Genomic DNA, 118,554 nt, shown 5'->3' with positions numbered 1-118,554 from the left:
AAACTACATTGAGAAACCATTTTTCAATAACTAGATTGGCAAAGTTCGGAAAGTTTGATAACTTACCGTGTGTGTAGTGTGAAGAAACAGGCACTCACATGTTTTAAGTGGGAGGGCAAGTTGGCATAAAGCCTACTTAGCGGGGGACTTCCCTGGTGGTGCAGTGGTTGAGACTCCACGCTCCCAATGCAGGGGGCCCGGCTTCGACCCCTGGTCAGGGATCTAGATCCCACATGCATGCTGCAACTAAGAGTTCACATGCCGCAACTAAGGAGCTGGCAAGCTGCAACTAAGATCTGGGGCAACTAAATTTTTTTTTAAAAACCTATTTAGCAATATCTACCAATGTTTTAAATGCACACACCCTTTGATGCAACAATTTCAATTCCAGGAATTTCTCCTGCATTCATAGGCACAAAATGGAAACGATGGCTATGCAAGGAAAATCGTTGCAGCTTTGCTTCTAAGAACAAGAGGTTAGAAATAAACCAAATGTTGGGACTTCCCCAGTGGTTCAATGGTTAAGACTCTGAGCTCCCAATGCAGGGGACACAGTTTCCATCCCTGGTCGGGGAACTAAGATCCCTGCATCCTGCATGCTGCGTGTCACGGCCGAAAGAAAGAAAGAAAGAAAGAAAGAAAGAAAGGGAGAAACCAGACGTTCGGTGATAAAAAGGACTGGTTAAATAAATCGGGACTCAGGCAGACAATAGAATACCATGCAGCCATAAGTAAGAATGAAGTAGCTCTCTGCATACTGATATGGAATTGTTTCCAAGATAGAGTGAGTGGAAAAAAGAAAAACAAGGTGCAGAATAATGAACTATGGATGGTGCTTTTTGTTTAAAGAGGGCAGTAAATGTCTTTGTCTCTATGCATGGAACACACAGTTCTGGAAGCATATACAAAACAGGTTATAGTTGTTGCCTCTGAGCTAGAGGAATGTACCGCTGTAAAATATGGAGGAAAGGAAACTCTCTTTTCATGATGTTATCTCAAATGTTGTGTCATGAACATGAATTACAGAAAAGCAATTTTAAAAACCACTATTGTGAGATTTATCATACTCTACAACACTGTCATCTGTTTCCATGTCTGTCTGACCTCCCCATCTCCACCTCCAACACACACACACACAAAGAGATCTTGATCTTGTGAGGGGAAGGGGGAGAACTGGTTGTGACTCATCCTTACATTCCCTCCAGGAGCCCAACACAGCATCCAGCACAAAGCAAGTGCTCAGAAAATCTGAATCCATGTTCATAATGGCTTTCTTCTCCAAGAAGTCCTCAAGTAGTCTCACCTCCTGGCATTCTTGCTCTTGTGTGGACCACTCCCACACTGACTAGAGATGCCCTGTGTACCCAGTGTGATGTGTCACCTTGCTCTCCCAGATCACTCGCTCTGGGGGAAGCCAGCCACATAAGCACTCTCAGCCAGGCTTATGGAGAGGTTCATGTAATGAGGACCTGGGCCTCCTGCCAACAGTCATATGAGTGAGTCATCCTGGAAATGGATCCTCAGCTCCAGTCTATCCTTCAGAAGACTGCAGATCAGGCTGACCTTGCCTGCTTCATGAGAGACCCCAAGCCAGAACCACTAAGCTAAGCTGCTCCCAGATTCCTGACCCACAGAAACTGGGTGAGATAATAACTGCTTATAATGCTTTAAACTGCTAAATTTAGGGATAATTTGTTACACAGCAACGAATAACTAATACAATCAGTTAGTCTTTATTAAGCATTTACTGTGTATCAGTTCTGTGGGAAATGCAAAAGAAAAAGACATCGTCCTGCCCTCAGGGGAGCAGGCCATGTGCACATTCGTCCTTCAACAAACATTTATTGAGCACTTACTATATACCTCGCCCTGTGTGGAATGCTGACTCATAGAATGTTGGCAATTAAAATATACTGTAGGACAAAGGGAAACTTTCAGGATTGATGGCAATCTATTTTAACAGGGTTGAAGTTACATGGATGTATATCCATTTGCAAAAATTCAGCAAATGAACACTTAATCTTATTCACTTTGTTGTATGTAAATTTTACATTAAATTTTGTAAGCAAACATTGAACTAATATGTATGCCAAAGTAATTTACCTTTTTTTTTAAAATTTATTTTTATTTTTTTATTTTTGGTTGTGTTGGATCTTCGTTGCTGCGTGCAGGCTTTCTCTAGTTATGTCGAGCGGGGGCTACTCTTTGTCCCAGTGCATGGGCTTCTCATTGTGGTGGCTTCTCTTGTTGCGGAGCTCAGGCTCTAGGCCCCCGGGCTTCAGTAGTTGTGGCACGTGGGCTCAGTCGTTGTGGCTCGCGGGCTCTAGAGCGCAAGCTCAGTAATTACAGTGCATGGGCTTAGTTGCTCCACGGCATGTGGGATCTTCCTGGACCAGGGCTCGAACCCGTGTTCCCTGCGTTGGCAGGCGGATTCTTAACCACTGTGCCACCAGGGAAGCCCCCAAAGTAATTTACTTTGAAATACATTTCAAAGATGAATTGATGTACAGCTAGATGGCCAGACATGTGATGAAGCAAGTAGAATGTTAATGGTAGAATGAAGGTGGTGAGTATAGGGGTTTTGTTGTAAAAGTCTTTCAATTTTGCTGTATGTTTGGGAAATTTCATAACAAAACGTTTGGGGAAAAAGACCCTCCATAACCATATATTCCAATCTTTTCATTTATTATTATCATTTTAATTACACAAATAAAAACAAATACTCTCTAGTTTAAAAAAATAGAAGAAAGTTCATCTCTTTCTCCCTGATCCCAATGTTCCTTTCTTCTTTCAGTGACAATCTCTGTTCTTATCGGCCGTGTAGTTTTCAGACCTTTCTCTACACATTTACATACGTATATAGGTAAATACAAAACCATGATTGGTTTGTTGGGGTTTTTGTTTGTTTGTTTGTTTTTTAATGAATGTACTCTATACTATTCTGAAAGCGTATCTTGGGGCTCTCTCCATATTAATTCATACACATCGCCTCAGTTTTAAATTGCTGGATAGGACGTGCCCTCTCATTCAAGATGTGAGTCTCAGAGAGGCGGTTCTGTAGAGGAAGAGACAGTGTGTTAGGACTGCTGGGATGCGAACTCGCTCTCCCAGCTCCAGGCCTGGGCCCACCCTGCAGGACCTCGGCCACCGAGGACAGGGGGCGGGGCTAGGCCAGGCCTTTTTATTCTGCTGAAAGCGTGTGGGCGGGGAGGCCCTTCTGTGCCCCGCCCCTCCCCCCGCCCTTCCGAAGGACCCGCCTGGGCTCTCAAGCACCCGGACCCAGGAGGAAGTCCGCGTAGCGCTTCCTCTTTTCTTGGCCTCCGGAGACCCTGGGGGAAGGGAGGGGGGTTGTGAAACCGAACAGTCCCGTACCCCCCGCCCCAGGGGGACCCATCAGCTGGAGGTGGCCACGCAGCTGGGGGCAGAAAAACAACTTCATTGACACCCCCCACCATCCCCATCCCGGTTCAGCCCTGGCACACCCCTGAGCAAGAGGTCGGCTGCCTCTAGGATGGTACCTGGGGTAGGTAAGCTTCCAAGACACGCATAGCCCAGTTTCCCTGGTCACCCTCATGAGAAAGTCCCAGCTCCTAATCCGCTGCTGTTGCTGCCATCTCCAGCCTCATGGTCTGCCTTCTCTTGCATCGGGCTTCAGGCACCAACAAAACAGAAGGTTTGTGGTTCCTCAAACAGGCCAGGCTTTCCTCCCTCAAGTCTTTGTCAGGCTGTACCTTCTGTCCGGAAAATCCTTTGCCATGACCTTCCACTATCATCCTTTAAGCCTCAATGGATCACCTCCTTCAAGAAGTCCTCCTTGATGCACCCCAGGCTGGGCCAATGTCCCTCCTACTTGGTTCTACAATATCATGTGCCTCTCTACCACAGAATTTTCCACCTCTGTATCTAAGTTATTGGTCTAAGTTTTTGTCTCCCTAATTGAATTGGACGTTGCTTGAGGGCCAAGACTATCTTGTCCATTTTTGTCCTCCCAGCTCCTGGCAGCATTCTGAGAGATTAAAGTCCCTGGGCCCCAGCCTCGCTCACATTCAGTGGTGAATTAACACGGAGAGAGCCCCAAGACATGCTTGTACAACAGTACAGAGAGTACATTCATTTTTTAAAAATAACATGGTTTTGTATTTACCTGTATATGTATGTAAATGTGTAGAGAAAAGTCTGGGAACTACACATAGTAAACCCTTAATAAATACTTATAGAATTAATCAAATGAAGGGTTTGGATCCCCGCACTGTTATTCACTAGACCTTCATTCATTCGGTTCCTTCCTTCATTCAGTTCCTTTCATTCATTCAGTGTCCTTCATTCATTCAGTTTCTCCATCTGTAAAAACATGCACATGAATAGTATCTGCGTGGAACTTGCAAAAAAAAAAAAAGTAGAAGAGATAGACAACAAACAGGTTAACATATAAGTATGTATTAAAGTGCCTGGTGGTGACAAGTTCTCCGGAGAAAAATAAGCCAGGGCAGGGGTGGAGGTGGGCATGGGGGGCTAGAGATGATGGAAGATGGAGGAGTTTTTTAAGAGTGGTCAAGAACCTGCTGGGGGCTGTTATGAGGTTCTCAAGGGCTAGTCTTCTCAGGTTTTTGTTTGCCTCTCTTGGAAAATGAGAGCAGCAATGACCTCCTGCCTGAGAGGGTGTACACTGGCTACTTTGCAAATAAAAGGGGAAATATCTGGGCCTTGAAATAATCATTTGTGGCTCTCTTCCCCATCCCCCATCCTGTTTTGAATGTAGAGCAATCAGCAGTTCCCAAAGAATTTGAAATAAAATGCAAATGCTCCTGGAAATAGGAAAATATACTTTTGAAGGAGCTAACCTCTGACCCCCTGTAAAGTGAAGCCTGCATTGTTCCCTAGCTCCTGCCCTCCCTCCGGGACTGAGCCCTGCGTCATGTCCTCCCATCAGCATCTCTCTCTCTCTACTCCTTAATCTCCCGGGCACACTTACTAGGTTTGTGTAGTCCTTACAAGCACAGCCTTTGGAGGCACACTGGAGACTCACAGACCTGGATTCGAATTTGTTGCTGGCTGTGTGACCTTGGGCAAGTGTCTTTACCTCTCTGAGCCATCCACTTATAATCATCCCCATTTCAAAGAGATTAAATGAGATGATATAAGTGAGGGCACAGTAATGAGCTTGATATGCAATGATTCAATGACCTGGTGAGGTAAGCACTCTTACCATTCTACTTTGCAGATGAGGAAGCAGGGGCAGAGAGGAGTTGAGTAACTTGCCCAAAGTCACAGATAGTGAGAGGCAGTCAGTCCAGTCTCAATGCCTTTGCTTCCATCATTCCTACACCCCTGGCCCCAATGTCAAGTGCACACCCAGAACCTTTTTGGACTCTTCATCCTCTAAAAATCCTACCCAGCCCCAATTCTATCTTGCCCATGAAGTCTCTGATTTTTTTAAATGACTTTATTTTTAAATAGTTAATATATTCAGGTCGTTCAAAATTCAAGAGTACAAAGGGTATACTAGGACCAATAAGTCTCCCTCCCTCCTCTGTCACCCAGCTACACAATTCCCTTCTCTGGAAGAAACCTCTGAGGCTGTTTCCTATGTGTGCCCTTCCTGACTCTGCCCAGGCATGTGCTGGTAAATTCCTGTATCCTTGTTCTCCTGTTCTACACAAATAGTAAAATACAATAGAAACTGTTGTGCACCTTGCTCCCCCCTCCCCTTACCCACATGTTCCCTATTAGTACATAATGACTTTCTTCATTTAAAAAATTTTTTTATTGAATTATAATTCACTTATTCATCCATTTAAATGTACACTCTAGTAACTTTTAGTATGTTCACAGAGTTGTGCAGCCATTACTACAATCAATTTTAGGGCATTTTCATTACCCCCCCCCCCACAAAAAACCCGTACCCACTAGCAGTCACCCCTTATTTCTCCCCAACCCCCAGCCCTAGACAACCACTAATCTACTTTCTGTTTCTGTAGATTTGCCTATTCTGGACATTTCATGTAAATGGAATTATACAATATGTGATCTTTTGTGACCGGCTTCTTTCATTTAACAAGTTTTCAAAGTTCACCCATGTTGTAGCATGTATCAGTACTTCATACTGTTTTATTGCCAAATAATATTCCATTGAATGGATATAGCACATTTTATTTATCCATTAATGGACATCAGAGTTGTTCCACTTGTTGGCTATTATGAATAATGTTGCTATGAAAATTTCACATACAAATGTTTGTGTAGACATATTTTCAATTCTCTTGGGCAGACACCTAGGAGTGGGATTGCTGGGTCATATGGTAACTCCATGTTTAACGTTTTGAGGAACTGCCACACCGTCTTCCAAAGGGGCTGCACCATTTTACATTCCCACCACAATATATGAAGGTTCTAATTTCTTCAGAGTCTCATCAACACTTGCTATTATCTGTCTTTTTTGTTATTAGCCATTCTAATGGATGTGAAGTGGCATCTCATTGGGCTTAATTTGTATTTCCCTAATGACTAATGATAGTAAGCATCTTTTTATGTGCTTATTAGCTATTTGTATAGCTTCTTCGGAGAAATATCTATTCAGATCTTTTGCCCACTTTTCAATTATATTGTCTTTTTTTTTTTTTTTTTTTTTTTTTTTTGTTTGTTTGTTTGTTTTTTAAACATCTTTATTGAAGTATAATTGCCTTACTTGTCTTTTTATTATTGAGTTGTAAGTGTTATTTAAATATGTAGGATACCAGTACCTTATCAGATGTATGATTTGCAAATATTTTCTCCCACTCTGTGGGTTGTCTTTTCTTTTTCTTTTTCTTTTTCTTTTTTTTTTTTTTTAGGCCACGCCATGCAGCATGCGGATTCTTAGTTCCCTGACTAGGGATCTAACACAGGCCCCCTGCATTGGGAGTGCGGAGTCTTAACCACTGGACCACCAGGGAAGTCCCTCATTTTCTTGATTGTATCATTTGTAGCACAAGTTTTTAGTTTTGATGAAGTCCAGTTTCTCTGTTTTTTCTTTTGTCACTTACGTCACATCTAAGATGGCTTTGCCTAACCCAAGTTCATATAGATTTACTTCTAAGAGTTTTATGTTTTGGGCTCATATATTTAGGTCTATGATCCATTTCGAGCTAATTTTTGTGGATGGTGTGAGGTAGGGTTCAACTTCATTATTTTGCATGGGGACATCCAGTTCCAACACCATCTGTTGAAAAGACTATTCTTTCCCCCCATTGAATTGTCTTGGCACCCTTGTTGAAAATCAGTTGGCCGTGAATGTGAGGGTTTACTTCTGGACTCTCAATTCTCTTCCACTGATTACTATCTTGATTACTGTAGTAAGTTTTCAAACTGGAAAGAGTGAGTCCTCCAATGTTTACTTTTTCAAGTTTGTTTTGGCTGCTCTGAGTTCCTTGCATTCCCATACAAATTTCAGGATGAACTTGTCTATTTTTATTTTTTATTTAAAAAAAAAGACATCTGGGGTTTTGATAGGGATTTGGTTGATCACTTTGGGGAGTATCATCATCTTAACAATATTGTCTTCCAGTCCACAGAGGGATGTCTTTTCCATCCCCTGAGATGACTTTACTTAGGTCTTCTTAAGTTTCTTTCAAGAATGTTTCTTCGGGGACTTCCCTGGTGGTCCAGTGATTAAGACTCCGTGCTCCCAATGCAGGGGACCTAGGTTCGATCCCTGGTCAGGGAACTAAATCTCGCATGCCACAACTGAAAAAAGATCCCGCGTGCTGTAACTAAGATCGGGCATAGCCAAATAAATAAATAAATATTTTTTAAAATGTTTCTTCGTTTTCCAAGTATCTTGCATTTCTTTTGTTAAATTGATTCCCAGTATTTTATTCTTTTCATTGACATTGTAAGTGAAATTGTTTTCTTAGCTTTATTTTCAGATTGTTCTTTGCTAGTGCATAGAAATATGATTAGTTTTTAAACATCATTATTCTTTTGACAGCTGCTTGGTACTCCATTACTGTATTATCATTTTTTTCCAGTCCCCAAATGATGGGCATCTAGGTTATTTCCAGTTCTTCCCTAGTAAAAGTGGTGCTGCAATGACTCACCTTGTGCATACCCGTAAAGTTTCAAGCATTCTGATCCTTTCTCTGAGCTCCTACAATTGTCATTTGCCACCACCCCGGCGCATGCCACCATCATCTTGCCTTTGGAGGACTGCCTCAGCCTGCTCACTGTGTCCCCTGCTTCCCCTGGCCCGTCTAATCCATTCTCCACCCAGCAGCCAGAGAGATCCCATTAAAAAACAAGCCAGTTGTGGCTTACTCCTCTGCTCAGAACCCTCCAATGGCTCCCATCTCGTGTCAATTAAAGTTTAATATCAGTACCAGGAGGTTCATGGCCTCACAGTCTGGCCCCACAACTTCTCCAACATCATCTCCATCATTCTCTCCTGTGCCCACTCTGTTCCAGGTACACTGGCCTCCTTGTGTTCCTTAAACACATCAAGTGCAGTTGCACCTCAGGACATTAGCCATTATTATTCCTTCTGCTTGGAACACACTTCCCCCAGACCATCCCATGACTCACTCCCCCAATTCAGCAGGTCTCTGCTCACATGCTCCCTCTTCAGAGAGGCCTTCCCTGCCTCTCTGTCTCAAATCACACCATCACCCCTCCCCCACCGCTGCTACCTCTCCCCTTGCTTTGCTTTATTTTCCTTTTAATCCTTATCACCCTCAGACATAAGATGTTAGTTGACTCTCACAATGACTCACCGAGGTAAGTACTATTATTATTCCCACTTGACAGATAAGGAAACTGAGGCTCAGAGAGGTGACTTGATATGTGCAAGATCACTCAGTTGATAAATGGCAGTGCCAGGGTTTGAACTCTAGTCTGACTCCAAAGATGCAGTATTTAGCACCACTGCTTATGGCCAGCTATACTCCCCATGACAATGAATGAATGAATGCATGAGTAGACAAAATGTTTGCCACCCCAAATACTAGTAAGCCAGTGCTTTAGGATAAAACTTGTAATTGTATCAATGTTCTTTGATGCTAATATGAGTTAGATGGGAAATATTTTTTTAATTACAAAGAACGACAATACAAAATTGACAGGACGTGACAAAACTGGAAACCATACATCACTGGTAGGAATGCAAAATGGTATAATTACTCTGAAAACCAATTTAGCATTGTATTATAAAGTTAAACATACACTTACTATATGACCCAGCAATTCTAGTCCAAAGTATTTAACCAATAGAAACGAAAACATGTCCACACAAAGACTTGTACATGAATGTTCATAACAGCTTTATTCTTGTAACAAAAGGAACCCAAATATCCACCAACAAGTAAATGGATAAACAAATAGTGATACATCGGTACTATGGAATACTTCTCAGCAGTGAAAAGGAACAAAATACTAGAATATGAAACAACATGGAAACTCTTAAAAGCAATATGTGAGTAAAAAGACAGATGAAGAAGAAACATACTGTATGATTGCATTTATGTAAAATCCCAGAAAAGACAAAGCTAATCTATAATGACAAAAATCCAATCAGTTGTTACCTTAGGAAATGAGTGGGAGAAGTTGAGTGCAACAGGGTAAAAGGGAACTTTTTGGAGGGATAGAAATGTTCTATATCTTGATTAGTGTGGTGGTTACACAGATGTATACAGTTGCCAAAATTCATCAAGCTGAGTATTTTAAATGGTGCATTTTATTTATAAGATTATGCCGCAATAAAGTTGATAGGGGCTTTGGGAACACATACAAGAATTTTTATCGCAGCATTACTTTAATAGCAAAAAAATTGGGGAAATTGGCTGTTAGCAGGAGAATGTTACAGCTATCAGTGGTCCTTTGCCATCAGAATGGCAAACCTGTGGAAGAAGATGCAGCTGATGCTGACAATGACCCTCTAATGTCCCTGGAACCTGCATCTCTCTTCCTAGAGGCTCTCTCTGGTGACTGGAGCATGCATGGGGCAGACCAGAAATGCTGGAGGATTAATATCCCCCTGGGAGAAGCCCTCATCCAATGTCTGGCAGGCGTTGGTGTATAAACACCCCAGCTCCCTCAAGCCTCAGGTGGGATAACTCTGAAGTGGGTTCGCTTCCCAGCAGAATTGAGCTCCAGGAGCCCACAATTGGAGCTTGCTTGATAATGCTCTCTTAATTGGCTTTCTTCCCTTGCCTGTCTCATTCACCCACTCCCTTACCAGTGTTTTCTGCATCTTCCAAATAACTGACTTTCACTTGAATCCATGTCTAGGGTCTGCTTCTGGGGAACTCAAATTAAGACCAGCAGATGATACCAAAGGACAAGATACGGGGAAATGGCAGGAGAGGAATCCAGGCAGCAGCCATTCTGCAAGAATCTGTCATTCTTGGCAAAGCAAGTCTTTACAAAATTCTCACATGGGTTCATAAGGGGACACATATCAGGATATCCACAGTGGCATTGTTTATGGTAGTGTGAAGTTGTGTGCAATCTGGGTGTCCATGACTAGGGGAATGGATAAATAGACTATGGAGGATGTAGACAATGACCTTCAGCAACATGGCTAGATATTAATAGTATCTAGTGATGGAGTGAAAAAAAAAGGACAAAATTGAATAAGTACCATCCAAGTAACTCAAACACACAATTAAAACATTATCTAGGGGCTTCCCTGGTGGCACAGTGGTTAAGAATCCACCTGCCAATGCAGGGGACACTGGTTCTATCCCTGGTCTGGGAAGACCCCACATGCCACGGAGCAACTAAGCCCGGGCGCCACAACTACTGAGCCTGCGCTCTCCAGCCAGCGAGCCACAACTGCTGAAGCCTGTGCGCCTAGAGCCCGGGCACCGCAACAAGAGAAGCCACTGAAATGAGAAGCCCGCGCACCCAGTGAAAAGTAGCCCCCTCTCGCTGCAACTAGAGAAAGCCCATATGCAGCAAAGAAGACCCAACGCAGCCAAAAATAAAATAAATAAATATATATATATATATATATATATATATATATATATATATATATATATATATAAAACCATTATCCACTTTTTTTTTTTTTTTTGGCTGCGTTGGGTCTTCGTTGCTACGCGCCGGCTATCTCTAGTTGCGGTGAGCAGGATACTCTTGTTTGCGGTGCGCAGGCTTCTCACTGTGGTGCACGGGCTTCAGTAGTTGTGGTGCCGGGGCTTATCTGCGGCATGTTGGACCTTCCCGGACCAGGGATTGAACCTGTGTCCCCTGCATTGGCAGGCAGATTCTTAATCACTTAAGCACCACCAGGGAAGTCCCCCATTTTCTACATTTTAAAAGTGCATACATGTATTTAAGTACATAAACAAAACACATAAGAGGAGAGTCATTATCTTTCTCATCCATGGTCTGTCCCCCTCCTCTGCCCCCCTCCCCTCCCAGGACGTTTGGTCATGCCTGGAAACATTTTGGCTGTCACAGCTGGGGAAGGGGGTTGCTACTGGCATCTAGTGGATGAAATCCAGGAATGCTGTTCAACATTCTACTATGCACAAAACAGACCCCACAACAAAGAATTTCAGGACCTAAATGTCAATAGTGCTGAGGCCAAGAAGCCAGCCCTGTGTAGCCCAGCGCCCAGCACAATCCTGCTGAATGAATGAATGGAGAGATGATGGTGGCCTGAACTGGCTGGTAGCAGTGGGACTACAGAGACACAGTAGGATTCCCGTACATTTTGGAGGTGTGTTCAGCAGAATTTAGGGTGACAGTCCCTCTCTTTCCAGGAGGAAATGTGCTCTGCCCTTGCCTGGCCCTGGGCACATCTCACTCATCTGCGGCCTCCAGCTGTGCCCTCCAGCCCCACTTGCCGCGCCCTCAATTTTCGAACTCCTCTGAGCTGCCAGGAAACCTGCAAGGAGTAAGCCAGGCTGGTTCCTGCAGGCAAGGAACTTGGCTTGGCGTTTGAATCGCCAGGGGCCTGCGGAGCGGAAACCGCAGACCACAGAAGGGCCGGGAAGGCTTGGGACGCGGTGTGGGGAGGGGCCCGGGCTTGGAGGTGGCGATTGGAAGGGTGGGGAATGCTTGGCGGAGGAGGAGTGGATTTAGAATCGTGTGAGAATGACGCGGGTGGGGTTAGGATCCTCCCGAACAGGTTTAGGACCCTTTGATAGGTGCCATCAGAAACCCTGGAAGGCAGGGATGGAATATTTGGATGGGCCGGATTAGAATCCTGGGGGGAGGATTAAAACCCCATGGGAACAGGTTGGGATCTCTCAGGAGAGAGATTAGAATCCCTAGGATTAGGGTCATAAATCCTGAGGGCTGGGTTAGAATCTTTTCAAGAAAAGGGTTAGGATCCTTCGGTTGGCGGGATTAAAATCCAGGGGGCAGAATTAGAAATCTCCGGTAGGCGAGGTTAAAATTCCTTCAGATGTGACATTCAAAATCCTTTGGGGCAGAATTAAGATCTCAGGAGGAGGAGATGAGGTGTGGGGTTCTCGGAAGGGTGGGGTTTAGAATCCTTTAGGGCAGGATTAGGGCGATGGGAGGCAGCGTTAGAATACATTGGGGGAAGTGTTAGGTTATTTGGGGGTTAGGACCTTTGAAGGACCGGTTAAAATTCTTGGGGGCGGGGTTATTATCCCTCAGGGACAAGGTTAGGATTCTTGGGGGCAGAGTTAGAAACCTTGGATGGGCGGTGTTTAAAAAAATCCTTAGGCGGCGGGATTAGGATTTTAGGAGGTGGGGACAGAGATTAGAGTCCCTGGGGTGGGGTTAGAATCTTCGGGGGCGGGTTTAAGTCACTTGGGGGCGGGGTTAGCATCACTCCGGGCGCGGCTAAGGAGCCCAGATGGCCTGTGGGCGACACCGCGTCCCTGGTTCCAGCCCGGGCGCACCGCCGGGGACTCGAAGCAAGTGGGAGGGGACGCGGACAGTCCAGCACGAGAGGGGCCCCATAAGACGCGCGGCCCCGAAGCCCCTCGGAGCGCAGCCCCAGCCTCTTCTCGAAAGTCAGTCCATTTTCCCTAGGGCACGAGCGCCCGGGACGCCGGGGGCTGCCGAGCTGGGGGGGCGCTCAAGCTGCGAGGATCCGGGCTGCCCACGGGACGAGGAGCGGGCGCCCAGGTGAGTGCAGCGCACACGGGATCGGGGGCAGCGGCCCGTGACCCTCGGCCTGAGGGTCTTCGGGCTGCGGAGGGAACCCGGGGTGGTGAGCCGCGTAAGCTGGGTTGCCGGGGAGAGGGACCGTCGTGGGAGCGGCGGACAGGAGGTGGGATGCGGGGGCCGACCCGCGGGGGAGGGTGCCCAGATGAACAGCGGAATTGCCTGGCGGCGAGCCTGGGAAAGCTGTAGGGTGACTTTGTGCCTGAGTCGCCACTTCTCTAGGCAGTCCAGGTTCCCCTTTTGCAAAAGGAAAAAAAAAAAAAAAGGGCTTCACGGAGCCCGGGAGGGGAAGGCCCTTACGGTTCCTGGTGGGGGTGGGTGACCGTCACGGTCACGGCGGGTTGGCAGCCATAGTGGGGAAGGGGACAGCTGGCCGTAGGCGTGACGGTGCAAGTCACACCCAGGCAGGGCTGCAGCTGGGTCCGCTCGCTGAGCTCCCTCCTCCTTCCAGCTGGGCCCTGATCCCCAGGTGGTCTAGGTCAAACCCCAAAACCTCCTGGACAGACCACAGGATGCGTGGCCCCTCACTTTCCTCCTTGTGAGACCTTGGACAAGTCACTCTCCCTCCCTAAATTCCGATTTCCTTATCTGTCAAAGAGGGCTATTAAGTCTTTCTTCCAAGGCTGCAGTGAGCTAGAGTATGTTAGAGGTCATGTAAGTGACAGTTTAGTGTAGTGGTTAGGTAAAGGGTTTCTGGGAGCAACCTGTCTGTTGGACCTTGGGCAGCGGATTTAGCCTTTCTGTGCCTCCATTTCCACAACTGTAGGATGGGGATAATTCAAATATGGCTCCTTCATAGGGTTGTTTTGAAGATTAGATTGAGTTACTGAAGGAACGCTCTCAGAGCACTGTCTGGCAGGTCTAATTGCTTAATACGGGTTAACTATTGTCATAGCTATTACAGTCTAGCCCGGTGGTTCTCATATTTTAGCAGAACACCAGAATCACCTGGAAGGCTTGTTAAAACACAGACTTCTGGGTCTTGACCCCAGAGTTCCTGACTCCGTAAGTCTGGCACAGGACCCCAAGAATTTGCACTCCCAGGTGATGCTGGTGCTGCTTGTTCAGGGAACACACTTTGAGGACCACTTTGGCCATCACAGAGAAAGCCCTCAAGAGACACTGGTTCTCTTCACTGCTTTCTTTTCACTATCCTTTTTTGGGGGGGGGGGGCTGAGGTTAAAATACAGAAAAGTGAAGAGAATAATATACTAAATATCCCAGGAACCCACCACCCAGAATTAACAAATGTTCACATTTTGTCATGTTTGCTTCAGTTTTTAAAAAAATAAAATTACTAAAAGTAACAGTTAAAATGGAAGCCTCCCCACCTTGGATCCCTCTCAGTTCTGTTTCTCTTCCTCCCCAGAGGCAATCTCGGTCATGAATTACAGTGCTTCCTGTCTGTGCCTTTCAAAAATTTATTACATATATATGGGTACATAAACAATACATAAAATCGTTTTTCGTGTTTTAAGGATCTACATAAATGGTATCTAACTGTGCGATTCTTTTGCAATTTCATTTTCCCCTGCCTTCTTATCATTAAGTTGTCAGGGTCTAGCCAGGATAAGAAACAGAGCTCTAGTTTATTCCTTTTAAGTGGAGGATCCCAGCAGGGGACCATCCTGCCTTACTTCTCATTCCCCTGGTGAGGAACATACAGGTTATTCCAGGGGTTCACGACAACACACAATACTGCTGGGGCCAGCCTGGATGTGTGGTCTTGGGTGCATGTACAGGTGTTTCTAGGGGAAAACACCAAGAGGCTGGATGGCTCTCCCGAGGGGCAGCTTTTGCGTATGAGGAGGACTGAGGCGTGAAAGGGTCACCCAGGGAGTCTGGGGCAGTGAAGAGAGAAGAAAGAATCTGGCTCTGCTGACCTTCCAGCTCTTTCTAGACCCAGGGCCACTGTCGCCTGTTCTCTGCTGCAGGAGGGCAAAGATCTTCATTCATCTCGTTCACTATGACTGACACTTAGTAGATGCTGAAGCAGTGGAAGCATGAGTCTTTTGCTGTTGTTTGTTTTTTGTTTTTTTGACCACACTTCGCAGCTTGTGGGATCTCAGTTCTCCAACCAGGGATTGTACCCCGGCCACGGCAGTGAAAGCGCTGAGTCCTAACCACTGGACCGTCAGGGAATTCCTGGAAGCATGAATCTTTTTAAAAAAATTTGGATAACAAACATTTTAGCTTATTTTTATAGTCTTTTTTGTGCACATTTTATTTAACATAATTAGTAAAATGCTGCATATACAATTTTTATCCCACTTGTTTACTTAGTATTACATTGGAAGCATTTTTCCATGTCATTAAAACATCCTCGAATTTTGAATGGCTGAATAATATTCCACTGTTTGGATGCACCATAATTTGTTTAACCATCCTAGCAAAGCACTTTTATGTAGTTTGTAATTTTTAAAACGATTTTTAGATGAACTTCACATAACATTATAAAATTAACCATTTTAAAGTGAACAATGCAGTGGCATTTAGCACATTCACAGTGTTGTGCAATCAGCACCTCTGTGTAGTTCCAAAACATTTTCGTCATCCTAGAAGGAAACGCAGTACGCATTAAGCAGTTACTCTGTTCCTCCCTCCTCTCAGCCCTTGACAACCACCAACCTGCTTTTATGTATCGCTGGATTAATTTATTCTGGATATTTCATGTAAATGGAATCACACAAAGCCACACCTTTTGTGACTGGCTTCTTGTTTTCAAGGTTCATCCAGTTAAATACTGACACATTTAATTACTTTTATGGCTGAATAGTATTTCATTGTATGTATACGTTACAATTTGTTTATCCATTCATCTGTAGATGGAAATTCAGGTTGTTTCCACGTTTTGACTATTGTGAATGGTGCTGCTATGAGCATGCATGTACATATATTTGAGCACCTGTTTTCAATTCCCTTGGGTATGTACTTAGGAGTTGAATTTCTGGGTCATATGGTAATTCCATGTTTAACTTCTGAGGAATCACCAAACTGTATTCCACTACTTTACATTCCCATCAGCAATGTACAAGAGTTCCAATTTCCCCACATTGTGGCCAACACTTGCTATTTCCCTTTTTAAAAAATTATTATTAGAGCCATCCTAATGGGCGTGGGAAGCATGAATCTTAATCTCACCCCAACCAGGATGCTCTGTGGGGCCCCTTACCCCAGAGGGTGAGGAGAAAGTTGTCTGCATTCAGAGGACTGGTCAGGGCTTGGACTTTAAACTCTTTTAGAAGTTAAGTCCCATGAGGGCACAGACATGTCTGTCTCCTAAACTACTGTATCTCTAACACCTGGCACCTGGCACATAGTAGGGCCTCTGAAAAATACGGACTTGAGGGACGTTGAACAGCCCCTCCCTCCCTTGCCTGGGAGGTATTTCAGCAAGTAGGTGTATTTCAATTGACCCCACAAAGTGATTCTTTTTAAATTAGTTGCTAACATTTAAAGTCAAGAGAGCTCACAGAAATCTGGATTTCTGTCTTCTCTTGAAAAACTGGAAGAGCTGACAGTCCTGGGTCTAGCACCTTGGTCTCCTGTACTCCCCTGCTATTGACTCATGGCAGCGTTGGTGATGCTGAATGGGGCTGCCCTGTAGACTGCCCCTGAGCTGTCCACTTTGCAGCGCCCTTGCCCGGACCACCTTCCTCATGTGGATGGCCCTGTGGGCCCCTATAGCCATTTGAGTTTTCAAGCCCAGCCCTCCAATCATGACAAGGTCTCCCTTTATATAGAAAAGAAATGTCAGGCCCAGAGAGGGTAAGTAACTTTCCCAAAGTTACACAGAAAGTTAGTAGTACAGTCTCTCTTAGCCTCTGTCTTTCTAAGCAAACCCTCACAGCACTTTGATCCCCATCCCATTTCTCAAGTTTCCTCCACCCCAGGACTGGGAGTTTTAGTGTACTTTCAGAGGCATGGGTAATGATACAGAAGAAACCCTTGCTTGAAGGTAAAATGTGCCCTGTTCTTGGCAGTGGCTGTGGCCACACATGCTGCACCCTCTGGATGGCACTGCACTGGGGCTTGCATTCCTAATCCTGCCCTATGGCACCTGCCCGAGCTCCCACCATCACCATGAAATCCTTTGGTCCAGGAGACTTAGGTGCAACCAAGAGAATAGGAGATCCTCCCTCAACTCTGCCAGAGAAATGAAGCACAGTAGACAGAGCACAGGAGACCTGAGTTCGAGTGCTGACATTGCCTCGTACAAGTTGTGATGCATCAGGCAAATTCCTTCACTCTCTGAGTCTCAATGTCCTCATCTAAAAAATGGGAATAAGAAGAATACTGCCTCATGATTCATGCAGAACAGTATTCCTTTGATGTTAACACGCAAAAAAAAAATGATACTCCATATTTTCTGTGGGTATATATGTCTCAGATCGAGTTGCCCCAGAAGCAGACCATAGAAAAGATTTCAAATGCATTTACTATTTAGTTTATTTGGGAGCAGATCTCAGAAAACCCTGGTAGGAGAGCGGGGAAGCAAAACAGAGGAGAGAAGGCAGCCAATCAAGGTGTGTTATCAAGCCAGTCCCACTGTGGGCACCTGGAGCTCATTTCCACTGGGAGCACTGGGAGCTGATGACCGCGCTTGAGAGGCAAAGGAACTGGGGTATTTATCCGCGTGCTCTTGTCAGCCACTGGTCGAGGGCTGCTCCCGAGGGATAGTGATTCTCTAGCACTTCCACTTGCCAAGCTCAAGGGCAGAGCAGGCACCAAGGGCCACAGAGAAATCTCTTAGGCAAAGAGATGCAGGTGCTAGCAGCTGGACGTCCAGCGAGTGTTCGGAAATGGTGAAGGGCTGAGCTATGGGGCAGAGCGCCGACAGCATCTTCTTTGATATAGTACATGTATGCAAACGCACGAGCAGAGGCTACCTGGAGGGGGGAGGGGTGGCCGTGGAGAGCCTCTAAAGGGTACCTTACAAGCCTTACTCCAAGGGTGCCTTAGATTTAGCTGTATTGTTTTCAATTTTTCTTTTTTTAAATTTTTTGGCCACCCCGCGAAGGCATGCAGGATCTCAGTTCCCCGACCAGGGATCAAACCCGAGTCCCCTGCAGTGGAAGTGTGAAGTCTTAACCACTGGACCACCAGGGAAGTCCTTGTTTTCATTTTTAACAAGGACGGTGTATTGTTTTACTAGGTGATGAAAGGTAATTTTAAAAACAAAAACACATACCCACCAAAACAGAAAAGAATAGGCTCTGTCAACTATAAAAAAATAAGTGTAAAAGGGTCAGAGGATGTGTTTTTTTAGCTTTGAAGTTTCCATTTGCTGAGGACAGATTTGGGGGCAGCTGACCTCAGAGCATGTTGGGAGGTTGAAGTGAAAAGTTGCCCCTGGGGTGAACTGGCCACCATGTCCTTTCTGAAGGGGGCCACCACCACTCAGCTTCAATGGAGGAAAGACTTTGTTCCTCTCCAGGCAGAGATAAACAAACATGGAGAGTCCTTCTCAGTTTAAACACACATTTGTAACTATCGTTTAAATGGGGAAATCTAGGGCACCCTGGCAGCTAAAGGGCGCTTCGTTCAATTACTCAAGAATTTATTGAGCACCTACTGTGTCCTAGTTTTGCACACTAGTATATAGCCATGTACCAAACAATCATTACCCTCATATATCTTACTTTCTATGGGAGGACAGATGACACATCCACGGGTAACAATAGGTGTGTTAGTTCAGGTCCTTTGAGAAGCAGACTCTCAGAGAGATTAAATGTGCAAGAAATTGATTAGAGGGAATGCCTGTGGGAGAAGCTAGGAGAGGCTAGGAGAGCCATCAGATAGCAGGCACGTCTGACTCCAAATGAAGGAAGGAGGGAGGAAGGAAGAGAAGCAAGGAAGGGAAGGTGGAAGTGTCTTAGACTGCAGGGAAGTTCTAAGGAAGGTTGGCAAGGCTGTCAAAGAGCCCTTAGCCAAAGTCTCCCATCAGAGGTCCCCCTGGCACGGGCCTGCCTCAGTATCCCCGCCACACTCAGTCCCTGGCTGGGAGCAGCCCATGGCAACAGGGATGTTCTTCAAAGCACAGCAGCTGGGGCCATTTGTCAATTCTGCTCTCGGTAGTTGGAGATCTGAGAGGCCCCTCCTCTTGGCTGCTACGTTAGGTGGTGGTTAAAGCCATGAAGAATAGAGCTGGGAAGGGGCCAGAAAGTGATGGGAGTTGGGGGCGGAGTTCCTATCTTAGCCAGGGCGATGAGGGAAGACCCCTCTGAGAAAGTGAGATCTGCATGAAGAGAAAGAGGCTTTCTGGGTGACGAACATTCCAGAAAGCAGCATGTGCAATGGTCCTGAGGTGGACACATGGTTGGTGAGTTGAAGAGTAGCAAGAGGCTAGTGTGGCTGAAATGGAAAGATCAAGGGAGGGCTGGCGGAGACAGGACTGTGAGGTTGAGGGGACCCCAGGTCATGGAGCCTTACCAGCCATGGAGGGGAGCTGGGCTTTTACTCCAAGTGAGATGGCAGCCCCAGGAGGTTCTGAGCAGAGGAGCGACATGACTTGACTTATATTTTTTAAAGGCTCACTTATCTGTAAGATGCAGAATGGGGATTCAAACCCAGCTCTTTCTGGCTTCAAATCCCATCCTATGTTTCCCAAACTTCCCTGCCCCCTGCCTACCTTAAAGATAGTATTATTCTAAGGAGGCTCGCAAGTGCCCTTGAGTTCTGGAGTTGACCAGGTGACCCAGAGGTAACATTGAACATGCTAAAAACTTAACTACATGTTTGGAACAAGTGGATGGAACACATGCATCTCAGAGCCAACCCTCTGGCCAAGTGAGGCAAATGACCAAAGGCCTGAGTTCCTCTTCAGTGTGTTGCTCTGTCACTTGCTTTTGTGTAAACCAGGGCATGACACCCGCCCTCTCTGGGGCTGCTGCTCCCATCTGTAAAACAAAGGTCTCTCCAGTCCCTTCCTGTTTGCAAAGTCAAAGTTTTGAGCTCTTGATCAGAAAGAAGCTGAGGGTCAGAAAAGGGAAGAGATGGGGAGACAGGGGCGACCCCTAAATGTCCATTATGGATAACAGTCACTTGGAGGTTTGGCTGGTTCATTCAGAAGACAGTCAGGGAACTCGAGAAGAGGGAGCTGTAGGGCTCTGCACTCCTGAAAACTCTTCAGGGACTTGGTCCCTCATAGTGGAAGGCTTTCTCCCCCACCCCCATGGCTGAGTTATTCCGAGAAGGGAAGTTTCCTCTAACTGGACAGTCTTGAGCCCTGGGCCTCTGGCGGTCTGCCTTCCTAAGCTTCCTGTTTGTGTTACTCCTCCCCCCTCCCCTTTCCCCACTGCAGCTTCTGAGGCTGACCCAGTGGAGGATGAGAGGCGGGAGAGCTGAGTTCTTGCTCTACTTGCCACTGACCACCTGGGGATGCTCTTTGCCGTGGGCCTCCATTTCCCCATCTGACAGATGGGTTCATAATTCTGGTTCTGCTGACTTCAGCCAAGTATGGTCAGGCCTAGAGAGGGTTGAACACAATATATTCATTCCACAAATATATATGGAGGGCCTAATACACGCCAGGCCCTTTCTAGGCATGGCTTCAGTGCCGTCAGCTTCATGGGGTCCATACTTCACACACCCTCACCTACTCTAATGGGTCTAGTACTCTCTTTACTTTCTTCTATCAAAACTTCCTATCAAGGCAGTCTTTCCCGTAAGCCATTAACACTTGAGTATGAATTGCAATCCCTTGTAAGGATTTCCTTTGCACTGGGCAGGACCCTTTGAGGTTTAAGGGAGCAGAAGTTCAACTCAGACTGGCTCAAACAGAAGAAGGAGGTTACTGGAAAGTCCACGAGCACATCAACTTCAGGCAGGGCTGGAGAATCTGTATTTCTTCATTTCTTGGCTCTGCTTTGCAACTGCAAGCCTCTTTTCCAGCCAAACAGATGATTCTCACAGGCCAGGATTGAGTCATATGCCCATCTCTGCTTCTATTACTGCAAGTCTGATTGGCCAGACTTGGTCACAGACCCACCCCTACAACCAGAGGTTGAAGTCAGCTTTACCGCAATCCATGGGTTGAGAATGGGGGAGGGGTGGTTCCCAAAGAAAACTGGGGAGCTGTTGTCAGAAGAAGGAGGAGGAGATGCTACACAGGAAAGAACTATAGCTGTTCCCTTCAGAGAACTTATCACCCAACATCTCACTTCCTATTTGGGGAAACTGAGGCCCAGAGAGAGGCTGGGACTTGCCTGAGGTCACACAGTGAGTCTGTGGCAGAGGTGGGACCAAACTCCAGGGCTCCTCACCCCCAGCCCTCACAAGCCTCTGCTTGAGCCTAAAAGCTTCTAGAAAACCATTTCCCGCCTGCTCCACAGGCTGCACAGGCAGGACCTGGGCTTGGCTCTGAGTTCAGGAGGAGTCTCTGAGGCCTCCATAGACAGCACGGTGACCACGGGAAGCAGCCAGGCCAAGCAAGCCGAACTTTCTCATTTCCCTTCCATGCAGCACCTGCAGAAGCGGAGGGGACAAGGAGCCGGTTTCAGGTCCCAGGAGATCAGCAGTGACCTGAGGAAGTGTCTTAGCCAGGGATCGGCTGTTCTAAGTTAGTCTGGGGCCAGGCAGGCCACTTCTGCTCTCAGAGCCTGGTTTCGAATCAGATTAGACAAGAAACATGTGTTTTCAGAAATTTTAAAAAGCCTTTCACATCTCTGTCCCACAAGCTTAAGAAGCAAGTGCCTTCTATTATACAGGGAAGGAAATGAGGCTCAGAGAGGGGAAGTGACTTACTCAAGGTTACACAGCCAGTCAGTGGCAGAACTGGGATCCAAACCCAAATATTCAGACCCCAGGTTTGACCTTCATTCCACTACATTGGTTGGTCTCAAATTTTAGTGTGATAAGAATCTCCTAAAGAATTGTTAGAAATGCAGATTACAGGCCTACATCGCCAGAAACTCTAGTTCATTCAATCCAGACTGTGGCCCAGGAATATGCAAGAATCAGTGAGGACTCTTTGGGTACAAGTGGCAGAAATCCAACTGAAACTGGCTTAGGCAAAATTGAGAATTTACTTGCTCATGAATTAGAAAAATTCTGAGGTTGAAAAGTTTTAGGCATAGCTGGATCCAGGTGTTCAAACATGTCTTCAGGAATCACATTGCTCAGCTCTGCTGTCCTTTGTGATGGCTTCACTCAAAGGCACTCCCTCCCTTCATAATGTCAGGATGGCTCCCAAGAGCTCCAGTTTTCTACATCCATATCTACATCTATACCCACATCTATACCTGCATCCACATCCACGTCTACATCTACATCTATAGCTACATCCACATCTATACCTACATCTACATCCACATCTACACCTATATCTACACCCACATCCACATCCACATCTACACCCACATCCACATCCACATCTACACCTACATCCACATCCACATCTATAGCTACATCCACATCTATAACTACATCTACATCCACATCCACATCTACATCTACACCCACATCTACACCTACACCCACATCTATACCTACATCTACATCTACATCTACATCTACACCTATATCTACACCCACATCCACATCCACAGCTACATCCACATCCACATCTACCTCTACACCCACATCTACACCTACACCCACATCTATACCTACATCTACATCTACATCTACATCTACACCTATATCTACACCCACATCCACATCCACAGCTACATCCACATCCACAGCTACATCCACATCCACATCTACACCTGCATCCACATCCATATCTACACCTACATCCACATCCACATCTATAGCTACATCCACATCTATAACTACATCTACATCCACATCTACATCCACAACTACATCTACATCTATACCTACATCTACATCTATACCTACATCTACATCTATACCTACATCTACATCTATACCTACATCCACATCCACATCCACATCTACATCTATATCTACATCCACATCTACATCCACATCTATACGTACATCTACATTCACATCCACATCAATGCTTATGGAAAGAGAGTGCCTTTTCCCTAATTTTTCCGACAAAACCCCAGGGCAGACTCTGCCTCGGCTAGGATCACATACATACCTATAACTGAACCAAGCACCATTGGTTGTCGGGGGACATGGAGTTCTCTAATGGGCTGAGCCTGTACCATGTTGTCAATCCCTGAAGGCAAGGGTGGGGTTAGCCCCCTGAAACCCCACTGTGTGGGAGAAGCTGGGTGCCCAAGGAATATCCAGGCACTGTTATCAGAAGAGGGATGGATGCTGAGGAAGCAAGAGCAAAAAATGTTCGCTATGCCCGGTTCTCAATTAGAATGATCACGTGAATCACCTGAGCCTTGTTAAAACGCACATTCTGATTTGGGAGGTGGGGCCCGAGATTGCATTTCTAACACCTCCAGTACGATGATGCTGCTGGTCTTCATGCTGGCCACACTCTGAGTAGCCAGGCACTCTGTTACATTTCTAACTCACTTCAAGCAGCTGTGCAGTCCCCACTCTGCAGAGAAGCCCTGGGATATATAAACCTCTTCCCTCGCCCTCTCCCCACCCCCATCCCATGGTTTCCAAACTCACCCAAACATCAGCGTCATCTATTTGGGAACTACTTGTCAACATATAGCAGACTTTGCTGCCAAATCACTGTTCATTGTGTTCTTCAGTGACATTTATAGGATGATCCGCATAATAAATTCTCTTTTGAATTTAGTGCTCGAAAAATATTTGTTTCTCTCAGTAAATTGCCATGCTTCCTGGGATTTTATGTTAACAATGTACAAATTCCCATTTTTATCTTGGCTGCTAGGAAACTCAGAGATAAATCTAGTACCCAATGGCAGTAGCAGTAGCACCCTAGGCTTCTGGTTCAATAATCTTTCCTTTCTAAATGGTGTAGCATAACCCTTTTTGAACCTTGAAGTGCTCTGTATATGGTTTAATATTATAAGCTCCCTCAAATCCTTTTTGCAAGTCAGTGCTTCTTTGGAACATTCTTGAGTTTCCCCAAATCTTTATTGAAATCCTTCCCATTCTTCAAAGCCCAACTCATTATCCTGCTGCTCAATTATTATAAACAGGTTGTTATTCCTGTGAACAAACTAACATACACATGTTAGTGGCAGAACCCGGATATATATTCATTTTACAAAATGGCTTGATATTATATATGTTTTGCAGTTTGCTTTTCTCACTCAGTAAGTATTTTAGCAGTCTTTGCGTGGCTCTGACTGTCCTTGCCAATCCCTAACAGCTTCTTGGGAATGTAGTTCTGTATGTCCAGCCTTCCCATCCCAACTGGAGCAGGAACCAGGTCCTGATGCTTTTACTTTGGCCTGACTACATAAAGCGTGGGCTCTGGGCATGCATTTACTCACTAACCGTGCATTATGCTCCTACCGTGTGCCAGGGAGGCACTGAGCTAAGCGCTGAGGGACACAGACATGAACAAGACCAGCCTCTGCTGTGCTGCAGAGATGGAACGTTCTGTATCTGCACTGCTGAGTACAGTAGCTTGAGCCACAGACAGCTCTTGAGCACGTGAAACACGGCGAGTCCTAGCTGAGATGTGCTGTACGTGTAAAACACACCCTGGGATGTGAAGACTCAGCATGAAAAAATATATAGATATATAAAGTATCTCAATGATAATTTTATATTGATTACATGTTAATAATTTTGACATATTGGGAAAAATAAATACATCTTAAAATTAATTCCCTTGTTTCTTTTTACCTTGAAAAAATATGGCTGTAGAAAATTTTTAATTATATACGTGGCCATGTTACATTGCTAGGTCTAGTGGTCATGAAAATAAGCATTTCTGAGGCCGCTCCAGACCAGGCAGTAGAATGGTTCTCTTGGCTCAGGGGGAAATCACATTTTATGCAAATTTGACTCCTGCCAGTATATCACTTTAAAAAAAAAAAACTTTATTGTGCAAAAATTGAACTAATGGGAATTCCCTATTTTAAAAAGTTAACTTCTAGAGTATTGTGGTATCTCTAAACTTGTAGGCCAAAGGACTTGCAAACAGTGCTTGCTTTATGCTCCAGGGCAGTGCCACATCTGCTAGTGAACGGAAATGGTCATGGTTAACATTTCTGTCGCGCTTATTGTGCGGCAGACACCTTTACTTCTCAACTCATCTGTGATTGCAGCCACCCCGGGAGGTAGAACCCCACCATCCATGGATCATGCATGTTCATGCCTTGGGAGACCCATCCCTCAAGACCCTGTGGCCATGCTGAATATGTAAATTGATGATGTAAGGCATACCAAATAGGTGCTCAGAGAGGTGGAGGGAGCTGCTCTACCTCACACAGCCATGCTCTTCCCAGAACACCCTTAAGTTAATCAAAATATACGAAACGTAATATAATTGTATGTCATACAAAACCACACAATATGCTGTTTTATTTCCCACAACTGTAAACCATATTTATCGCAAGTCAGAGAGGTATTGGTTTTTGTTTTCAATGCATACAAGTACATTATAAAGCACTGATTAATTGCAGTAATTTCTCAAAATAATGATCTAGCACTCCAGGAGTCTGGATTAGTTCCTTACTTTATTCACAAAAGGCGAATGAAGCAAAAACCACTTAAGTCTTGATGTGGTAAACTGTTCCCAGTTCCCACCAGGCCAGACAAAAAACATCCTTGTAAATAAAAAGAATCTTTAAATAAAAAATAACTCTCGTAAACCTAGGAATTTGGGGTTATTTCTTAAGCCACAAGCACATGTTTATTTTAACAAGATAAGTATAACTGAGTTCTAACTTCTTTAGAAGAAATTGTGATTGTGTAGAGATGAGGAAAACAATTACTTCCTCATGCGGCTGCTCACAGCCTATCTTCTCAGCAAATACATGTGCACATTTTGAGAAAAGAAAGAAAACGTTTCTGCCACTTTAACAATTAAGTTTTGACTCTGATCAGGTAAAAGTGTTTTCTTTAAGTGTCTTTAAATTTGATTAATCCACCAGCAAAGTCTGTCAGCTCTACCTCCAAAATGTCCCCCGAATCTGTCCACTTCTTACCCCCTCAATAGCCACCACCCCGGGCCAGGCCACCATCCTCTCAAGCCTGGACCCCTGCAGTGGATGGGGCTCCCTGCCCTGCTCACTAAAGTCCATACTCCACCGAGCAGCCAGTGGGATTATTTAAAGTACACACTGAACCCCGTCATCCTTGTGCTTGAAACTTTCCATGGTTTCCCATCATCCTTAGAGTCAAATCCAAACTCCTCACAAGCTGGGGCACCCTCGTCACATGCTATCCTCTCCCTCCTGCCTGTGATCTCCAGTCACACTGGCCTCCTTTCAGTGCCTCCTTTCAGTGCCTGATTCTCTTCAAGCACATTCCTTTGCACTTGCTGTTCCCTCTGCCTGGAACACTGTTCCCTAAGAGTGTTACATAACTGGCTCCTTTGTGTCAGTCAGGCCCCAGGTCCAATATCACCTCCTGAGAGAGGCCTTCCCCAACCGCCCTGTGTAAAGAGGCCCCGCATAGTTGTTCCCGATCACATCCTCTTTTATCGTCCTCACACTTTTCACTAACTGAATTTATCTTGTTATTTATTTGTTACCTGTTTATCGTCTGTGTCTCCCATCCATCTCCAGAGTGAGCTCCGTAAGGGCATGAACTTGCTTGTCTTAATCATGGTTTAGAAGAGTGCTCAGTAAATGTTTGCTGAGTAAATGAATGGTTGAATGACCAAATAAATCCATGAGAGAAAGAAGGGAAGGAAGAAAAAAAGAAAAAGAGGTGGGGGGGGAGGGAGGGAAGAAGGAAGGAAGCTGTTAGAAGGCAATTATAAAATGATATGAGGAATATGGTGACCTTGATTGTTTGAGCCACATTATGTGACCTGATCTTTATCATTTAATATAAAATGTTCACATTATATAATGAGAGTATAGTTTTACTTTACCATTTGCTCTGAGCCTGACTCTGTGTTGAGTATTTCCCCACCCACGTGCTTGCTCATCCTCCCAACACCCGGCGAGTAGGTTGCATTATTATCCCCATTTCGCTGATGAGGAACTGAGACTGGGGAGCAGGGGGAGTGGTAAGTGAGCTGCTAGTCGGGGAGGGAGGGGCCAAGCATCAGCTCAGGCTTTCTGACCCCAGAGCTGGCAGCTCCCACCCCCCCCCACTCTGCTCTGAGGCTCCATCTGTTGAATTTCAATGATCATCACGATTTATTCTCTGAATAAACTCCCCATCGCAGGGGTCCTTGGTAGCATGACTACGACAGCTTGTCAGCTCTGCGTGGGTGTGGGCCAGACGGGGTGTGGGGAAGCCCAGAGATGACAAGGGCAGAGTGAGCTCCACGTGGCCAGGGTGGGGTGAGGGGGGCAGAGAGGGGGAGGGGAGACAGGGAAGGTGACGGGGTGCCAGCCTGGGAACAGAGGGTCTAGAACCCAGCATCAAAGACTCCCCCGTGTGGGGCTCAGAGCAAGTGGGGCTCATCTCCCTTCTCTCTACCACAGGATGGGGTGTGTGAAGTCCAAGTTCCTCCGGGATGGAGGCAAGGTCTCAAAAACGGAGCCCAACACCAGCCCACACAACCCTTTGTATGTGCCGGATCCCACGTCCTCGGGCAAGCGGGTGAGTGGGGGAAGAAAGGGGAGACCGGTGGCAGCCCGGGGGCTGCCCCAAACTGCCCTCACCGCTTCCTGTTTTCCCAAGGGCGAGCAGAGTGAGTCTGGGGTGAAATGGAGCTGACCGGTCGCTGGCAGCTCCCTGACTCCCCAGGATACACCTGCACCAAGCACCCAGGGCAGGGATGTCACTGCTCCTTGTCCCACTGCCCAGGCCTTGGCCCATCAGCCTGGGTGACCAGGTCCCAGGGGGCATGGCCGGCCTCACACCTAGGAAGTACCATAAGCAGTACTGAGAGTAATGAGTGAGCAGGTTAGTGACAACAGCAGTTGAAGTAATGACAGGAATGATGACAGTATCAGCGTCATGGCAATAACTGTAATAACAATGGTAGCAATAACAGTAACAACAATACTAGTGGGAATATAACAGCAATAGCAGTAGGAACAAAAGCAGAAAGAGTAAATGAGAGAAGTGGTAATACTAGCAGAGGTTATTTGCTTACTTCTCTTACACTTCTACAGAGTTGACGATGAACCAAGCCCTACCTTAAGTGCATTGCTGTTATTAACACCTTTAATCCTCACAGTAGTGCTCTTGTAGGTCACAATTTGTATTATACCCATTTTACAGATGAGACACAGAGAGGTTAAATAACTTGCTGAAGACCACCTGGTTGTAAGGGTTCAAACTTGGGCAGTGCAGGTTCCAATGTCCCAGGGGTAGGTGCAAGAGTAACAGAGCCAAATGCTAGTGTCAGGAACAGTAGTCATGGTGGCAATAGTGGGGGTCGTGGGAGCAGTAGTTGCCACAGAAGTAGCCCCACTAGTAATGGTAGTTGTGATAGTCAGAAGAGCCGTAGCAGTAGTAATAGTGTTGATGACAATAATCATACTAGTAAAGGGACAACAGTACTAAGAGCAGCAATAACAGTTGTAATAATCATTACTGTTCTTTGAAAACCTACTATGTTCCGGGCACTGGAGTGAGGTATTTCTGTTCATTAATCCTCACCAAACACTGAGGCTGGAGTTACGCTACTTTACAGCCAGGCTGACTGAGGCTCAAAGAGGTTAAATGGCTCCCTGGGCTCATACCTCTGGGAAGCAGCAGAGCTGGGTCTCCCTAAACTCAAGGCTGGGTTCTCTCTCCTCTGGGATCCTTTCGTCCATCCCCTTACCTGAGGCTGTCCAGGAAGGACAGCCTCTGCTCGCTGCCTGCAGAGGCAGGGGTGCACTCCTTCCTGGCGCCCCTTAGAAGGTTCTTCCTTGTATTGAAGGGAGGCATATTACCCCATAACCCTTACTCCTGGATCACATACCTGCCCCTTAGTCCTGCCCCAAACACATGGAAATGGGAGAAGAGTGGAATACTCACCTCCCTCCTTCTGACACTTGACATCTATTAATACAGCCTAAGGTTACACGAGATCCTGAGCTGACATCCTAAACCCTAAGTCACTCCCAGGTCTGCTTCTCACCTGGCCTGCATGGCCCTGGGCCCTTTTTGTGGCCAGGGCTCCAGGTTCTCAGGTTCTCTGAGGCCTTCTGGCTTGTCAGCAGTGCGAAGCAGAGGATTTTCTCCCACCAGTTTTTGGCTGTTCTCTCTGAGCATCAGGTTTAAGGGACACTGTTATCAACCATTCATTGTTCCCCTCATGCAGAGCACTGGTTCAGCAGTCAGTTAGTAACTGAGAAAGGGCTCCCAGGTCAAATCAGTTTGCAAAACACTGGGCCAAACACTCCTTCCCTGTAGGACTCAGAGCCTTTATAAATCTTTGTAATGGGCTTCGTGAATCTCCCCAAAAAAGAATATACTTCTTAGTGTTTCCCAAACCTATTTCTTTAAATTAATGTTTACTTATGTGTGTAACACACAAATTCATTCTCCTTGAAAATAAAAATCACAGATTTCAGTGAAAGCTACAGTCTCTGCTGACCAATGCCCCCCCCCTAGAAATACCACACCCTACCTCAGAGGTATCAGCTGTTGTCAGTTTGGCGTGGAACCTTGCAAACCTTTTCCCATGAATTTACACTCACATGTGTACAGTATGTGTCCACAGAAAGTGTTTAGGATGTTTGAGTATGTGTTTTATACCAATGTATCATGTTTACCATTCTGAAGAACTAGCTTTGTTTACTCAACAATATATCTTTGAGGTCTCGTTGTGTCAGGAATGAAGTGGCCTCCGTCTTATAAGGGCTGCTTAGAGCACCACAGTGTAGGCACCAATCCCCCTTTGTACAGACACTTAGGTTGTTTCACATACATAGTGGAGCCTTTATTCATGGGCCATGTTGGTAGACCTAGGGTTTCTTCAAACATAGCTTGGAAAACACTGATCTGGACCAAGCCTCTCACTGTATGTCGAGGGGAAGACACAAGTACGTCCCGCAGTACGTCCAAGGCTGAAGGCAGAGACTACAACCCAAGAGACCTGCATCCTTGTGCTGGCTGTGCCCCTAATGTGCTGTGTTACCTTGGGCACTTCCCAGCCCTCTCTGGGCCTCCTCCCATGACTCATGGACTCACGGGGCTGGGATATCCTTTTTTTTTTTTTTTTTTTAATTTATTTATTATTTATTTATTATTTATTTTTGGCTGTGTTGGGTCTTCGTTTCTGTGTGAGGGCTTTCTCTAGCTGCGGCGAGCGGGAGCCACTCTTCATTGCGGTGCGCGGGCCTCTCACTATCGCGGCCTCTCCTGTTGCAGAGCACAGGCTCCAGACGCGCAGGCTCAGTAGTTGTGGCACACGGGCCCAGTTGCTCCGCGGCATGTGGGATCTTCCCAGACCGGGGCACGAACCCGTGTCCCCTGCATTGGCAGGCAGACTCTCAACCACTGCACCACCAGGGAAGCCCTGGGATATCCTTTTTGACACAGACCTTCCATGGCTACACACACACTATTGGATTCATCCCCTTCTCCCATTTCTTCCCCACAGTGGCCTGACAGTAGCAACGGCAACCCACCAGGGTCCACAGAGGGTAAGTAGCTGGCAAGCACATGTAGTGGAGTCGTGTTATGTAGCGGATTAGGTTAGGTTCTCAGTCAGAGCTTGAGGCAAAAATCCCAAACAGTCAAAACCACTCTTGAAAATCCCATAAATTTCCCCCAAAGTACTTAGTACAGGCTATTGTTTTTCTATAATGTTGTTTCATAACATGAACAAAACTCCGTTAGCTTTAAAATCAAGAATCGCACCCGGCATGGCAAGATGCTTACTTATATCACGAGACAGACACATCAAGGGGTCCAGGGCTGGGTGCCAGGTGTTGGGGTGAGAAACACCCAGGACTGCGGGTGTGCTCAGATAAAGCCTCACCATCCCACATGTCTCTCTTCCCAGCAGGTTCTGAGGAGATCACTGTGGTTGCCTTGTATGATTACGAGGCCATTCACCATGAAGACCTCAGTTTCCAGAAGGGGGACCAGATGGTGGTCCTGGAAGAGTGAGTTCCCATTCCACTCGCCTCTAAGACATACCTATCTCCAATACTCAGTTATGCTCTCTTGTGCTTCAGTAAAGGACCTGATAAACTATATTACACTAGGGTGTAAATGACTGATGAGAACCTGGTCGTAATAAAGGAAGAAGAGTTTGCTGTTAACCTGGCTTACAGCCACAGTAAAGGGGCTTGCATACTTGCTAAAGGCACATCCAGGCAAGGATGGACCGTAGAAAGTGCTTTCTCAGGGAAGCCTTCCTTGGGCTCCTATGATTAAGCTTCAGCCTTACCTATGGACCAGACCCCGCTGAGGTGACTTTGCATTCAGAAATCCATGGATCTCTGAGCTTGCTACCTCCAATCTCCTACCATCTTCACCATCAGTGGATGTAGTGTCTAGTATGTCCTGGGGCCCAAGGATGGGAGTGGTTATGCTTGGTCAGACTCCTGAGCCCACTCCTTCTGGCTCTCAGCCCCAGCGAGCCACTGTGAGTCTGCCATGGGCATAGGGCCCCACCTTACATATGGCTAATAAGGCCAAGGCCACAAGTCCAGGGAATAAGAGTGAGTCCAAAGACCTAGGACTCTGAATGCAGGGACAGGGCTTGATTCCAGCCCTGGGCGGACCCTCAGAGACACAGTGGGGATTGTTGTAAAGGTATTTAACCTTAATCACGGGGTGAAGGCTGGGGGCTGGGACAGTAGTGGCCCTGCCCCTCACGCTACCAGCTTCCTGGGGTTGGGGGCATTCCAGGCCAAGGATGGGGGGCCTAAGAGGACCCGGAGTGGTCCTCCTGCCCTCTGACCCCTTTGCTTCCTCCTGTCCCTCAGATCTGGGGAGTGGTGGAGAGCACGATCCCTGGCTACCCGGAAAGAGGGCTACATCCCAAGCAACTACGTTGCCCGAGTCAACTCTCTGGAGACAGAGGAGTGAGTATTCTATTTCCCTGCCCTCCAGAAGGAAGCATGAACAGAGCCAGCCTTGCTCCGGCCCCAGGGCCTTTGCACTCACTCTCTGCCCTGCCTGGCACACTCTTCCTAGGGCTCTTTGCCTGGCTGGCTCCTTCTCATCTTTCCAGTCTCAGAGAGGCCTTCCCAGTCTCAAGCAGGTCCCCTCTGAGACTCTCTCTCTCTCATGGTAACCTGTTTTACTCCCTTCTAGACACTTCTCACTAGCAAAAATGATCTTGTTTCCTTGGTTGTTCACGGGTTCACTGTCTGCCTCCCGCACTAGAACGAGAGTACGTGAGGGCAGGGACCTTTTCTGTCTGCTGCCGCATCCTCGGCACAGGCTGGCATGCAGTAGGTGCTCAGTGAATATTTGTTGGATGAAGTATACGGCTGTGCCGAGCAGCATCCTCTGAGAGGCAAGCCAGCCCATACCCGGCCGGTCACCCCTCACGTGACTCATCAGCACACATGTGCCTGTGCCTCACCGAGCCCTGTGCCAGGCGGGGGCCGCAGAGTCCATGAGACATCCCCCACTCTCAAGGAGATCCCCGTAACCCATCATTCTTGACTGCAGGCTCTTTGTGTCCTCCTTGACTCTGAAAACATAGACAGTTAGACTTCATCCATCCATCCGTCCACCCAATCATCCCACAGACACTTGTTGAGCACCTACTGTACCCCCAGCCCTATTCCAGGGATACTGGGTGACTCGGGCAGGCTTCCTCCCTGGAGATGTTCACAGTGTGGCTGGTGAGATTGACAAGTAAAAAGATGGCTACACTATAGGGTGGCGATAGATCCAATTCAGAATCAGCCAGTCAAAAAGTTGAAACCTGACGGTCCCCATGGTTTTATCTCCTTTGCCTTCTCCCTCTGGCTAGATGGTATTGAGGGTTTGGGATACTTGTCTGTTAAAAATTAAAATGTTTGGGCTTTCCCCATCTTAAAGTCACCCCTTTCTTAGTGCTCATGAAACCTCTTTGCCCTTTGAAATCTCCCCTCTGTGGCCGTAAGGAAGCCCCCACTCCCACTGCTGACCTTCTGTCCTGGAGCCCCCCCAGCACACCCCCTACGTGCTGCAGGGGGTCTTGGCTGCTTCTCGCTCCTTCTCGGCTTTCTGCTGGGGCGTCCGTGTGCTCTCCCCACTCAGGGCTCTGAGCACTTACAGAACCCCTGAACCACGCCTCACCTCGCAGCAGCTTCGGAAGAGGCATGGCTGGTATTACTCCTTAAAGGCAACATAATTGCTAAGCGGAAAAGGCTGGGTGCAGAGGACATCTCTGGTGGGTTATCATTTAGGTGATAACCTAAATGGCTGGTTCTCGAACTTGAGTGCATCAGCAGCACCTAGACGGCTGGTGAAAACACTGGTTTCTGGCCCCCACTCCCCGATTATCTGATTCATAATTTGCATTTCTAACAAGTTCTCAGGTGAGACGGATGCTGTTGGTCCAGGGACCCACCTTGAGAACCACTGACCTAAATACCTATGTGAGTCTTACACTCCTGGGTTCTTGTGTCTGCATCAAGAAACTGCTCACAGAGGCTGCCTCTGGGGAGGGCAGCTGGGGCACTGGAATCAGCGTGGGATGAGATCTTATTTCCTCATCTGCCTTGAAATAGGCAATATTTTCTAATGTTTCAAAATGCAAATGGTGCAGAAGGACATAGAATAAAGAGTGAAAAGTGTTCCTCCCACCCACCCTATCCCCACCCAGCTACTTCCCTTCCAGAAGCAACCAGTTTCTTGTATGTCTTCCCAAATGCTTTATACTTGATTAAGAAAATACATATCTCTCCCTCCATTTTACACAAGTAGTAGATTGAACACACACTGTTCTGCTCCTTTTGTTCAGCTCTTCCGTGCAGCACCTACAGTATTCCTCCTTTTCACAGCTGCAGCGTCTGGCGCATAGATGCCCCACTATCCCCTGCCAGTGGTCACTTAACCTGCTTCCAGTCTTGTGCTGCAGTGAATCTCCTTGTGTATATGTCACTTCTCCCGGTGCAAGATCGGTGGGATAACTTCCTAGGGATTGAATTGCCAGGGAGATAGCTCTTACTCTGTACCCTTTAACATTGCTTGAACATTTTACCATGGCATTAATTACTTTACCAAATGAGAGCAAAGAAGGCAAGTGGGAGATGTAGAATGGTGACTAAGACCTTGGGCTCTGGAGTTAGACTGCCTGGCTTTGAATCCTGCCCCCACCACTTCCTAGCTATATGACGCCAGGCAAGTTACTTGCTTTCTCTGTTCCTCAGTTTCCTCATCTATGAAGTGGGGATAATAAAGGCAATGATTCCACAGCGTTGTTGGGTGAATAATAAGAACTTGATGAATGTCAGCTGTCTGTCTCCCCAGTTGATAGTAGAGGAAACAGAAGTCCAGAGAGGGAAAGCGATGTGCTCAAAGTCACACAGCAGATTTGTGGCAGGGTCAAGGCCAGCTGACCTCTGGTCTGGGGTTTTTCCATCACAGCACATGAACTACTCCTCAGGGAATGGATTTGGTTGCTGCTGCTTGAATTTTTCCACCCAAGATCCCAAACATCCAGGGAGTATGAAGAAAAGGTCCAAGGATATGGTCCCAAGTATAAAATCATTTGAAATCTCACATTTTAGCTTAGAAATGCATGCCAACTTTATATTCACTCTGTATCCACAGAGGAGGTTGAACTGTGGCAGTAACAAAGCCCAGCCCTCACACACATGGGCCTCCAAGACCCTGAAAAGATGGTCAAATGTTCTTGTGAAATTTGCAAAAGTAAGATTTTTGACCACAGTTGGTTAAGACTGCTGTATTTTTCCACCCAATCTTTCTGTTCATAAGCTTATCCCTCACATTGGGTGGTGCTGGAATGACCACGAGCATTTTGTATTTGTAACGCTGTGTTATTTTCCTTGAAGAAAGCTCCCCAAATTGCCTAAGTTTCAGCCTCAGCAAACTGGATTCACCAGTTTGGTAAAATGTCTGTTTTAATGTTAAAATATTAAAAGAATGGTTGTTTTCCCCAAAAGAATCTGAGTAAAATTGATCCCGCAGGAAGCCAGGCCCTCAGAATCCTGGTGCCGGGCAAGAGCGCTGAGAGCCGGCCAGGATTGTCTGCCACGGGTTCACACGCTGCACACCCCTCCCCTCCAGGTGGTTCTTCAAGGGCATCAGCCGGAAGGATGCAGAGCGCCAACTCCTGGCCCCTGGCAATGTGCTGGGCTCCTTCATGATTCGGGACAGCGAGACCACCAAAGGTGATGCAGGCCCTCCCAGCCCTGTGTCCCTGCCCACCTCCCCTACCCCACGGGGGAATGCCCTGGGGGATGGGGGCCTGAACAACTCACCCAGCCCACTGTGGCTTCCAAGCTTCCTCCTGCCCTTTGCTCAAGCCTAGTTTGGGCCTTCTCAGCCCCCAGAACTGGCGGCTTAGGCCGATGGAAATAGGAGGCAGTGACCGCCCCTAAAAACAACATCCTGCTTGTATTCTTTCAAATATTCATCAAAATATATCTTGTCCCTAAACCTGATTCCTCCCTCTCTCCGTAAGAAAATGGGTGGGATCAGGCTACAGGAGGAGCCCCCAAGCCAGCCTTCGCTGGGACCCTGCTTAAAATAGCTCCTTTGAGATATTTGGAAGTTTTGATGTTGGTGGCCTGCTTCCTGAAATTTCTGTGCTGTGAGGGTGGCTTTGTGCCGGGTCATTGCACAGGAGGCAAGAGCAGTGCCCCAAAACAGTGCGTAACTCAAACTGGCATCAACTGAGGCCAGTTTTCCCAAAGGAATGAATGTAAGTAGGAGTCTCGTGATTTCGGATTTCACACACAGAGTGGACCTTTACTATGGTGTTTAGACTCAAGACTGCTTGGTTCAAAGAAATCAGTAAATTGCATAAAGTGTGACCTCACAGTACCCTGCGCAAACAGTTTTGGGGCCATCAATCGAAGGCATCTGTGTGACCTTCTATTCACTCCCTAGGTATCTGAACTGGGGAAGCCTGAATGTGGCTAGAACACCATTCAAAATCAGTGTTTTGGGTCAGTGAATATTTAGGCTTTATTTCCTCCCACCCAACAAACCCCCTTTCAGCCCCCAGAGGAAAAGAAACGGACAAAAAGGTAAAGCCGTACACAGCCCTCGGCTTCTCTTCTCCCGCTGGGCCATCCTGCACACAGGGGCAGACCTACGGGGCAGGAAGGTGAGCTTGGGCCACTGTCACAGCCCTCAGAGATGGGGTCATAGGCAGGTTCGCCGAGTTAATAAAACTTGCAGCACAAGTGCCCCAAATCCTATCCTGCTGCTTCTTGGATTCTGCTCCTCCCCATTCAGCATCAGCCAAACCAGCCTCACCTTGACTGGGCAGAGTGGCTAAGAGTGGGGTCCCAGAGCCTGCTGCCTGGGTTTGACTCCCAGCTCTGCTACTTACAAGCTGTGTGACTCTGGGTGAGTTACTTCACCTCCCTGGACCTCAGTCCCCTCATCTATAATATTGTGGTGATATAAAACCTCTACCTTGTGGGGTTATTCATTCACTATAATGAATAATATAATTTATCATAATACATATAACTATAATTCATTATAATGAATATTATTCCTATTCATTCATTTTTTCTTTCCTTCATTTTTTTATTCAGACAAGGTTCTTAGTGGCTAGCATGTATGGTCAACTGTTATTCATGCAACAGTTTAAACCTCCCCCAAATCCTATGACATGGTGCTACTGTGGTAGAGAAAACTGAGAGACAGAGAGGTTAATAACTTGCCCAAGGACACTCAGCCCACAAATGGCAGAACCGTGGCCATGGACTGAAAGACGTGTGTGTTTCTGGTCTATGTGATGCCATGTGTATTAGGTTCCTATTGCTGTTGTAACAAATTACCACAAGCTTAGTGGCTTAAAGCAAGATAAATTTATGATGTTACAGTTCTGGGGGTCAGAAGTCTGAAATTGGTCTCACTGGGCTCAAGTGAAAGTTTCCGCAGGACTGGTCCCTTCTGGAAGCTTCACAAAAGAATCTGTTTCTTTGCCTTTTTCAGCTTCTAGAGGTCACCATCATTCCTTGGCTCATAGCCTCTTTCTCACATCTCTCCAACCTCAACTTTCCATCTTCATATATCCTACTTTGACCTTCTTACTTCCTCTTATAAGGACCCTTGTGATTACACTGGGCCTACCTGGATAATCCAGGATGGCTTCCCCATCTCCAGATCCTTAACTCAATCACATCTGCAAAACCCCTTTTACCATGTAAGGTAATATATGCACAGGTGTCAGGGATTAGGACACGGACATCTTGGGGGCTGTTACTCAGCCTGCCACAGCATTTAATGTTTACACTTACATTTCAATGTTTATACTGTAATAATTGAACTGGATATTTTTATGTTTGTTTTATCTTTTTGCTTGTTTGTTTCTAAATAGCGTTTCTACCAAACTGGTGTGGTACCTTGGCTTTTGTGATTGATAGATAGATAGATAGATAGATGATAGGAAGAAAAAGAGATAATAATGAAGATGATGACGGCCAACACTTAATGAGTGTTTACATCTTGAGTACAAGCATTACTTCTTTTTTTTTTTTAATTAATTAATTTATTTTTGGCTGCATTAGGTTTTTTTTTTTAACATCTTTATTGGAGTAAAATTGCTTTACAATGGTGTGTTAGTTTCTGCTTTATAACAAAGTGAATCAGTTATACATATACATATGTTCCCATATCTCTTCCCTCTTGCATCTCCCTCCCTCCCGCCCTCCCTATCCCACACCTCTAGGTGGTCACAAAGCACAGAGCTGATATCTCTGTGCTATGCGGTTGCTTCCCACTAGCTATCTATTTTACGTTTGGTAGTGTATATATGTCCATGCCACTCTCTCTCTTTGTCACATCTTACCCTTCCCCCTCCCCATATCCTCAAGTTCATTCTCTAGTAGGTCTGTGTCTTTTTTCCCGTCTTGCCACTAGGTTCTTCATGACCTTTTTTTTTTTTTTTCCTTAGATTCCATATATATGTGTTAGCATACTGTATTTGTTTTTCTCTTTCTGACTTACTTCACTCTGTATGACAGACTCTAGTTCCATCCATCTCACTACAAATAACTCCATTTCGTTTCTTTTTATGGCTGAGTAATATTCCATTGTATATATGTGCCACATCTTCTAAGCATTACTTCTTTTAACCATCAGGCAATGGAATGGGGTGAGGAGGTATGACCAATCCCATTTTACAGATGAGGAAACTGAGGCACAGAGAAGTGACATGGTCACTTGTCCAAGGTCTCGCAGCTGGACATGGAGCAGCCTGACAAGCACCCAGGAAGCCTGACTCCACAGCCCACTCCTACCCTGTACTCCACTGAGCAGGTGCCAGGACGGTGCCAGTAGTGGCCTTACAGAGTGTCAGGTTGCTGACACAAGGTGGCAGGCCTCTGAGAGTCAACTCCTGAGGGGTTTCTCTCTGGCCCATGCAGGGAGCTACTCTTTGTCCGTGCGAGACTACGACCCCCAGCACAGGGACACAGTGAAACATTATAAGATCCGGACCCTGGACAATGGGGGCTTCTACATCTCCCCCCGGAGCACCTTCAGCAGCCTGCAGGAGCTGGTGGCCCACTACAAGAGTGAGTCCTGGGAGTTCCCTGGCGATCCAGTGGTTAAGACTCTGCGCTTTTAATGCAGGGGGTGCAGGTTCGATCCCTGATCAGGAAACTAAGATCCCACATGCCGTGGGACGCAGCCAAACAAGAAAAAGAGAGTAAGTCCTACTGGGGCTGCCTCCCAACCGGGGGCCCAAGTGGGTGGGCCTGTCTCCCAGGAATCCTAGTCAAGTGTGCACTGCAACCTCTGAGGCCTGCTGAGGTTTCCTCCCCAGACAAATAGTTGCTTTGGATTCTCCTGAAGGCCTTTTGAGCAGGAGGGCAGAGGTGGCATCGCATCATGCTCTGTTCTCTTGGGGATGTCCCTGATGGGGGCGACCCTTCGGAACATGGGCCAGATGCAGTGGACCAGGTGGGGCAGCCCCCGAGAGGAAGCCTGTGGCTGGCCTGGAGCTGGCTGCCCTCAGCTGATCAGGGGCTCTGTTCCAGAGGGGAGCGACGGACTCTGCCAGAAGCTGACAGTGCCCTGCATGTCCTCTAAGCCCCAGAAGCCTTGGGAGAAAGATGCCTGGGAGATCCCCCGGGAGTCCCTCAAGCTGGAGAAGAAACTTGGAGCTGGGCAGTTTGGGGAAGTCTGGATGGGTAAGGACCCAGGGCCAGAGTGGGGAGGGGAAGGAGGGAAGAGGGAGGTCCTTGCTTTCAGGAACAGCCTGAGGCAAAGTGCGAATGCCACCCAGGGCAGAGGGGAGATTTGAATAATAACCATAAAGGAACAATTCTTCAGTTCCTCTCTGATAGCAAACCAAATTGTCCGGCCATGCAAACACTGATTTGCCTTTGAGACCAGGCCTGTTGGGGTCAAACACTTTCTTCTGGGAAGCAGGAGCCCTAGATGAGGGATCTGCTCCCTCATAGGGAGCTGGGACAGTCTACTAGTTGGGTGTTGAGATAACCAGAACATCTCTTAGGATGATGAAAATTAAGAATGGGAAAGAATATAGGACTTCCCTGGTGGTCCAGTGGTTAAGACTCTGTGCTTCCAATGCAGGGGGCACGGGTTTTGATCCCCGGTTGGGGAACTAAGATCCCACATGCCATGCAGCGTGGCAAAAAAAAAGAATGGGAAAGTATAACTTGGAGGTTTCCAGGTGAGTTCAGTGTTGGCAGCTGATGAACAAGCTGTTCTGAGCACCTGCCGCGTGCCCAGTGCCATGCTAGGGCATTGTGGGGCACCAAAAAGTCATATTCCACCCCTGCTGTCCTGCCTCTAATAACCTAAGAATAGCAAAGCCTGCTTTGCAGAACTGTGGGTGAGACACGATGCCTGGCCCAGTGCCTGGTGCCCCCATTGTGTTTATACTCCACCACGTTCCAAATGGGAGGGAAGGCAACTTACAGAGATGCAAACAATTCAGCCAGAAAAAAATAAGTTTAAAATCCACGTATTTTAGCTATATTTATTGAGAGCCTACTATGTGCCAGGCACTGAATAAGAGAAGGTGGCAGAGAAAGTATGGAGAGGAAGGTAAGGCAGATTGGGCTGATGAGGTTGGAAAACAAAAAATATTATATGAGGCCTTAGACTCTTACTACAGGAAGACCTCAACTCTGGATTAGAGCTTCCTGGCAGCCGAGGCAAACATGGAAACACAAGCAACAATGAGATTTACAAGATCAACATGATGAAGCAGGGAAGGGGTAGGGTGAGGTGAGGGAACAGCATGTGCAAAGTCCCTGTGGTGGGAGGGGGAGTTGGCCGCTTGAGGGACTGAATGATACACAGGCTGATTGGTGCACAAAAGGCAAGGGGGTTGTTGGTGGATGATGAGGCAAGGTGGGCAAGGCCAGATCATGCAGGGCCTTGTGGACCATGATGAAACTGGCATTTATTTTGAGAGCAGTGTTAAGATTAAATAAACCATTTTAAGCAAAGATAATATGTGTATGGATGTCTGACAAAACAAAGGTAGGTGTGTGAGTGAGTGACATAATCTGAGTGATGTTTTAAGGTTATTCTTTAATCCCTGAAAGAGCCTTTGCAGATGAGGAAACCACAGTTCAGAGAGGTTAAGTGACTTGCCCAAGGGCACACAGCTAGGAAGTAGTAAACCGGCCCTCCAACCCACATCTGTCTGAGGCCAAAGCCCATGTCTCCCCTTCTCTCTCTAAGGGCTGAGATGGGCAGAGAAGGTGTCCTGGAGGAGGCAGGTCTGCACCCGGGTCTTCCAGAACTGTGGGGAAAGAGCAGTGGGTCCTGACCACCTTTCCTGCTCCCTGTTCCTCTCCAGCCACCTACAACAAGCACACCAAAGTGGCCGTGAAGACGATGAAGCCCGGGAGCATGTCTGTGGAGGCGTTCCTGGCAGAAGCCAACGTGATGAAAACTCTGCAGCATGACAAGCTGGTGAAGCTGCATGCCGTGGTCACGGAGGAGCCCATCTACATCATCACAGAGTTCATGGCCAAAGGTGCCACATGCTGGGAGCTGGGGATGCAGGCTGTGGCTCCTCCTGGTCAATTGCAGAGTCAAAGGTGACTCTGTCAAGGTTCTTGCCTTCAAGATTTCCCCAGTCTGGCCAGGAGCTCTTCTGACACGAACTCACTGATCATCTTCATATCCACCCACCCCACCCTCCTGTTTAAGGGGGTGAAATCATGTTAGGGGGATGCCAGGAGAAGGGGAGCACATGGGCCCCTGGGCGAGCGGGTAGGGCCAGAATCCCTCTGGGTGATAGGAGAAGAGGCTTCTAGGGGTTCACTGTGAGCCCTAGAGCCTGGAGTGACTCCCTAAACCACCCCCCACCCCCCCACCATCAGCCACCTTCCCTAGCTGGACCAATGCTCCAGAAAAGAGAGTCAAAGCATTAAGACCTTTGTCAACCTTAAGAGTTGAAAAGCATCCGTTCCAGGCTGCCCCAACCCTGCCTACACACAATCCAGGACGTCTCAGGGATTTTTTTTTTTTTAGGCCACCATTTCCCAATCATTTTCAATCCCTGCCCATTTTTCTGTATACAGAAACATCTCACATGACCTCCATTTAGAATGATTCAAAATCTCAAAGCTTTTATCATTTTCTAAACACACAATTATGCCAGCCTTATAAAACCATGCCCCCGGTCATCCAGGCTCAGAAAGCTGTCTCAGTCAAGGAACCAGTCTGGCAATCACAAAGTCGTTTTCCAAACGCCCAAATTCTGTTTCTCAAACACTAGGAGCGGTAAATACTTTTTTTTTTTTTTTTAATTTTTTAAATTATTTATTTATTTATTTATGGCTGTGTTGGGTCTTCGTTTCTGTGCGAGGGCTTTCTCTAGCTGTGGCAAGCGTGGGCCACTCTTCATCGCGGTGCGCGGGCCTCTCACTATCGCGGCCTCTCTTGTTGCGGAGCACAGGCTCCAGATGCGCAGGCTCAGTAGCCGTGGCGCACGGGCCCAGTTGCTCCGCGGCCTGTGGGATCCTCCCAGACCAGGGCTCGAACCCGTGTCCCCTGCATCGGCAGGCAGACTCTGAACCACTGCGCCACCAGGGAAGCCCAGTAAATACTTTTATTTAAATCCATTACTATGAACGATCTTAACCACACACTAAAGTCCTGAGAGTAGTAAATGCTGCTTCCCCCTCCCCGACACAGGCAGCCTGCTGGACTTCCTGAAAAGTGAAGAAGGCAGCAAGCAGCCATTGCCAAAACTCATCGACTTCTCAGCCCAGGTGAGAGTCTAATGGGGAAGTTGGGGGAGGGGAACAGGAAGTCAATTATCTCTTCAACAAATGTTTATTGGTCACATACTATAGTAATAACAATAATAATAGCTAACATTTATTGAGTCCTCAGGATTAAAGTATGCTTTTTATATGTGCCTTCTATGTACTAACTCATGTAGTCCTCACATCAACCTGCTAGGGTAAGATTTTTCTTATCTATTCCTTTGTAATCAACCACTCCAAAGCTTAGTAGCTTGAAACAACAATGTATTATTTCCCATGATTCTGTGAGGTTGACTGGGGTTGGCTGGGTGGTTTTTCTGCTCCGCGTGGTGAAACTGAGGTTCCTCTTGTGGATGCATTCTGCTGAGAGCTTGCCTGGGGCTAGAATGTCCGAGATGGTGGCTCATCCTCCAAGTCTCTCTCCAGTGGCCCCACGTCACTCAATAAGCCAACCAGAGCTCCTTTACATCCTGGCGGCGAGGTTCCAAGAGGGAATCTTCTAAGGGACCAAGCCGTAAATGAGCAAGCTCCACTTGCATCGTGCTTACTAATGTCCCCTTGGCCAAAGCAAGTCACATGCCCAGCCCTCGGTCAGTGTGGGAGGGACTGCACAAGAGCATGAGTCCCAGGAGGCATGGTTGGAAGCCACTGATGTAATAGTCCGGCCACAGATACGTAATTGTCACTCCATTTTACAGAACAGGAAATTGAGGCATAGAGATGCAGTGAAGTACAGATGAGGAAACTAAGGCCCAGTGAGGTGAAGTAGCTTGCCTAAATTACTATGTTACTTTTAGGGGATACAGCAGTGAACAAAATGGAAAGTATTGCTGTCCTCCCAGGGTTTACACTTACTAAACAACTGAATCTCTTAGAGAGCCAGGACCCAAGTGGTCCTGGCTCAGTACCAAAAGAATGCAGTATCCAGCAAAATTAATAATGTCCATAAATCACAGAAACACTTCTTAAAACCCCATTTTCTTTCTCATCTTCCCTTCACTTTCTACAGCTCTTCTCACCCCCAGCCTGAGTGCTTTTTACTTCTAGCCTCTCATTCTCTCCTATCTGTGGGAAAACAGGGGAGGAAAAGTCTGCTCTGGGAGTACACGGCTGGAGCACTTAGTCCAGTCCAGGAGCAATCTGAGAAGGCTTCCCAGAGGAAGCGGTCTCTAGGCTGAGCCCTGAAGGATGAGTAGAAGTTAGGCAGATGAAGAGGAGAGGGAAGGGTATTCTAGGCAGAAGAAGCAGCCTGTGCCAAAGCCCAAAGGGCAAAACAAGAGCTCAGCCTGGTCAGTTGGAGCCTGGGCCTGGCAAAAATGAAGGGGCTGTGGCTTGCAGCCTGGAAGGTGTTAAGGGAGAGGGGCACCTGGGCCTAGGGCTGGGCCTTCTGGAGATGCCTAAGGCAGAGCTCATTTGAGTATGCAAATCCTGGGGGGGCTGGGCAGAGGTATAATAAAAGACTTTACCTTTCAGAGCCTGGAATGCCAGAGGACTATGGAAATCAAGACCTGGCATTTTCCCTTCAGTGGGCGCTGCCCCGGGGAAACAATAGCCTGGCCTGTTGCTAAATTATAACCATCAAACTGGCAGAAACCTTGCTGGGTAGAGGTTCACGGACTGGGGCAAGAACCACTCTCTTCATGGCACAGACAGGAAAACAGAAGCCACAGGAGGGAAAGAGGTTCCAGGCCCTTGTGCATCAAGGAGCAGAGGTACACTCAGAGCCCAGGGACAGGAAGGCGTCAGCCTGGTGGCCTGATCTTCACTTCCAGTCTAGAGAGGCAGGTGGGCGCAGTCAGTGGAGGCTGCCCAGCCCTGTCGCCAACTGACTGTGGAGCCTCGGATCCGCCCTGGGTCTTGGTCCCTCTATTTGTCAAATGAGGGAATTGGACCATCTCTGTGGTTTTCAAGTTTGAAAGCTTTTTCTTTTTTTTTTTTTTAAGCCATAACTCAGTTGGTCAAATGAATCTTATAGAGCAGCTGAATACTTTAAAATAGATCAAAACAGAGCTGCTCTGATTGAAGCAGGTGGCCTTTATTTTGTCCCTCCAACTCCAAGATGACCTTGAGGTATCAATTGGATTCAGTTTGAAGAGCCCTGAGCTGGGATATCCCTACAGGCCCTTCCAGCTGGTTCTTGATTCCCTGATACTCTGAGAAGCAAACCCAGTAACAATGCCTGACATCATGGCAGCCCACTTGGTGGGCATGAAATCTCACCACCTCATCAACCCCCAATTCATAGACCAACCCTGAACCCAGTCAACCTATCCACTATTTGTTCAGTTGACAAACCCTTGAGAAGAACCACTATATACACATGGGCTTAGGAATCACGTAGAGTTTTGCTATTGACCCCAGCTCTGCCTGTGTAGCTTTGAGCAAATTGCTTAACCTTTCTGAGGGCCACTTTCCTCAACAGGGACCATTATAGCCACTGTTGAAGTGAATAATTATATGCCAGACTCTGTTCTAAGCCCTGATGTAGACTTAGAGTATTAATCCTCACATGACCCCTTGGAAGAAGGTCCTATTGTCCCCATTTTACAGAGAAGAAAATTGAGGCATAGAGGGTTAAAGTAGTTTGCTTGGAGATCACAGAGATGTGGGGCTCAAATTGAGCTGGTCCAACCCCAGAGTCACCTAGGCATTCTCATCTGCTGTCTCCTGAGTGGGGTTAGTCCCACCTGCCCCACTGAGCTCATGTGCTCATGTGCAAATCCATAACATGAGAGTCTGTCCCTAGGTACTGAGAAATGGTAACAACCAGCATTAGTGCCTGCTCTGTGCCAAACATTCAGCTAGAGTAATGGACACAGACCCTGAGCACGGCTGTCAGATTTCCAGTCCTGGTCTCCACTTGGGCCAGTTAATTATTTCTCTGGGATTCAGTTTTCTCACCTGTGAAATAGTGCTGATATCAATAGTACCTCCCCCAAAGCAGAGAGTAAATGCTATTTAAGTTTGTTAAGTATTATCTTATGATTAGCGAATAAGCTACAACGTCCGCCGTTAATGTTACAGCTGTTGTTAACTGTTTGGTCGAGGAACTCCTTATAAATTTTCCACACCCCCAGGTCAAGACTCTGCCTTACCACAAACAAAATCAGAAAGTCTAGTTAAAAATTAAAAAAAAAAAAAAGTCTCACGTCTTTGTTGGAAAGCCTGGAGCCTCAGACCTCAGTTCCAATGGCCACAGGTGCTCCCTGCTGGCCACTTTCCACAAGTGCACCATCCACTTGCCTCAGACTTTGAACAGGCTTGTGTCTCGGTTTGGTCTGGCCCAAAGTCCCACCTCCCCAAATAATCTCACCAGATTGCACCCAGCTGCAGTTCTCCAGAGCACTGGAGTCCTGGGTAACTAGAGGCAGCTTGGGGTACGGGGAGTGGAAATCCACAGACAGGTTTGAGTCAGAATCTCCCTGGTGGTGTGATCTAGAAAATGTGTCCCTCCTCTGTACAACAGAAATGGTGATAACGCCTGCCTCAAGGACATTGAAGGCCAGTTTATGAACTATAAATGCTATTTTCTGAGTTTCTGAGGGTTAGTCATAAGCCTGTTTCTGAGGGTCAGTGCACAAACCCTTGTAAGTGGAAAACGTCTCTAAGGAAAAATCCCACATCTTTCTGTCAGGCTTCCAAGGTCCCACTGTGAATAAGAATCCTCCACACAAGATTGGGATTGACATATATACGTTAATATGTATAAAATGGATAACTAATAAGAACCTGCTGTATAAAAAATTAAATAAAATAAAATTCAAAAATTCAAAAAAAAACAAAAAGAAGAATCCTCCACACAGTCCATTATGCACTCAGCAGCCATGATGACATTAAAATATGTATCAGACCATGTCATTCTCCTGCTCTAAGACTTCTCTCTTCCCTTTATGCTTAGAATACAACCCAACTGCCTCTCCTAACCTGCAAGGTTCTTCCCAATCAGCAGCCTCCCTAACAACCTCAACTCCCCCCACTTTCCCTCTGGCAACTTCTGATCAGCCACCTGTTCTATGAATACCCAAGCTCACTCCTACTTCCGGACCTTTGCGCATGATGTTCTTTCTGCCAGGAATGCTCTTATTTGACACACTTTTATCATCACTCAGATCTTTCCTAAAATTTCACCTCATCAAAGCAGCCTTCCCTGACCATCCAATCCAAAACAGCCCTCTACACTTCGTGTCCTATTACCTGCTTTATCCTTTCCTTATGGTACTTATTACCACCTGCAGGGACTTTCCTGGCTCCCCACCTGTTCAAGCAATATGTCTGGCACCCATGAGACACTCAGTAGATATTTGTTGAATGAATAAAGGAATTTTCCCTACCCAGGCTTGGGGGTGAAGGAGGCATAAGAGATACAGCAGAATGTTATGTGAGCCTAGGTTGTTCCCAGAAGTGGGGTTGGGGATGAAAGCCCGTCGAAGTATCCTGGTTTGTGTGTGTGTAGGTCCTTGGAGAAATAACACTTTTTCCTCAAAGTGTTCTTGGGAAGTCTTGGAACTCTAGAGAAGCCCCAAACTGGCCCAGGCCCTGAGGATCCCCCCAGCCTGGCTGGGTAGACAGAGAAATGCCAACCTGAGCCCAGGACCCTCCCACAAAAAAAGGGGGGGAGCTGGCGCACATATTTTCCAGCTTTCTCATACTTGGACATTTCTCTTCTGCTTCTGGATGAGACCCACCTTGGGCTGGGCCAGCCAGATCTGAGGGTAAGGGTGTCTCTGTTTTGGGTGGAGATTGCAGAAGGCATGGCCTTCATCGAGCAGAGGAACTACATCCACCGAGACCTCCGAGCCGCCAACATCTTGGTTTCTGCATCCCTGGTGTGCAAGATTGCTGACTTCGGCCTGGCGCGGATCATAGAGGACAACGAGTACACAGCTCGGGAAGGTAGGGGTTGCTGCCAAGGGCCCCGTGGAGCCCACCTGGGGGGGTCATGACTGTTGACAGTTAACACCTGTGAAAGTGATTGGTAAAAATGCAAAGGTCTGTCCCAGTATCAGCTGTGAGTTATGAAGCTGGACGGACTCCTTCTGGACATAGTGTCTTGGTCTGCAGAGTCTCCCCCAGTGACTGTGATCGGCTGTAGATTGGGTTAGTCAAGTCATGTTGAATTTAAGGGTAAGAGCAACGTTATGTGTAGTCGACAAAAACTGGGAAGAACCTAACTGTCCACAAATAGTAAGATGATATTTAAATTGTGGTATATTCACAGAATATAATATTATGTAACGATGAGAACTTACGAACCAGTGACACATGCAAAAAAATGGATGACTCTCACGGCATAATATCGAAATACAAGAAATCAGACAAAAAAGTAGATGCTGGATAGTTCCATTTATATAAAATTCAGAAACAGGCAAACACATATGTGAAGGTTGACAGCAGCATTATTCTTAAAAGCCCAAAAGTGGAAGCAACCCAAATGTCCATCAACTGATACACAAAATGGGATATAGACATACAATGGAATATCATTTGGCCATAATAAAAGGGATGAAGTACTAATATACCCTAAACATGGATAAACTTTGAAAACATCGTGTTAAGCGAAAGAAGCCAGACACGAAGACTACGTATTATATGATTCCATTTATATGAAATGCCCAGAACAAGCAAATCTACAGACAGAAAGTAGATTAACTCCAGCCTAGGGCTGGGGTGGGGACCTGGCAAGAAATGGATAGTGACTGCTATGGTTTTGGGGTGTATGATGAAAATATTTTAAAACTCACAACTTTGTGAATATACTAAGAACCATTGTACTGTATACTTTAAGTGGGTGAATTATATGGTCTGTGAATGTATCTCAAACAAAAAAAAACAGGCAAAGCTCATTTATGGTGCTAGAGATCAGAATAATAGCTACCTGGATTGGGGGGGTATTGACAGAGAGGGGGCCGGAGGGAACACTTCTGAGAAAGTGTTCTATATATTGATCTGAGTGGTGATTACAAAGGGATATACATATATAAAATGCATCAAGTTGTGTATGAAAGATTTGTACATTTTATTTCATGTTTATTATGACACAATAAAAAAAAATCTAAACTCAGGGCAACCACCAAAAGAATAGAGTGTATAATTTCTAAACCAAGAGAGGATAAGCAGGAATAAAAAAAACTCTCTCAATCCCAAGGAAGGAAGGGATGGGGGAAAAAAAGAAAAAACATAGAGCATTTTCAGAACTTGACTATGTACAAAATCATAAAGCAGGTCTCAACAAACTCCAAAGAACATGTATCCTTTACACCACATTCCCCAACCACAGTGGAATTATGATAGAAATCACTCACCAAAGGTTAACTAAACCCATTCCAGACCAGAGGCAAGGAGGGGAGGACTAGAAGGGGAAACACCCAGTGACAGGGGAAACCTCAGAGGCCAAGAGCCGAAATCTTCCCTTCCCCCATTGCGGGGGGTTAGGGGGCGGAGGCATCAGATGTGACCTGGTCTCAAAGTCCCTTGAAGTTCTGCTGTCCCCAAAGATCCTGTGACCTCTAGGACTCCACTCTTCAGGAGCTGTAGTTCACCAGGACATCAGCTGAATCAATGAGGTGGCCCCAGAGAGTGAGTTCCCAGACACACCCCAGGCGCCTCGGCCCACTCCTCCCCACTTTAGCCATCTGTCCTCAGGATGGATGTTCCTTGCTTCCATGGAGGCCAGATTGAGGGAAGTCACAGTTCTGCAGGGGGCAGATGTTGGCAGCTGTACCGCTGTCCTGTTCCCTTGCCCAGCAGAGACCCAGCCCTGACTGCTACCCAGACTCACCCTCACTCTGCTCCGTCCAAACCACAGGGGCCAAGTTCCCCATCAAGTGGACGGCTCCTGAAGCCATCAACTTTGGCTCCTTCACCATCAAGTCAGACGTCTGGTCCTTTGGTATCCTGCTGATGGAGATCGTCACCTACGGCCGGATCCCTTACCCAGGTAGGAGAGGGAACATCAGCTTGGGGCTGCTTCCAGGGCCCAGCCTGGCTCCCTTCTCTTGTCAATGCAGCCATTCAGACCGAGTTTTTGTTTGTTTGTTTGTTATCTATTGTTATCAATTTTTTTTTTTTTTTTTGGCTGCGTCGGGTCTTCTTTGAGGCACACGGGATCATTCGTTGCAGCGTGTGGGCTCTTTGTTGTGGTGCGCGGGCTTCTCTCTAATTGTGGCTTGCGGGTTTTCCCTCTCTAGTTGTGGCACGCGGGTTCCAGAACGCATGGGGTCTGTAGTTTGCGGCACGGGGGCTCTCTAGTTGAGGCACACGAGCTCAGTAGTTGTGGCACACAGGTTAGTTGCCCCACAGCGTGTGGGATCTTAGTTCCCTGACCAGGTATCAAACCCACGTCCCCTGCATTGTAAGGTGGATTCTTTACCACTGGACCACCAGGGAAGTCCCGATTTTTATCAATATTTTTATTGAAGTATAGTTGATTTATAATGTGTTAATTTCTGCTGTACAGCAAAGTGCTTCAGTTATACACATTCTTTTTTTAAATATTCTTTTCCATTATGTTTTATCATAGGATATTGAATATAGTTCTCTGTGCTGTACAGTAGGACCTTGTTGTTTATCCATTCTATATATAAAAGCGTCCATCTGCTAACCCCAACCTCCCACTCCGTCCCTCCCCCAACCCCTTCCCCCTTGGCAACCACCAGTCTGTTCTCTATGTCAGACTGAGTTCTTGGCCCTCACCCCCAACTTCCCCTTGCCTGCCCCATCTCAGTTAAAGCCTCCATTATCCATCCAGTTTCTTAAGCCTGAAATCTGGGAGCCTGCTTGGCCCTTCCTCTTCTCGCATCCGTTTCCACATCCAAGAAGTCACAGGGTTCTGGCCATTTGACTCCAAAACATCCCAAGTCGGCCCACTTCTAACTCCACAGCCTCCACCAACACCTGGCCAACATCCTCCCTCACCTCGCTGGTGCAGTGGCCTCCTAATCAGTCTCCCATCTCTCTAACAGGCCTTTCTCCACCTGAGACCACAGGGATTTTTCTAAAACTGTGAACCAGATCTTTTCCTTTCTCCACCTCTAACTTTTTAATGGCCTCCCAGCATAATTAGGACAAAATCCCAACTCCTAATTGTGGCCTGCAGGTCCTTCATGATCCAGCCCCTGCCTACTTCTCCCACTTCATTTCATGCTGTACCCCACCGCCCAGCCATCTAAAGCAGCAACCTTTTTGGCACCAGGGACTGGTTTCGCGGAAGACAGTTCTTCCACGGATGGAGGTGGGAGGGTGTTGCAGGTGATAATGCAAGGGATGGGGGGGATGGTTCAGACGGTAATGCGAGGGATGGGGAGCGATGGGGGGCAGCAGTTGAAGCTTCGCTTGCTCACCCGCCACTCACCTCCTGCTGTGCGGCCCAGTTCCTGTACTGGTCCACGCCCCGGTGGTTGGGGACCTCTGATCTAAAGTACCATACATGTCCCTGTGATTCTCATTCACAATACCCTATACTGTTTCATTCACAGCACTCATCACCATTGATAACTATATATTCATTTGATATTTTCTTCATCAGACTCTGAGCTCTGTGAGGCCAGAAATCGTTTCTGTATTCCTCACTGGTGCATCTGCACTGCCTACATTTGTGCTTGGCTCATAGTGGGTGTCTAGTAACTATTCGTCAAATGGATGAATTTATCCCCATGCCTATGGGCAGCACCCTACACTGAGTAGACCATAGGGTATACAAAGATATACCCGACATGTAGATTGCCTGGGACTCAGTAAATAAAGTTGTTCTCTGTTCCTTTACAGTTGGGATGTATCCTAGGGTATCTGTAGCCAGAACACTGGGGAGAGGAGGCAAGGTGGATATAAAGAGTCCCTGACTTTTTAAGTAAATAGTCCTGAGTTTTAATCCTGTCCGCCTCAACTATTACATGTTGGGAAATCCACTTGACTTCTACCCTAGTTCTTCATCTGTAAAAATTACAGGTAATGATGTCAACTACCTTGCAGAAGTGGTTTTGAAGATTAGAAATAAAAGGTGTAGACACTTGGTTCACTCATCAGTATTTATCAAATTCCTACTGTGTGTTAGGCATGAAGGATACAGTAAGAGACAAGGTCCCTGCTCAGCAGGAGCTCACGTTCTAGCCTGGAGGAACACACACTAAACAGACACACACTCTCAGTGGAGATCACTGCGGAGAAGAAAATGAAGCAGGGGCGTGGGAGAGGGAGTGGCATGGGCCTCCTGTGGACAGGGAGCCCTGTCAGAGCAGGTCATATTTGAGCGGAAAGCCAGCTGAGTGAAGATCTGGGGAAAGGATTCCAGGTAGAAGGCACTGCCAGCTCTCAGGGCCTGCGGTGCGCCTGAAGAATAGCAAGGAAGCCAGGTAGCTGGAGACAAGGAATGAGAGCAGATGGTACATGAGGGGGTTGGCAGGGGCCCAGTCAGGCAGGATCCATAGTCATGGTGAAGCCTATAGCTGTTAGTCTAAGTGTACAGAAGCTATTGGAGGATTCTAGGCAGGGAAGTGGCATCATCTGATTTCCACATTTAAGTGATGCTTTGGTTTAGTGTGGAGAGTGGATCGGGGCTGGGGAGATGGTGGGAGCTCCATCTCTCCTCCAGCAATGGCACAGGCAGTGGTGACAGTCGTAACAGATATAAGTTGATGAGTTGGTGCTGTGTTTTGTAAGAAGAAAGGATGTGACTTACTGATGTGGAAGGTGAGGGAGAGAGAAGAATCAAGGATGAGTCTCCTTGTTTTGATTGAGCAACTGGGTGCATGATGGTCTGGGAATAGAAATTCAAGAATTCTGTTTCAGCCCTGTTAAATTTGAGGTGACTTGTAGACATTCAAGTAAAGATGTTCAAGGAAGCACTTGGATCTATGAATATGTTCGGTGTTCAAGACTGGTAATATAAAATTGGGGATCAGAGATGTTTAAATGGTTGTTCTTGAGGATAACTAACATAAACTTTAATTGAACAAAGAAATGTTCCCACTCATAGGGTGACACTGAGTCTAGCTACCTGACTGTTTTATCTTGAGGGTACACCAATAAAAACCAGGCAATGGGTTATGGAATGCTGTATCCATTAGGATGCATTAGGCTGCAAGTAACAAATTATCAGACTAAGAGTGGTGGAAACAATAAGTAAGTTATTATTCCCCAGAGTAAGGAGTCTGGCACTGGTGACTGGTCAGTTCAGCTGCTCAAAGGCTCTTAGGACTCTGGGTTGGTTCCTCTGTGATTGTCTTCCCCATGTGGTCAGATGGCTGCTGCAGCTCCAAAGATCACATTGTGTCAGTGTCCAAAGGAAGGAGGAAGGGTGTGTCCTCCAAAGCCTCTTTTCTCATAAGGGAGAAAAACCTTGCCTGAAAGTTTCCTGGGAGTCTCCCCATCAGCTCCATTGGCCAAAACCGGGCACCAGGCCCCTGCCCTCGCTGCAGTGGTGGCTGGGGAAGGGATACCTGGCTTTCACAGTGGGAGGAGCTCAGCTCCCATGGGGAGGTGGGGAGTGATGGTTGTTGGGGAGGCAACGGTGTCTGCCACCCCAACCCCAATCCCTCCCTTTTCAATTCCATGGCTCCTTCTCAGGGATGTCAAACCCCGAGGTGATCCGGGCACTGGAGCGGAGGTACCGGATGCCTCGACCAGAGCACTGCCCCGAGGAGCTCTACAACATCATGACTCGCTGCTGGAAGAACCGCCCCGAGGAGCGGCCCACCTTTGAATATATCCAGAGTGTGCTAGATGACTTCTACACGGCCACCGAGAGCCAGTACCAACAGCAGCCGTGAGGGGGGCGGCCAGGCGGGGCCAGGCACTGAGGCCATGCCTGCGCGGTGGCTCCAGTGCCATCTGTCCAGCACCCGTTCACCCTTCCCACTCCCAGACACCCACCCTCTCTCCAGCCACAATTCCTCATCTGTCAAGTGGGTGGGTTGGACTGGACAATCTCTTTTTGACTCTAGCAACCCACAATCTGCCAATCTCAGGACACCCCCGGTTGATATTTCTATTGCCTGGGACAGCTGGATTCCAGTTACAGCTGTGGTTTGGATGGAGAACTTTAAAAATAATGAAATAAATATTTAAATAAAAGATCTGAATGCTAAAGGTTTTACTAACAGGTTGACTTGTCCTGCCAATTTCTGAATATTTGCCTTTTGCTGGATGTCAAGTCAAAGGGGGAAGGACTGGCAAAGAGAAGTGGGGTTCAGTGCTCACAGTTTTCTAACTGCCCCCAAATACTTGCTGGCTGTATTAGTTTCCTATGGCTTCTGTAACAAATTAGCACAAACTTCATGGCTTAAAACAAAACAAATTTATTGTCTTACAGTTCCATAGGTCAGAGTCTGAGATGGGTTGGCAGGGCTCTGGGGGACAATTGTGTACTTGCCTTTTCCAGCTTCTAGAAGCTGTCCACATTCCTGGTTCCCTTCTGTGCATCACTCCAAATTCTGCTTCCGTCATCACATCTCCTTCTCTGACTCTGAGGCTCCTGCCTCCCTCTGTTACTTGTAAGAACCCCTGTAATTACATTGGACCCACCTGGATAATCCAGACCAATTTTCCCATCTTCAGTTCCTTAATCACATTTGTAAAGTCCCATTTGCCACATAAGGTAACATCTTCACAAGTTCCAGGAATTAGGACGTGGATATCTTTTTTTTTTTTTTTTAAGGGGGAGCATTATTCACCTATCACAGTGGATGGGTTTTTGTCTCCCAGAAGCTGCGTCGGCCAGGATGACAGGAATGATTTTTCATGATCTGGGACACTGACTCTCCTGCCAGGCCACTTTGCTATGCCAGTTGGTTGGTCTGGATCTCCCCCAGGGTTGGGGGCTGCCTGGAGCCCCTGCATTTCCCATGGCCAAGCAGCCATCATGGTTGTTAAGATGGTATCCACCATTGCAGGAGCCCTAGCAGCTGGAGCTATGGCTGCTGAGAGGTATCTGGTACCCTGCGTTGGAAGCTCTCAGTGGAGGGTGGGGGGTGGGGGCAGATGTGGGAAGGAGGCAGAGAAGACGAGGCAGTGGGGCCTTCCTGCACGTTGTCTCAGTTGAAAGTCACTGGTGGTTAGCTTTGTTGTAGGGGGAGCGATGAGAAGAGGTGGACAGTGGGGTGGGGAGCAAATAACACCTTTCTGTATTATTGTATCTCCTGAAGGATCTATATCCTTCTGTGAAGCACCCGCCAGAGTCCCATGGAACGCTATACTGACTTGATTCTGTAGCCCTGAGTAGCACAGTCTAACCTTAGGCACTGGGTATAAGAACAGTGGAAAATAAAGCTAGCAGTGTTTCAACTTATTTAGTTTATAACTGAATTTCTCTCTTGCTTTCTTGTTTGGGAATGTGTCTTTGGCTATCTGAAAGCAGAGCCCAGGGTCCTGTGATAGGAATTTGCATATATGATTTGTGGCATATTAGATTGCTGTTCAGTAATCCATAGGAGGAGTATACTTCCCTGCCCCATTGATGTTGAGCTTGGCCATGGACTTGCTTTCACCAATGGGATGTTAGCAGATATGATGTAAGCAAAGACTAGAAATGTGCTTGTGTGGCTGGGCTTGCCCTCCAGTCTTTTGACCTGAAAAGAACAAGGTCCAAGGAAGATAAGTGACATGTGGAACAGATCTGGACCCAACCTGCAGCTTGGATTTAAACCCAGCTGAGCACAGCCTTGATCAACTGAAATCCAGCCAACCCATGGACATGTGAGAGAGAAGTAAATGCTTATTATTATAAGCCCTTGAGTTCTGGGGTTGTTTTGTTATGTAGCATTATTACAGAAATAGATGACTGAGAAATGATCTCAAAAAGTGGAGCCTACATGGACAAGATCAAGGGGTCAATTCCTGCCCTCCTGCTCTTTCAGTTTACACTGCCATCTGAACCCCATTAGCCTACACCCTGATTTATCCCTTTGGTCACAGGAAAGACTGATGAATACTGGGGACAGGTACAACATCAAAAGTATGATCTGTGAAAGAAAAAATTGATAAATTGGACTTTATTAAAATTAAAACTCTGCTCTAAGACATTTAAGAAAATGAAAAAACAAGCTCCAATTTGGGAGAAAATATTTGCAAAACATGTATCTGACAAAGGACTGATATCCAAAATACACAAAGAAGTCTTAAAACTCAACAACAAGAAAACAATTCATTTTAAAAAATGGGCAAAATACATGGACACCTCAAAAAGAAGATATGCAGATGGAAAATAAGTATATGGAAAGATGCTCAACATCATATGTCATTAGAAAAATGCAAATTAAAATAACAATGCAATACCACCGCACTCCTATCAGAATGGTTAAAATTCAGAACACTGATACAACCAAATGCTGACGAGGATGTGGAGCAAGAGGGACTCTCACTCGTTGCTGGTGGGAATGCAAAATAGTGCAGGCACTTTAGATGACATTTGGCTGTTTCTTACGAAACAAGCGTACTCTTATCATACAATCCAGCAATTGCACTCCTTGGTATTTACCTGAATGAGTTGAAAACTTATGTCCACACAAAAATCTGCACAGATGTTTGTAGCAGCTTTATTTATAATTGTCAAAACTTGGAAGAAACCAAGATATCCTTCAATAGGTGAATGATAAACAAACTGATACATCCATATAATGGAATATTGTTCAGTGATAAAAAGAAATGAGCTATCAAGACATGAAAGAACCTTAAATGCATAATGCTAAATGAAAGAAGCCAATCTAAAAATGCTACATACTGTATGATTCCAACTATATGACACTGTAGAAAAGGTAAAACTACAGAGACAATGAAAAGCTCAGTGGATGCCAGGGGTTTGTTGGGGAGGGAGGGAGGGATGAAGAGGTGGAACACAGGGGATTTTTAGGGCAGTGAACCTATTCCATATGATTCTCTTCATGGTGGATACATATCACTATAAATATGTCAAAACTCATAGAATGTACAACACAAAGAGTGAACCCTAATGTAAAATATGGACTTTGGTTAATAATAGTGTATCACTATTGGCTCATCAATGGTAACATATGTACCACACTGAGGCAAGATATTAATAATAGGGGAAACTGGGGGCTGGATGAGGGAGTATACGGGAACTCTGTACTTCATACTCATTTTTTTGTGAACATGAAACTGCTTTAAAAAATAAAGTCTATTAAATAAATATGGGGATAGATTTGTGCCACCCATTTCATGGGAAAACGGCATGCACTCCTCCCCAGAAGATGGCAAAGAAGGCATGGGTAAAGTGCCCATTCTAAGATGTTAATGACTTGCTTCAATCTTTTCTCTAGTTATAGCTTTGAGTTTAAATATAGGGAAAGCATTTGTTTCATTCTCTTCCCTGTGACTTGTAAAACTGCCTCCTTATTACCCCCCTGGGCCCTCAATTTTGTCACGTGTCTGTCCTCGTCACAATATGTTCTGACAGAAGGCTATAACAGTTTGCATTCTGTTTGCATCCTTTCCCTTTGGGGGGTTGGCAGTGACTGCTGGTTGTCCCCATATCTATGTTCCCCCTTCTTCTAGAAGTAGAATTCTGAGAAATAGAATTTTTATTAGGGACACATAACTCCCTGGAATGAAGACTACATTTCTCACTCTTGCAGCAAAGTGCGGCCATGTAATTAAGTTCTGATCAATGGGTTGTAAGTGGAAGTGTGGTGTAGCATCTTCCAAATTCCTTTCTTAAAAGACAACTGATGTGGTCTCTTTGCCTCTTATTTTTCATCTCTTCCTCTATCTTTCTGCCTAGAATGTGCACGTGAAGGCTAGAGCTCTAGCTGGCAGCTTGGACCCTGAGGAAAATAAATTAATTCTAGGGATGACAAGCTTGATTCCCTGAAGATATTTGAGGCACAGCTGCCATATCAGCTAGGACAGTCCTCCCCAGACTTTTTACTTTACAGGGTGTGACATGCACTGTTGGTATCCCTTAAAGTGGACTGGAATTTTAGCTGTCATCTGCATCACTGTGCCTGAGAGCTCTTTTTCTAAAACAGCAAAAAGCTTCAGCTACCAGTGTTCCCAGAAGGCCAAAAGTTCTAAGGAATTAACACCCTGTGGGATCAGTCCTCAACTAATGACTTTTGGGAGGTGGTGTATAAATACCCCAGCTCCCTTGCCCCTTTGGTAGGATAACTCTGAGGTCTGTGTTTTGCATTGTTTCCCAGAGTTTCCCCACAGAATTAAGCTTCAGTTAACCACGATGGTAACTTGCTTGACAACATATGCTCTCCAAGTATAGTTCCAACATGAATGTGGGTTGATAGTTTCATGTATATTCACGAATCAGATGAAAATGAAATAATGAAGGCATACATCAGAACTTCACTTGTTAGTCAATGATATGAGCAACTTCTTTGCTGAATAAAGTAAGAGTTTCAAATACTATCACATTTTTGTGCTAATCACAATGTAACAGCTACAGACATGATATCCTTAAAGTTTAGTCTGCATAACTGACACTTTCTCCATCACTTTAAGTCTAGGCTGGGGTTTGGCAAACTACATTTTATTGGAACACAGCCATGCTCATTATTTACTGTTTGTAGCAGCTTTTGTACTACAAGGCGGAGTTGAGTAGTTGTGACACAATCACATGGTCTGCAAAGTCTAAAATATCTACCATCTGGCCCTTTACAGAAAATTTTTGCTAACAAAGCAAAAATTCAAGTCCTGATTTGTAGCATTTGCTGATTTTTGTGGTGTAAATATCTCCACCATGGCCAATTTTAAGCTACCATCCAGAACTGCATTGTGGCTTTCATGGGGCTTAGGCAATTTTGCCTTTGTAGGACCCTTCCTTTATAAAATATACATTTTATAAATATCAATATAAATATTTTTATTTATAAATATAAATTGTATTAAATATAAATTGCAGTCAACAGCTGCATTGATATAAAAATGAATACACTGGGAATTCCCTGGCAGTCCAGTGATTAGGACTTGGAGCTCTCACTGCTGGCGCCTGGGTTCAATCCCTGGTTGGGGAACTAAGATCCCATAAACTGCGCAGCGTGGCCAATAAATAAATAAATAAATACATAAATAAGTAAATAAGCTCTGTTTTTTTAAAAAAAATGAGTATGCTAATACTACATTTGAAAACTTTTACTTCAACACCAAAGTTCATTTTTGCCTTCTGATTTTAAAAGGAATTAATTTCTTTTAAATATTTCGTGGACCCTAAAAGTATGTTGGGCCTTGGGCACTGTACCTACTGTGTTAATGGATAAACTGGCTCTGCTACTAACCCAAAGTCACTGAATACAGAGCTGGGAAGAGATGTGTAGCAGCACATGAAATAACAGTATTTCTGTCATACACATAAAATAGAGGTAAATAAAATCAAGAGCTTAGCAAATAGTAAAATCTAGTAAAATTATTAGGAAATGAGTTTTGAATATTTCATACTTTTGTTTTTAATACCATTTATTTAATTTTAAATTTATATAATTTAATTTTCAGTAATGCCCATATTCAACAACTGGCTCACAAAATTTCTGAGAATTTAACTATCAGTTCTTGCAAACAGTAGAAGCTGGCTTTTGCACACCATTGCCTTCTGGCATCCCTTTACCTCCCAGATAAAGCACTTTTGCTTGACTCCTTGTCTCAGAGTCAGCTTCTGGAGAAAACTAAACTAAGACAGAGAAAAGTAAGTGTTCATCTTGTTAAGCCACTGTTATTTTGGGGGACGGGGTCTTCCTTGCAGCCGGATCTATTCCCAACTGACAGAGTGAGGCCTGAGATTAATTCATAATGCAAGCATTCAACAAATATTTTTTTGAGCACATACTTAATAGGGACACAGTTGGGAACACCATAGACCCAGTGTAGGCTTTCATGGAAGAAGGACAATAAGAAATAACCAAAGTATCTCTCTCTCTCTCTATGTGTGTGTGTGTGTTCCCAACTGTGTTGGGGGCAGGGAACATCTCTCTGAGGTGACAGTTGAGCTGAAACCTAATCATGAGAAGGAGCTAATCACACAAAATGTTGAGAGAAGAATATTCCAGAGAGAAGGAATTGCAAGTACAAAGGCCCTGAGGTAGATGAGTTCGGCAAGTTCCAAGTAGGTCTGTGTGGCTGGAGCCTGGTGAGTAAAGGGGACAGTGTAGGAGTCAAGGCCAGATCATGCAGGCCCTTGCAGGCCATGGTGAGGACTTGGGATTTTATGTTACCACAGTGGGAATCATTTGAGAGTTTTAAACAGGGAAGAAACTGTTGATTCTTGTCTTTTAAAAGATGACTTTGACGGTTAAATAGATATTAGAGGTGACAAGAGTGGGTGTAGAAAAACCAGGTAGAAGGCCACCCCAGATGCCCAGGTGAGAGAGGGGAGGGTGGCCTAGGCAAGGATTGCGCCACGGATTGTGACAAAATGACCCCCAATGAATCATGCCTCCTTGAACTCATGCCTGTGTGTGGTCCCCTCCCACTTTGACTCTGGACTGATCTTGTAACTTGTTTTGACCAACAGATTGTGACAGAGCTGATGCTATGGGATTTCTGAAGCTTAGGCCTTAGGAAGTGGCTAGCAGCTTTTGCTGTCACCCTCAGGGACCCCTGAGACCACACTGTGAAGAAGCCTAGGCTGCCCTCGTTGAGGATGAAAGACCATGTGGAGAGAGAGGCCCTTCTGATAGTCAGCACCAACCTCCCAGACATATGAGGCCACCTTGAACCCTCCAGCCCCAGTTGAGCTGTCAGATGAGAGCATATGAAAGATCCCAGTTGAAACCATCAGAATTTCCCAGATGGCCAACTTACACAATCAAGAGAAATAATAAATCATTGTTGTTTTGAGCCACTAAGTTTTAGGGTAGTGCGTTATATAGCAATAGATAACTGACACCACTGTGAGAAGGACATAGATTAATACATCCTACCCTTCTCCTTGGAGATATCTAAGGATCGGATTTGCTTCCTCTAAGCCCAGCCCCACCCTCCAATTTTCCTTGGAGAAGCACTTTTGCAGGTGTCTGGAACTACATGCCTCGATGTTCCTATAAGACCCCTCTAGTTTGGGTTTGTTTTTTTCTGTCTGTCTGGATGTACAACGGAGGCATGGACTCGACTCAATGGATTTGAGTCAAGCCTTATCCCCCTTCTGATTTGTTGGGTTACGTTGTCCAAGTTTCTCAACATATCTTTATCTTAATGTTTCCACCATTCCAGAGATAAAAAGCCCAGCCCTACTGACCTCAAAGTAATAATAGCAAACACGTATATAGCACTTACCATGTGACAGGCACTATTCTAATCTTTTGACATATATTAACTTATTCAGCCCACATAACCATCCTATGAGGTAAGGTCTTTTATGATCCATGCTCTACAGATGAGGAAGTTGAGGTTTAGAGAGGTTAAAAAACTTGCCCATCTTCACACCCATTAGCATGGTTATTATTAAATATAACAAAAACAACAGAAAATAACAAGTGTTGGTGAGGATGTGGAGAAATTAGAACCCTTGTGCATAACTGATGGGAATGTAAAATGATACAGCCACTGTGGAAAATAGTATGCCAGTTCCTCAAAAAGTTAAACATAGAAGTACCATATGATTCAGCAATTCCACTTCTGTGAGTACACCCAAAAGAAGTGAAAGCAGGGATTTGAACGGATATTTCATAGCAGCATTATTTACAATAGCCAAAAGGTAGAAACCACCCAAATGTCTTAAGGAATAAAATTCTGATACATGCTACAACATGAATGAAACTTGAAAACATTATGCTAAATGAAATAAGCCAGACAGAAAAGGACAAATATTGCATAATTCCATTTATATGAGGTATCTAGAATAGGCAAATTCATAGAGACAGAAAGTAGAATAGTGGTTACCAGGGGCTGAGGGGAAGGTATAATGCAGTGTTAGAGTTTAATGGGTACAGAGTTTCAGTTTGGGATGATGAAAAGTTTCTGGAGATGCAGGGTAGTAATGACTGCACAAGATTGTGAATGTACTTGATACCACTGAATTGTACTCTTAAAAGTGATTAAAATGGTAAATTTTATGTGATGTATATTTTACCACAATAAAAAAAAATTAAGGGAAAAACGAAATTTGCCCATACCACGGAGCTGGGGGGTGACAGAGATGGGATCTAAACCCAAGCAGTCTTACTCCAAGATTCTGATGTATGTATGTTACTAAAGGAGACTGGGTCATGAAAGCCCTATGGGAAAAACAGAAAGTATGAGGGGAAAAATGGAAATACTGAGGAATATGGAACTTTGTTCCTTATCAGTCATCCTTCTTCAGGCATCCAGAAATGGTGGGAAACACCCAGGATTCAAGCTCCAGGAGAACTGATTGCAAGTTTGGAACCTATGGCTTACTAGCTATGAAACTCCAGGCAAATTTCCCCCCCTAGTCTCTCAAACTTCTTCCCCCTTGGGGATTTATCTGTTGTGTTCCTCTTCAGGATACCTGTGTGGGTCACAAGAGTTAATAAGTGTGTTTCAATTATCTATTGCTGCACGAGAAACTAATCCAAAATCTAAAACAACCGGGCTTAGCTGGGCAGTTTTTTTGTTCCATATAGTGTCAGATAAGGTTATGCATGTGGCTGCATTCAGTTGGCAGTTCAGCTAGGGTTAGAATGTCCATGATGACTCCATTTGTATGCCTAGTGCTCAACTAGAATTTCCAGAGTAACTTGAGGAGATGGCTGGGCCTCTCTCCCTCTCCATGTGGCTCTCCAGCTGGGTAGCCAGACATCTTTAGACCCAAGATGATGGAAGCAGAAGCTGCCAAGTCTCTTAAAGCTTAGACCCAGAACTGGCAGAGTCACCTCTACCACATTCTATTGGCTAAAGCAAATGATGTGGCCAGCCAGATTCAAAAGGAGGAGAACAAGAGTCTACCTCTTGGCGGGAGAAACAGCATGCTCATGAAAAGATGGGAAGACTTGTTGGCAGCCTTCTTTGTCTTGCAATCCACCATAGTGGTGCTTGTAGGTGGGCAACAGAGTTCAACTGCCCCCTGCCAAGAAGTAGGATTAGATAAGAGAGTCTTATGAATAGTTTTAGCATAATGTTAAATGCTGCAGCATACAACAAATGTTCAGTAAGTGATTATTATTATTAACCACTATTATTCTTTTGTCTTTTTAAAATTAATTAATTAATTTATTTTTGGCTGTGTTGGGTCTTTGCTGCTGAGCATGGGCTTTCTCTAGTTGCGGCGAGTGGGGGCTGCTCTTCGTTGTGGTGCGCAGGCTTCTCACGTTGCAGAGCACGGGCTCTAGGCGCGCGGGCTTCAGTAGTTGCCACATGCGGCATGTGGGATCTTCCCAGACCAGGGCTCGAACCCGTGTTCCCTGCATTGGCAGGTGGATTCTTAACCACTGCGCCACCAGGGAATTCCCACCATTATTATTCTTTTACAACTTTTCCTGACAGTTGCAGTAGCACTGGTACTGTATCCACCTTACAGTGATACATGGACCAAAAGAACTTTCAGGTCTCTCCCAATTTTAACACCACAACTTTTTGAGTCTCCTTTTCCAGCTACTGGAAACTGAGGCTTAGGAAGGTAGAGTGACTTGCCTCGAGTCACACACTTAGGTAACTAGCACATGGTTAAGTCCACATTCAAAGATGTTTCCCTCCACTAAAGATGCTGCTTTTACTTCATTCATTTAATAAGTAGTGTATTGTGTTGGGCACCTAACATAGGCCAGAAGGAGTATACATAAGAGTATAATGACAATTATTTATTGAATAATAGTAACATTATGTCATTGGATCCTCATCATAAACCTATGATGAAGGTATTATAATCATCCCCTCCGCATTTCACAGATGAGAATGAGGCAGAGCGAGGTTAAATAAATGACAGGATCCTACCCACATAGGAATTATATTTTATTGGACAGGATATAGGATAGTCAAGCAAGTAATTAAATATATAATTACAAATTATTCTGCTAATAGAGCCCTGGTACCCATCCCACTCACCCATATCAGGGGCCTCAGGTAACCCTGGCAACGGGTCTTCCTGCCAATAGTAAAAATGGAGTCCACAGAACAAGTGCGTTTACTCACACCTCTATTACCCACAATGCAGTGTCAAGAGTGGGAGGAGCAGGCTCTGCCAGGAGCTAACATGGCTCCCGTAGTTACACCATTCTCTCTTTTCACCTAATCAGCGACCTGACTCCCCAGACCAAGCTACCGATCAGCAGCTAACTCTTCTTTGCCCCTCCACTCACCGCCACGAAAGGAGCGACTGAAGGCAGGCAGCACCTTGCGGAGTTAAACTCCGTAACCAGGGAAACCCTACTTCCGCTGACGTCATTACGGCGACACGTGGATCCAAGATGGCGGCTGTGATGGTGAGTGAAGGACGCTCCGGGAGCCGGAGACGGAGCGGGGCCCTCCGGGGGATCCCAGGACTTTCCGGCGTCCCATGCCTGGCCCGAGCCACCTCAGGGACCCCTAGTGCAGGCCTGAGGGACATCCCTGACAGGGCTCGACTCCCCCAAACTCCCCCTCCCCGGCCTTTGCCCCGCACTCAGTCTTGTCAAGGCCCGAAGTTTTGGGGGAGGCACTGGGTCGGAGGAAAGGTCTCAGCCACCGCCTCCGTCGGTTCCTATTCTGGCTTTGGTCTCCGCATCCTGTGACTCCCATTTCCCAGTTTTCACTTTCCAGCCCTGATCTCTCTGAAGAGCCCCCAGTTATTGCCACCTTCGCTCCTCCCTCTCACGTCCAGACCCTGCTCTCTCCGCCTCCCCACTGTCTTGACCAGTCCGCGGATGCGTTCTCACCTCTGACCAACCTCCCAGCCCAAATCCTGTGTCAGATCTTTTCCAGAGCCCTGTCTTCACCTCTACCCTCAGCTGTTCCCACCGCGCACTTGTCTTGACTGCCGATACCCGGAAGCATGCCTTTGCCCCCCACCCCCGCGCCATCCTCCATCCCCAGATTCTTCCCTAATCATTTCTCTTGTCTTCTCTCAACTCTCTGCCTCTCTCATAGGGAGCTTTTATCCCACTGGTTTTCAAACTTAACTGTGCATAAGACTCGGGGTGTGTGCGGGGAGGCTTGTTAAAAATGCAGTTTCCAAAGATTCTAATTCCTTAGGGCTAGATGATGCCCAGGAATCTGCACTTTTATTAGCACTCTAGTGATTATGATCGAGGTAGTCTGTAACTACGTTTTGAAAAACACTGTACCAGCCCCGCCTGGCCCCCTCCCCTTCCTATGCCCCTACAGGGCCACACAGCTCTTTAGGATGAAGCCTGTGTGTGAATAAGGGTATGTGGATAAGCTGTGCCTGGAAAGTGGGTCAGAACTTGCTAGCTTCTGGTAGAGAACGCTGGAAGTAGATCTATGAAGGGCTGGCCTTTTCTTCTTCCAGAAGCTCGGCTCACATTCTACTTGTCAAGAGACCAGAACCAAAATTGAAGTCACTTAGTCCAGAGTGATTGTCTAGGTGTTCCTGTATGTTGCTTCCTCAGCAGATAATTGCATCCTGGGAGTGCACGCAAAGGACGTTTGACTTTAGTAAAGGAAAATTGTTGTTTAAATTCTTTGGTGTTGATTTTCTCCAAACAAGGGTAGGTTATTGGCTGATAACAAATTTCCTTCCTTCTGTTAACCAACTGATAAATTATCCTTTTTGTTTAATAAAGGGATTCCTTGTTTAGAACCTCAGAGGTCAGGTAAAAGTCTTCACAGTCTTGCTTGATTTTTGTGGTCTGAGACCACAGAAAAAAATCCCAAAAGTGGTATGTTGAAACCCATTTTTTTTCTGGACCACATTCAGAACAAGGATGGCGTAAGAACTTAACAGGAAAAGTCACACCCTCTTTTGCCATAGGGAAAAGTTCAATAAAGTGGCATTTATAGCATTGTACTGGGAACTTCCTGCCCTGTTCTGAGGTTTTTAAGAGGTAATAAGTTAACATATTTCTGGTACACATTTATTTAATCAACAAATATGAGGGCCTGCTCTGTGCCAAGACCTAGGGATGTTCTGGTGAATTAGAGGGTCAAGGTCCCTACCCTCGTGGAGCCTTTCTAGTCTGAGGAGACAGGCAGTGAGTAAGTAAACAAATACATGAACAAGGTAATGTCAGTTAGTAGTAAGTGCTATGAAGACGGCAAGGTGAAGTGGTAGTGATTGGGGTTGACAGGGTGATGCACCTGCTTTGCATTAAGTGGTCAGAGAAGTCTTCTCAGAGAAAGTGACATGAGTTGAGACCTGATTGACAAGAAGGAACTAGCAATGCAAAGAGTGTTCCAGGTAAAGGAGATGGCAAGCGTAAAGGGCCAAGGTGGGAAAGAGTACGTTTGAGGAACACAGAAGGCTGGAGGGACTGAAATGTGGTGAGGAGTCAGGGTGTGGTGCAGAGAATGATACAAGATGAAATGGGAGAGAGGCAGGAAGAGCTGTGTTTCTAGAAGCATGCCTATTATTGTGGTGGGTTGTAGTCTACAGTTTGTAGTCTGTGGACTGCGTTTTGAAAGACTGTTCTGTTAGGTGCTTCCCCTTCCCATCCTCTCCAGAACGTTACATTAAGGGAGCAGGCTTGTTCTCAGTCTGCAGAGAAACAATGGAAAGGAGTTTGGATTTTATTCTAAGCACAGTGGAAAGCGCAGTGATTTCGTGTTTGTTGTGTCACCTGGGAGTGTCGTCCTGTGCTTTCATGGTGAATACTGTAACTGGTTTCAAGAAACTGAGGATGTAATGTATACAGTGACCCACAGAGGCCATTTTAAAGAGTGCACATGAGAAACTTCACGTTTGATGCAATAGTGAAAAGGCATGGAAGCAAGTTTATTACAGGGAGATATGTGTGACAGGCAGAGTGGGCAGATGGACTTGAGCTTGGTCTGTGTTAAGCACTTTATTACACGGAAGTCAGAACAGTCCCCACACCCTCGTACACATAGGTTGTTGCACAGCTGTCGGGAATGGAAGTGTGTGGATCTGCTTTGGGGTATCTGGGTTTTGAGGCAAGTCATACAATGAAAGAGGAAGTGAGCTAATAGATTCAGTGACCGTGGGAACATGCTGGGTTTTGGTTTATTCTTTTGTTTTGAAAGTTAGGCTTGTGGACGCAAGCTTCAAGTGGTATTTCTGTGTTTTTCCCCCTTCCCCTCCTTAGTGATTGGTTCTTCTTCCCCAGGGGTTGGCTGCCACCTCCCAGGTCTGTGTTAGCACAATGGATGTTTCCTGAACTTCCTGCAGCAAAGGAGTAGATGGCTGGTGTAAACTGAAGTTCTCTCTAGTTTTCCTGCCTTCCTCCTGCCCTGGATTTAGATGACTCTATAAAGTTACAGGATACTGAGTTGATCTAGCTGGGTCTGAGGTGAGAAGCAGGCTCATATCTCACTCCTTATGGAACTCTTGAGCATATGGAATATGCTTTGGGGAATATTATTTTCATGGAACTTGGGAAGTGTCCATTGAGTGCATTTCTAGGCATCTCAGGAGTCTAGAAACCTCCATTTGGAGAATAAAACTCTGTGTATTTCTCTCACATAATCATTGTTTATACTGTTTTGGGTTTTATCTTTCTCCCTTTTTATTGGATTATAATTCATATACCATAAAATTCACCCTTTTAAAGTTTATAGTTCAGTGGTTTTTAGTATATTGACAAAGTTGTGCAACCTTCACTGCTATCTACTTCCAGAACATTTTCATCACCCCATAAAGAAACCCATTAGCAGCCACTTCCCACTCCCCCCTTCCCCCTTCCCCCCAGTCCCTGGCAACCACTAATATACTTTCTGTCTGTAGAGATTTTTCTTTTCTGGACATTTCATATAAATGGAATCAAACAATATGTGGTGTTTTGTATCTGACTTTTTTTTTTTTTAACATGGCATAATGTTTTCAAACGTCATCCATGTTGTAGCATGTATCGATATTTCATTCCTTTTTATGGTCAAGTAATATTCCATTGTATGGATAGACCTCGTTTTGTTTATCCTTTCATCTGTTGATGGACTTTGGGATCGTTTCCACTTTTTGGCTGTTACGAATAACGCTGGTATGAACATTTTGTGTACAAGTTTTTGCGTGAACATAGGTTCTCAGTTTTCTTGGGTATATATCTAGGAGTGGAATTGCTGGGTCAGTTCTCACTGTTTGAGGTTACTTGGGTTTGATCCAGTCCAGAGGCAGAGGAATGGCCTGAATGACCTCAGGGTTCCTTTGAGCAGATGGAAGCAGTGCTAACCAGTTCCCCCCCGCCCCCCGTTCCGCCCCGCACCGACCCCCCAACCCAGTCAGAAGCACAGGAACCGTTTTTAGTGATGGAATCTGGATGATAGAGGCCTGGAACAAGAGGCAGGAGGCCCGGACTCTGCTAGCACTCCTGTGTGTGGCAAGTTGCTGTCTCCCCTGGGCCTCACATGTGGCTGGGCATCAGCCCATTGAGCACTGGAGCAGGAGTCAGCAGCCGGAGCTTAGTCCCAGCAACTGCCACTGATTGACCGTGTAGCCTGGGGCAGATGATTTTGGCTTTATTGGTTTGTTTCAACACATGTCATATGTGAAATTAAGATTTAGACTTGAGGATTTCTAAATTCTTGGTTGAAAATTTTGTGGTTTACAGTACTTGTATTTAAGGTGATTTTTGCTGATATGCCTATAAAATCAGATTGATTTTTTTTTCATGACCATAATCCCTGCGGTCTTCCCAAGCGGCTGTCTGTTGGTTGTGTTGTCTGATCTCTCGAGTTGCACATGTTCTGCAGGAGTCGCTACGTCCTTGGAGCTGAGAGGCGCCGACGCCAGGCCTTGGTGCAAATGTGTTTCTCTGAGGAATCCCTTTAAAGGAGTGCCCTTAATCCCCTCAGGAAGTCCAGAGAAGCCAGAGATGGCATTAAGTTGCCTCTTGGTTTCTCTTTTACAACTTGGACAAAAGTTCCCCTTTGATCTCAGCATTAAAGAAGCAGGTCACAGAATGTTGGAGAAGGTTGAGTTTTGATCTCTGGGCACTGGCAGGAAGGTGGGAAGGACCCAGGATGAACAGGGCCATCTGGCCGTAGACGAATGTTAGGAGCCACCTACCACCCCAAACCTGCTTTGATCCCTGAACCATTTGCTGACACTGGTATTTCCCAAGTGGGGCACGGCTGGGGACACCCGCGACTTCTTGGTTCCGTCTCATTCCTCTTCATTGCTTCCTTCTCTGCCCCCTACCATGAGTTCTCACCTATGCCCGAGCATTAAACTGACAGACCTCCCAGGGTCTGAAGCCTGAAGGTTTTGTATTCAGAGGGTATGCTAAATGCTACTAGCAGTTCTTAAAAAACAAAATCAAATCACAAATTGGAGCTGAATTCGTAGGCCAGTTTAGAAGGGAGTCTGGGTGCCCTAGCAAGTCACTTAACGTCTTTGGGCCTCAGTTTCTAATGAAGTAGATCAGATGCTATAAATTGACAGTTTATGGACCGCATCTTCACATGGATTTGACTGGGGTGGTGGGGGTGGAGGACGGAGATTGGCAGGCACAGGACTTTAAATTTTTTCTAATTAGTTGCCAATATTTAATAGGGAGATTTCACATTACAAAAACTCTCAATTTTCATTTTTTCTTGAAAATTTGGGCCCAAGTTCCCCGTCAGGAGCATTCCCCATGCAGGACCCGGTTCGTCATTTTCTCTTCCACTCCCTCGTGTCCTGTTCCTCCGCAACTTCCCCGTTTAGGTAACTTGCCTGGCCCTTCTAGGCGGTTGAACTTGCAACCCCTGAATGAGGTGGTCTCTATAAAATTTTTCCTATTTTGACATTCTGATTCAAAAGCAATATTAAAAGGTTGTGGTAGTCCCCTATGTTACCTAACTTTGAGGGGGAAATTTCTGCTCACAAGATACATATCAGTTGATAAACCATAGGCTCATCCATTATTCCGTCTAATCCTTACAAAAGCCCATTTTACAAATGAAGAAACTAAGGCTTGGTCTAAGGACCTGGGCTAGAATCTGACACTCTGATTGGTTTTATGACTTTGGGCAAACTATTTGCTTCTTTAAACCTGTTACTTTAAAAACATTTTTTTATAATTGTGGTAAAATAGACATAACATAAAATTTATCATTTTAGCTATTTTAAGTGTACAGTGGCATTAAGTACATTCACATTATTGTGCAACTATCACCACCATCCATCTTCAAAACTTTTTCATCTGAATCGGTTTCCTTATTTTTAAAATGAGGATGATACTCTCCTCAAAGGATTGTTGTGATGATTAAATGAAATATGAGATGAACATGCGTAGTGCAAAGAGCGCTCTCTGTAACTTTCCTACTCCAAGGTTTGAAGTCTTTAGGAGACGAACCATCTAAGCCTATTGCTTGGGCTAACTGAGAGTCCTTTTACAAATACCCAGGGGGAGAGAGAAGGTCAGTGCATTTTTTATGTTTTATTTCTGCACTTGCTAGCCTCAAGGTTTGGGTCTGGTTGTCTTTTGCTTGGTGAGGGTAGTTACTAGTTTCACCTGGACTTCCACAGCCTGCTGTGGATTGTTCCCTACCCCCAAAGAACAGTTTTGAGTCTTTTTGTATGTCTCTGCTCAACAGCTATTCTGTGTCTCTGGGCTCTGAAATAAAGGCTACATTTCAGTCTCCTGTGGCTAATTTGGTTCTGGTTTGGCTTTTTTGCTTGTGTGATTGTTTTGGTTCATTTGTTTGTTTGTTTTTCTTCCTGAGGTCTTTAGCTCCATGGTGGCTGCTTGGTAAGTGGTCTTTGGCTGTCATTAGCTGTCCTTCATGTGTGGTTGCATTCTTACGGAGCTTTAACTGATTAGGTAACTGATTTCAGTTAACTGTTGGCAAACTGTGCCCCAAAGCCTTTTTCTTTTTCTTTTTCTTTGTTCTTCGAAGCCCTGGGGAGCAGTTACTGAGTGATGTTAAAATGGTGACTGTGTCTTTGAAAAGGAAAAAGAAGAATCTAGCTTACTCTTAAGGGAAGGTGCTGCTTTTGCAGCAGGAAAGGCATGGAATAGAAACCAGGAAGGCTGTTCAGATTGGCCAGACTATCGCTAGGTGATGCTGCTTGTGGGAAAGACGACTATAAGGCAGAGGGCTCCAGAAAACAAAAGGTTAACTTCTGCCCACAGAGAAATATGAGTGAATGAAATAATTTTCAGTTCTCAGGGGAAACTTCCTATTTTCTTTGGAAGAAGTTAATTGTTCATACCTTTCAAACTGGGTGGTGCAAATTTGGGTGGGGGGTGAGGGGTAATTTTTGGTCCTAGTAGTCCTTCATTGGGCTGTTGTTTAGGAGAATATTTTCTGCGTGCCCAGCCCCCAAGAATAAAGTAGATAGGGAGGGCAAGACCTTGATTCTTAGGCCTTTCGAGCTTTATAACTTTTCAGGTCACCCATATCTTTGCCAGTGTTATATTACAGCACAAGGGCTTCTAGATTGCCATCACCTTGTTCCTTGACATGCTGCCTTTGCAGTCTTGTGACTTGGAAACCAAGTAAAGCAAAACAACGTTGAATGGACTGGTTCACCTCTCCTAGGACTCTGCTCCTTTCATGGCTCTGAACGTGCAGCAGATGTTTCCTAAATACTTAATTGGCTTTTCAAACTGAACCTCATGTGAGAGTTTCTGTGGTGATCAATTAAAAATTAAAAGAAGATATAAAGGAATTTCCCAAGAAGCAGGTACTTTGCTTCTCCCTAATTTCCTTACAGAAATGAAATATGGGTCAAACATCCTCTATGAGGCTGTCAGGGCTACAGAGGTAATTAAGTCAGATAATCACAAAAGTTGGAATGGGATCCAGTACAGGGGTCTTTATCAAGGGCCCGTGAACTTCTAGGTCCTTTGATCTTCTTGGAATCATACGTCAGATTCTGCATTTTGGAGTTTTTTTCTGGGAGCAGCGTCTATAGCTTTTTTAAGATTCTTAGGGGGATTTGCAACACTTCCCCAAGATTAAGAATTACTGATCTGGTCTGGTTACCCACACACCTGGCTCCAGAATCTCCTCTGCATCATTCTTACCTTGTAGCTCCCATTTTCTGCAACATCTTCGGGGGAACTTGCCCAAGTATTTTCAGAGGCAGCCTTCCCCTTCTTAAAGTGTCAATGTATTTATTTTGAATATAGGTAATCCATATACGTGGGAAAAAGTATGAAAGCTATAAATGAAAAGAAAGTCACTCAGCTACCCCACCATCCATTCATCAGGTATAGTCTTTGATTTTTAAAAAAATGTTTCTCCAGAACATCTTTATGCACATAAAACATCTATTTTTAAAAACCTTTTGTTATAAAATTTTTCCAACATACACAAAAGTAGAAGAAATAGTATAAAGAACCTCTATAACCCATTACCCAACTTCAACAATTACTATTATATTGCCAAACTTGTTTTGTCTATACCTCCCCCTAGCTGATTTTTTTTTTCCTTCAGGTTTATGAAGGTATCATTTAACACCATAAAATTACCCATTTTAAGTGTACAGTTCAGTAATTTTTCATATAGACTTATACAACCATCTTCATAATGACACAAAGTTTTAGACATTTCTTTCACCCCAACAAATTCCCTTACAGTCAAGGGATTGACACTTGCAGCCAATAATCCCTGTTCCCACAGCCAGCCAACCACTGATCTGCTTTCTGTCTCTATAGATTTGCGTTTTCTGTCTCTATAGATTTGCCTTTTCTGGGCATCTCATGTCAGTGAAATCATGTAGTACATAGACTTTCACATCTGGCTTCTACCTAGCATGATGTTTTTGAGGTTCATCCATGTTGTAACATGAATTGGTAGTTTTTATTGCTGAATTGTATTCCATTGTACAGCTATACTACATTTTGTTTATCCATTCACCAATTGATGGGTGTTTGGGTTGTTTCCAATTTTGGACTATTGTGATCAAAGCTGTTAGGAACGTTCATGTGCAAGTCATTGTATGGACATATATTTCCTTTTCTTTTGGGTAAATGCCTAGGATTGGAATTACTGGATAGTATGGTAAGTTTATGTTTAACTATTTAAAGATACTGCCAAACTTTATGTATTCTGGATGCAAGTCCCCTATCAGATATGTGATTTACAAAGGTTTTTCCCCTAGTCTGTGGCCTGTTTTTCATTTTCTTAATGATATCTTTTGAAGTATAAAAGTCTTAGATTTAGATGAAATTCAATTTATCAATTTTTTAAAATATAGATTGTGCTTTTGGTGTTGTATCTAAGACACCTTTGCCTAACCCAGGGGCACAGAGATTTTCTCCTAGAAGTTTTATCATTTTAGCTTTTCTATTTAGGTCTATGATCTATTTTTAGTTAATTTTTGTATATGATGTGAGGTTCCTTTTGCACTGTCCAGGTACCATTTGTTGAAAGGACTATCCTTTCCCTATTGAATTGCTTTGGCAACTTTGTTGAGAGCCAATTTACTGTAAATGCAAAGATTTATCTCTAGACTTTTAATTTTGTTCCATGGGGGGGTTTTTTTTGTTTTGTTTTGTTTTTTTATTTATTTAATTTATTTATTTTATTTTTGGCTATGTTGGGTCTTCGTCGCTGTGCACAGGCTTTCTCTAGTTGCGGGGAGCAGGGGCTACTCTTTGTTGCGGTGCACAGGCTTCTCATTGCAGTAGCTTCTCTTGTTGTGGAGCATGGGCTCTAGGCACGTGGGCTTCAGTAGTTGTGGCTCGCGGGCTCTAGAGCACAGGCTCAGTAGTTGTGGCGCATGGGCTTAGTTACTTCGCGCCATGTGGGATCTTCCTGGACCAGGGCTCAAACCAGTGTCCCCTGCATTGGCAGGCGGATTCTTAACCACTGCACCACCAGGGAAGTCCATGTTCCATTGGGTTTTATGCTTATCCTTACCACACTGTCTTGATTACTGTAGCTTTATAATTGCTTAGAAATTGTTAGTATAAATCCTCTAGTTTTGTTCTTTTTTGAAGTTGTTTTGGATATTCTGGGTCCTTTGTGCTTCCAGGTAAATTTTAGGGTCAACTTGTCAGTTTCAACAAAAAAGCCTACTGGGATTTTGATAGGGATTGCACTGAATCTATAGATTAGTCCGGGGAGAATTGCCATCCTAACAATATTGTCTTCCAATCCAGTATGGAATGTCTCTCCAATTGTTTAGATCTTCTTTTGTTTTTCTTAGCAATGTTGTGTAATTTTCAGTGTACAAGTCCTTTTTGAAAACTTATTTCTAAATATTTTATTCTTTTTGAAGCTACTGTAGATGGAGCTATTTTCTTTTCTTTTTTTTTTTGGCCGCACCGTGCAGCATGCGGGATCTTAGTTCCCTGACCAGGGATCAAACCTGGTCCAGTAGTTAAGACTGCCAGGGAAATCCCTGGAATATTTTCTTAATTTTATTTTTGGATTGTTCATTGTTAGTGTCTAAAAATACAATTAATTTTTATGTATTGATCTTGTAGTCTGTGACCTGGCTCAACTTGTTTATTAGTTGTAGTTGTTGTTTTGTGGATTTCTTAGGATTTTCTAGATACAAGATATGTGATCTGCAAATAAAAGCACTTTTACTTTTTCCTTTTAATCTGGATGACTTTAATTATTAGCTTTAGTGCACATTATTTGCATTTATAGAACAATGTTGAATAGAAATGGCAAAAGTGGACATCCTTGCCTTGTTCCCCTTCTTAGGGGGAAGCATTCAGTGTTTCATCATCAAATATGATGTTGGCCGTGGGTTTTTCAAAGCTACCATTTATCTGATTGAGGAAGTTCTTTTTTATTCCTCGTTTGTTGAGAGTTTTTATCACGAATGTGTGTTGGATTTTGTCAAGTGCATTTTCTGCATCAGTTGTGATTATTGTATAGTTTTTGTCCTTTATTCTATTTATATGGTGTATTACATTATTTGATTTTCAGATATTAAGCCTACCTTGCATTCCTGGGCTAAACCCCACTTGGCCATGATGTGTAAACCTTTTTATATGTTGCTGGATTCAATTTACTAATATTTTGTGAAGGATTTTTCTGTCTGTGTTCCTGAGGAATATTTGTAGTTTCCTTTTCTTGTGATGTCTTTGGCTTTGGTACATTCTTTTAAAAAATTTATTTAGACAAATGAGATTATGCTATACATACACTGCTGTGCATCTTACTTTTTTTTTCTACTTAATATCTTATGTTAGCAGTCTTTTTTTTTTTTTAATTTTTTTATTTTTTTAACTTTTTTTTTTTTTTAATTAATAGCTACTTTTTTTTATTTATTTATTTTATTTTTGGCTATGTTGGGTCTTGGTTTCGTGCGAGGGCCCTCTCGAGTTGCAGCAAGCGGGGGCCACTCTTCACTGCGGTGCGGGGGCCGCTCTTCATCGCGGTGCGCGGGCCTTTCACCATCGCGGCCCCTCCCGCTGCAGGACACAGGCTCCAGACGCGCAGGCTCAGCAGTTGTGGCTCACGGGCCCAGTTGCTCCGAGGCATGTGGGATCTTCCCAGACCAGGGCTCGAACCCGTGTCCCCTGCATTAGCAGGCAGATTCCCAACCACTGCGCCACCAGGGAAGCCCAGCAGTCTTTCAATAATAATTCTACCTTCCATTTAAGTATATATTGTGCTAAATTGCCCTCCCCAAATTTACCTATATCTAGTGTATTCAGATGTTTTTTAAACTTTGTGACTCTGAAAGGTAAAAAAGATGTCATTATTTCCATTTACAGTTTTTAGATTATGAATGATGTTGAGCGTCTTTTTGTGTCTGACCATTTGAACCTTTTTCTTTTTAACTGCCCATTCTTATCCTTGTGGGTTATTTGTCCTTTATTGGTTTGTAAGAGCTCTTGGTGTATTGAAGAAATTAGTCCTTTGTCAGGTGTGTGGGAAATATTTTTATTCAAATTGTCTTTTTCTTTTTCTATGGTGATTTTTTTTTTCATTTTCTTCCTTCTTCCTTTATATTCTTTTTCTTAATAGCGTCTGGATTTTGTTTTCTTCTTAGAAAACTTTCCATGTCAAGATTGTTTAAAAGTATAGCTATATTTTCTTCTAATACTGCTCTTATTTCAGTTTGTACGTTGAAGTCTTTTCTGTCTTCTCCAATACCAGTTTGGATAGCTCTGTATTTTAATATTTAGTAGAACTAGTATGCCTTCATTATTTTTCTTTTCAAAATAATCCTGAAGTAAAGGATAAGTGTGAAACTGACTAGAGTGATTTGTTTATTGGTAGAAAAGCATTGAATTGGGGGAGGGACAAGGAAGACAGAGTATTGGAGAGGAAAAGAATTAGAGAGGGAGGGTAAAGGGAGACAAAAAGCAATTAATCTGTGCCATCAAGTTCTTTGGATACCTCGAATCATGACCTAAAATTATCTCTGAGTATGGCTCCCACAGTGGGGACAAACTTATGATCACTCAGCTCTGCCAGGTTTGGGACAGCTGGACTTCCTTTACTCTGCTGATAATTTGCTGTATGAACACGTCACTTCCCCTCTCTGGCCTCCTGGATTACTTGACCCTGAGGTTCTTCAAAAGATGTCTTTTTAAAATAAATAAATTTATTTATTTATTTATTTTTGGCTGCGTTGGGTCTTCATTGCTGCACTGGCTTCCTCTAGTTGTGGTGAGCGGGGGCTACTCTTCGTGGCAGTGCATGGGCTTCTCATTGCGGTGGCTTCTCTTGTTGCAGAGCACGGTCTCTAGGCACACAGGCTTCAGTAGTTGTGGCACGTGGGCTCAGTCATTGTGGCTCGTGGGCTCTAGAGCGCAGGCTCAGTAGTTGTGGCGCACGGGCTTAGTTGCTCTGTGGCATGTGGGGTCCTCCCGGACTAGGGCTTGAACCCATGTCCCCTCCATTGGCAGGCAGATTCTTAACCACTGCGCCACCAGGGAAGTCCCAAAAGATGTCTTTATGGAACCCAACTCTGGGTGGAACTTTGCCTTGTTTTGTTCCACCTTTAGGTTGCTTGGGTTGATGGAATGTCCCATATTTTCAAGGGAATCATGAATTTCTTGAGTTTCACAGGAGGTAATAAGGCTTCTGGTTCACTCTCCTCACTAGGGTAGGGATATCCCCTTTCACCTCCTTCCTTGGTCACCTCCTTCTCTCTGATTTGCTCATGGTTATGGCCATTTCCTTAGCTAGATAACTCTCTTGTTGGAAGTTTCCTTAGATTGAGCATACATCTCCCTCCTTGCAGCGTACTCATTGGTCCTGCCTTCCAGTGCAACCCAGAGCAAAGCCACTCTGCCTTATCAAGCACACACTATGTGTACTTTACTTAATCCTTACCACCATCATCACTCAACCGCCCTGCCATGAGTTTAGTATTATTTTACTATTTTCTTATTACAAATAAGAAACCGGAGACTCAAAGAGTTTAAAAAACTTGCCCAAAGTCACACAGCTAGGAAGTGGTGGGTCAGGGCTTTGAATTCATATCTGTATGGCCCCCCAAAGCCTGTGCTTTTTCCACTACACCAGTGGTTCTCAAAGTGTGATCCCAAGACAAGGCCAGCAGTACCAGCATCTCCTGTGAACTTGTTAGAAGTGCAGATTCTCAGGCCCTGCTCCAGAGCTACTGAAAGAGACATTCTGGGGGGTTAGACCAGGAATCTGTTTTAATAATCCCTCCTGGTGATTTCCTTGCCTGTTCAAGTTTCAGAACCACTGCCTCCCATTCTGCTTCCCCACCTGGCTGCTGCTTCTGTTCATATCTGACCAAGAATTTATAGGTGACTTCTCTAGGGATGGATATTACTATGTCTCTGGAGCAGAAATGTGCTGCACACACACACCTTTCCCCCGAACACATACGCACACGTACTCGGTAACCAGAGTCATTTTTAAAACTGCAGATATGATGTATCTCTTTCCTACTTAAAGTTCTTTAGTGTCTCCCCAATGCACTAAGGAGAAAGCCCAAACTCCTCAGTGTGGCTTTTGTGTGATGTATCCCTTACCCGTTTTCCAGTCTCCTGTCTACACAGACCTATTCATGCTTGCTACTCACATGAACTAGAAATGTTGTCATCACCGGGGAGCTTGTTAGAAATACAGAATCTCAGGCCCCACCCCAGACCTGCTGAATCAGACTCTGCATTTTAATAAGCCCTCCAGGTGATCTGTATGCACATTAAAGTTTGAGAAGCACCAGCCTACACCTCACCTGCCATAAACTCCTTATGGTTGCCCCCAGGCCCTTGTGCCTGTGTTTTGCTCTTTCTGGAACACTTCTCTCTTCCCTCTCCTTTCCCTTCAGGCCCTGGAGTAGGCTTGAGTTCTTAGATCTGCACCACATCCCTCTAAGACTGGGCTTGTTGCTGCTCCTTTGTACTTCTTAGCCTCTTAACTGATAGGTTAAGAGACTAGGCCCTCCCTAGCATCTGGGACGTAGTGTTGCCATTGGCTGATGACTTGTCTCTGTCCGCCAGCTGGCTGAAAGCTCCTCGTGGGTGTGCATTCTGTGAGGTTGGCACAGTGCCTGACATATAGTAGGTGTTCAATGTAGTGAGCTGATTTCTCTACTGGTTAGAGCATGGGCCTTGGAGTCAGACTGCTTGGGTATAAATTCTGACTCAGCTAGTGTTATACCGCCTCTCTGAGCCTCAATTTCCTCATCTCTGAAATGAGAATAGTAAGAGTCTCTATCTCATAGGATTGTTGTCAAGGTTAATTGGGTTATTGCATGAAAAGAACCTAGAAGTGTGCCTGGCACGTAATCAGTATCCAGTAAATGTTAGCTGCCATTGTTATCGATATCACCATTACATGCTTATCATCTTTTAATGCAACTCACCTGCCTGAAAAGAGCATACCTGTTCCTGTACATTCTGATCTTGGGCAAGTTATATAATCTCAGGGTCTCAGGTTAATTGGCAATCATCTGGGAAATGGTGATAGAAATCCCCAGGTAGTTGTAGTTGCCTGAATCGTGTTTGTAAAGTGCTTAGCACAAAGCAGGGACTTGGTAAATGGAAGGAAGGGACTGTGCCACAGTGCCTTGTACTTACTTTTAGGTGCTCAGTGACTCTGTGGCTTCTTGTTACTTTTTAATGTTGTTTTCCGCCAGGGTGAGTATTTTCTTTGTTGTTATGTCTTTTTGTTTGTTTGTTTTTTGTGTCTACTTGCTCCATTGGTTTGAGACTTTGGAACAAAAGGGTATTGAAGTCTTTCAGGATTTGCTTTCAATTTCTCTGCAACCTGAGCTCTCATGGAGCCCTTGAGTTCCCCAGGGCAGTGTCTCTCTGCTAAGATTGGAGGATTCTGTTTCAAAAGAACTGGAGTAACTTCTTAGATTTAATTGTCTTGATAACCATAAGAGATTGTAATCTTCTGCCCTGGCTTCACATCACATATCAGGTAAGGCAAAAAAGTCTGGACTCTGGCTTCCTAGGAAGGGAAATTTAGAGCACATATATATTTAAAAAAATTTTATTGAACTATACTTGATTTACAATGTGTTAATTTCTGCTGTACAGCAAAGTGACTCAGTTATACATATATATACATTCTTTTTCATATTCTTTTCCATTATGGTTTAACACAGGATATTGAATATAGTTCCCTGTGCTATACAATAGGACCTTGTTGTTTATTCATCATATATATAATACTTTGCACCTGCTAATCCCAACCTCCCAATCCTTCCCTCCCCCACCCTGCCTCCCCCTTGGCAACCACAAGTCTGTTCTCTATATCTGTGTGGAGTCTGCTTCTGTTTTGTAGATAGGTTCATTTGTGTCGTATTTTAGATTCCACATATAAGTGATATCATACAGTATATGTCTTTCTCTTTTTGACTTACTTCGCTTAGTATGATAATCTCTAGATCCATCCATGTTGCTGCAAATGGCATTATTTCATTCTTTTTTATGGCTGGGTAATATTCCATTGTATGTATATGTGTGTGTGTGTGTGTGTGTGTGTGTGTGTGTGTGTATACACACACACACACACGTATGTATTTACCACATCTTCTTTATCCATTCATCAGTCAATGGACATTTAGGTTGTTTCCATGTCTTGGCTATTGTAAATAGTGCTGCTGTGAACATAGGGGTGCATGGATCTTTTCAAATTATAGTTTCGTCTGGATATATGCCCAGGAGTGGGATTGATGGATCATATGGCAACTCTACTTTTAGTTTTGTGAGGAACCTCCATACTGTTTTCCATAGTGGCTGCACCAGTTTTCATTCCCACCAGCAGTGTAGGAGGTAGAACACATATATTTTTGATAAGCAAGAAATACTGATGTTAACTGTGGGCTTTTCATTCGTGGCCTTTATTGCGTTGAGGTAAGTTCCTTTTATACTTTTTTTTTTTTTGAGAATTTAAATCATGAATGGATTTTTTTTTTTTTTTTTTGCCTGCATTGGGCCTTCGTTGTGCGCAGGCTTTCTCTAGTTGCGGCGAGCGGGGGATACTCTTCATTGCGGTGTGCGGGCTTCTCATAGCAGCTGCTTCTCTTGTTGTGGAGCACGGGCTCTAGGCGTGCGGGCTTCAGTAGTTGTGGAGCGCGGGCTCAGTAGTTGTGGCACATGGGCTTAGTTGCTCCGTGGCACGTGGGATCTTCCTGGACCAGGGCTCAAACCCGTGTTCCCTGCATTGGCAGGTGGATTCTTAATCACTGCTCCACCAGGGAAGTCCATGAATGGATGTTGAACTTTGTTAAATGCTTTTTCTGTGTCTATTGAAAAGATTATGTGATTTTTTTCTTTCGTTTTGTTAATGTAGTTTATCACATTGATTGATTTGCGTTTGTTGAACCATCCTTGTATCACAGGGATAAATCCCACTTGATCTTGGTGTATGCTCCTTTTAGCAAGATGTTAAATTCAATTTGCTGGTATTTTATTGAGGATTTTTGCATCTGTGTTCATCAAGGATATTAGCCTATAGTTTTCTTTTCTTGTGGTATCTTTGTCTGATTTTGGTATCAGGGTGATGCTGGCCTCATAAAATGAGTTTGGAAGTGTTCCCTCTTGTATTTTTGGAAGAGTTTAAGGATTGGTATTAACTCTTCTTTGAATGTTTGTTAGAATTTACCTTTAAAGCCATCTAGTTCTGAACTTTTCTTTGTTGGGAGGTTTTTGATTACTGATTTAGTCTCCTTTTTATTCAATTTGTTGACCTATAATTGTTCACAGTAGACCCTTATGATCCTTTTTGTTTCTTAGGCATCTGTTGTAATGTCTACTCTTTTATTTCTGATTTTATTTATTTGAGTCTTTTTCTCCTTAGGGTTGCTAAGGGCTTGTCAGTGTTTTCAAAAAACCAACACAGTTCTGGGGTTTTTTTCCTATTTTTTAACATTCTCTTTTCAATTTATTTCTGCTCTAATCTTATTATTTCCTTACTTCTGCTAACTTGGGCTTAGTTTGTTCTTTTTCTGGTCCCTTGAGATGTAAGGTTGGGTTGGTTGTTTGAGGGTTTTTTTTTAATGTAGGCATTTATCACTATAAACTTCCTTCTTAATACTGCTTTTGTTGCATTTCGTAAATTTTGACATTTTGTATTTTTATTTTCTTTTGTTTAAGGTACCTTTAAAATTCTTGTTCAACTTCCTCTTTGATCTAAGAGGGTGTTGTTTAGTTTTCACCTGTTTGCAGATTTTCCCATTTTCTGCTGTCATTGAGTTCTAGTTTCATTCCTTTGTGGTCAGAAAAGATACATGGAATGATTTCACTCTTTTCAAATTTGTTAAGACTTGTTTTGTGACCTAACATGTGGTCTGTCCTGGGGAATGTTTCATGTGCACCTGAGTAGATGTGTATTCTTCTGCTGTTGGGTGGAAGGTTCTATATATGTCTGTTAGGTCCATTTGGTCTGTAGTGTTGTTCAAGTCAGCTGTTTAACAGTTTTCTATCTGGATGTTCTATCCAGTATTGTAATTGGGATATTAAAGTCCCCTACTATTATTGCATTGCTGTCAATTTCTCCCTTCAGATCTGTCAATATTTGCTTTATGTATTTAGGTGCTCTGATGTTGGGTGCATATATATTTATAATTATTTTATCTTCCTATTGAATTAACCCTTTTGTCATCATATAATGACCTTCTTTGTGTCTAGGCACAGCTTTTGACTGAAAGTCTATTTTGTCTGATATAAGTATAGCTACTCCTGCTTTCTTCTGGTTATTGTTTACATGGAACATCTTTTTCTGTCCTTTCACTTTCATTGTGTGTGTCTTTAGATGTGTCTCTTGCAGGCGGCATATCACTGGATCTTGTTTTTTTATCCATTCAGCCACTCTGTGTCTTTTGATTGGGAATTTAATCCATTTACTCCCCAGGTTATTCTAATGTGCATCAGGGTTGAGAACCAGTATCCTAGATGTACAGATAGGGTACAGAGGTAATAGATGTCTCAGGGATTCTCACAGTAGGTCCTTGGACAGCTGGAAAGGTGGGAGGTGTCAAGAACTCCTTAAATTTGAGGATTTGAAAAAAATCAGTTATCAAGGGGATATAGCAAAGATTAAGAACTGTAGTATTCAACCTGTATGTGAATGGATGATTTTATATTTTTATAGATCAGAGGTTAGTTGATGCTTATTGTTAGCCTGTTTGATAAGGATTTGTTGAGTACTCACATCAACAAAGCCAGACAAGTGATTAGTGCAGGTGGAGAGATGGCAGATACTTAAACCATAATACAACATGAAAAGTGCTATAGTAGGGCCTTAAACAAGTACAGATTTAAATACTTGTCAAATAACTTAAGCAGCAGTCTTTGAACATGTATAGATGTGAGCGTTCATTTGGGTGTTGGGTAGTTTCCAATTTCTTGCCTCTAGTGTCATCATAGAGATATTTGCCAAGTGCCTTGAAAAATAGGAGGAAAGAGGATAATTCCTCCTGTGGGGATCTGAGGGGTTCTTGAAGGAAGCAACATTTCAACTGGACCTCCAAGTGTAGGTAGGACTTGAATTAGGTAAGGGCAAGTGTCAGAAACAGCCTGAGCAAAGACCTTGAAGGCATCCTCACCTGGGCAAGTCTGCTTGCCAAGGGCAGAGACAAACTTGGGGTCTTCCTGAAGGCTTAGAAAGAAAAGGTGGGAGGTGCTGATGGAAAGGCATCTTGGGGCCAGCAGGTAGAGTTCATTCCATACCAAGCTAGAATTGCTCTAACCTAGGCGTTCAGAACAGTGATGTTTTCTTTTGCCTAATTTATTTTATTATTTTTCTTAAGTGGTATAAATAGGTATAATCCCCAAAGAAAAACTAGAAAATACAGATATGCAAAAAAGGAAAACATCACTTCATTTTCTCAAACATAACTTTAAAAAAGAGGGGCTGAGCAGGGTTCTATCCCCTGCTTTTTCTACATAAATCTAAAGCTTGAATATTCCTACTCAAGAAGTATATCATCATGTTTAATGACTACATAAAAGGATAAGTGGTTACACCATAGTTTAACCCATTCCACTAATATTGGGCATTTTATTATTGTAAGTTGTGAACTATTTCACTATTTTAAATAACCCTGTGGTGAACATCCTTTTATGTACATTTTGGCATATTTGTCATATTTTTCTTAATGTGTCTAGAAGTAGAATTGCAGGGTCAAAGAGTATGCACTTCTGGGGGACTTTTTTGAGGGGAGGATTTTGATGGCGTCAAATTGCCCCCCAGAAATGTTTCAGTTTATAATCCCTCCAGCCATATGAAAATATCGAAACAGTGACATTTTAATATCTAAAACTAACAGTATCATCTTGGTATAGTCATTAATTCTAAACTGAACTTCTGAATTGCTTTTGGTTGCCAACTTATATTATTCAAAAATTCTAGCATATTGTGGAAATAATTCTTTGCCATTTTTCATCTGTTGATCCTTCCTCTAAGATAAATTGATTTGTGATTTGTTGATAGTATCTATGTGTGAGGATTGTCTGTTTTCTGCATCATTTTTCAAAAATTTAGAGTTGGGTTATTATTTTTAAATGACTTTTGGCTGACATTTGATGTCAGAAATAGAGGGTTTGTCTTCCTTGCATTTAGTTAACTGGAATTCAGGTTCAAAGAGGAATTTGAGGAAAACAAAGGACAGAATTTATTTCTCTCACACAAAGCACTCACTCTAAGGACTGCCCAGTGAGGCCTAGCAAAGAGGGAGGGCTAGAATCTTCTGATGACTGGTCAAGTGGAGGAAATCCTCCACTTGATGGAGAGGAAATCAGAAGCTGTAACCAGCCCACAGTCAGTAGGCTTTCTCTCACAGAAAGAAAGAATAAAAATCTGTTTGTTGTTGCTGTATCAAGGCAAACGCATGCTACTAAAGGCTTCCCTTTGTACATGCATGGAATATCTCCAGAGGGATTTTCAAGGAACTGTTGCTAGCAGTTGTCTGTGGGGAGCTGAAGAGAGAGGAAGATTTATTTTTCATGGTTATACCCATTTGTACTGTTTGAATTACTGGATTGGCCAAAAAGTTTGTTCGGGTTTTTCCATAATCTTCGCGAATATTTACTGTATATGTTTTGTTTTTTCAAAACTTTTTTAAACTAGTTATTTTTTTAAAAGCCTCTCTTACCCATGGTTATGTAATATGTTAACATTAGAGGAAAGTGGGTGAAGAGTATATGGGAACTCTCATAGTATATTCTGTAAACCTAAATTTATTTAAAAATAAAAAGTTAAAAAAAATGATAGAAGCGGGGAACATACTGACTTCCTATACAGAATCCTACCCCATGAGACATTTTTCACCTTTTTGTCTTGTCATTTCTTTTAAAGATCTTGCTTTCACCCCTAATTCTGCTGACCTTGTGATTACCAGATTCAATACAACTGTCTTAGCCATTTTTCACTGTTTTTGTTGGGGTCAGACTATTATTTCATATTTCATAATGCACATCAGCTGACAGATACTTATAAACATGACAGCAGATCAGAGGAAAGCACTCTATGAATATATTGCTTTTAAGAGTTTGACCAGGCTCTGTATCTAAACTAGTGCACAAGCTCAGAACCTTAAACTTTGAAAGCCAGTTTTCCTCAACTTGTGCTCCTGGTAAAAATACAGATGAGTCTACATTTTTGGCAAGCCCCCTGAGTGAGTGATTCTGATTCCCTATAACACTGAGTTCCAGAAAGAATCGTCTGAGAGAGTGTGTGTGTGTGTGTGTGTGTGGTGGTGATGGTGACTTGAAGGATGCGGGGACAAGGTGATCAGGAGGCTGTGGCCAGTGTCCGATGGGAGGAAATGAGGGTCTGAAATGCCACAGCGGTAAAAGAGGTGGAGAGAGAAGGCAGATGCAGCCGCGCAATTGAGTTGGTGATCCAGGTGTGTGGACGACAGTTCCTTGTTCAAGCCAGGCAGAGGGAAGGAAGCTCTTCTAGTACCTTGAGGGGGCGAAGCATATTAATGAAGGGAAAGAGATGCTTTGATGGGGTACTTCTTGAGGTGGGTAATTGATCTTTCTTGCCTTTGATTACCAGGTGCCAGGCACTGGGGACACAGTCCCTGCTCCCACAGAGATTACATTCGAGTGAAGGGAGACAGATAATACACAAGTAAACAGATACATATGTCCATGTCAATTAGCTAAGTCCACGAAGAGAAGTGGAGTAAGGGGTTGGAGAATGGGTAATAGGAGCCCTGAGGAGGCCATTTCAGACGGGCTAGTCAGTGGAGGCTTCTCTGAGGAAGTGACATTTGAGAGAGACCTGAATGAAATAAGGGATGAGACTTGACCCAGGCAGGCACCTGTGGGAAGGGCATTCTGACAGAGGGAGCAGTGAAGGTGATGGCCCTGAGGGGGTGGAGAAGGACTTGCTGTCAGGAGACAACAAGAAGGCTGGTGTAAACGGAGCTGAGGAGGCAGAGGATGGGAGGCGGTGGGGTCAGGACAATTTTGGAGACGGTTTGTAGGAAAATGTATTGGTAACATAGGAGCTTTCTGACAAAGCAAGCCTGTTGCTATGTAGAGAAATGGGAATTCATGGGACACTGTGGAGCTTTGTTTCCTGCTGGCCCAAAAGGCAGTGATACATGTGACATGATGAAAGGAACATTGCTCGAAGAGTGGGGAGCCGTGGCTCCTGTATTAGTCTGCCCTTTTGCCCTGCTGTTAATTACTGCACTCAATCTGTGGCTCGTTTCTGGAAGTGCAGGATCAGTGCCTCATCGCACCGTTGGGGGCATTTAGAGGGTAGCCCTTGGGGGGCCTCAGGCTTCTCAGCGTGGGGATGAGACTGCGTCAGTTAAAGCAGATGTGACAGTGCCCCAGAGGGTTGTTCACCTCTTTCCCCCATTCCGACTGCCACCTCTCTTCTTCCAAGCAGGATTGGTTGCCGTGGTCCCTGCTGCTTCTCTCTCTCACGTGTGATACAGGGGCCTTCTATGTTCCTGGGGTCGCACCAATCAACTTCCACCAGAACGACCCTGTAGAAATCAAGGTAAGTGCGTTCCTGGTCTGCGGGAGCCTCTGTGCTGGGCAACCTGGCCAGAGGACTGTGGTGAGCTGGTCACATCCCTCCTGTGGTTGCAGAGAACCCAGGCCAGTGCTGCTTAGCCTGGGAGGAAGAGGATTCACTGCGCACGGCTGGGGCGGAAGTGGTGTCCCTCGGGCCCCGCAGTGCCGGGATCTCCGCCTCTCCTCTCTCTCTGCCTCTGGCTGTCTCTGCATCTCTGCCTGTATGAGTGCATTCTCTCTCTCTCTGTCCCTCTCTCTCTTTCTCTTTGGCTCTGGCTCTGTTTCTGGTTCTTCGTGTGTCTTTGTTTCTCTCTCACTTTCACTCGCTTCTGTGTCCATCTCTTTCTGTGTCTCCATCTCTCTCAACCTGCCTCCTTCTCTGTGACATCTCTGCCTCTCTCCATCCTCCTCTCTGTTACCGGCTTTCTCTGCATAACTCATATCATCTGTGTATACGCAGCCTATTATGGCCTTTTTTTTAAATTTTAGCTTCTGCCAGGATTCTCCAGTTCAGTATTTCCAAACGGTGCACTGCATATCTGAGTGGTGGTATATGAGATGATTTTAAGTGGGTGACATGTATGTTTTATTTTAATAGCTGTTTTCTTTTAATAATACTAGAAAATATAGCCATTACTTCAACTCATGATTTCATGGCTGTCGTTGGTTTTCCATTTTTAATAGTGTTAAAATGTTTGCTTCTCAAATAAAGGTATTTACCTGAAAATGAATCATATCCAAGAAAATAGCAGAATAAGTGGTAAGTAGATAGGGCAAGTTGGTACATGAGTGATTAGGATTTGAAAGCGTTGCCCTAAATCAGAGTCCAGAAGAACATCCAACTGGGCCACCTCACCTTTTCAGCCTAGATGCCCACCTGTGGGTCAGTCACCTGTGACAGGGTTATGGGAGAGTCCTTTAAAATATGGTTGATCAGGGCAGTGGGCAGACTGGCACGTTGATTAATGACTCGGACTCCTGCTGGCATTCTCAGAGCCCTAAACACGGCTGAGGGTTGGTGGTGGATCTTCTTGGATCTCATTTCCCAGGAAACAAACTCTAAGGTGGAGATTTGGTGCAAGAGATTTATTGACTAGGCGCTCAGGGTCGGCAATTGGGAGGGAGTAAGGGAAGCAGGACTGGGCAGAGGGAGATATTAAGCTGTGATACAACAGAGTCCTGTGGAAGGCTCTGGAACTGGAGTGGCCAGCTGCAGAGTTCTCCCACATTGAGGCGAGAGGACTGGCCACCAGACAAGGGGTGTGACCTTGTACCAGAGCTCCCAGCTATAGGAACTCCTCTCTACCATCACCCGAATATAACCACCCTTAATACTTTGGGTTATTTTTCTTAGTCTTTTTTTCTGTGCAGTGTTTACAGTGTAGGGTACTCGGCATTCTCACACTTCCATAAACCCCCAGCTTCTTGACTACCACATTGGTCCCCCATAGGCAAAATAACATACAGTTGAAGTTTTTAAGTAGTCCTTCAAATCCTTAGTGATTCTGTACAAAGGACTAGCAAAACTTATAAAGTAATGAAAATAAATTCTGCTCCTAAAATGTACATTTCTTGTTGATGGGAACCACATCTTTACTGGTCTGTGCAAAAGCAAAGCAGTGAGATTGTGTGAAAATAAAGTTTTTATCCTGTCCTAAGCATCACAGTGTTCAAAAGGGGGAACAGAAGCCCAGAAAATCACAAAGGGCCATCCACCTGACATGCTGTCATGTGCCTTTGTTTGCCACCACATTTTGGGCATTTACAAAATTACCAATTGCTACATGTCATGCTTATTTGGGGCATTAGATGCAAGCAACTTTTCATTATCCAGGGGGAGTTAACCAGTTTAGAGGTTAAAAATATAATACATTTGTGGAAAAACGAAAACTACCACGAATCAAGTTCTACAAGGGCTGGGATATTATCTTTCTCGGTTACTGCTGCGTCACCAGCTCCTAGTACATAGCCTGGTAGGGTGGATACATACATATGATCAATGACTATTAGAAAGTGTCTGCATTTAGAACTGTGTAGTAGTAACAAGCAAATGCGCCATTCCATGTGTTGCATTACTGTGAGCATCCCTCTTCCTTGGAAGTCAGACTTGTAATTTTCGGGAACAATAATTAAAGTCACCTTTATTGAGGATTATTTACATGCCAGGCATTATGCATGGCTTAGCTCAAGATGCCCCCCAAGAGCCCTGTGAGGCAGATACTGTATGTTTTAGGGATTTACTGAACATTTTACAGTTATGGAAACTGAGGCCCGAGGAAGTGAACCAACTTGCCCAAGGTCACATTGTGAGGGAGACATAGGGTTAGTTCAGAGCCCGGCTCTTAACCGCCGCAGTACCCTTCCTCCCAGTGCCTCTGCCAGAAGCCCCCTCCAGAGCAAAGCTTGTGGCATGGGGAGGACAGGGTAGTTCTGGCTTCAGTCCTGCCAAGCGGGGCATGTGAGAGCGTACACCTTGGGTGGGAAGGGAGAGGGCAGGAGGGGACATAAAGGTGAGACTCAGTTTCTTTGTAATGTGGATTCTTTTTTGATTGTCCAGAAGGAGAGAAAGCTAAGAAATGCAAAATAACAGGCTGTTATAACAGACAATAACTTTTTGGTCATTTTGCCTCAAGCAGTTCATGAAATGCTTAATAGAGGTCCCCCGTCCTTCAATCCAACATCTAAAAGCTCTGAAACTTAGAGTTTTTCTAAACTCATTGTAGGCGAGACCTGACCTGAACTGTTTATTAACTTTATTTTTCCCACTTAGTATGAATATTTTTGCATTTCCTTGTCATTGAATGTGGGGTACTGCTCCAGACCCAGCTGGGGGGTGTTATAAAACCCATGGTTTTATAATATACCACATTGCTCTTTTAAAATTAGAAAAATTCCTAATTCCAAAGCAAGAGTTTTAAGTAAGGATTGTGGACCTGGATTCTAAAAATTATTTATACTTTCAGATGGTGTATGAGGAATGGTTAATAGTTTTTAAATAGCAAAGATAATTTTAGTTGCATTTAAGTTAAAATTTGGGACTTCCCTGGCTGTCCAGTGGTTAAGACTTCGCCTTCCAATGCAGGGGGTGCGGGTTTGATCCCTGGTCAGGGAGCTCAGATCCCACATGCCTCGCCGCCAAAAAACCAAAACATAAGACAGAAGCAGTATTGTAACAAATTCAATAAAGACTTTAAAAATGGTCTACATCAAAAAAATCTTTAAAAAAAAAAAAAAGGTCCACATCAAAAAAAAAACTTTAAAATAATTAATTAATTAATTAATTAATTTTTTTTGGCAACATTTTGATTGGTTCTATTTTATCCATGTTTTAGGGAGTTGTCTGTGGCTGTCACTGTTTCCAGAGCTGCATTCTGTGTGCTTGCATCACTTCCTAAATGTTCTTCTTCATGGTCTTCTTAAACTTCGTCTTTGATGGTTGCATAATATTTAATTAAACGAATATATTGTGGTTTATTGACCAATTTCCCATTATGGGGCTTTTAGCTGTTTTTCCATTTTTTTCTCTCTTTTTTCATTGTGCAAACATTTATTGAGCATGTACTGTGTACCTAGATCTGTAGGCACGGTGGTTACATAGGTAAGCGAGACACATATGGTCCTTGCCCTCATGGAGCTTAATCTTAAATTCTAGTAGGGGAAACTGATTTCTCTGGAAAACAAAAACAAAAACATAAAATAATTACATTTTATCAGACGTGCTACAAAGATAACTAGAAGTGTTGAAATACAGAAGATGAGGGAATTCCTTTGATAAGATGATTAGGAAAGGACTCGAAGGTGAGGGGATTTAAGCTGAGACCAAATGTGAGAAGGAGGCAGCGAGTCGGGCAGAGAGGAGCAGGTTGAAAGCCTGAAGCAGGAGAGGGCTGGCCGGGCTCAGGGAACTAGAGGCAAAAGACCACTGTGGTTAGGAATGAGGAGGGAGCTCTTTGTTCCTGAAGTTTCTTCCCTTATTTGGAGTTATTTCCTTAGGAAAGATGCCCAGAAGTGAAATTATAGGGTCAAAGGATATCAGCATGTTAAGGACTCTGAGTATATATTGGATTTGGTTGTGATTTTAAACAAAATCTATAATGTAATCTAAAACTAGTGAACTGTGAAATAATTGTATAGTATACCAGAGTTGTGTCTGCTGTGGTTAGTTTGCTTATTAGGTAATAATGCCGAGTATACTAAAGATGAGTGGGTACCAGGGAGGATTACTGGAACAGTCATCTTGATTTCTGGGTTGAGGAATAATGGCCTCTCTTCTCCCACTAGGCTGTGAAGCTCACCAGCTCTCGCACCCAGCTGCCTTATGAATACTACTCACTGCCCTTCTGCCAGCCCAGCAAAATAACCTACAAGGCAGAGAATCTGGGTAAGTTCTTCTCTCACACTGCTGTCACGCTATCCCAAAGAGGAACCCAGATCTTTTCATAATGTTAATAGCAGTTAACCCTTATATAGCACCTACCGTGTGCTGCACAACATTCTACATAGTTTATATACAGATTAGCTTATTTAATCCTCATAACATCCTGAAGGAGGTAGTTGTGGTGTTTATTCCCATTTTACAGGGTAGGTGACTTGCCTCTGGTTATACTGTTAATTAATGGCTAAACTGGGCTTGGAATCCATGTAGTCAGGCTTCAGAGCTGGAGCCCTTAGCTACTGCTCCGACTGGCTCTCCTTGATTTCTAGATATCCCCTTCTGTTTCTTGCGGCTTCTGTAACCTGCTCTGCTTTTAATTAAAAGAATGAGTGATTATCTCTGGCCCTAATGGAAGCAGGGACATCACCATAGTTCTTGCTAAGCTGTGCAGGCCTTGCCTCAAATAATGTGTGAAGCACCCAGTGCAGTGTCTGGCATGTGTGTTCATAAATAGCAGCCATTTTATTTTAATTCAGATAATTCTTTGCTGGAATTTCAGGCTTAAAGGAAAAGACATTTGGTGGCCTCTGTTGAGGACATGATTATTAGTACATACTCTGCCATCTCAGTGTTAAGTCCTGGAGATAAAAACTTGGAAGGATGCCCTCCCTGACTTCAAGGAACTTAAGAGACTTTCCTGTTCTCTTATAGCTTAGGGAGGGGAAAGGAGAGAACTGGCTCTTGAGCAGTCCCCTGAAAGGGCTGCCTTCTCCATCGGGGCTACCCATGGCTCAGATGTTTCCAGAACCCCTAGCCAACAGGTGTACCTACTGCCAGGTATTGGATGTCCCAGACCAGCTGGGGCAGGCCTCGACCAAAAGCAGGCAGCACCGCCAGTCCCGAAGTCTCGCCTTGTGCAGTTGGACGGAGGTCGGTCTCGGGGCCTGGACTGCTCCTGCTGCCTGCCGCTTACCCTTCTTTTCTCTCCACACCATGCCGTGCCCTGACCACCTTGCCGCTGCTGGGAAGCCTGACCTGCTGTGTCCTCGAGACCCCTCACAGCAGCTCCTCCCTTCCCCTGTGAGCTGGTGTGGCTTCATCTACAGCCCAAGGCTGAGCAGTTGGGCACACCTCAGTGTGATGCTGCGTGACCTTAACCTCCGTGAAGCTGGGGAATGTTCCTGCCTCATAGAAATGGAAACTTCCGTGTACAAAAGTTATCCTGCCACAGTGTATCTCATTCCAGCTTTGTGTGGTGCCTCCCTCTGTGGCCTAGGGGCTCTTTGAGCAGCGGGATCATGTCTTACATGTCTCTCTCTGCCACTTCTGACCCAGTGTCTGACACATAGTTGTCATTCAGTAAAAGTTATTGTCCTCCCTGAGTGGAGCAGAAACAGCCTTGATTGAGTGCCTGTTGGGTCGCAAGCCTTGTACTCTACGTCCTCATCATCATCACTGTTAATACTTAAAGGGCTCTAACAGTGAGCCGGGCATTGTTCTAAGCACGTCTGTGCTTACCTTAGTTAATTCTCACAACAGCCCTCTGAGGTAGCTACTCTTACTATCCCCTTATCACAGATAAGGGAAGTGAGGCACAGGAGGTGAAGTCACTTGCTACAGGTCACTCACCGAGTTGGTGGCAGAGCCCAGGAACTCTGGCTTCAGGGTCCATAGCCTTAAGCAGTACACTCTGCGCACTGTCTTACTTGGTTCCGACTGTAACTCAGCAAAGCCAGGTATGATGGCCCCCATGCCATAGTAGAGGGCACAGTAGCTTCAGAGGTTTGAAAAACTTGCTTGTGGTCACATGGTCAATGGGTAGAGAAATTGAGATCTTAACCCAGGTTTTTTAACTCTAAAAACAGAATTCTTTCTGTTGTCCAGACTGCCTTTTCCAGAAAGGTTCATTTGGGCTGTCCAAGGGCTGTGCTCCTGATTATCATGTTGGTGGAGATTCATATCATGGCGGGGGTGGGTGGGGGCATGTCTGCGGCAGAAGTACTGGAATATAACATCAGACTCGCTTAGAGGGTCCACTCAGCTTGTTGCTCGTTTAGTGTGGCTGGCTGTCTGCTCCCAGCTTTAAAAATTAGAATGAATACTTCCGTATTAGAAGTGAGCTGTTCCAGGCCAGTATGTCCTCTTTCTTAGTTTAAATGTATCAATAATTTCTAAATATCAAGAAATGATACCCACCTTACTTGATCTTCAGCCCTGTTCCTCTCTCTGTATGTTCTTTCTTTCCTCAAGTGAGTTCCTTATTGACCTTACTGAAAAGAAGTGAGTGGTAGGGCATGGTGTAGAGGAAAGAGCCCAGGGGCTTAGCACTACCACAGTCACTGTCATAGGCTAGTCACTATCTGGGTCTGGTTCTCAGCATTGTCATCTGTAAAATGGCAGAGGATGACCCAGATCATTTCAGCAGTGGACCATGCAGATATCTTATTTGGTGTTCTTGCCCTCCCACTGGCCAGTCCATCCCTGGGTTTTGCATACTCACCTGCATAACTAGCCTTCTAAAGGAGGGGGAAAGTGGGGGAGAGGTGTAGAGACCTTCATCCAGGCCCCTTTTTACCCTCCCCCCTCTCCTGAGTGGCCTCATCCACACTTGTCAGAGTGCTACTTTGCACAGCTGAGTGGTTCTCCCCACTGTGGTAAAGCCTGTGGCCCTGCCACTTACCATCTGTATCCCAGCAACTCACAGCTTCTATCTATAGATAGCCCTGACCTTTCCTCTGACCCTCATATTTGGATATCTGACTGCCTGCTTGACATAGCCACTTGACATATCCAAACTGAAAAAATGCCTTCAGTCTAAATTTGCTGTTTTTCCCATTTTCCCCCCAACTGGAACTTGGTTGTAGAAGCCTCATAGTCTTCCTGATATGCACCACTCCTCACTCATCCTTTGTGTCAGCCAGCACCAACCCCCCTAGATTTCACCTCCTCAGTAGCTCCTGAATCTGTGTACTTGTTTCCACCCTCACTATATCCTCTAATCCAGCCACCATCACCGCCCACTTGCATAGCTGACTGCCATCGCCCCCAGCCAGTTCCGTGCATCTTTGATATTTTCTTCACAAAACAGCCAGAGTGATCTGTAACCAGAACTGGATAATGTCTTCTGCCGCCCCTGTTAGAAACCCTTTATTGGTTTTTGTGGCTCTCTCGATAGAGATCAAACTTCCCGTTGGCCCACAGGCCCCCTGAGGTCCAGCTCCGGCCCGTCTCTCCAGCGCGCCTCAAGTCACCCTTGCTGTGTGCACTACAGCTGCACAGGCCTCTTACGTTTACCGCGTCGTCCCCCTGCCTTCCCCCCGCCCCCCAACCAGGCAGGGAGCCTTTGTGTGTGCTGTTCCCTTCTGTCTAGCATAGTCTTCCCCTATCTCTTTGCTTAGTTAAGGCTCTCTTCCTTTAGAGCTCACTTCAAGCATTACTTCCTCAGAGAAGCTGTCCTAGACCTACTCCCCCACATCTAGAGCAAGTTCCTCATATTGTACTGTATCTTCTCATTATCCTGATTAATCAGTCTGTCTTTTCACTAGACCATAAGCTCCATATGTCTGTTCAACATTATTTCTCCAGAGCCCAGCACATAACCAATATCCAGTGGATATTTGGGAAGGAATGAATGAATGAACGAATGAATGACTAGGCCAAGAGTCCCACATCAAGCGGGTCCACACTGGTAGGCAGCTGTTAGACCAGGCGTGTGTGGGCATTAGTGCCGCCTGTGGGCTTTGGTAGGTCTCCTTCGGCTTGCGCCAGTTCCACCTCATCCCAGTAGAAGTGTTAGAATGGCTCAGAATGAAATCACCGTTGGGTTTAGTTGACAGGCCCTAACTGCTCGGTGCCTGCTCTTGGGACGTCTGGCAGCAGGTTTCTCTGAGGCAGTAGGCATGCAAGGGGTGTGCCAGTTCGTTAAGTTAAAAAGATGTTTTGGCTGAAAAATCTCAGGTGCTGGATTTTACCCTACCTCCCTTCCTCCCTGAACCAGGATCTGAAGATGGAGAAATAAATAGGAAACATTATCTGCCCTTAAAGAGCTCATAATGAGGTATGAGGACAAAAACTTAACCCATCAACATATTGTACAAAGTCACATCACTGACATATGAAAAGGTGCAGAAGTGATGCTGGTGATAAAGATAGTATTTGTTGTCTTCCCACTCTGTGCCTGGTACTTTATTTCTCACTGTAACCCTGTGAGATGGGTACTATTATCCCCATTTTACAGATGAGGAAATTGAGGCTCATTGAGGTTAAGGTACTTACCAAGACTGCTAAGCTAGTCAGTGGCAGAGCCAGGGTTCAGTAGCCCTCTCTTCACCACTGTACGATGCTGCCTCTGTGCAGAGGGCAATCCGAGGAGGGAGTGACGAACTCAGTCCTGAGGAGGTCAGGAAGGGCTTCCCGGAGAGTGGAATAGAAGCTGAGCTTGAAGGGTGAGGAAGAGTTTCCCAGGAACGTGGGGCAGGGAATGGCACTCCAGGCAAAGGAAACGACATGAGGCCCAGAGGCACAGAATGACGTGGCATGTTTGACGTGCTCTGAAGAGTCTGGTGGTGCTAGAGCACAGAGGGAGAGGAGGGACAACAAGGGGGCGTCAGGTGGGCAAGCCTGGCCTGAACAGGCAGGGTAATGCATTGAGTGCCAGGCTGCAGGACGGCTGAAGGCCCTGCAGGTGGGCCCTGTGTCTCCGTGGCTCTGCTGACCTCAGCAACCTCAGGGCTGAAGCTCTGAGCTCCATCTGTCTCTCTTATGGCAGGAGAGGTGCTGAGAGGGGACCGGATTGTCAACACCCCTTTCCAGGTTCTCATGAACAGTGAAAAGAAGTGTGAGGTTCTGTGCAGCCAGTCCAACAAGCCGGTGATCCTGACCGTGGAACAGAGCCGGCTCGTGGCCGAGCGGATCTCCGAGGACTACTATGTCCACCTGTGAGTTGTCCTCTGCTCCCTGCCAGCGTCGAGTTCGCACAGGGGAGGGCGCTGAGGGAGAGGCGGTCTGAGGGACTGAGCGGGGCCTTGGGTTTCCAGCATTGCAGACAACCTGCCTGTGGCCACCCGGCTGGAACTCTACTCCAACCGCGACGGCGATGACAAGAAGAAAGAGAAAGACGTGCAGTTTGAACACGGCTACCGGCTCGGCTTCACGGATGTCAACAAGGTAGAGTGTCTTGATGTGCTCAGAGGGCTGGGGGAGCCACTCCCCAAAGTCACGAGCACTTGGGGCCACAGGGGAGGGGGAAACATGTAGCTCTAGGCTTAGAAAAGATGGGGATAGCCAAGACAAGTTCCTCCTGGTGCCCCCGGCCATGGCCTGTCAGAAGTCTAAGTGCTGTGGGCAGGGCTCTGGCGGATGCTACACAAGAGGTGGAAGGCACAGTGCCTAAAGACTCAGATTCCACATGATTATATGGATTATAAGATTAACCCCCCCCCCAAAAAAAAGAAGTCTGGAATTTCATCAGTATGTAAGAGAGAGAGCCCAGGAGTGGTCAAGAGCATGCGGGTTCCCTGGGTTTTGAATCCTGCCTTCACCACTTACTAGTTGGTGAGTGACCTTAAGCCTACCTCTTTCACCTCTCTAAGCCTTGGGTTCCTTATCTGTAAAATGTATGTTATAGCCATACCTGCCTTTTGGGGTTGTCATGCAGAGTAAATCAGATAATCTGTGTAAGCACTTCATAGCACAGCCACTGAGAAATATGCTAATGGCATTGATTGTAACAGTGATCCTCTTATATTTGTCATTTTCTAAACTGAACACATATTACTTAGGGAATAAAGAACAAAAGCGTTTCTTTTGAGGCACAATCCCTGTCCTCCAAGGGCTTCTTTCATAACTAGGAAGAGAACTGACAGTGTCATATCCTGGATCTTAAGTCCCAATCCTGACTGGGCCAGTGCTTTGACGGTCAATGCCAGAGGAGTTCAGAGGGAGCTAATGTGCGTTCAGGTTGTCACGGAGGAGGTGGGCCTTGAAAAATAGGTAGGCTTGAGCTGAGTGAAGTTGGGATGGCATTCTAGTTAAGTGAATCCGTGAACGGAGTTCAGGGTGGGGACTGTTCACGGGGCAGGGAGGGACCCAGGGAGACCAGGCAAACTAACATGTCTGAGAGGGTGACGACAGCTGGGTATGTTAGGGTGACAGAAGGCCTTGAACACCAGCCTAAGGGGTCTGAACTTGTACCTAGTAAGCCCCACAGAGCCCTGGAGGGTTCATGAGTAACAGGTTGCTATAAGAGCAGTGTTTTTGGAACATTGGTACAGTTGGGTCTGCTAGATGAGGGAAGGGACCTAATACCTGGTTGGTCACCCTGTGTGATTTTTCTGGTGGTTTCTTGGCTCCTAGCTATTTTGTTCTCTTTGTTGCTCTGTTTTAGATCTACCTGCACAATCACCTCTCGTTCATCCTTTACTACCACCGGGAGGACCTGGAAGAGGACCAGGAGCACACATACCGCGTCGTCCGCTTCGAGGTGATTCCCCAGAGCATCAGGCTGGAGGGTGAGTGGGGAGGTGTGACCAGAGGGGCAGGGCTGGACGGGCCTGGGCTTCCACACCCAGGGTCTTTGCACCCTTGATTCCTGAAATGGCTGATAGGCCCCAGTGTGGCATATGGGCCCAGCGAAGGTAGGGTCACTACATTCCCATTAGAGAAGGTGAGGGGCAATGGGAGAGCTGACATGTTGTCTCCTGGCCTGGCACAGCACCTTACCAGTTTACCACCTCCCAGCCACCCCGGGAGGTATGTGCTGATTATGATAGGAACCAGAGGCTCAGAGAGGTCAGTGACGTGGCCAAGACCAAACAGCAGTTTGGGGCTTTGCTGGGCCTATCATAAGAACCAGCCAGCTCAAGAGCAAAGGGTTGAAGAACAAGGGGCAGGGGTACCGACAGAGCTGTTGGGCAGCAGGTTTCTGTGTTTCTGCTCCTCTGTGTGGGTGATTGGCGTAGACTAAACTTGGCCCCGGGTCAACAGTTGTGCAGGAATTTGAGAGCCCAGGCCCAGCCCTGTGGGCCTGACAGGATCTGGTCGGCCTCACCTTGCCTGGCAGCCCTAGCTCACCACAGGGTGCACTTCCATTTAGCACGCCTGGCCTTTTGTCCACAGTGGTGGTGAGTTTCTGGAGTTTTTTTAAGCTGTGGAACCTCGTAGTCAAACAAAGTCATATGCGGAAGTCTTATGTAAAACATAGACCTTGCACTTTTGGGGCATCATACTGCCTCTCCTCCCGTCTGTGTCATGGTTACAGCTTGACATTTACTGTGTGAGTGTTTGACAGCAGCTGCTCCCCTACTGGCTCTTCGAAGTTAGAGACCCTGTCTCCTTTTCTCACCACTTTCTCTCCAGCACAGTACCTGGCACATAGTAGGTGCTTATTTATTGTATGTTTGTTGGCTGAATGAATGGACAGATAGCAAGATGAACAAATGTGTAAATGAAGGAAGGAAGCATCTGAGTGATTGAATTACTAAAGTGCCAGGACTCTGGGGACTAAATGAGTGAGTGAACGTATGAGAGAGTGAGTCAGTGTTGTTTTTGCCTGTTGAATGGGACGGATTGAATGAGCAAATGAATGTTTGAATTGAGTGAAGGAAGAATTCGTTTGACTAAATAGGGACTCAGACCCCTCCCCACAAACACCTCTCTGCAGCCCCTGAGGCCCTTTGGAAAGTCAGGGCTCTGGGAAGCACAGTTTTTTGTTTCTTTTTTGTTTTTGTTTTTTCATCTTTATTGGAGTATAATTGGTTTACAATGCTGTGTTAGTTTCTGCTGTACAACAAAGTGAATCAGCTCTATGTATACCTATGTCCCCTCCCTCTTGGGGCTCCCTCCCACCCTCCCCATCCCACCCAAGGGAGCACAGTTTTAAAGCTCTAGTTGCCATCTGTTCTCTCAGCCACTGCTCCGCAGCACGCTGCCTCTGAGGGCACCCGCAGAACAGTCCCTGGGTAGTGGCACCAGCCCTTGCAGGAACAGACTGAGTCTCTGTCTCTCACAGACCTCAAAACAGACGAGAAGAGCTCATGCACCCTGCCTGAGGGTACCAACTCCTCGCCCCAAGAAATTGACCCCACCAAGGAGAATCAGCTGTACTTCACCTACTCTGTGCACTGGGAGGTGAGAAGGGTCTGGAGCCCACGGCAGGGGAGGAGGGCTCTGGTCCGGGCAGGAGTTGTCATGGTGGAGGCCTGACTCTCAAGTGCTTCCTCCCCACCGCCAGGAGAGTGACATCAAATGGGCCTCTCGCTGGGACACCTACCTGACCATGAGTGATGTACAGATCCACTGGTTTTCTATCATTAACTCCGTCGTGGTGGTCTTCTTCCTGTCAGGTGAGAGAGCTGTGGGTTGGAGGGTGGAGAGGACAAGGGGGTGAGGGATGAGGGGCTGCGGTGTCACATCACTCCCAGGGGACTTCTAGGGTGTCCTTGGAGCCAAGCATAGGTCAAAAGCAGAGATTAGGGCTCTGTGCAAGGCATCAGTACACAGAGGTAAACAAGATTCACCCTCTACTCAGGAGAGCTCCCTAGGGGAAGACTGCGCCGCCTCTTCGTGCACACCTTCATTGACTCATTCAACAGTGTTTCGTCGTTGCTCATCCTGTTCGGGCCCCATGCCGCATGCTAGATGTGGTGTTGAGCAGGCCCAACCCAGTCTCTGCCCTCACGGTCTGTATTCTGCGGGCAGGAGAGAGACAAGAGAGCACAGAAGTAGTGGGGTTCCAGATAGTGCTAAGTGCTGTGAAGCATGTGCATGGCTGTTGAGGAAAGGGTGAAGGCTGCTTTAGAGAAGACCTCTCTGAACGAGGAGCCACCATTCAGAGACCTAGGGAAAGACGGTTCCAGCAAGGGTCACGGCCCTGCAGTGCGCCAGGCTTGGTGAGAAGCCAGAAGGCAAGAGGGCAGTGAGCAGGGTGAGGGTGGTTGTCAGAGGCAGAATGAAACTGATCGTTTCAGTATCAGGAGAAGTAAAGATAATGCTGTCTTTATTAAACATTTACCCAGGGGCCAGCTGCTGTGCTAATAAACACTTTACACGCATCCCCATCCTCGCAGCCCCTTGAGCTAAGCCAAAAAGCATTAAGTTAGCTCAAGGTCCTACAACCCATTGTCTTAACCACTACACTGTGCTGCCTAGATAGGTAAACAGGGTGCTGTGCAAGTACAAACGGGGGTGCCTCTGAACTGTTTGGGGTGTTGAGAGGAGAAGATGTCTTGAAGTGTGAGTAGGAGTTAGGACAGAGTGGGGCATTCGGGTAAAGGGAACAGCCTGGGTTACAGGCACGCAGGTGAGAGAGAGATGGGGCTGTGACCTGATAACTAAAAGCAACAAATAACCAGAGGCAAGTGAGAGGCGAGCCTGGGAGGAGGTGAGGCTGGAGAGGCTGGAAGGACCAAGCCCTGGAGGAGCTGGGATGCTGTTCTCCCTGGAATACAAGCGGTGTCCTGTGACTGCCTCCGCCCATCCCAGCAGCTCATTCTTCCCCCTCCTTGGGGGGTGACCCTCTGTTTCCCCTGCCCTGTAGCTGAGGTGGAGCTATGCCCAGGAGAGGACCTGGGACGGCTGCATAGCCAGTTCCCTCTAGAGGAAGCCACGCGTGCCCAGAGGGCAAGCAGCACGGAAGACTCCTTTGGCCGTGCTGACGACTCCTCTTCTTCCCCGCCCCTGTTTGTTTCAGGCATCCTGAGTATGATTATCATTCGGACCCTCCGGAAGGACATCGCCAACTATAATAAGGAGGATGACATTGTACGAGGTCTTGGCTGGGGAGGGATGGACTTGCAGAGGGAGGGCAGTCTAGCAGTGGGGCTCTGGACCTACCAGACCAGGACGCGCACATGCGCGTGCGCACACACATGCCTCTCTGTGTGTGTGTTATCATTCATAGCATAAACCAAGTATTGAAAAGGAAAACAAAATGTTTAATGACCCAAAGTGATGGGGCTAAGGCTTTCTAATTTCTAAGCGTAAAAACAATGGAAGAAATCACAGAAAGAAAACTGGTTTAATTTGACCTTAATCCTGCATGTTAAGATATATAAACAACAGAAAAATGAAATGGCAAAATAATATATGCAACAAATTTTTTAAAAGATGATAGTTAAAAGAACTGGTATAAAATCTCTAAAAAAAAAACCACTAAAATCTCTAATGTGATAATGAACAAAAAATTTACAGACAAGGAACCATACATGGCCAGTAAACATGTGAGAAACTGTTTTTACCTCAGGGATAAGCCCCCAACGTGCAGTGTCAAACAGTCATGAGAAGACAGTTTTGGACCTTCAGATTAGCACAGATTCGTATATATAGTACTAATTGCCGGCAAGGTTAATGTGAGATAAGCACTTTTTCATGCCACCCATGCAAGTGTAAACTGGTAGATTTCTGAAAAGTTATTAATTGGCAGTACATATCATGAACTGCCAAATAGTTAACTTGTTTGTTTGTTTTGTTTTTAACTTTTGGCTGCACTTTTAACTTTTGGTGCGGCCTGTGGGATCTTAGTTCCTCAACCAGGTATCGAACCCGCACCCCCTGCAGTGGGAGCACAGAGTCTTAACCACTGGACCACCGGGGAAGTCCTAGTTAACTTGTTTTGATCCACTATCTTCTAGAATTTTCCTAAGGAAAGCATTAAAACCACAAAAATTTGGTCTAGAAATATTTATTGCAGCCTATTTTATAATTTAAATAAACTGGAAATTGCCTGATATTCCATAATAATGGATTGGTTATATTATGGTACAGCCATACAATGAAAAATTGTACAGACATTAAAATAGTAATTGTAGAGAGTGTTTATTGACATAAGGAAATGCTCATGATCATACATCAGCTTAAAATAACAAAGTATTGTTACACAGTAAATACAATATTTTATTGTTAAAAATTTTATATGCACATGTACATACATAAAGGACTAAAGGAAATATGTCAAAACAGTGGTATTATTAAGTATATAAATCATTTTCTCTATCTTTCTGGTTTATTTTTTAATCTATGAATGTTTTTGAGTTTTATATTTTTTGTTCAGTCTTTCTGGAGTTTTAAAAAATTGTCTACAATACTCATTTACTACTTTTTGTTCATTTGAATATCATGCCATATATCAAAAAAATTTTTTTACTTTTCTTATTACACAAGTAAGAGCACATACAGACATACCTCCGAGATATTGCGGGCTCAGTTCCAGACCATCACAATAAAGTGATTATCACAGTAAAGGGAGTCAAACAAATTTTTTGGTTTCCCAGTGCATATAAAAGTTATGTTTATACTATACTGCAGTCTATTAAATGTGCAGTAACAGTATGTCTAAAAAAATACCTTAATTTAAAAATACTTTAGTGCTAAAAATGCTAACCATCATCTGAGCCTTCAGCAAGTCCTAATCTTTTTTGCTGGTGGAGGGTCTCACCTCAGTGTTGATGCTGCTGACTGATCAGGGTGTTGGCTGCTGTAGGTTGGGGTGGCTGTGGCGATTTCTTAAAACAAGACAGCAGTGAAATTTGCCAAATCAAGTGACTCTTCCTTTCATGGACAATTTCTCTGTAAACATGCAATGCTGTTTGAAAGCATTTTACCCACAGCAGAATTTCTTTCAAAATTGGAGTCAGTCCTCTCAAACGCTGCCTCTGCTTTATCAACCAAGTTTATGTAATATTCTAAATTCTATGTTGTCATTTCAACAGTCTTCACAGTATCTTCACCAGGAGTAGACTCCATCTCAAGAATCCACTTTCTTTGCTTATCCGTAAGAAATAACTCCTTATCCGTTGAAGTTTTATCATGAGATGGCAGCAATTCAGTCCCATCTTTAGGCTCCACTTCTAATTCTAGTTCTCTTGCTGTTTCCACTGCATCTGCAATTACTTCTTCCTCTGAAGTCTTGAACCCCACAATTCCATCCATGAGGGTTGGAATCAGCTTCTTCAAAACTCCTATTAATGTTGATATTTTGACCTCTTCCTATGAATTACAAATGTTCTTAATGGCATCTAGAATGGTGAATCCTTTCCAGAAGGTTTTCAGTTTACTTTGCCCGGATCCATTGGAGGAATCACACTCTACGGCAGCTATAGCTTTATGAAATGTATTTCTTAAATAATAAGACTGCAAAGTCAAAATGACTCCTTGATCCATGAGCTGCAGGATGGATTTGTGTTAGCAAGCATGAAAATAACAGTAATCTCATTGTACATCTCCAGCAGAACTCTTGGATGACCAGGCGCATTGTCAATGAGCAGTGATATTTTGAAAGGAATCTTTCTGAGCAGTAGGTCTCAACAGTGGATTTAAAGTATTCAGTAAATCATGTTGTAAACAGATGTGCTATCATCCAGGCTTGTTGTCCCATTTCTAGAGCACAGGCAGAGTAGATTTAGCATAATTCTTTAGGGCCCCAGGATTTTCGGAATGGTAAATAAGCATCGGCTTCAACTTAAAGTCACCAGCTGCATTAGCCTCTAATGAGAGTCAGCCTGTCCTTTGAAGCTTTTAAGCCAGGCATTGGCTTCTCCTTTCTAGCTATGGAAGTCCTAGATGGCATCTTCTTCCAATCGAAGGCTGTTTCGTCTACATGGAATATCTGATGTTTAGTGTAGCCACCTTCTACATCAGCACTTGCTGCTTTACCTTGCGCTTTTATGTTATGGAGACGGGCTTCTCTCCTTAAACCTCATGAACCAACCTCTCCTAGCTTCAGACTTTTCTTCTGCCGCTTCCTCACCTCTCTCAGCCTTCATAGAATTGAAGAGGGTTAGGCCTTGCTCTGGATGAGGCTTTGGCTTAAGGGAATGTTGTGGCTGCTTTGATCTTCTCTCCAGACCACTCAGACTTTCTCCGTAACAGCAGTAAGGCTGTTTTGCTTTCTTACTATCATTCCTGTATTCACTGGAGTAGCACTTTTAATTTCTTTCAAGAACTTCTCTTTTGCATTCACAACTTGGCTAATTATTTGGTGCAAGAGGTCTAGTTTTCAGGAATCTCAGCCTTTGACACATGTTCCTTGCTAAGCTTAATCATTTCTAGCTTTTGATTTAACGTGAGAGACAGGCAACTCTTCCTTTCACTTACACACTTAGAGGCCACTGTAGGGTTATTGGCCTAATTTCAATATTGTTATGTCTCAGGGAATAGGGAGGCTGGAGGAGAGGGAGAGAGATGGGGGAACAACTGGTAGGTGGAGCAATCAGAACACGTTTACTGATTAAGTTTGCCATCTTATATGGGCACAGGTCACGGCACCCCAAAACAATTGCACTAGTAACGTCAGAGATCACTGATAACAGATCACTATAACAGATATAATAATAATGAAAAATTTTGAAATGTTGTGAGAATTACTAAAATGTGACTCAGAGACACAAAGTGAGGAAATGCTATTGGAAAAATGGTGCCAATAGACTTGCTTGATGCAGGTTGCCACAGACCTTCAATTTGTAAAAAATACAATATCTGCGAAGTGCTGTAAAATGAAGCACAATAAAATAAGGTGTGCCTATTTTACTTTTATAATCAGTTAAAAAAATAATAAGTTGCTTCTAAAGACACCACTCAAAAACTATCACAGTTAACATTTTAGTGTGCTGGTTTACGTTATTTTTTCATGCATTTGGTTTGTGGAATGTGGGGAGGAGATTTTCCTTGTATATAGCTGTAAGCCGACATTTGTGCCCTCCTTTTTCCGTGTGGCAGTTCTCTGGGAAATACGTTCTCATGTCACTTATACTCCTGTGTCAGAGTGGAGCTGGTTGACACCTGAGGGACCCTCAGCCCTGGTCAGGGATGTGGGTCCTTGGGGGTGGTCCTTGCAGGAGCTGCTTTCTCCGGAGCCCAAGAAGAGCCTCGCTTTCTGGCCCTTTGCTGCAGGAAGACACGATGGAAGAGTCCGGGTGGAAGCTGGTGCACGGCGACGTCTTCAGGCCCCCCCAGTACCCCATGATCCTCAGCTCCCTGCTGGGCTCAGGCATTCAGCTCTTCTGTATGATCCTCATCGTCATCTGTGAGTAAGCCCGGCAGGGGTGGAGGTGGGGTGGGGGTTTGGGGAGGGGGAGCTGTGGTCACCAGAGCAGCACAGGCCTGAGTCTGAGAAAAGGGTGGGCTTCCCTTCCTGGGGCAGGGGGGCATGTCAACATCTCTGGGCCAGACAGAGCCATCCATCCCAGCAAGAGGGCTGGTCCTCTCAGCCACAGGCCCTGGTGATTTGCTCCTCCTCAGATCTTTCCAGCACCATCGATAGCCCCCGACATCCACACCACCAATGAAGCCACATATCAGCACTCTGAGGTTGGCCTCCTTTTGCAGTCAGGCATTAAGTGACTTACCCATTTCAGCACCAGGATTAGGACTGGAATCAGGTCTTTTTTCTCAGAAAACACCCCCAAAATGAATATATAGTAGTTACAGGCAGTTCTGAAGTCAATCTGCCTAAATTTTTTTTTTTTTTTACCATTTTAACTTCTTTTTTTTTTTTTTGCTGACATATTACACTGTATTAGTTTAAGGTATATAAAATAATGATTTGATATTATATGTATATATTGCAAAATGATTACCATAGTGAGTTTAGTTAATATCCATCACCTCGCATAGTTACAAATTTTTTTTTTCTTGTGATGAGAACTTTCAAAATCTAATCTCTTAACAACTAAGCTGCCTAAATTTCTATCTCAGCCTCATGCCTCCAAGCTTTGTGACCTTGGACAAGTCATTTAACTTCTGTGAGCCTCTCATTTAACCTCGTGAGCCGCAGTTTCCTCATCTGAGGAATGTGGGAACTAACCTCCACCTCAGAGGGTTGATGAGGTAGATTCAGTGAGCTGGCATTCGTAATGCTCTTAGCTCAGTGCCTGGTTGGTTGCAAGTACTCTGTGGGCTGGCCATTACCATTAAGATGCATGGGGCTTCCCTGGTGGTACAGTGGTTAAGACTATGCCTGCCAACGCAGGGGACACGGGTTCAAGCCCTGGTCCAGGAAATTCCCACATGGCGCGGAGCAACTAAGCCCCTATGCCACAACTACTGAGCCTGCGCCCTAGAGCCCTCGAGCCACAACTACTGAAGCTCACGCACCTAGACCCGTGCTGCGCAACAAGAGAAGCCACCGCAATGAGAAGCCCGAGCACTGCAATGAAGAGTAGCCCCCCACTCACCGCAACTAGAGAAAGCCTGCGCGCAGCAACAAAGACCCAATGCAGCCATAAATAAATAAAAATAAAATAAATTTTAAAAAAAGGAAAAAGATGCAGCCAGCCGTGGCCCAGCAACTGCTGCACCCCTCTGAACCCCAGCTAAGACCCAGTCTTCTCCAGTAGAGTAGGGAGAGGGAGTAGGGAGCCTCATCTAGCCTCACCTGCCCTGGGGCCCTGTGAGCCAGCCTGCGACTGGGCCTTGGGGCCTAGAGACCCTGACTTTCCCTCTCTTGCCCCTCCCTCCTCAGTTGTGGCCATGCTTGGGATGCTGTCACCCTCCAGCCGGGGAGCTCTCATGACCACGGCCTGCTTCCTCTTCATGTTCATGGGGTACGTGTGCATGAGTGGGGTCCCAGGGCTGGCTCAGACCACCTGCACTGCAACTAACAGGTCCCCTTGTGTGGATCCCTTCCGTTTCCCCACAGGGTGTTCGGTGGATTTTCCGCCGGCCGTCTGTACCGCACTCTAAAAGGCCATCGGTGGAAGAAAGGAGCCTTCTGTGTAAGTGTCCTAAACCTCCTCCCCGTGTTCTTGGGGAGCCAGGAAGCTTCCTCCTGGGCTCCTCGGGAACAGCGTAGGCAGGCTCTGGTGGGGGTTTAGGGCCAGGTGCTGAGCAGCAGCCTATGGGGTGGGAGGAGCACACCCGAGGGCCAGGAGTGCTGGGCTCTCACCCACGGGTGCTTCCCTCTGAGGCCTTAGTAGCCGCATCCATGAAAAGAGGGAATTGAACTTAGGTGATTTTTAGCCTACATTGTCCCATGGCTCAAGCACAAGAAGAAATAGGGGATTCAGAATAACAGGATTTACACACCATCCCAGGTGTCAAAGTTTAAGGTCAAAACCTGATCAGCAGGGCAGCTGTGAGAACACTTACCTGCCGGGGCGGGAGAAGCCAGGCCCCACGTCACCGTCAGCCTGTTTTCCAGACTCTGGTGCCTCTGCTCCTCTTCAGTAAGGTCCGCTTCTGATGTTCACTGTCCTGCTGGTGGTGAGGAGAGTTCTTGGCTGCAGAAAAGACCACAGAAACCAGAGGACGCCTGGGAGTTGACCCTGCCTCCCAGGGAGCCCTGAGCCCCTTCTCCCAGAGCAAGTGAGCCCTTAGAGGACCAGGGAAACCCCTGGTGCCAAATTCAGAGAAGCCTCTAGACCCAAGCCTTCTGAAACCATTCTCACAGCTATCAAAAGCACAGGGGAACTCAGGCTATCCCAGCTCTGGCAAATACCCCTGGCAATTAATAAGCCCTCAGTATAGAAGAGCTGTGACAGCGGTTGTTCTGGAAAGATCAAAAAGAGCTTCCTAAATTCTTGATGCATCGGGTGTTTTTCTCAGGCTACTGTGTGCCGAGACCCAGGGATCTTCAGAGCTGTAAAACCCAGCCCTCTCCTCCCCTGGTGAGACTTCCCTGATGAGGTCTCCCACCAGATACCCTCCAAGTCTCCCTGTACTGGTCCCCCGGCAAACCCTGTCTCTCTGCCCCAAACCTGCTCCCTGCATCCGGTGGCACCATCATCCTCCCGGGCCCCCAAGGCAGTCACCTGGGTGGCTCCCTTTCTTCCTCCGACTCACTAGCACCCCTGCCTCCTCTCATACATCAAGTGTGGACGGTTCTCCTGCCAGATAGTCCACGAATTCCTTCCCATCTCCATCCCCAGGACTCCTGCCCAGGTTCAGGCATCTTTGCCTCCTGCCTGGGCCCTTGGCTGTCCTAGGCCTCCTCAGTTTCCCTGCAAGATTCTGACCCTCCCCTGGTGTGGAGCTCTGCCTCGCTCCACAGGTGGGCCTCTGCTGCAGCCACAGCTGTGCAGGTGTACACCTGCTCTTCTCTCCTCCGTCCCTGCGTGGGCAGCTAAGTCTTAGCTCTGGGGTCACTCTTCCTCCCCCACCAATTGTAACTTCAGGGTCCTCCTTGGCGCCCCAGAGGGGCCTGGGCAGAGCCTTGTGCCTATGAGTGCCACTTACGTTGTTCTCCATTTAGGGGTCTGAACATTTTTCCTGTTCTTCCTGGTATCTAGCACAGTGCCCAGTCCATAAATTTCAGCCAGGAGGACAGATGAGGAATTCCCTGCTACACAGCAGAGTAAAGCAGGAACACACAGGAAGGGGGGAAATGACATTTGAGCTGGGCCTCGGAGAGGAGGGTTTCAGCTGGATGGAGGCAGCCAGCAAGGAGGCCTCAGGTTCTGGAACCTCCTGGATCCCAGTCCTGGCTCTGTTATCTCCTTGGTTGGTAACCTTGACCAGCCCTCTGAGCCTTGGTTTCCCCACCTCTCCACTGGGGGCTGGTTGCACCTGTGTCTCAGGTCGTCGTGTGGTTGGAAGGAGACTGTATACAGAAGGCCACTGGTCCGGCACTGGCACTCAGACGGCGGATACCTGAGATGCTGATGACTACCTCACAAAGGCCCGGGGCCAGGGGCGTGGAGGAGCAGTGGCCAGTTAGTGGGTGTGGGAGGCTACAGGCTAAAGGTAAATAAAACTGGCCGTGAGGCTGAGCACCAGATTGCAGGGAGCCTCAGGCATCATGGTCAGACCCTCTTGGATGCTCAGGCAGCCGCAGGAGTAAAGGAGGCTCCACTGTAGGTCTAGGGCTTTGGTTCCCAGTGCCTGAGCCCCAGCCCCAGAGGTCTTGACTGGATAGGATACACCGCAGGGCGTCAGGAGCAGGGCCTCTGGAGTCAGACTGCCTGGGTTTGAACCTCTGCTCCCCCCTTAACTGACTGTGTGAAGTTGGGGTGTTGGGTATTTAACGTTCCTGGGCCTCAGTGTCCTCTTCTTGAAAAGGGATAGTGACAGTCCTTCCCATCTAGGCCTGTAGTGTGGATGGGGTGAGATGATTGATGCACGTGGAGGCGAGCACCCACCGCCCCTAAGACTCAATTAAAGCTTACCCACCACTCTGGACAGTTTGGGTTGAGGCCCAGACCTACGTGTTGAGTAAAACTTGTGTTTGGTCATTCCTGTTCAACAAATGCTTATTGAACACTACTGTGCTCTGAGTGCTGGGAGCACGTCAGTGAGCAGACGTGATCCTCCCGAGAGCTTATGTCTGTGGGGGTAACAACAGCGCATGATTATGAACTCGGATGAAGGCAAGGACGGTGCGGTTCAGGGATCTAAAGGGACAGAGAGCAGGAGGCTTGCCTAGTCTGGGGGTCAAGGAGTGCTTTCTGGAAGGGTTTATCCTTGTGCTGAGTCCTACAGGACAGGGAGGGCTTGAGAACCTCTAGTCGGGGAGCCCTGATGGGGCAGGCGAGAACTCTCCCTAGATGCAGCTCCCCAGCCTGGTCTCTCTTGCTTCCAGACGGCGACATTGTACCCTGGCGTGGTTTTTGGCATCTGCTTCGTATTGAATTGCTTCATCTGGGGAAAGCACTCATCAGGGGCGGTAAGTGCCCTTCCCGGCAAGGGAGGGCCAGCTGTGCTCAGGCCCATTCCTGCAGGTCACTTCCTGCTGCTTCCTTCCCTTTTCTAAGTCCCCAGAGGGCTGTTCCCAGCCCTGGGGGCTGAGGGCTGACCAGGGTTTCTCCAGCCCTATGCATCCATCTGTCCTGCCCTTCCCATGGGCTCTTTCAGACAGCTGACCAAAGCTCACTTCTCTAAAGGGAGATTTCCACACTCCAGGGGCCAACTGGGGAATTTCCCTTGTCTCAACCAAGGGAAAGCTGCTTGGTACGACTTGACGAGGTCAGTCTCCCAAAACAAGGCTCTCCTCCTAGTGTCCCTGCCCCGAGCTCAGCACCAGCCCCACTATGAGGATTGTGGACTCAGTTGGGAGTGGGGAGATGGTCTTGATGGATTAGCTGCGGGAGAGGTGGGGCAGGTGTTTGCCATCCCAGCCTCAGCGGAGAGAGCCGCCCCCCCTCCACTGGCAGGCGCCCACAGAAGGTCCTTGGGCGAGGCTTGCAGTCGGGCTGCGGGAGGCCTGGTCCTTCCCAGCGGTCCAGGGAGCTGACCTCAGGAAAGACAGGGTCGTGCTCTTCCTCTCACTTCCTCTTTTTTATACCTGGCTCCCTTCTGTCTCTCAACATTTTTCTCCCAGTTACCAGCTGCTCACTATAAACACTCATTGCAGAAATTTTAGAAAGGAAAGTACAGAAAAGTTAATGTAGATCTTTAGTATGTTTTGGCAGTCTTTTTTTTTTGGCTGGGCCGCACCACGCAGCTTGCAGGATCTTAGTTCCCCGACCAGGGATCAAACCCGTGCCCCCTGCAATGGAAGCGCAGAGTCCCAACCACTGGACTGCCAGGGAATTCCCTGTTTTTGCAGTCTTTTAACCTCTTTTTAGATATATTTAAAATGGAATAATGTAATCTTAAAATTATAAAATAATAGCAAACATTTATATAGTGCTTACCTTGGAATAAGTATTGTTCTGAACACTTTACAAGTATTAATTCATTTCTTCCATTTTGTGTGAGTTGTAAAAACCTAAGACTGTGCAGAGGGGAATTAAAAAAAAATGAAAAGTCAATTCCAAAGCCCCATACCCCATCTGAGGAAGTGCTGTTAACTTTTTGGTGTAGGCCTCTCCAGGCACGTATGCATATAAGTATTGGGGTGTTTTTATTAAAACGGAGTTCTCTACATACAGTTTTATATCCTGCTTTTTTCACTTAGTGGTATATTGTGGTGTTTTCATTGAGCGAAATTGGGAACACACTATTTGTGCACTTCTGTTTTTTCCCCTTTGTTTTCACTTAACAGACCACACGTAATTTCCCTTCATTCCAGCCCTTCCTCTCCCCTTCATGCTGTCAGTCCCTCCTTCCTTGTTCTTTCCCCACGTCCTCCCTGGTGACAAGCTCCTGTAGGATGCCGTGGTTCCTTCACTTCATGGCTCAACTCGCCCTCCATCTGCCCTCTGCTTTTCCCAGGGCTGGGGTCAGCCCCAGGACAGTCTGGCCAGGAGCCCTGTGGGGGGCGTGTCTGCAGGAGCTTCCCCACCATGGTGGCCCTGCTGTGCCCTTCCTGCCTGGGACCCAGAAGGTCCATCTCCCCCTGCACGGCCCCAGCCTGGGCCTCAGGGCTTGTGGAGCCTCACGGTGCTGTGCCCACAGGTGCCCTTCCCCACCATGGTGGCCCTGCTATGCATGTGGTTCGGGATCTCCCTGCCCCTTGTCTACCTGGGTTACTACTTCGGCTTCCGCAAGCAGCCATATGACAACCCTGTGCGCACCAACCAGATTCCCCGGCAGATCCCTGAGCAGCGGTGGTACATGAACCGATTTGTGGGGTGAGTCTCCGGCAAGGGCCAGGCGGGGGCTTCTGGAGTAGGCAAGGCCAACGTTCCCCTGAGCCATCTCCTTGGAAAGACATGGACAGGGGTACCCTCCCACTGTGGGGGCTATGACAGGTGCTCCTGCAGCCCCGGCTGGCTCTAGTAGACTTCCTGAAAGCTTAGCTTCACTCCAAGATAGAGAGGACCAAGTTGTAGCCAGACTCGGTGTTGGCCAGGGAAGGGGTGGAGTGGAAAGGTGCAGGGTGACAGGTAAAGACTACCTTGGACCTTGGGCAAGTCACGCCACCTCTCTGTACCTCAGTTTTCCCATCTACAAAATGGGGAGAATGATGCCCACCTCTTGAGAGGCTATAATGGTACAAAAAGCATGCCGAAAGATTTAGACCCACCAAGCAGTGTATGCATTCTCATTCTTGCTGGCTCAGGAGGGAGCCTGAAGCTTCCAGTGGCCCAGGTCTCCCAGCAGTGTTAACCCTCTCATTCTCCGCAGCATTCTCATGGCTGGGATCCTGCCCTTCGGCGCCATGTTCATCGAGCTTTTCTTCATCTTCAGTGTGAGTACCGCTACTTGCTCCCCACCCCTCACCTTCACCCACACTAGCCTAGTCCCTACCCCTCCACTTAGGTGCTCTGCCTCTTACCGCCTATGAAATTTCAGACAGACCTTTTAGCCTCTCAGAGCCCCCATTCTTTGCCCTAAAATAGGGTAACAGTCCTGCCTCTCAGGACAGCTTGGAAGGTTATGTGAGATGTGCCATATGTACGGGGTCTGGTGTGGGAAGGGCTCAGTAAATAGAAGCTGCTTTGGCTGCTTTTGCAATATTGCAGTCAGTCACCACCATTATTAATATCATTGTTGCGTCTGCTTTGATTTCTGGGTCCCTACGTGTCTTTACCTAAGTTACTCGAAACTCCTAGTAAAGTGTGGGGGATGATGCCTAATTCTCAGGATCGTCATGAGGCTGGAACGTGATAATGTCTATAAAAGGCACAGTGCTTGGCATTCAGGAAATGCTTGTTAACTTGTAGCTGCTGTTGTAATGATGATTACTCCTCTCCCAGGCATGCCAAGATGAAAGTTGGCAGAACGGTTCTTCAGAGCCATCTAAGTCCAGCTGACCCAGCTCAGCGCCTAGCATGGAGAGAGGGTCTTGCACTAAGTCAGTGCTGGACGAGCATCCACTCCTCTGGAGTGGCCCAGCCCGCCCCTGCTGAGACCCCCTCGCCCACCCAGCCCTGCCTAGGACAGGTTGGCTGCCTGGGCAGGGAGGCTACATCTGTTCTGTTTGTGTGACACTGGGCCAATCACCAGCCTCGCTGAACCTTGACTTCTTCCACTGTAAAATGGCATGCTTTCATAGGCTGACATGTGGTGTTGTACGTAAAGCACGTAGCACTGTGCCTGGCACATGGTGAGCTGCCCCAGGTAGTGGTGGCTGCTGTGTAATTTTGATCGGAGTGGGATTCATTATTTTCCGCAAGCTGCTGAGTTCAGGCGGGGCCCACCCATCTCGGGATCAGCCATGCCCCGGCCCCTCCCTAGGAACCCTTTGCTCCAGGGAGGAGAGACCAGTCAGCCACGAGCCAGGCCCACAGGCCCCAGTGGTGTCATGATGGTGTCTCCATTCCTGCCAGTCCTGACTAAGGGATGGAGTTCCCGAGCACAAGCAGGGAATGCCAGGGGAGTGGGGGCAGGCTAGCTGAAGGCCGGCTGTGGTGTATCCGCAGGCAATCTGGGAGAATCAGTTCTATTACCTTTTCGGCTTCCTGTTCCTCGTCTTCATCATCCTGGTGGTGTCCTGTTCACAAATCAGCATCGTCATGGTATACTTCCAGCTGTGTGCAGAGGTGAGGGGAATGGGGCCCGCAGTTTGGGGTGGGGGCAGCTGGGTCCAGTATTGAATTGGGTCAGTGAGGCTGTCTGGGTTTCTCATGTGGTCCTGCCTCTTCTGGCCATGGGGTCTTGGGCAAGTACATCACTTCCCCTTGCCGAGCCTCCGTTTGTTCAGCTGTAGACTAGAGTTAATGATCCCTACCTCACTGCATAGTCTTGCGGGGAAGTCACCACGACCTGATGACAGTAGGCTCATCAGTACTGAGTCCGCTCCAGTAGTGGTTTCTTCAACAGCTGATGCAGTTTGGGTGACCTGCCCTCCATTTGGGGACTAGCTCTTGGCGGGCAAAACAAGGGCTCTGGGACAGACAGCCTGAGCTGAAACCCTGGCTCCTCTGTTAGTAGCTCTGGATCTTGGGCAGTTGTTTAACCTCCGTGTGCCTTCCGGGCCTAACTCAGAGGGCTGCTGCAGAGACTCAATGAGCTGATTCACACAGAGCACTTAGAACAGTATGTGGCACATGGTGAGCGTTTGCTCAAGAAATGCTAATGTTGTTAATAATGTTCTTTTGTTGTTGCTGATTTTTTTAAATTGAGATATAATTTATAAACAGTAAAGTTCACCCTTTTTAATCTACAGTTCTGTAAGTTTTTAGAAATGCATACAGTTGTGTAACCACCATCACAGTCAAGGTATAAAAGCTTCGCATCACCCCAAATATTACAGTCCTTACCCAGGGTCTTTAGTTCCTCAGGCAGCTCTGAAACTTGGGGAAGAGGTTCTGCCTGGAGACAGCGATGACCCTTCTCTGTTTCCTCCTCAGGATTACCGCTGGTGGTGGAGGAATTTCCTAGTCTCCGGGGGATCTGCATTCTATGTCCTGGTCTATGCCATCTTTTATTTTGTTAACAAGGTACCACCCTGCATGAGGGAGCCCCCTAGCCCTTTCGGGGCAGGATTGTGGGGGGGAGGGTGCTGGGGGAAAACCCCAAGTGTCTAAGTCTTACTTTTCTGCCAAGAATGAGGAGGACCAAAGTCATCCTAGAACTGTTCCTGCTCTTAGAACATAATCTTTTTAGGAAAGAGAGTATGTTTGGGTGACAAAAGCCTTCAGGATAAATGACTGTGAGAATGTTGTATGCAAAACCTGTGAGATACAACCAAAGCAGAACTTAAAGGGAGTATATCACCTTACAGTGCTTTTAAGAGGAAGTAAGAGAGACTAATACAGTGTTCACCACAAGAAGACAGAAGAAAAAAAAAAAAAAAGAACAGTAACTTGAAAGAATGAAAGTAAATGAGAAGCGTTAATAAAGGTAAAAGCAGAAACTGCTGAAATAGCCTTTAGCACTCAGATGTAGGAACTCGGCTATACTCACAGAGCTCACTGTCCCCAAAGAGTGGCATAAGAGTAAGAATACAGACAGATCCCCACAGCAGGTTTATTAGATTTGTGTGTAACACATAAACCAGATGGGCCATGGAGAGGAGTCTGGGGTCGCTCTGGTGGACCCCATGTTACCTCTGGAGCTTACTCTGAAGACAGTTTTACCCGCTGTACTTTGGGTATCCCAGAACCCCAAACCGAGAAGTCCTCTGCTTAGAACCAGGGTGTATTCCCAAACTAGAGGCATAGGTCAGCTGGGCGAAGCTTGGAATTCCCTTTCCCGAAAATATCACGTTGGAAAGGACTGTCCAGATATTTGAGTGCAGTGCTCCACCCCCGCTTCCAGTTTGCTGACTGCCCTCTTCTCCAGCGATCCCAACAAGTGATCATCTAGCTCAGGGGTCAGCCAACTGTAGCCCATGGGCCAGCAGGCCTGCTTCTGTAAACAAAGTTTTATTGGCACACAGCCATGCTTGTTCATTTACATATTGTCAAGGCTGTTTTTACACTACAATGGCAGAGTGGAGTAGTTTTGACAGAGGCCACATGGCCTAAACTATTTATAATCTGGTCCTTTAAGAAAAAGCTTGCTGACCCCTGCTCTAGCACATCCAGCAACAGAAGACACTCCCTCCTGATGCTTCCATTCTCTGGATAGCTCCTGTCATTATCAAGGCCTTCCTTAAGTCACACTGAAATCTGCCTCCCTGTAAATTCCATCTTCAGACCATAGTCTTGTTCCTGGAACGCTGCAGAACAAATCTAATTTTCCTTCTCTACAGCCCATATTAATCAGAACTATTTTGAATGGAAAGTGACCAAAACCAGTTCCAACTGGCTTAAGCAAAAAAGAGAATGTTTTGGCTGATGTAAGTTTAATAAGAAGTTGGAGTTCTAGCTTCAGGCTTCGTTAGATCCAGCAGCTCAAATGGTATCAGGGCTCTGTGTTTATTCTTCAGCTCTGTGTGTGTTTTCTTGGCTTCAATCTGCAGGCAGGATCTTTCCACAAAGTAGAAGAGTGACCAATAGCAGCCCTAGAGTCTCCTTTTCTCAGCTTTGCAGCTCTAGAACTAAAAGAACATCTTTCCTCTATCATTATGTTATAAATCCCAGGGAAGACACTCATTGGCCCAGGCTACATGCCATCCCTCACTGTTCCTCATGTCCAATAGGATGGCATACTCTGATTGACTAGCTTAGGTTTTGTATTAGGACCGACAGCCCCAGTAGGACCACAAAGTAGGGAGTGGGTACCTGAGACACCAGGAAGAAGGAAGACAGGAGCCAGTGTTGGGCAAGCAAAACCTGCTACCATAGCCGCCTACACAAGGGTCACGTCTCAGCCTCCTGCCCTTCCTGCCTCTGGCCCAGGCTTTCTTCTCTGCTCTGAAAACCTCCTCCAGCCCCAGAGCCCTGTCTGTAAAATGGTGGCCTTGGCCTGTCTGAACTCTAAGGAACTTTCCAGCGCTGCCTTTTTGCCTCATCCGTTTCCTGGTTTTACCACTGGATTTACCACTGCCCTGTTTCCCCCCTCACCTTCACCCCATCTTCAGCCATAAGAAAGCTCATAAAAGGAGACATAGGCAGTTGAGCTGGAAAACATGGCCTTCACCCCTAGTTTGAGGATATTTGACTTCAGGGAGACGGTCTCAAATAGTGACCCTTATTATTTTCTTCTGGGCTCCTGGCATTTTGTGACCATGTGTCTGCCCATGAGCCCTAGAACAGGCCCCACTCAGGCCCCGGTGGGCTGGGCAGGTCTTGATACCAAGGTCCTAGATTAGTTCCACTTGGCCCAGCAAACCCACCACACCCCAGACTCCCTAGCATCCCTGCCCAGGCCTCAGAGCTCTGCAAAGGAGTTCAAATGCTCCAAGATAAAAACCCCCGTGAGAGGGTAACGAAAGTGACAGAGCGCACTCAGGTGGAGAGGACCGTAGGCTGAGACAGGCTCATGGTGGCTCTCTGTTCCTAAAGCCGGGAGCCCTGGACGCCTCTCTCCTGCCCCCACTTCCTGTGCTCCAGCATCCAGGAGTCTCACTGTACTGTTCTGGGGACTGTGGAGAGTGAAGAAGTGACAGCTATGGCCATTGCTGCCTTTGTCATTCTGGCACTGGCCGCTGAGGTCAGCCCCATCTCCCAGCGAGCTCCCAGGCCCTTCCCCAGGAAGACTCCCACTCCCTCCTACCCCCACAAGAAATGGCCTGAGTCAGTGGATTTGGGCCTTAGGCTCTTAGCCCTCTAGCCCCAGGTTCAAATCCCAGCTCCTTCTGTTTCCCAGCTGTGTAACTCTGCCCCATCTGTAAAGTGAGTTAATAACTACCATAGTGGTTGTGAGCATCCAAGGCGGTGCACGGGCCCTGGTACTGATGAAGGTTCACCATGACTGTGAGACCCACCTGCCCCTCGCTGCCCACCTGGGGCAGGCCCCTTCCCCTTGCTAGGCTTCAGCTTCACCACGAGATCAGTGAGAAGGTAGGGGGACACCCAGTTGGCTACGGCAGGCTGGCACTAAGCGTGTCCCCTCTCTTCTCTCCGCTGCTTGTGCCCCAGCTGGACATCGTCGAGTTCATTCCCTCTCTCCTCTACTTTGGCTACACGGCCCTCATGGTCCTGTCCTTCTGGCTTCTCACGGGCACCATCGGCTTCTATGCAGCCTACATGTTTGTCCGCAAGATCTACGCTGCTGTGAAGATAGACTGATGGGGGTGGGCCGTGGCCTGGCCCACTCCATCCACGGACAGGAAGCCACCCCACGTGGGGAACTGCAGGCACGTAAAATAAAATAACTCCTGCTCGTTTGGAATGTAACTCCTGGCACAGTGTTCCTGGATCCTGGGGCTGCATAGGGGGCGGGAGGGCCTATAGATAAATCTTGCATTTTTCTTCATCATCTTATTCCAGTTCTGTGGGGGATGAGTTTTTTGTGGGTTGTTTTTCTTCAGTGCTAAGAAAGATCCCTCCAGCAGGAACTCTCAGACCTGTTTATTCAGGTTTATTTTTGGTTTGGAGTTTTTTCCTTAGTTTTTTTAACAAATGGATCCAGGATGGATAAACCCATCAAGACACTGGGTTCTGGTCACTGTCTCCACCTCAGTTCCTCAGGGCTGTTGGCCACCCCACAACTGACCGGAAGAGGAAACACTGGGCCTTCCAGGGCTTCAGTGAGATTTCTGAGCCTCTCGCTGCCCGTCCTCGCCACTGATGCCGCGACAAAGCACAGCTCAGCCTGGACACGCATCCTCAGTGCCAACCAGCCTCTTCCAGCCCCTTTTCCTCCCTCTTGTCTCCTCCCCAGCCTCCTCCCAGGGCTGCTCGAGGCGGGGCTTCTCGCCAGGCCTCAGGTCATCTTGTCACTGGGAGCAAGCCCAGGTCTTGGTTGCTACAAGGAAATCCCCTGGAAGTACTGGGCACCAAATGCCCCAGGACAGCAGGAGTTGCCCCTGCTCAGAGCAGTGAGAGTTTTGCTGGACCAGAGGAGAGACTTGCAATGAACTGTCTTTGTGCCAAGAAACCCTGGATCCAGGGCCAAGTGTTTCCAGAGCCAAACCAAGCATCCGTGTGTCTGTGTCTGGGCTGAGGGTCCTCACCCCGCAGGATGCTCCTCAGCCCCTTCCTTGTGGGGGTTGCTGCTCTTTGCAGAGTGTGCTGGGGGGGCCCTCTCCTCCATTTCCAGGGCGGGACAAGGCCTGGAGACCGCAGATGCCCTCCTTTAGGTGGCTGGGAAGAGGCGCTCTCCCTGACATCCCCCAGCCTTAGTGCCCACGCACAGCTCTTCTAGCCAGACCCCTCCCCTCCACCTCCTGTCTGAGTTCTCGCCTCCTTTGAGGAACACCCAGAACACTGGTTGCGAGAAGGAAGATGGAAAGTAAGTTCTGTCATTCCTTCCCCAAGTCCCAGGAATAGGCAAGGAGCCTAAGTTAGAAAGCGGAGCTGACGTGCAGGCCTGCTTCCCCGTCAGCGCCCACTCCTCCTAACCCCCCGCCCCCGCCCCCGCGCGTGTCACAGACGTTTGCTCTTAAGCGGCAAGAGACCAAACCCACCCTGGGGTTGGGGTTTAAGTAGCAGCCACTCGCCCTTGCTGCAGCCCCTTGAGGAAGCCCACCACAAGACAAAGCTCAGGATGCTGGCTGAGTTAGGAACACACCACCCTCACCGCCGCCCCTCCCCCCGCACTCTCCCAGCAGCCCTCACCAGCTCCACCAGTCAAACCGGTGATCTTCTCAACCTTGCCTCACAGCGACTCTGCAGTGCCAAGCGGCGTCCACCAAGAATCAGGTTGGAGGAAAGGGAACCCAAGCAGTAGAGTATGATAATGGAGTCTTGTTCATTCGAATCTTGGATTTTTCCCTAAGAAATTCTCTTTTGGGGGGAGTGGGGAAACGGACTCCTCGTAAAGAGTTCAAACAGCATCGATTTTTCTGACTTTTTAAATCATCATCATCATTATTTTTAATTAAAAGATGCCTGTATGCCTTTTTTTGGTCCAGTTGTAAATAAATATGTCATTGTCCTGTTGTCATGTCTCTTGAATCTCTTCAAGGGTTACAGGTCTGAGGTGAGACAGATTCCCCGAGTGTGTTGAGCTGAGTGGTTTCCCTCAAAGCTCAGTCTCATGTCAGGCTTTCTAGGGCCCAGGCCACTGCTCTTCCCCTGCCTGGTGCTTGTTCACAGCCTCTGCCATCTGCTTAGCCCCTCAATACTGAATCACTAAGCATGCCCCTCTGGTCCCACAAGTAGGAGATGGTAATCATGTGTGAGCTTTGGTAGCAGTGAGA

At 46.0% G+C, this 118,554-nt stretch overlaps 2 protein-coding genes across 4 annotated transcripts; both read left to right on the top strand.

Annotated features, from left to right (window-relative positions):
* The first annotated feature begins 12,829 nt into the window (after window positions 1-12,829).
* HCK (HCK proto-oncogene, Src family tyrosine kinase) lies at window positions 12,830-53,384 on the top strand. 2 transcript variants are annotated; one of them, XM_059898979.1, is made up of 13 exons: window positions 12,830-13,083; window positions 27,591-27,708; window positions 30,650-30,692; window positions 31,058-31,157; window positions 31,986-32,084; window positions 35,251-35,354; window positions 38,571-38,720; window positions 39,186-39,338; window positions 40,985-41,164; window positions 42,331-42,407; window positions 47,144-47,297; window positions 49,210-49,341; window positions 52,965-53,384. In XM_059898979.1, exons 2-13 carry the CDS (start codon window positions 27,592-27,594, stop codon window positions 53,165-53,167), a joined length of 1,512 nt encoding a protein of 503 aa, XP_059754962.1. In that variant the 5' UTR covers window positions 12,830-13,083; window position 27,591; the 3' UTR covers window positions 53,168-53,384. The 2 variants fall into 2 exon arrangements, with proteins under 2 accessions (XP_059754962.1, XP_059754961.1); XM_059898978.1 differs by having other exon boundaries at window positions 31,055-31,157.
* Window positions 53,385-63,518: 10,134 nt separating this feature from the next.
* Window positions 63,519-118,294, top strand: TM9SF4 (transmembrane 9 superfamily member 4). 2 transcript variants are annotated; one of them, XM_059898975.1, is made up of 18 exons: window positions 63,519-63,730; window positions 85,602-85,715; window positions 90,014-90,113; window positions 94,876-95,044; window positions 95,144-95,273; window positions 96,493-96,616; window positions 98,116-98,234; window positions 98,338-98,449; window positions 99,796-99,866; window positions 103,992-104,124; window positions 105,562-105,643; window positions 105,739-105,814; window positions 108,616-108,699; window positions 110,373-110,548; window positions 111,045-111,108; window positions 112,283-112,402; window positions 113,213-113,302; window positions 116,330-118,294. In XM_059898975.1, the coding sequence occupies exons 1-18, from the start codon at window positions 63,716-63,718 to the stop codon at window positions 116,477-116,479; spliced, it is 1,929 nt and encodes a 642-aa protein (XP_059754958.1). In that variant the 5' UTR covers window positions 63,519-63,715; the 3' UTR covers window positions 116,480-118,294. The 2 variants fall into 2 exon arrangements, with proteins under 2 accessions (XP_059754958.1, XP_059754960.1); XM_059898977.1 differs by lacking the exon at window positions 110,373-110,548 and having other exon boundaries at window positions 116,330-116,416.
* The last annotated feature ends 260 nt before the right edge of the window (window positions 118,295-118,554 follow it).

The sequence above is a fragment of the Balaenoptera ricei genome, chromosome 15 (assembly GCF_028023285.1).
Source record: "Balaenoptera ricei isolate mBalRic1 chromosome 15, mBalRic1.hap2, whole genome shotgun sequence".
Lineage (NCBI taxonomy): Eukaryota > Metazoa > Chordata > Mammalia > Artiodactyla > Balaenopteridae > Balaenoptera > Balaenoptera ricei.
This window is presented reverse-complemented; position numbering and strand designations above follow the sequence as displayed.

Bases quoted from the DNA above. Each gene is read 5' to 3' on its own strand.
- HCK (XM_059898978.1), top strand. From the start codon at position 27,592: ATGGGGTGTGTGAAGTCCAAGTTCCTCCGGGATGGAGGCAAGGTCTCA. The intron at 27,709-30,649 runs GTGAGTGGGGGA...TCTTCCCCACAG, and splicing joins CCACGTCCTCGGGCAAGCGG to TGGCCTGACAGTAGCAACGG. The intron at 30,693-31,054 runs GTAAGTAGCTGG...CTCTCTTCCCAG, and splicing joins CCCACCAGGGTCCACAGAGG to CAGGTTCTGAGGAGATCACT.
- TM9SF4 (XM_059898975.1), top strand. The intron at 90,114-94,875 runs GTAAGTTCTTCT...CTCTTATGGCAG, and splicing joins CTACAAGGCAGAGAATCTGG to GAGAGGTGCTGAGAGGGGAC. The intron at 108,700-110,372 runs GTAAGTGCCCTT...CTGTGCCCACAG, and splicing joins GAAAGCACTCATCAGGGGCG to GTGCCCTTCCCCACCATGGT.